Source organism: Bombus huntii, chromosome 1 (genome assembly GCF_024542735.1).
Source record: "Bombus huntii isolate Logan2020A chromosome 1, iyBomHunt1.1, whole genome shotgun sequence".
Taxonomy (NCBI): domain Eukaryota; kingdom Metazoa; phylum Arthropoda; class Insecta; order Hymenoptera; family Apidae; genus Bombus; species Bombus huntii.
In genome coordinates this window covers 18,319,093-18,463,271 of record NC_066238.1, presented here as the reverse complement: position 1 = coordinate 18,463,271, position 144,179 = coordinate 18,319,093, and positions in this window count along the sequence as shown.

Here is a 144,179-nt window from a genome sequence, read left to right as displayed (position 1 = left end):
TATACCATATAACGTAATACGTTATAACGTTATACCATATAACGTAATACGTTATAACGTTATACCATATAACGTAATACGTTATAACGTTATACCATATAACGTAATACGTTATAACGTTATACCATATAACGTATTACGTTATAACGTAATACCATATAACGTAATACGTTATAACGTTATACCATATGACGTAATACCATATAAGGTAATACGTTATAACGTTATACCACATAACGTTATACCATATAACGTAATACGTTATAACGTTATATCATATAACGTAATACGTTATAACGTTATACCATATATCGTAATACGTTATAACGTTATACCATATAACGTAATACGTTATAACGTTATACCATATAAGGTAAAACGTTATAACGTTATACCATATAACGTAATACGTTATGACGTAATACAATATAACATAATACGTTATAACGTTATACCATATAACGTGTTACGTTATGACGTAATACCATATAACGTAATACGTTATAACGTTATACCATATAACGTAATACGTTTTGACGTAATACCATATAACGTAATACGTTATAACGTTATACCATATAACGTAATACGTTATAACGTAATACCATATAACGTAATACGTTATAACGTTATACCATATAACGTAATACGTTATAACGTAATACCATATAACGTAATACGTTATAACGTTATACCATATGACGTTATACCATATAAGGTAATACGTTATAACGTTATACCATATAACGTAATACGTTATAACGTTATACCATATATCGTAATACGTTATAACGTTATACCATATAACGTAATACGTTATAACGTTATACCATATAAGGTAAAACGTTATAACGTTATACCATATAACGTAATACGTTATGACGTAATACAATATAACGTAATACGTTATAACGTTATACCATATAACGTGTTACGTTATGACGTAATACCATATAACGTAATACGTTATAACGTTATACCATATAACGTAATACGTTATAACGTAATACCATATAGCGTAATACGTTATAACGTTGTACCATATAACGTGTTACGTTATGTCGTAATACCATATAACGTAATACGTTATAACGTTATACCATATAACGTAATACGTTGTAACGTAATACCATATAACGTAATACGTTATGACGTAATACAATATAACGTAATACGTTATAACGTTATACCATATAACGTGTTACGTTATGACGTAATACCATATAAGGTAATACGTTATGACGTAATACAATATAACGTAATACGTTATAACGTTATACCATATAACGTGTTACGTTATGACGTAATACCATATAACGTAATACGTTATAACGTTATACCATATAACGTAAAACGTTATAACGTTATACCATATAACGTAATACGTTATAACGTTATACCATATAACGTAATACGTTATAACGTTATACCATATAACGTAATACGTTATAACGTTATACCATATAACGTATTACGTTATAACGTAATACCATATAACGTAATACGTTATAACGTTATACCATATGACGTAATACCATATAAGGTAATACGTTATAACGTTATACCACATAACGTTATACCATATAACGTAATACGTTATAACGTTATACCATATAACGTAATACGTTATAACGTTATACCATATAACGTAATACGTTATAACGTTATACCATATAACGTAATACGTTATAACGTTATACCATATAACGTAATACGTTATAACGTTATACCATATAACGTATTACGTTATAACGTAATACCATATAACGTAATACGTTATAACGTTATACCATATGACGTAATACCATATAAGGTAATACGTTATAACGTTATACCACATAACGTTATACCATATAACGTAATACGTTATAACGTTATATCATATAACGTAATACGTTATAACGTTATACCATATATCGTAATACGTTATAACGTTATACCATATAACGTAATACGTTATAACGTTATACCATATAAGGTAAAACGTTATAACGTTATACCATATAACGTAATACGTTATGACGTAATACAATATAACATAATACGTTATAACGTTATACCATATAACGTGTTACGTTATGACGTAATACCATATAACGTAATACGTTATAACGTTATACCATATAACGTAATACGTTTTGACGTAATACCATATAACGTAATACGTTATAACGTTATACCATATAACGTAATACGTTATAACGTAATACCATATAACGTAATACGTTATAACGTTATACCATATAACGTAATACGTTATAACGTAATACCATATAACGTAATACGTTATAACGTTATACCATATGACGTTATACCATATAAGGTAATACGTTATAACGTTATACCATATAACGTAATACGTTATAACGTTATTCCATATAACGTAATACGTTGTGAGGTAATACCATATAACGTAATACGTTATAACGTGATACCATATAACGTAATACGTTATAACTTTATACCATATAACGTAATACCGTATAAGGTAATACGTTATAACGTTATACCACATAACGTTATACCATATAACGTAATACGTTATAACGTTATACCATATAACGTAATACGTTATAACGTTATACCATATATCGTAATACGTTATAACGTTATACCATATAACGTAATACGTTATAATGTAATACCATATAACGTAATACGTTAAAAACGTTATACCATATAACGTAATACGTTTTGACGTAATACCATATAACGTAATACGTTATAACGTTATACCATATAACGTAATACGTTATAACGTAATACCATATAACGTAATACGTTATAACGTTATACCATATAACGTAATACGTTATAACGTAATACCATATAACGTAATACGTTACGACGTTATACCATATGACGTTATACCATATAAGGTAATACGTTATAACGTTATACCATATAACGTAATACGTTATAACGTTATTCCATATAACGTAATACGTTATGAGGTAATACCATATAACGTAATACGTTATAACGTGATACCATATAACGTAATACGTTATAACGTTATACCATATAACGTAATACGTTATAACGTTATACCATATGACGTAATACCATATAAGGTAATACGTTATAACGTTATACCACATAACGTTATACCATATAACGTAATACGTTATAACGTTATACCATATAACGTAATACGTTATAACGTTATACCATATATCGTAATACGTTATAACGTTATACCATATAACGTAATACGTTATAACGTTATACCATATAAGGTAAAACGTTATAACGTTATACCATATAACGTAATACGTTATGACGTAATACAATATAACGTAATACGTTATAACGTTATACCATATAACGTGTTATGTTATGACGTAATACCATATAACGTAACACGTTATAACGTTATACCATATAACGTAATACGTTATAACGTAATACCATATAACGTAATACGTTATAACGTTATACCATATAACGTAATACGTTAATAACGTAATACCATATAACGTAATACGTTATAACGTTATACCATATAACGTAATACGTTATAACGTAATACCATATAACGTAATACGTTATAACGTTATACCATATAACGTGTTACGTTATGACGTAATACAATATAACGTAATACGTTATAACGTTATACCATATAACGTGTTACGTTATGACGTAATACCATATAACGTAATACGTTATAACGTTATACCATATAACGTAATACGTTATAACGTAATACCATATAACGTAATACGTTATAACGTTATACCATATAACGTAATACGTTATAACGTTATACCATATAACGTAATACGTTATAACGTTATACCATATAACGTAATACGTTATAACGTTATACCATATAACGTAATACGTTATAACGTTATACCATATAACGTAATACGTTATAACGTTATACCATATGACGTAATACGTTATAACGTAATACCATATTACGTAATACGTTATAACGTTATACCATATAACGTAATACGTTATGACGTAATACAATATAACGTAATACGTTATAACGTTATACCATATAACGTGTTACGTTATGACGTAATACCATATAAGGTAAAACGTTATAACGTTATACCATATAACGTAATACGTTATGACGTAATACAATATAACGTAATACGTTATAACGTAATACCATATAACGTAATACGTTATAACGTTATACCATATAACGTAATACGTTATAACGTAATACCATATAACGTAATACGTTATAACGTTATACCATATAACGTAATACGTTATAACGTAATACCATATAACGTAATACGTTATAACGTTATACCATATAACGTGTTACGTTATGACGTAATACAATATAACGTAATACGTTATAACGTTATACCATATAACGTGTTACGTTATGACGTAATACCATATAACGTAATACGTTATAACGTTATACCATATAACGTAATACGTTATAACGTAATACCATATAACGTAATACGTTATAACGTTATACCATATAACGTAATACGTTATAACGTTATACCATATAACGTAATACGTTATAACGTTATACCATATAACGTAATACGTTATAACGTTATACCATATAACGTAATACGTTATAACGTTATACCATATAACGTAATACGTTATAACGTAATACCATATTACGTAATACGTTATAACGTTATACCATATAACGTAATACGTTATGACGTAATACAATATAACGTAATACGTTATAACGTTATACCATATAACGTGTTACGTTATGACGTAATACCATATAACGTAATACGTTATAACGTTATACCATATAACGTAATACGTTATAACGTTATACCATATAACGTAAAACGTTATAACGTTATACCATATATCGTAATACGTTATAACGTTATACCATATAACGTAATACGTTATAACGTAATACCATATAACGTAATACGTTAAAAACGTTATACCATATAACGTCATACGTTTTGACGTAATACCATATAACGTAATACGTTATAACGTTATACCATATAACGTAATACGTTATAACGTTATTCCATATAACGTAATACGTTGTGACGTAATACCATATAACGTAATACGTTACAACGTGATACCATATAACGTAATACGTTATAACGTTATACCATATGACGTAATACCATATAAGGTAATACGTTATAACGTTATACCACATAACGTTATACCATATAACGTAATACGTTATAACGTTATACCATATAACGTAATACGTTATAACGTAATACCATATAACGTAATACGTTATAACGTTATACCATATAACGAAATACGTTATAACGTTATACCATATAACGTAATACGTTATAACGTTATACCATATAACGTAATACGTTATAACGTAATACCATATAACGTAATACGTTATAACGTTATACCATATGACGTAATACCATATAAGGTAATACGTTATAACGTTAAACCACATAACGTTATACCATATAACGTAATACGTTATAACGTTATACCATATAACGTAATACGTTATAACGTTATACCATATATCGTAATACGTTATAACGTTATACCATATAACGTAATACGTTATAACGTTATACCATATAAGGTAAAACGGTATAACGTTATACCATATAACGTAATACGTTATGACGTAATACAATATAACGTAATACGTTATAACGTTATACCATATAACGTGTTACGTTATGACGTAATACCATATAACGTAATACGTTATAACGTTATACCATATAACGTAATACGTTATAACGTAATACCATATAACGTAATACGTTATAACGTTATACCATATAACGTAATACGTTATAACGTAATACCATATAACGTAATACGTTATAACGTTATTCCATATAACGTAATACGTTGTGATTTAATACCCTATAACGTAATACGTTATAACGTGATACCATATAACGTAATACGTTATAACGTTATACCATATGACGTAATACCATATAAGGTAATACGTTATAACGTTATACCACATAACGTTATACCATATAACGTAATACGTTATAACGTTATACCATATAACGTAATACGTTATAACGTTATACCATATATCGTAATACGTTATAACGTTATACCATATAACGTAATACGTTATAACGTTATACCATATAAGGTAAAACGTTATAACGTTATACCATATAACGTAATACGTTATGACGTAATACAATATAACGTAATACGTTATAACGTTATACCATATAACGTGTTACGTTATGACGTAATACCATATAACGTAATACGTTATAACGTTATACCATATAACGTAATACGCTATAACGTAATACCATATAACGTAATACGTTATAACGTTATACCATATAACGTAATACGTTGTGACATAATACCATATAACGTAATACGTTATAACGTGATACCATATAACGTAATACGTTATAACGTTATACCATATGACGTAATACCATATAAGGTAATACGTTATAACGTTATACCACATAACGTTATACCATATAACGTAATACGTTATAACGTTATACCATATAACGTAATACGTTATAACGTAATACCATATAACGTAATACGTTATAACGTTATACCATATAACGAAATACGTTATAACGTTATACCATATAACGTAATACGTTATAACGTTATACCATATAACGTAATACGTTATAACGTAATACCATATAACATAATACGTTATAACGTTATACCATATGACGTAATACCATATAAGGTAATACGTTATAACGTTAAACCACATAACGTTATACCATATAACGTAATACGTTATAACGTTATACCATATAACGTAATACGTTATAACGTTATACCATATATCGTAATACGTTATAACGTTATACCATATAACGTAATACGTTATAACGTTATACCATATAAGGTAAAACGGTATAACGTTATACCATATAACGTAATACGTTATGACGTAATACAATATAACGTAATACGTTATAACGTTATACCATATAACGTGTTACGTTATGACGTAATACCATATAACGTAATACGTTATAACGTTATACCATATAACGTAATACGTTATAACGTAATACCATATAACGTAATACGTTATAACGTTATACCATATAACGTAATACGTTATAACGTAATACCATATAACGTAATACGTTATAACGTTATTCCATATAACGTAATACGTTGTGATTTAATACCCTATAACGTAATACGTTATAACGTGATACCATATAACGTAATACGTTATAACGTTATACCATATGACGTAATACCATATAAGGTAATACGTTATAACGTTATACCACATAACGTTATACCATATAACGTAATACGTTATAACGTTATACCATATAACGTAATACGTTATAACGTAATACCATATAACGTAATACGTTATAACGTTATACCATATAACGTAATACGTTATAACGTTATACCATATAACGTAATACGTTATAACGTTATACCATATAACGTAATACGTTATAACGTAATACCATATAACGTAATACGTTATAACGTTATACCATATGACGTAATAGCATATAAGGTAATACGTTATAACGTTATACCACATAACGTTATACCATATAACGTAATACGTTATAACGTTATACCATATAACGTAATACGTTATAACGTTATACCATATATCGTAATACGTTATAACGTTATACCATATAACGTAATACGTTATAACGTTATACCATATAAGGTAAAACGTTATAACGTTATACCATATAACGTAATACGTTATGACGTAATACAATATAACGTAATACGTTATAACGTTATACCATATAACGTGTTACGTTATGACGTAATACCATATAACGTAATACGTTATAACGTTATACCATATAACGTAATACGTTATAACGTAATACCATATAACGTAATACGTTATAACGTTATACCATATAACGTAATACGTTATAACGTAATACCATATAACGTAATACGTTATAACGTTATACCATATAACGTAATACGTTATAACGTAATACCATATAACGTAATATGTTATAACGTTATACCATATAACGTAATACGTTATAACGTATTACCATATAACGTAATACGTTATAACGTTATACCATATGACGTTATGCCATATAAGGTAATACGTTATAATGTTATACCATATAACGTAATACGTTATAACGTTATTCCATATAACGTAATACGTTGTGAGGTAATACCATATAACGTAATACGTTATAACGTGATACCATATAACGTAATACGTTATAACGTTATACCATATGACGTAATACCATATAAGGTAATACGTTATAACGTTATACCACATAACGTTATACCATATAACGTAATACGTTATAACGTTATACCATATAACGTAATACGTTATAACGTTATACCATATATCGTAATACGTTATAACGTTATACCATATAACGCAATACGTTATAACGTTATACCATATAAGGTAAAACGTTATAACGTTATACCATATAACGTAATACGTTATGACGTAATACAATATAACGTAATACGTTATAACGTTATACCATATAACGTGTTACGTTATGACGTAATACCATATAACGTAATACGTTATAACGTTATACCATATAACGTAATACGTTATAACGTAATACCATATAACGTAATACGTTATAACGTTATACCATATAACGTAATACGTTATAACGTAATACCATATAACGTAATACGTTATAACGTTATACCATATAACGTAATACGTTATAACGTAATACCATATAACGTAATACGTTATAACGTTATACCATATGACGTTATACCATATAAGGTAATACGTTATAACGTTATACCACATAACGTTATACCATATAACGTAATACGTTATAACGTTATACCATATAACGTAATACGTTATAACGTTATTCCATATAACGTAATACGTTATGACGTAATACCATATAACGTAATACGTTATAACGTTATACCATATAACGTAATACGCTATAACGTAATACCATATAACGTAATACGTTATAACGTTATACCATATAACGTAATACGTTGTGACATAATACCATATAACGTAATACGTTATAACGTGATACCATATAACGTAATACGTTATAACGTTATACCATATGACGTAATACCATATAAGGTAATACGTTATAACGTTATACCACATAACGTTATACCATATAACGTAATACGTTATAACGTAATACCATATAACGTAATACGTTATAACGTTATACCATATGACGTAATACCATATAAGGTAATACGTTATAACGTTAAACCACATAACGTTATACCATATAACGTAATACGTTATAACGTTATACCATATAACGTAATACGTTATAACGTTATACCATATATCGTAATACGTTATAACGTTATACCATATAACGTAATACGTTATAACGTTATACCATATAAGGTAAAACGTTATAACGTTATACCATATAACGTAATACGTTATAACGTAATACCATATAACGTAATACGTTATAACGTTATACCATATAACGTAATACGTTATAACGTTATACCATATAACGTAATACGTTATAACGTAATACCATATAACGTAATACGTTATAACGTTATACCATATAACGTAATACGTTATGACGTACTACAATATAACGTAATACGTTATAACGTTATACCATATAACGTGTTACGTTATGACGTAATACCATATAACGTAATACGTTATAACGTTATACCATATAACGTAATACGTTATAACGTTATACCATATAACGTAATACGTTATAACGTTGTACCATATATCGTAATACCTTATAACGTTATACCATATAACGTAATACGTTATAACGTAATACCATATAACGTAATACGTTAAAAACGTTATACCATATAACGTAATACGTTTTGACGTAACACCATATAACGTAATACGTTATAACGTTATACCATATAACGTAATACGTTATAACGTAATACCATATAACGTAATACGTTATAACGTTATACCATATAACGTAATACGTTATAACGTAATACCATATAACGTAATACGTTACGACGTTGTACCATATGACGTTATACCATATAAGGTAATACGTTATAACGTTATACCATATAACGTAATACGTTATAACGTTATACCATATGACGTAATACCATATAAGGTAATACGTTATAACGTTATACCACATAACGTTATACCATATAACGTAATACGTTATAACGTTATACCATATAACGTAATACGTTATAACGTTATACCATATATCGTAATACGTTATAACTTTATACCATATAACGTAATACGTTATAACGTTATACCATATAAGGTAAAACGTTATAACGTTATACCATATAACGTAATGCGTTATGACGTAATACAATATAACGTAATACGTTATAACGTTATACCATATAACGTGTTACGTTATGACGTAATACCATATAACGTAATACGTTATAACGTTATACCATATAACGTAATACGCTACAACGTAATACCATATAACGTAATACGTTATAACGTTATACCATATAACGTAATACGTTGTGACATAATACCATATAACGTAATACGTTATAACGTGATACCATATAACGTAATACGTTATAACGTTATACCATATGACGTAATACCATATAAGGTAATACGTTATAACGTTATACCACATAACGTTATACCATATAACGTAATACGTTATAACGTTATACCATATAACGTAATACGTTATAACGTAATACCATATAACGTAATACGTTATAACGTTATACCATATAACGTAATACGTTATAACGTTATACCATATAACGTAATACGTTATAACGTTATACCATATAACGTAATACGTTATAACGTAATACCATTTAACGTAATACGTTATAACGTTATACCATATGACGTAATACCATATAAGGTAATACGTTATAACGTTAAACCACATAACGTTATACCATATAACGTAATACGTTATAACGTTATACCATATAACGTAATACGTTATAACGTTATACCATATATCGTAATACGTTATAACGTTATACCATATAACGTAATACGTTATAACGTTATACCATATAAGGTAAAACGTTATAACGTTATACCATATAACGTAATACGTTATGACGTAATACAATATAAGGTAATACGTTATAACGTTATACCATATAACGTGTTACGTTATGACGTAATACCATATAACGTAATACGTTATAACGTTATACCATATAACGTAATACGTTATAACGTAATACCATATAACGTAATACGTTATAACGTTATACCATATAATGTAATACGTTATAACGTAATACCATATAACGTAATACGTTATAACGTTATTCCATATAACGTAATACGTTGTGAGGTAATACCATATAACGTAATACGTTATAACGTGATACCATATAACGTAATACGTTATAACGTTATACCATATGACGTAATACCATATAAGGTAATACGTTATAACGTTATACCACATAACGTTATACCATATAACGTAATACGTTATAACGCTATACCATATAACGTAATACGTTATAACGTTATACCATATATCGTAATACGTTATAACGTTATACCATATAACGTAATACGTTATAACGTTATACCATATAAGGTAAAACGTTATAACGTTATACCATATAACGTAATACGTTATGACGTAATACAATATAACGTAATACGTTATAACGTTATTCCATATAACGTAATACGTTGTGAGGTAATACCATATAACGTAATACGTTATAACGTGATACCATATAACGTAATACGTTATAACGTTATACCATATGACGTAATACCATATAAGGTAATACGTTATAACGTTATACCACATAACGTTATACCATATAACGTAATACGTTATAACGTTATACCATATAACGTAATACGTTATAACGTTATACCATATATCGTAATATGTTATTATGTTGTACCATATAACGTAATACGTTATAACGTTATACCATATAAGGTAAAACGTTATAACGTTATACCATATAACGTAATACGTTATGACGTAATACAATATAACGTAATACGTTATAGCGTTATACCATATAACGTGTTACGTTATGACGTAATACCATATAACGTAATACGTTATAACGTTATACCATATAACGTAATACGCTATAACGTAATACCATATAACGTAAGACGTTATAACGTTATTCCATATAACGTAATACGTTGTGAGGTAATACCATATAACGTAATACGTTATAACGTGATACCATATAACGTAATACGTTATAACGTTATACCATATGACGTAATACCATATAAGGTAATACGTTATAACGTTATACCACATAACGTTATACCATATAACGTAATACGTTATAACGTTATACCATATAACGTAATACGTTATAACTTTATACCATATATCGTAATACGTTATAACGTTATACCATATAACGCAATACGTTATAACGTTATACCATATAAGGTAAAACGTTATAACGTTATACCATATAACGTAATACGTTATGACGTAATACAATATAACGTAATACGTTATAACGTTATACCATATTACGTGTTACGTTATGACGTAATACCATATAACGTAATACGTTATAACGTTATACCATATAACGTAATACGTTATAACGTAATACCATATAACGTAATACGTTATAACGTTATACCATATGACGTTATACCATATAAGGTAATACGTTATAACGTTATACCACATAACGTTATACCATATAACGTAATACGTTATAACGTTATACCATATAACGTAATACGTTATAACGTTATTCCATATAACGTAATACGTTATGACGTAATACCATATAACGTAATACGTTATAACGTTATACCATATAACGTAATACGCTATAACGTAATACCATATAACGTAATACGTTATAACGTTATACCATATAACGTAATACGTTGTGACATAATACCATATAACGTAATACGTTATAACGTGATACCATATAACGTAATACGTTATAACGTTATACCATATGACGTAATACCATATAAGGTAATACGTTATAACGTTATACCACATAACGTTATACCATATAACGTAATACGTTATAACGTAATACCATATAACGTAATACGTTATAACGTTATACCATATGACGTAATACCATATAAGGTAATACGTTATAACGTTAAACCACATAACGTTATACCATATAACGTAATACGTTATAACGTTATACCATATAACGTAATACGTTATAACGTTATACCATATATCGTAATACGTTATAACGTTATACCATATAACGTAATACGTTATAACGTTATACCATATAAGGTAAAACGTTATAACGTTATACCATATAACGTAATACGTTATAACGTAATACCATATAACGTAATACGTTATAACGTTATACCATATAACGTAATACGTTATAACGTTATACCATATAACGTAATACGTTATAACGTAATACCATATAACGTAATACGTTATAACGTTATACCATATAACGTAATACGTTATGACGTACTACAATATAACGTAATACGTTATAACGTTATACCATATAACGTGTTACGTTATGACGTAATACCATATAACGTAATACGTTATAACGTTATACCATATAACGTAATACGTTATAACGTTATACCATATAACGTAATACGTTATAACGTTGTACCATATATCGTAATACCTTATAACGTTATACCATATAACGTAATACGTTATAACGTAATACCATATAACGTAATACGTTAAAAACGTTATACCATATAACGTAATACGTTTTGACGTAACACCATATAACGTAATACGTTATAACGTTATACCATATAACGTAATACGTTATAACGTAATACCATATAACGTAATACGTTATAACGTTATACCATATAACGTAATACGTTATAACGTAATACCATATAACGTAATACGTTACGACGTTGTACCATATGACGTTATACCATATAAGGTAATACGTTATAACGTTATACCATATAACGTAATACGTTAAAAACGTTATACCATATAACGTAATACGTTTTGACGTAACACCATATAACGTAATACGTTATAACGTTATACCATATAACGTAATACGTTATAACGTTATTCCATATAACGTAATACGTTATGACGTAATACCATATAACGTAATACGTTATAACGTTATACCATATAACGTAATACGCTATAACGTAATACCATATAACGTAATACGTTATAACGTTATACCATATAACGTAATACGTTGTGACATAATACCATATAACGTAATACGTTATAACGTGATACCATATAACGTAATACGTTATAACGTTATACCATATGACGTAATACCATATAAGGTAATACGTTATAACGTTATACCACATAACGTTATACCATATAACGTAATACGTTATAACGTAATACCATATAACGTAATACGTTATAACGTTATACCATATGACGTAATACCATATAAGGTAATACGTTATAACGTTAAACCACATAACGTTATACCATATAACGTAATACGTTATAACGTTATACCATATAACGTAATACGTTATAACGTTATACCATATATCGTAATACGTTATAACGTTATACCATATAACGTAATACGTTATAACGTTATACCATATAAGGTAAAACGTTATAACGTTATACCATATAACGTAATACGTTATAACGTAATACCATATAACGTAATACGTTATAACGTTATACCATATAACGTAATACGTTATAACGTTATACCATATAACGTAATACGTTATAACGTAATACCATATAACGTAATACGTTATAACGTTATACCATATAACGTAATACGTTATGACGTACTACAATATAACGTAATACGTTATAACGTTATACCATATAACGTGTTACGTTATGACGTAATACCATATAACGTAATACGTTATAACGTTATACCATATAACGTAATACGTTATAACGTTATACCATATAACGTAATACGTTATAACGTTGTACCATATATCGTAATACCTTATAACGTTATACCATATAACGTAATACGTTATAACGTAATACCATATAACGTAATACGTTAAAAACGTTATACCATATAACGTAATACGTTTTGACGTAACACCATATAACGTAATACGTTATAACGTTATACCATATAACGTAATACGTTATAACGTTATACCATATAACGTAATACGTTATAACGTTATACCATATGACGTAATACCATATAAGGTAATACGTTATAACGTTATACCACATAACGTTATACCATATAACGTAATACGTTATAACGTTATACCATATAACGTAATACGTTATAACGTTATACCATATATCGTAATACGTTATAACTTTATACCATATAACGTAATACGTTATAACGTTATACCATATAAGGTAAAACGTTATAACGTTATACCATATAACGTAATGCGTTATGACGTAATACAATATAACGTAATACGTTATAACGATATACCATATAACGTGTTACGTTATGACGTAATACCATATAACGTAATACGTTATAACGTTATACCATATAACGTAATACGCTACAACGTAATACCATATAACGTAATACGTTATAACGTTATACCATATAACGTAATACGTTGTGACATAATACCATATAACGTAATACGTTATAACGTGATACCATATAACGTAATACGTTATAACGTTATACCATATGACGTAATACCATATAAGGTAATACGTTATAACGTTATACCACATAACGTTATACCATATAACGTAATACGTTATAACGTTATACCATATAACGTAATACGTTATAACGTAATACCATATAACGTAATACGTTATAACGTTATACCATATAACGTAATACGTTATAACGTTATACCATATAACGTAATACGTTATAACGTTATACCATATAACGTAATACGTTATAACGTAATACCATTTAACGTAATACGTTATAACGTTATACCATATGACGTAATACCATATAAGGTAATACGTTATAACGTTAAACCACATAACGTTATACCATATAACGTAATACGTTATAACGTTATACCATATAACGTAATACGTTATAACGTTATACCATATATCGTAATACGTTATAACGTTATACCATATAACGTAATACGTTATAACGTTATACCATATAAGGTAAAACGTTATAACGTTATACCATATAACGTAATACGTTATGACGTAATACAATATAAGGTAATACGTTATAACGTTATACCATATAACGTGTTACGTTATGACGTAATACCATATAACGTAATACGTTATAACGTTATACCATATAACGTAATACGTTATAACGTAATACCATATAACGTAATACGTTATAACGTTATACCATATAATGTAATACGTTATAACGTAATACCATATAACGTAATACGTTATAACGTTATTCCATATAACGTAATACGTTGTGAGGTAATACCATATAACGTAATACGTTATAACGTGATACCATATAACGTAATACGTTATAACGTTATACCATATGACGTAATACCATATAAGGTAATACGTTATAACGTTATACCACATAACGTTATACCATATAACGTAATACGTTATAACGCTATACCATATAACGTAATACGTTATAACGTTATACCATATATCGTAATACGTTATAACGTTATACCATATAACGTAATACGTTATAACGTTATACCATATAAGGTAAAACGTTATAACGTTATACCATATAACGTAATACGTTATGACGTAATACAATATAACGTAATACGTTATAACGTTATTCCATATAACGTAATACGTTGTGAGGTAATACCATATAACGTAATACGTTATAACGTGATACCATATAACGTAATACGTTATAACGTTATACCATATGACGTAATACCATATAAGGTAATACGTTATAACGTTATACCACATAACGTTATACCATATAACGTAATACGTTATAACGTTATACCATATAACGTAATACGTTATAACGTTATACCATATATCGTAATATGTTATAACGTTGTACCATATAACGTAATACGTTATAACGTTATACCATATAAGGTAAAACGTTATAACGTTATACCATATAACGTAATACGTTATGACGTAATACAATATAACGTAATACGTTATAGCGTTATACCATATAACGTGTTACGTTATGACGTAATACCATATAACGTAATACGTTATAACGTTATACCATATAACGTAATACGCTATAACGTAATACCATATAACGTAAGACGTTATAACGTTATACCATATAACGTAATACGTTGTGACATAATACCATATAACGTAATACGTTATAACGTGATACCATACAACGTAGTACGTTATAACGTTATACCATATGACGTAATACCATATAAGGTAATACGTTATAACGTTATACCACATAACGTTATACCATATAACGTAATACGTTATAACGTTATACCATATAACGTAATACGTTATAACGTTATACCATATAACGTAATACGTTATAACGTAATACCATATAACGTAATACGTTATAACGTTATACCATATAACGTAATACGTTATAACGTAATACCATATAACGTAATACGTTATAACGTTATACCATATAACGTAACACGTTATGACGTAATACAATATAACGTAATACGTTATAACGTTATACCATATAACGTGTTACGTTATGACGTAATACCATATAACGTAATACGTTATAACGTTATACCATATAACGTAATACGTTATAACGTTATACCATATAACGTAATACGTTATAACGTTGTACCATATATCGTAATACCTTATGACGTTATACCATATAACGTAATACGTTATAACGTAATACCATATAACGTAATACGTTAAAAACGTTATACCATATAACGTAATACGTTTTGACGTAACACCATATAACGTAATACGTTATAACGTTATACCATATAACGTAATACGTTATAACGTAATACCATATAACGTAATACGTTATAACGTTATACCATATAACGTAATACGTTATAACGTAATACCATATAACGTAATACGTTACGACGTTGTACCATATGACGTTATACCATATAAGGTAATACGTTATAACGTTATACCATATAACGTAATACGTTATAACGTTATTCCATATAACGTAATACGTTGTGACGTAATACCATATAACGTAATACGTTATAACGTGATACCATATAACGTAATACGTTATAACGTTATACCATATGACGTAATACCATATAAGGTAATACGTTATAACGTTATACCACATAACGTTATACCATATAACGTAATACGTTATAACGTTATACCATATAACGTAATACGTTATAACGTAATACCATATAACGTAATACGTTATAACGTTATACCATATAACGTAATACGTTATAACGTTATACCATATAACGTAATACGTTATAACGTTATACCATATAACGTAATACGTTATAACGTAATACCATATAACGTAATACGTTATAACGTTATACCATATGACGTAATAGCATATAAGGTAATACGTTATAACGTTATACCACATAACGTTATACCATATAACGTAATACGTTATAACGTTATACCATATAACGTAATACGTTATAACGTTATACCATATATCGTAATACGTTATAACGTTATACCATATAACGTAATACGTTATAACGTTATACCATATAAGGTAAAACGTTATAACGTTATACCATATAACGTAATACGTTATGACGTAATACAATATAACGTAATACGTTATAACGTTATACCATATAACGTGTTACGTTATGACGTAATACCATATAACGTAATACGTTATAACGTTATACCATATAACGTAATACGTTATAACGTAATACCATATAACGTAATACGTTATAACGTTATACCATATAACGTAATACGTTATAACGTAATACCATATAACGTAATACGTTATAACGTTATACCATATAACGTAATACGTTATAACGTAATACCATATAACGTAATATGTTATAACGTTATACCATATAACGTAATACGTTATAACGTATTACCATATAACGTAATACGTTATAACGTTATACCATATGACGTTATGCCATATAAGGTAATACGTTATAATGTTATACCATATAACGTAATACGTTATAACGTTATTCCATATAACGTAATACGTTGTGAGGTAATACCATATAACGTAATACGTTATAACGTGATACCATATAACGTAATACGTTATAACGTTATACCATATGACGTAATACCATATAAGGTAATACGTTATAACGTTATACCACATAACGTTATACCATATAACGTAATACGTTATAACGTTATACCATATAACGTAATACGTTATAACGTGATACCATATAACGTAATACGTTATAACGTTATACCATATGACGTAATACCATATAAGGTAATACGTTATAACGTTATACCACATAACGTTATACCATATAACGTAATACGTTATAACGTTATACCATATAACGTAATACGTTATAACGTAATACCATATAACGTAATACGTTATAACGTTATACCATATAACGTAATACGTTATAACGTTATACCATATAACGTAATACGTTATAACGTTATACCATATAACGTAATACGTTATAACGTAATACCATATAACGTAATACGTTATAACGTTATACCATATGACGTAATAGCATATAAGGTAATACGTTATAACGTTATACCACATAACGTTATACCATATAACGTAATACGTTATAACGTTATACCATATAACGTAATACGTTATAACGTTATACCATATATCGTAATACGTTATAACGTTATACCATATAACGTAATACGTTATAACGTTATACCATATAAGGTAAAACGTTATAACGTTATACCATATAACGTAATACGTTATGACGTAATACAATATAACGTAATACGTTATAACGTTATACCATATAACGTGTTACGTTATGACGTAATACCATATAACGTAATACGTTATAACGTTATACCATATAACGTAATACGTTATAACGTAATACCATATAACGTAATACGTTATAACGTTATACCATATAACGTAATACGTTATAACGTAATACCATATAACGTAATACGTTATAACGTTATACCATATAACGTAATACGTTATAACGTAATACCATATAACGTAATATGTTATAACGTTATACCATATAACGTAATACGTTATAACGTATTACCATATAACGTAATACGTTATAACGTTATACCATATGACGTTATGCCATATAAGGTAATACGTTATAATGTTATACCATATAACGTAATACGTTATAACGTTATTCCATATAACGTAATACGTTGTGAGGTAATACCATATAACGTAATACGTTATAACGTGATACCATATAACGTAATACGTTATAACGTTATACCATATGACGTAATACCATATAAGGTAATACGTTATAACGTTATACCACATAACGTTATACCATATAACGTAATACGTTATAACGTTATACCATATAACGTAATACGTTATAACGTTATACCATATATCGTAATACGTTATAACGTTATACCATATAACGCAATACGTTATAACGTTATACCATATAAGGTAAAACGTTATAACGTTATACCATATAACGTAATACGTTATGACGTAATACAATATAACGTAATACGTTATAACGTTATACCATATAACGTGTTACGTTATGACGTAATACCATATAACGTAATACGTTATAACGTTATACCATATAACGTAATACGTTATAACGTAATACCATATAACGTAATACGTTATAACGTTATACCATATAACGTAATACGTTATAACGTAATACCATATAACGTAATACGTTATAACGTTATACCATATAACGTAATACGTTATAACGTAATACCATATAACGTAATACGTTATAACGTTATACCATATGACGTTATACCATATAAGGTAATACGTTATAACGTTATACCATATAACGTAATACGTTAAAACGTTATTCCATATAACGTAATACGTTGTGAGGTAATACCATATAACGTAATACGTTATAACGTGATACCATATAACGTAATACGTTATAACGTTATACCATATGACGTAATACCATATAAGGTAATACGTTATAACGTTATACCACATAACGTTATACCATATAACGTAATACGTTATAACGTTATACCATATAACGTAATACGTTATAACTTTATACCATATATCGTAATACGTTATAACGTTATACCATATAACGCAATACGTTATAACGTTATACCATATAAGGTAAAACGTTATAACGTTATACCATATAACGTAATACGTTATGACGTAATACAATATAACGTAATACGTTATAACGTTATACCATATTACGTGTTACGTTATGACGTAATACCATATAACGTAATACGTTATAACGTTATACCATATAACGTAATACGTTATAACGTAATACCATATAACGTAATACGTTATAACGTTATACCATATGACGTTATACCATATAAGGTAATACGTTATAACGTTATACCACATAACGTTATACCATATAACGTAATACGTTATAACGTTATACCATATAACGTAATACGTTATAACGTTATTCCATATAACGTAATACGTTATGACGTAATACCATATAACGTAATACGTTATAACGTTATACCATATAACGTAATACGCTATAACGTAATACCATATAACGTAATACGTTATAACGTTATACCATATAACGTAATACGTTGTGACATAATACCATATAACGTAATACGTTATAACGTGATACCATATAACGTAATACGTTATAACGTTATACCATATGACGTAATACCATATAAGGTAATACGTTATAACGTTATACCACATAACGTTATACCATATAACGTAATACGTTATAACGTTATACCATATAACGTAATACGTTATAACGTTATACCATATATCGTAATACGTTATAACGTTATACCATATAACGTAATACGTTATAACGTTATACCATATAACGTAATACGTTATAACGTAATACCATATAACGTAATACGTTATAACGTAATACCATATAACGTAATACGTTATAACGTTATACCATATGACGTAATACCATATAAGGTAATACGTTATAACGTTAAACCACATAACGTTATACCATATAACGTAATACGTTATAACGTTATACCATATAACGTAATACGTTATAACGTTATACCATATATCGTAATACGTTATAACGTTATACCATATAACGTAATACGTTATAACGTTATACCATATAAGGTAAAACGTTATAACGTTATACCATATAACGTAATACGTTATAACGTAATACCATATAACGTAATACGTTATAACGTTATACCATATAACGTAATACGTTATAACGTTATACCATATAACGCAATACGTTATAACGTAATACCATATAACGTAATACGTTATAACGTTATACCATATAACGTAATACGTTATGACGTACTACAATATAACGTAATACGTTATAACGTTATACCATATAACGTGTTACGTTATGACGTAATACCATATAACGTAATACGTTATAACGTTATACCATATAAGGTAAAACGTTATAACGTTATACCATATAACGTAATACGTTATAACGTAATACCATATAACGTAATACGTTATAACGTTATACCATATAACGTAATACGTTATAACGTTATACCATATAACGTAATACGTTATAACGTAATACCATATAACGTAATACGTTATAACGTTATACCATATAACGTAATACGTTATGACGTACTACAATATAACGTAATACGTTATAACGTTATACCATATAACGTGTTACGTTATGACGTAATACCATATAACGTAATACGTTATAACGTTATACCATATAACGTAATACGTTATAACGTTATACCATATAACGTAATACGTTATAACGTTGTACCATATATCGTAATACCTTATAACGTTATACCATATAACGTAATACGTTATAACGTAATACCATATAACGTAATACGTTAAAAACGTTATACCATATAACGTAATACGTTTTGACGTAACACCATATAACGTAATACGTTATAACGTTATACCATATAACGTAATACGTTATAACGTAATACCATATAACGTAATACGTTATAACGTTATACCATATAACGTAATACGTTATAACGTAATACCATATAACGTAATACGTTACGACGTTGTACCATATGACGTTATACCATATAAGGTAATACGTTATAACGTTATACCATATAACGTAATACGTTATAACGTTATACCATATGACGTAATACCATATAAGGTAATACGTTATAACGTTATACCACATAACGTTATACCATATAACGTAATACGTTATAACGTTATACCATATAACGTAATACGTTATAACGTTATACCATATATCGTAATACGTTATAACTTTATACCATATAACGTAATACGTTATAACGTTATACCATATAAGGTAAAACGTTATAACGTTATACCATATAACGTAATGCGTTATGACGTAATACAATATAACGTAATACGTTATAACGTTATACCATATAACGTGTTACGTTATGACGTAATACCATATAACGTAATACGTTATAACGTTATACCATATAACGTAATACGCTACAACGTAATACCATATAACGTAATACGTTATAACGTTATACCATATAACGTAATACGTTGTGACATAATACCATATAACGTAATACGTTATAACGTGATACCATATAACGTAATACGTTATAACGTTATACCATATGACGTAATACCATATAAGGTAATACGTTATAACGTTATACCACATAACGTTATACCATATAACGTAATACGTTATAACGTTATACCATATAACGTAATACGTTATAACGTAATACCATATAACGTAATACGTTATAACGTTATACCATATAACGTAATACGTTATAACGTTATACCATATAACGTAATACGTTATAACGTTATACCATATAACGTAATACGTTATAACGTAATACCATTTAACGTAATACGTTATAACGTTATACCATATGACGTAATACCATATAAGGTAATACGTTATAACGTTAAACCACATAACGTTATACCATATAACGTAATACGTTATAACGTTATACCATATAACGTAATACGTTATAACGTTATACCATATATCGTAATACGTTATAACGTTACACCATATAACGTAATACGTTATAACGTTATACCATATAAGGTAAAACGTTATAACGTTATACCATATAACGTAATACGTTATGACGTAATACAATATAAGGTAATACGTTATAACGTTATACCATATAACGTGTTACGTTATGACGTAATACCATATAACGTAATACGTTATAACGTTATACCATATAACGTAATACGTTATAACGTAATACCATATAACGTAATACGTTATAACGTTATACCATATAATGTAATACGTTATAACGTAATACCATATAACGTAATACGTTATAACGTTATTCCATATAACGTAATACGTTGTGAGGTAATACCATATAACGTAATACGTTATAACGTGATACCATATAACGTAATACGTTATAACGTTATACCATATGACGTAATACCATATAAGGTAATACGTTATAACGTTATACCACATAACGTTATACCATATAACGTAATACGTTATAACGTTATACCATATAACGTAATACGTTATAACGTTATACCATATATCGTAATACGTTATAACGTTATACCATATAACGTAATACGTTATAACGTTATACCATATAAGGTAAAACGTTATAACGTTATACCATATAACGTAATACGTTATGACGTAATACAATATAACGTAATACGTTATAACGTTATTCCATATAACGTAATACGTTGTGAGGTAATACCATATAACGTAATACGTTATAACGTGATACCATATAACGTAATACGTTATAACGTTATACCATATGACGTAATACCATATAAGGTAATACGTTATAACGTTATACCACATAACGTTATACCATATAACGTAATACGTTATAACGTTATACCATATAACGTAATACGTTATAACGTTATACCATATATCGTAATATGTTATAACGTTGTACCATATAACGTAATACGTTATAACGTTATACCATATAAGGTAAAACGTTATAACGTTATACCATATAACGTAATACGTTATGACGTAATACAATATAACGTAATACGTTATAGCGTTATACCATATAACGTGTTACGTTATGACGTAATACCATATAACGTAATACGTTATAACGTTATACCATATAACGTAATACGCTATAACGTAATACCATATAACGTAATACGTTATAACGTTATACCATATAACGTAATACGTTGTGACATAATACCATATAACGTAATACGTTATAACGTGATACCATACAACGTAGTACGTTATAACGTTATACCATATGACGTAATACCATATAAGGTAATACGTTATAACGTTATACCACATAACGTTATACCATATAACGTAATACGTTATAACGTTATACCATATAACGTAATACGTTATAACGTTATACCATATAACGTAATACGTTATAACGTAATACCATATAACGTAATACGTTATAACGTTATACCATATAACGTAATACGTTATAACGTAATACCATATAACGTAATACGTTATAACGTTATACCATATAACGTAACACGTTATGACGTAATACAATATAACGTAATACGTTATAACGTTATACCATATAACGTGTTACGTTATGACGTAATACCATATAACGTAATACGTTATAACGTTATACCATATAACGTAATACGTTATAACGTTATACCATATAACGTAATACGTTATAACGTTGTACCATATATCGTAATACCTTATGACGTTATACCATATAACGTAATACGTTATAACGTAATACCATATAACGTAATACGTTAAAAACGTTATACCATATAACGTAATACGTTTTGACGTAACACCATATAACGTAATACGTTATAACGTTATACCATATAACGTAATACGTTATAACGTTATTCCATATAACGTAATACGTTGTGACGTAATACCATATAACGTAATACGTTATAACGTGATACCATATAACGTAATACGTTATAACGTTATACCATATGACGTAATACCATATAAGGTAATACGTTATAACGTTATACCACATAACGTTATACCATATAACGTAATACGTTATAACGTTATACCATATAACGTAATACGTTATAACGTTATACCATATATCGTAATACGTTATAACTTTATACCATATAACGTAATACGTTATAACGTTATACCATATAAGGTAAAACGTTATAACGTTATACCATATAACGTAATGCGTTATGACGTAATACAATATAACGTAATACGTTATAACGTTATACCATATAACGTGTTACGTTATGACGTAATACCATATAACGTAATACGTTATAACGTTATACCATATAACGTAATACGCTATAACGTAATACCATATAACGTAATACGTTATAACGTTATACCATATAACGTAATACGTTGTGACATAATACCATATAACGTAATACGTTATAACGTGATACCATATAACGTAATACGTTATAACGTTATACCATATGACGTAATACCATATAAGGTAATACGTTATAACGTTATACCACATAACGTTATACCATATAACGTAATACGTTATAACGTTATACCATATAACGTAATACGTTATAACGTAATACCATATAACGTAATACGTTATAACGTTATACCATATAACGTAATACGTTATAACGTTATACCATATAACGTAATACGTTATAACGTTATACCATATAACGTAATACGTTATAACGTAATACCATTTAACGTAATACGTTATAACGTTATACCATATGACGTAATACCATATAAGGTAATACGTTATAACGTTAAACCACATAACGTTATACCATATAACGTAATACGTTATAACGTTATACCATATAACGTAATACGTTATAACGTTATACCATATATCGTAATACGTTATAACGTTATACCATATAACGTAATACGTTATAACGTTATACCATATAAGGTAAAACGTTATAACGTTATACCATATAACGTAATACGTTATGACATAATACAATATAAGGTAATACGTTATAACGTTATACCATATAACGTGTTACGTTATGACGTAATACCATATAACGTAATACGTTATAACGTTATACCATATAACGTAATACGTTATAACGTAATACCATATAACGTAATACGTTATAACGTTATACCATATAACGTAATACGTTATAACGTAATACCATATAACGTAATACGTTATAACGTTATTCCATATAACGTAATACGTTGTGAGGTAATACCATATAACGTAATACGTTATAACGTGATACCATATAACGTAATACGTTATAACGTTATACCATATGACGTAATACCATATAAGGTAATACGTTATAACGTTATACCACATAACGTTATACCATATAACGTAATACGTTATAACGTTATACCATATAACGTAATACGTTATAACGTTATACCATATGACGTAATACCATATAAGGTAATACGTTATAACGTTATACCACATAACGTTATACCATATAACGTAATACGTTATAACGTTATACCATATAACGTAATACGTTATAACGTAATACCATATAACGTAATACGTTATAACGTTATACCATATAACGTAATACGTTATAACGTTATACCATATAACGTAATACGTTATAACGTTATACCATATAACGTAATACGTTATAACGTAATACCATTTAACGTAATACGTTATAACGTTATACCATATGACGTAATACCATATAAGGTAATACGTTATAACGTTAAACCACATAACGTTATACCATATAACGTAATACGTTATAACGTTATACCATATAACGTAATACGTTATAACGTTATACCATATATCGTAATACGTTATAACGTTATACCATATAACGTAATACGTTATAACGTTATACCATATAAGGTAAAACGTTATAACGTTATACCATATAACGTAATACGTTATGACGTAATACAATATAAGGTAATACGTTATAACGTTATACCATATAACGTGTTACGTTATGACGTAATACCATATAACGTAATACGTTATAACGTTATACCATATAACGTAATACGTTATAACGTAATACCATATAACGTAATACGTTATAACGTTATACCATATAATGTAATACGTTATAACGTAATACCATATAACGTAATACGTTATAACGTTATTCCATATAACGTAATACGTTGTGAGGTAATACCATATAACGTAATACGTTATAACGTGATACCATATAACGTAATACGTTATAACGTTATACCATATGACGTAATACCATATAAGGTAATACGTTATAACGTTATACCACATAACGTTATACCATATAACGTAATACGTTATAACGTTATACCATATAACGTAATACGTTATAACGTTATACCATATATCGTAATACGTTATAACGTTATACCATATAACGTAATACGTTATAACGTTATACCATATAAGGTAAAACGTTATAACGTTATACCATATAACGTAATACGTTATGACGTAATACAATATAACGTAATACGTTATAACGTTATTCCATATAACGTAATACGTTGTGAGGTAATACCATATAACGTAATACGTTATAACGTGATACCATATAACGTAATACGTTATAACGTTATACCATATGACGTAATACCATATAAGGTAATACGTTATAACGTTATACCACATAACGTTATACCATATAACGTAATACGTTATAACGTTATACCATATAACGTAATACGTTATAACGTTATACCTTATATCGTAATATGTTATAACGTTGTACCATATAACGTAATACGTTATAACGTTATACCATATAAGGTAAAACGTTATAACGTTATACCATATAACGTAATACGTTATGACGTAATACAATATAACGTAATACGTTATAGCGTTATACCATATAACGTGTTACGTTATGACGTAATACCATATAACGTAATACGTTATAACGTTATACCATATAACGTAATACGCTATAACGTAATACCATATAACGTAATACGTTATAACGTTATACCATATAACGTAATACGTTGTGACATAATACCATATAACGTAATACGTTATAACGTGATACCATACAACGTAGTACGTTATAACGTTATACCATATGACGTAATACCATATAAGGTAATACGTTATAACGTTATACCACATAACGTTATACCATATAACGTAATACGTTATAACGTTATACCATATAACGTAATACGTTATAACGTTATACCATATAACGTAATACGTTATAACGTAATACCATATAACGTAATACGTTATAACGTTATACCATATAACGTAATACGTTATAACGTAATACAATATAACGTAATACGTTATAACGTTATACCATATAACGTGTTACGTTATGACGTAATACCATATAACGTAATACGTTATAACGTTATACCATATAACGTAATACGTTATAACGTTATACCATATAACGTAATACGTTATAACGTTGTACCATATATCGTAATACCTTATGACGTTATACCATATAACGTAATACGTTATAACGTAATACCATATAACGTAATACGTTAAAAACGTTATACCATATAACGTAATACGTTTTGACGTAACGCCATATAACGTAATACGTTATAACGTTATACCATATAACGTAATACGTTATAACGTAATACCATATAACGTAATACGTTATAACGTTATACCATATAACGTAATACGTTATAACGTAATACGTTACGACGTTGTACCATATGACGTTATACCATATAAGGTAATACGTTATAACGTTATACCATATAACGTAATACGTTATAACGTTATTCCATATAACGTAATACGTTGTGACGTAATACCATATAACGTAATACGTTATAACGTGATACCATATAACGTAATACGTTATAACGTTATACCATATGACGTAATACCATATAAGGTAATACGTTATAACGTTATACCACATAACGTTATACCATATAACGTAATACGTTATAACGTTATACCATATAACGTAATACGTTATAACGTTATACTATATATCGTAATACGTTATAACTTTATACCATATAACGTAATACGTTATAACGTTATACCATATAAGGTAAAACGTTATAACGTTATACCATATAACGTAATGCGTTATGACGTAATACAATATAACGTAATACGTTATAACGTTATACCATATAACGTGTTACGTTATGACGTAATACCATATAACGTAATACGTTATAACGTTATACCATATAACGTAATACGCTATAACGTAATACCATATAACGTAATACGTTATAACGTTATACCATATAACGTAATACGTTGTGACATAATACCATATAACGTAATACGTTATAACGTGATACCATATAACGTAATACGTTATAACGTTATACCATATGACGTAATACCATATAAGGTAATACGTTATAACGTTATACCACATAACGTTATACCATATAACGTAATACGTTATAACGTTATACCATATAACGTAATACGTTATAACGTAATACCATATAACGTAATACGTTATAACGTTATACCATATAACGTAACACGTTATGACGTAATACAATATAACGTAATACGTTATAACGTTATACCATATAACGTGTTACGTTATGACGTAATACCATATAACGTAATACGTTATAACGTTATACCATATAACGTAATACGTTATAACGTTATACCATATAACGTAATACGTTATAACGTTGTACCATATATCGTAATACCTTATGACGTTATACCATATAACGTAATACGTTATAACGTAATACCATATAACGTAATACGTTAAAAACGTTATACCATATAACGTAATACGTTTTGACGTAACACCATATAACGTAATACGTTATAACGTTATACCATATAACGTAATACGTTATAACGTAATACCATATAACGTAATACGTTATAACGTTATACCATATAACGTAATACGTTATAACGTAATACCATATAACGTAATACGTTACGACGTTGTACCATATGACGTTATACCATATAAGGTAATACGTTATAACGTTATACCATATAACGTAATACGTTATAACGTTATTCCATATAACGTAATACGTTGTGACGTAATACCATATAACGTAATACGTTATAACGTGATACCATATAACGTAATACGTTATAACGTTATACCATATGACGTAATACCATATAAGGTAATACGTTATAACGTTATACCACATAACGTTATACCATATAACGTAATACGTTATAACGTTATACCATATAACGTAATACGTTATAACGTTATACCATATATCGTAATACGTTATAACGTTATACCATATAACGTAATACGTTATAACGTTATACCATATAAGGTAAAACGTTATAACGTTATACCATATAACGTAATACGTTATGACGTAATACAATATAACGTAATACGTTATAACGTTATTCCATATAACGTAATACGTTGTGAGGTAATACCATATAACGTAATACGTTATAACGTGATACCATATAACGTAATACGTTATAACGTTATACCATATGACGTAATACCATATAAGGTAATACGTTATAACGTTATACCACATAACGTTATACCATATAACGTAATACGTTATAACGTTATACCATATAACGTAATACGTTATAACGTTATACCTTATATCGTAATATGTTATAACGTTGTACCATATAACGTAATACGTTATAACGTTATACCATATAAGGTAAAACGTTATAACGTTATACCATATAACGTAATACGTTATGACGTAATACAATATAACGTAATACGTTATAGCGTTATACCATATAACGTGTTACGTTATGACGTAATACCATATAACGTAATACGTTATAACGTTATACCATATAACGTAATACGCTATAACGTAATACCATATAACGTAATACGTTATAACGTTATTCCATATAACGTAATACGTTGTGACGTAATACCATATAACGTAATACGTTATAACGTGATACCATATAACGTAATACGTTATAACGTTATACCATATGACGTAATACCATATAAGGTAATACGTTATAACGTTATACCACATAACGTTATACCATATAACGTAATACGTTATAACGTTATACCATATAACGTAATACGTTATAACGTTATACCATATATCGTAATACGTTATAACGTTATACCATATAACGTAATACGTTATAACGTTATACCATATAAGGTAAAACGTTATAACGTTATACCATATAACGTAATACGTTATGACGTAATACAATATAACGTAATACGTTATAACGTTATTCCATATAACGTAATACGTTGTGAGGTAATACCATATAACGTAATACGTTATAACGTGATACCATATAACGTAATACGTTATAACGTTATACCATATGACGTAATACCATATAAGGTAATACGTTATAACGTTATACCACATAACGTTATACCATATAACGTAATACGTTATAACGTTATACCATATAACGTAATACGTTATAACGTTATACCTTATATCGTAATATGTTATAACGTTGTACCATATAACGTAATACGTTATAACGTTATACCATATAAGGTAAAACGTTATAACGTTATACCATATAACGTAATACGTTATGACGTAATACAATATAACGTAATACGTTATAGCGTTATACCATATAACGTGTTACGTTATGACGTAATACCATATAACGTAATACGTTATAACGTTATACCATATAACGTAATACGCTATAACGTAATACCATATAACGTAATACGTTATAACGTTATACCATATAACGTAATACGTTGTGACATAATACCATATAACGTAATACGTTATAACGTGATACCATACAACGTAGTACGTTATAACGTTATACCATATGACGTAATACCATATAAGGTAATACGTTATAACGTTATACCACATAACGTTATACCATATAACGTAATACGTTATAACGTTATACCATATAACGTAATACGTTATAACGTTATACCATATAACGTAATACGTTATAACGTAATACCATATAACGTAATACGTTATAACGTTATACCATATAACGTAATACGTTATAACGTAATACAATATAACGTAATACGTTATAACGTTATACCATATAACGTGTTACGTTATGACGTAATACCATATAACGTAATACGTTATAACGTTATACCATATAACGTAATACGTTATAACGTTATACCATATAACGTAATACGTTATAACGTTGTACCATATATCGTAATACCTTATGACGTTATACCATATAACGTAATACGTTATAACGTAATACCATATAACGTAATACGTTAAAAACGTTATACCATATAACGTAATACGTTTTGACGTAACGCCATATAACGTAATACGTTATAACGTTATACCATATAACGTAATACGTTATAACGTAATACCATATAACGTAATACGTTATAACGTTATACCATATAACGTAATACGTTATAACGTAATACGTTACGACGTTGTACCATATGACGTTATACCATATAAGGTAATACGTTATAACGTTATACCATATAACGTAATACGTTATAACGTTATTCCATATAACGTAATACGTTGTGACGTAATACCATATAACGTAATACGTTATAACGTGATACCATATAACGTAATACGTTATAACGTTATACCATATGACGTAATACCATATAAGGTAATACGTTATAACGTTATACCACATAACGTTATACCATATAACGTAATACGTTATAACGTTATACCATATAACGTAATACGTTATAACGTTATACTATATATCGTAATACGTTATAACTTTATACCATATAACGTAATACGTTATAACGTTATACCATATAAGGTAAAACGTTATAACGTTATACCATATAACGTAATGCGTTATGACGTAATACAATATAACGTAATACGTTATAACGTTATACCATATAACGTGTTACGTTATGACGTAATACCATATAACGTAATACGTTATAACGTTATACCATATAACGTAATACGCTATAACGTAATACCATATAACGTAATACGTTATAACGTTATACCATATAACGTAATACGTTGTGACATAATACCATATAACGTAATACGTTATAACGTGATACCATATAACGTAATACGTTATAACGTTATACCATATGACGTAATACCATATAAGGTAATACGTTATAACGTTATACCACATAACGTTATACCATATAACGTAATACGTTATAACGTTATACCATATAACGTAATACGTTATAACGTAATACCATATAACGTAATACGTTATAACGTTATACCATATAACGCAATACGTTATAACGTTATACCATATAACGTAATACGTTATAACGTTATACCATATAACGTAATACGTTATAACGTAATACCATATAACGTAATACGTTATAACGTTATACCATATGACGTAATACCATATAAGGTAATACGTTATAACGTTAAACCACATAACGTTATACCATATAACGTAATACGTTATAACGTTATACCATATAACGTAATACGTTATAACGTTATACCATATATCGTAATACGTTATAACGTTATACCATATAACGTAATACGTTATAACGTTATACCATATAAGGTAAAACGTTATAACGTTATACCATATAACGTAATACGTTATGACGTAATACAATATAACGTAATACGTTATAACGTTATACCATATAACGTGTTACGTTATGACGTAATACCATATAACGTAATACGTTATAACGTTATACCATATAACGTAATACGTTATAACGTAATACCATATAACGTAATACGTTATAACGTTATACCATATAACGTAATACGTTATAACGTAATACCATATAACGTAATACGTTATAACGTTATTCCATATAACGTAATACGTTGTGAGGTAATACCATATAACGTAATACGTTATAACGTGATACCATATAACGTAATACGTTATAACGTTATACCATATGACGTAATACCATATAAGGTAATACGTTATAACGTTATACCACATAACGTTATACCATATAACGTAATACGTTATAACGTTATACCATATAACGTAATACGTTATAACGTTATACCATATATCGTAATACGTTATAACGTTATACCATATAACGTAATACGTTATAACGTTATACCATATAAGGTAAAACGTTATAACGTTATACCATATAACGTAATACGTTATGACGTAATACAATATAACGTAATACGTTATAACGTTATTCCATATAACGTAATACGTTGTGAGGTAATACCATATAACGTAATACGTTATAACGTGATACCATATAACGTAATACGTTATAACGTTATACCATATGACGTAATACCATATAAGGTAATACGTTATAACGTTATACCACATAACGTTATACCATATAACGTAATACGTTATAACGTTATACCATATAACGTAATACGTTATAACGTTATACCATATATCGTAATACGTTATAACGTTGTACCATATAACGTAATACGTTAGAACGTTATACCATATAAGGTAAAACGTTATAACGTTATACCATATAACGTAATACGTTATGACGTTATACAATATAACGTAATACGTTATAGCGTTATACCATATAACGTGTTACGTTATGACGTAATACCATATAACGTAATACGTTATAACGTTATACCATATAACGTAATACGCTATAACGTAATACCATATAACGTAATACGTTATAACGTTATACCATATAACGTAATACGTTGTGACATAATACCATATAACGTAATACGTTATAACGTGATACCATATAACGTAGTACGTTATAACGTTATACCATATGACGTAATACCATATAAGGTAATACGTTATAACGTTATACCATATAAGGTAATACGTTATAACGTTATACCACATAACGTTATACCATATAACGTAATACGTTATAACGTTATACCATATAACGTAATACGTTATAACGTTATTCCATATATCGTAATACGTTATAACGTTGTACCATATAACGTAATACGTTAGAACGTTATACCATATAAGGTAAAACGTTATAACGTTATACCATATAACGTAATACGTTATGACGTTATACAATATAACGTAATACGTTATAGCGTTATACCATATAACGTAATACGTTATAACGTAATACCATATAACGTAATACGTTATAACGTTATACCATATGACGTAATACCATATAAGGTAATACGTTATAACGTTATACCACATAACGTTATACCATATAACGTAATACGTTATAACGTTATACCATATATCGTAATACGTTATAACGTTATACCATATAACGTAATACGTTATAACGTTATACCATATAACGTAATACGTTATAACGTAATACCATATAACGTAATACGTTATGACGTAATACGTTATAACGTTATACCATATAACGTAATACGTTATAACGTTATTCCATATAACGTAATACGTTGTGACGTAATACCATATAACGTAATACGTTATAACGTGATACCATATAACGTAATACGTTATAACGATATACCATATAACGTAATACGTTATAACGTTATTCCATATATCGTAATACGTTATAACGTTATACCATATAACGTAATACGTTATAACGTTATACCATATAAGGTAATACGTTATAACGTTATACCATATGACGTAATACCATATAAGGTAATACGTTATAACGTTATACCACATAACGTTATACCATATAACGTAATACGTTATAACGTTATATCATATAACGTAATACGTTATAACGTTATACCATATATCGTAATACGTTATAACGTTATACCATATAACGTAATACGTTATAACGTTATACCATATAAGGTAATACGTTATAACGTTATACCACATAACGTTATACCATATAACGTAATACGTTATAACGTTATACCATATAACGTAATACGTTATAACGTTATTCCATATAACGTAATACGTTGTGACGTAATACCATATAACGTAATACGTTATAACGTGATACCATATAACGTAATACGTTATAACGTTATACCATATAACGTAATACGTTATAACGTTATACCATATATCGTAATACGTTATAACGTTATACCATATAACGTAATACGTTATAACGTTATACCATATAAGGTAAAACGTTATAACGTTATACCATATAACGTAATACGTTATGACGTAATACAATATAACGTAATACGTTATAACGTTATACCATATAACGTGTTACGTTATGACGTAATACCATATAACGTAATACGTTATAACGTTATACCATATAACGTAATACGTTATAACGTAATACCATATAACGTAATACGTTATAACGTTATAACATATAACGTGTTACGTTATGTCGTAATACCATATAACGTAATACGTTATAACGTTATACCATATAACGTAATACGTTATAACGTAATACCATATAACGTAATACGTTATGACGTAATACAATATAACGTAATACGTTATAACGTTATACCATATAACGTGTTACGTTATGACGTAATACCATATAACGTAATACGATATAACGTTATACAATATAACGTAATACGTTATAACGTAATACCATATAACGTAATACGTTATAACGTTATACCATATAACGTAATACGTTATAACGTTATACCATATAAGGTAATACGTTATAACGTTATACCACATAACGTTATACCATATAACGTAATACGTTATAACGTTATACCATATAACGTAATACGTTATAACGTTATTCCATATAACGTAATACGTTGTGACGTAATACCATATAACGTAATACGTTATAACGTGATACCATATAACGTAATACGTTATAACGTTATACCATATAACGTAATACGTTATAACGTTATACCATATATCGTAATACGTTATAACGTTATACCATATAACGTAATACGTTATAACGTTATGCCATATAAGGTAAAACGTTATAACGTTATACCATATAACGTAATACGTTATGACGTAATACAATATAACGTAATACGTTATAACGTTATACCATATAACGTGTTACGTTATGACGTAATACCATATAACGTAATACGTTATAACGTTATACCATATGACGTAATACGTTATAACGTAATACCATATAACGCAATACGTTAAAAACGTTATACCATATAACGTAATACGTTTTGACGTAACACCATATAACGTAATACGTTATAACGTTATACCATATGACGTTATAACATATAAAGTGATACGTTATAACGTTATACCATATAACGTAATACGTTATAACGTTATACCATATGACGTAATACCATATAAGGTAATACGTTATAACGTTATACCACATAACGTTATACCATATAACGTAATACGTTATAACGTTATACCATATAACGTAATACGTTATAACGTTATACCATATATCGTAATACGTTATAACGTTATACCATATAACGTAATACGTTATAACGTTATACCATATAAGGTAAAACGTTATAACGTTGTACCATTAAACGTAATACGTTATGACGTAATACAATATAACGTAATACGTTATAACGTTATACCATATAACGTGTTACGTTATGACGTAATACCATATAACGTAATACGTTATAACGTTATACCATATAACGTAATACGTTATAACGTAATACCATATAACGTAATACGTTTTGACGTAACACCATATAACGTAATACGTTATAACGTTATACCATATGACGTTATAACATATAAGGTGATACGTTATAACGTTATACCATATAACGTAATACGTTATAACGTTATACCATATAACGTAATACGTTGTGACGTAATACCATATAACGTAATACGTTATAACGTGATACCATATAACGTAATACGTTATAACGTTATACCATATGACGTAATAACATATAAGGTAATACGTTATAACCTTATACCACATAACGTTATACCATATAACGTAATACATTATAACGTTATACCATATATCGTAATACGTTATAACGTAATACCATATAACGTAATACGTTATGACGTAATACCATATAACGTAATACGTTATAACGTTATACCATATAACGTAATACGTTATAACGTTATACCATATAACGTAATACGTTATAACGTAATACCATATAACGTAATACGTTTTGACGTAACACCATATAACGTAATACGTTATAACGTTATACCATATGACGTTATAACATATAAGGTGATACGTTATAACGTTATACCATATAACGTAATACGTTATAACGTAATACCATATAACGTAATACGTTTTGACGTAACACCATATAACGTAATACGTTATAACGTTATACCATATGACGTTATAACATATAAGGTGATACGTTATAACGTTATACCATATAACGTAATACGTTATAACGTTATACCATATAACGTGTTACGTTATGACGTAATACCATATAACGTAATACGTTATAACGTTATACCATATAACGTAATACGTTATAACGTAATACCATATAACGTAATACGTTATAACGTTATACCATATAACGTGTTACGTTATGACGTTATACCATATAACGTAATACGTTATAACGTAATACCATATAACGTAATACGTTATGACGTAATACCATATAACGTAATACGTTATAACGTTATACCATATAACGTAATACGTTATAACGTTATACCATATAACGTAATACGTTATAACGTAATACCATATAACGTAATACGTTATAACGTTATACCATATGACGTAATACCATATAAGGTAATACGTTATAACGTTATACCACATAACGTTATACCATATAACGTAATACGTTATAACGTTATACCATATATCGTAATACGTTATAACGTTATACCATATAACGTAATACGTTATAACGTTATACCATATAAGGTAAAACGTTATAACGTTATACCATATAACGTAATACGTTATGACGTAATACAATATAACGTAATACGTTATAACGTTATACCATATAACGTGTTACGTTATGTCGTAATACCATATAACGTAATACGTTATGACGTAATACAATATAACGTAATACGTTATAACGTTATACCATATAACGTGTTACGTTATGACGTAATACCATATAACGTAATACGTTATGACGTAATACAATATAACGTAATACGTTATAACGTTATACCATATAACGTGTTACGTTATGACGTAATACCATATAACGTAATACGTTATAACGTTATACCATATAACGTAATACGTTATAACGTAATACCATATAACGTAATACGTTATGACGTAATACGTTATAACGTTATACCATATAACGTAATACGTTATAACGTTATTCCATATAACGTAATACGTTGTGACGTAATACCATATAACGTAACACGTTATAACGTTATACCATATAACGTAATACGTTATAACGTTATTCCATATAACGTAATACGTTGTGACGTAATACCATATAACGTAATACGTTATAACGTGATACCATATAACGTAATACGTTATAACGTTATACCATATAACGTAATGCGTTATAACGTTATACCATATATCGTAATACGTTATAACGTTATACCATATAACGTAATACGTTATAACGTTATACCATATAAGGTAAAACGTTATAACGTTATACCATATAACGTAATACGTTATGACGTAATACAATATAACGTAATACGTTATAACGTTATACCATATAACGTGTTACGTTATGTCGTAATACCATATAACGTAATACGTTATGACGTAATACAATATAACGTAATACGTTATAACGTTATACCATATAACGTGTTACGTTATGACGTAATACCATATAACGTAATACGTTATGACGTAATACAATATAACGTAATACGTTATAACGTTATACCATATAACGTGTTACGTTATGACGTAATACCATATAACGTAATACGTTATAACGTTATACCATATAACGTAATACGTTATAACGTAATACCATATAACGTAATACGTTATGACGTAATACGTTATAACGTTATACCATATAACGTAATACGTTATAACGTTATTCCATATAACGTAATACGTTGTGACGTAATACCATATAACGTAATACGTTATAACGTGATACCATATAACGTAATACGTTATAACGTTATACCATATAACGTAATACGTTATAACGTTATACCATATATCGTAATACGTTATAACGTTATACCATATAACGTAATACGTTATAACGTTATACCATATAAGGTAAAACGTTATAACGTTATACCATATAACGTAATACGTTATGACGTAATACAATATAACGTAATACGTTATAACGTTATACCATATAACGTGTTACGTTATGACGTAATACCATATAACGTAATAAGTTATAACGTTATACCATATAACGTAATACGTTATAACGTAAACGTTATACCATATAACGTAATACGTTATAACGTTATTCCATATAACGTAATACGTTGTGACGTAATACCATATAACGTAATACGTTATGACGTAATACAATATAACGTAATACGTTATAACGTTATACCATATAACGTGTTACGTTATGACGTAATACCATATAACGTAATACGTTATAACGTTATACCATATAACGTAATACGTTATAACGTAATACCATATAACGTAATACGTTATAACGTTATACCATATAACGTGTTACGTTATGTCGTAATACCATATAACGTAATACGTTATAACGTTATACCATATAACGTAATACGTTATAACGTAATACCATATAACGTAATACGTTATGACGTAATACAATATAACGTAATACGTTATAACGTTATACCATATAACGTGTTACGTTATGACGTAATACCATATAACGTAATACGATATAACGTTATACAATATAACGTAATACGTTATAACGTAATACCATATAACGTAATACGTTATAACGCTATACCATATAACGTAATACGTTATAACGTAATACCATATAACGCAATACGTTAAAAACGTTATACCATATAACGTAATACGTTTTGACGTAACACCATATAACGTAATACGTTATAACGTTATACCATATGACGTTATAACATATAAAGTGATACGTTATAACGTTATACCATATAACGTAATACGTTATAACGTTATACCATATGACGTAATACGTTATAACGTTATACCATATAAGGTAAAACGTTATAACGTTGTACCATTAAACGTAATACGTTATGACGTAATACCATATAACGCAATACGTTAAAAACGTTATACCATATAACGTAATACGTTTTGACGTAACACCATATAACGTAATACGTTATAACGTTATACCACATAACGTTATACCATATAACGTAATACGTTATAACGTTATACCATATAACGTAATACGTTATAACGTTATACCATATATCGTAATACGTTATAACGTTATACCATATAACGTAATACGTTATAACGTTATACCATATAAGGTAAAACGTTATAACGTTGTACCATTAAACGTAATACGTTATGACGTAATACAATATAACGTAATACGTTATAACGTTATACCATATAACGTGTTACGTTATGACGTAATACCATATAACGTAATACGTTATAACGTTATACCATATAACGTAATACGTTATAACGTAATACCATATAACGTAATACGTTTTGACGTAACACCATATAACGTAATACGTTATAACGTTATACCATATGACGTTATAACATATAAGGTGATACGTTATAACGTTATACCATATAACGTAATACGTTATAACGTTATACCATATAACGTAATACGTTGTGACGTAATACCATATAACGTAATACGTTATAACGTGATACCATATAACGTAATACGTTATAACGTTATACCATATGACGTAATAACATATAAGGTAATACGTTATAAAGTTATACCACATAACGTTATACCGTATAACGTAATACGTTATAACGTTATACCATATAACGTAATACGTTATAACGTTATACCATATAAGGTAAAACGTTATAACGTTATACCATATAACGTAATATGTTATGACGTAATACAATATAACGTAATACGTTATAACGTTATACCATGTAACGTGTTACGTTATGACGTAATACCATATAACGTAATACGTTATAACGTTATACCATATAACGTAATACGTTATAACGTAATACCATATAACGTAATACGTTATAACGTTATACCATATAACGTGTTACGTTATGTCGTAATACCATATAACGTAATACGTTATAACGTTATACCATATAACGTAATACGTTATAACGTAATACCATATAACGTAATACGTTATGACGTAATACCATATAACGTAATACGTTATAACGTTATACCATATAACGTAATACGTTATAACGTTATACCATATAACGTAATACGTTATAACGTAATACCATATAACGTAATACGTTATAACGTTATACCATATGACGTAATACCATATAAGGTAATACGTTATAACGTTATACCACATAACGTTATACCATATAACGTAATACGTTATAACGTTATACCATATATCGTAATACGTTATAACGTTATACCATATAACGTAATACGTTATAACGTTATACCATATAAGGTAAAACGTTATAACGTTATACCATATAACGTAATACGTTATGACGTAATACAATATAACGTAATACGTTATAACGTTATACCATATAACGTGTTACGTTATGTCGTTATACCATATAACGTAATACGTTATGACGTAATACAATATAACGTAATACGTTATAACGTTATACCATATAACGTGTTACGTTATGACGTAATACCATATAACGTAATACGTTATGACGTAATACAATATGACGTAATACAATATAACGTAATACGTTATAACGTTATACCATATAACGTGTTACGTTATGACGTAATACCATATAACGTAATACGTTATAACGTTATACCATATAACGTAATACGTTATAACGTTATACCATATAACGTAATACGTTATAACGTTATACCATATAACGTAATACGTTATAACGTTATACCATATAACGTAATACGTTATAACGTTATACCATATAACGTATTACGTTATAACGTAATACCATATAACGTAATACGTTATAACGTTATACCATATGACGTAATACCATATAAGGTAATACGTTATAACGTTATACCACATAACGTTATACCATATAACGTAATACGTTATAACGTTATATCATATAACGTAATACGTTATAACGTTATACCATATATCGTAATACGTTATAACGTTATACCATATAACGTAATACGTTATAACGTTATACCATATAAGGTAAAACGTTATAACGTTATACCATATAACGTAATACGTTATGACGTAATACAATATAACATAATACGTTATAACGTTATACCATATAACGTGTTACGTTATGACGTAATACCATATAACGTAATACGTTATAACGTTATACCATATAACGTAATACGTTATAACGTTATACCATATAACGTAATACGTTATAACGTTATACCATATAACGTAATACGTTATAACGTTATACCATATAACGTATTACGTTATAACGTAATACCATATAACGTAATACGTTATAACGTCATACCATATGACGTAATACGTTATAACGTAATACCATATAACGTAATACGTTACAACGTTATACCATATGACGTTATACCATATAAGGTAATACGTTATAACGTTATACCATATAACGTAATACGTTATAACGTTATTCCATATAACGTAATACGTTGTGACGTAATACCATATAACGTAATACGTTATAACGTTATACCATATAACGTAATACGTTATAACGTTATACCATATAACGTAATACGTTGTGACGTAATACCATATAACGTAATACGTTATAACGTGATACCATATAACGTAATACGTTATAACGTTATACCATATGACGTAATAACATATAAGGTAATACGTTATAACGTTATACCACATAACGTTAAACCATATAACGTAATACGTTATAACGTTATACCATATAACGTAATACGTTATAACGTATTACCATATAACGTAATACGTTATAACGTGATACCATATAACGTAATACGTTATAACGTTATACCACATAACGTTATACCATATAACGTAATACGTTATAACGTTATACCATATAACGTAATACGTTATGACGTTATACCATATATCGTAATACGTTATAACGTTATACCATATAACGTAATACGTTATAACGTTATACCATATAAGGTAAAACGTTATAACGTTATACCATATAACGTAATACGTTATGACGTAATACAATATAACGTAATACGTTATAACGTTATACCATATAACGTGTTACGTTATGACGTAATACCATATAACGTAATACGTTATAACGTTATACCATATAACGTAATACGTTATAACGTAATACCATATAACGTAATACGTTATAACGTTATACCATATAACGTAATACGTTATAACGTAATACTATATAACGTAATACGTTATAACGTTATACCATATGACGTTATACCATATAAGGTAATACGTTATAACGTTATACCATATAACGTAATACCTTATAACGTTATACCATATATCGTAATACGTTATAACGTTATACCATATAACGCAATACGTTATAACGTTATACCATATAAGGTAAAACGTTATAACGTTATACCATATAACGTAATACGTTATGACGTAATACAATATAACGTAATACGTTATAACGTTATACCATATAACGTGTTACGTTATGACGTAATACCGTATAACGTAATACGTTATAACGTTATACCATATAACGTAATACGTTATAACGTAATACCATATAACGTAATACGTTATAACGTTACACCATATAACGTAATACGTTATAACGTAATACCATATAACGTAATACGTTATAACGTTATACCATATGACGTTATACCATATAAGGTAATACGTTATAACGTTATACCACATAACGTTATACCATATAACGTAATACGTTATAACGTTATACCATATAACGTAATACGTTATAACGTTATACCATATAACGTAATACGTTATAACGTAATACCATATAACGTAATACGTTATAACGTTATACCATATAACGTAATACGTTATAACGTAATACCATATAACGTAATACGTTACAACGTTATACCATATGACGTTATACCATATAAGGTAATACGTTATAACGTTATACCATATAACGTAATACGTTATAACGTTATTCCATATAACGTGTTACGTTATGTCGTAATACCATATAACGTAATACGTTATAACGTTATACCATATATCGTAATACGTTATAACGTTATACCATATAACGTAATACGTTATAACGTTATACCATATAAGGTAAAACGTTATAACGTTATACCATATAACGTAATACGTTATGACGTAATACTTTATAACGTTATACCACATAACGTTATACCATATAACGTAATACGTTATAACGTAATACCATATAACGTAATACGTTATAACGTTATACCATATAACGTGTTACGTTATGTCGTAATACCATATAACGTAATACGTTATAACGTTATACCATATAACGTAATACGTTATAACGTAATACCATATAACGTAATACGTTATGACGTAATACAATATAACGTAATACGTTATAACGTTATACCATATAACGTGTTACGTTAGGACGTAATAAAATATAACGTAATACGTTATGACGTAATACAATATAACGTAATACGTTATAATGTTATACCATATAACGTGTTACGTTATGACGTAATACCATATAACGTAATACGTTATAACGTTATACCATATTACGTAATACGTTATAACGTTATACCATATAACGTAATACGTTATAACGTTATAACGTTATACCATATAACGTAATACGTTATAACGTTATAACGTTATACCATATAACGTAATACGTTATAACGTTATACCATATAACGTATTACGTTATAACCTAATACCATATAACGTAATACGTTATAACGTTATACCATATGACGTAATACCATATAAGGTAATACGTTATAACGTTATACCATATAAGGTAAAACGTTATAACGTTGTACCATTAAACGTAATACGTTATGACGTAATACAATATAACGTAATACGTTATAACGTTATACCATATAACGTGTTACGTTATGACGTAATACCATATAACGTAATACGTTATAACGTTATACCATATAACGTAATACGTTGTGACGTAATACCATATAACGTAATACGTTATAACGTGATACCATATAACGTAATACGTTATAACGTTATACCATATGACGTAATAACATATAAGGTAATACGTTATAACGTTATACCACATAAAGTTATACCGTATAACGTAATACGTTATAACGTTATACCATATAACGTAATACGTTATAACGTTATACCATATAAGGTAAAACGTTATAACGTTATACCATATAACGTAATATGTTATGACGTAATACAATATAACGTAATACGTATAACGTTATACCATGTAACGTAATACGTTATAACGTTATACCATATAACGTAATACGTTATAACGTAATACCATATAACGTAATACGTTACAACGTTATACCATATGACGTTATACCATATAAGGTAATACGTTATAACGTTATACCATATAACGTAATACGTTATAACGTTATTCCATATAACGTAATACGTTGTGACGTAATACCATATAACGTAATACGTTATAACGTTATACCATATAACGTAATACGTTATAACGTAATACGTTATAACGTAATACCATATAACGTAATACGTTATAACGTTATACCATATAACGTGTTACGTTATGTCGTAATACCATATAACGTAATACGTTATAACGTTATACCATATGACGTAATACCATATAAGGTAATACGTTATAACGTTATACCACATAACGTTATACCATATAACGTAATACGTTATAACGTTATACCATATATCGTAATACGTTATAACGTTATACCATATAACGTAATACGTTATAACGTTATACCATATAAGGTAAAACGTTATAACGTTATACCATATAACGTAATACGTTATGACGTAATACAATATAACGTAATACGTTATAACGTTATACCATATAACGTGTTACGTTATGTCGTAATACCATATAACGTAATACGTTATGACGTAATACAATATAACGTAATACGTTATAACGTTATACCATATAACGTGTTACGTTATGACGTAATACCATATAACGTAATACGTTATGACGTAATACAATATAACGTAATACGTTATAACGTTATACCATATAACGTGTTACGTTATGACGTAATACCATATAACGTAATACGTTATAACGTTATACCATATATCGTAATACGTTATAACGTTATACCATATAACGTAATACGTTATAACGTTATACCATATAAGGTAAAACGTTATAACGTTATACCATATAACGTAATACGTTATGACGTAATACAATATAACGTAATACGTTATAACGTTATACCATATAACGTGTTACGTTATGTCGTAATACCATATAACGTAATACGTTATGACGTAATACAATATAACGTAATACGTTATAACGTTATACCATATAACGTGTTACGTTATGACGTAATACCATATAACGTAATACGTTATGACGTAATACAATATAACGTAATACGTTATAACGTTATACCATATAACGTGTTACGTTATGACGTAATACCATATAACGTAATACGTTATAACGATATACCATATAACGTAATACGTTATAACGTAATACCATATAACGTAATACGTTATGACGTAATACGTTATAACGTTATACCATATAACGTAATACGTTATAACGTTATTCCATATAACGTAATACGTTGTGACGTAATACCATATAACGTAATACGTTATAACGTGATACCATATAACGTAATACGTTATAACGTTATACCATATAACGTAATACGTTATAACGTTATACCATATATCGTAATACGTTATAACGTTATACCATATAACGTAATACGTTATAACGTTATACCATATAAGGTAAAACGTTATAACGTTATACCATATAACGTAATACGTTATGACGTAATACAATATAACGTAATACGTTATAACGTTATACCATATAACGTGTTACGTTATGACGTAATACCATATAACGTAATAAGTTATAACGTTATACCATATAACGTAATACGTTATAACGTAAACGTTATACCATATAACGTAATACGTTATAACGTTATTCCATATAACGTAATACGTTGTGACGTAATACCATATAACGTAATACGTTATGACGTAATACAATATAACGTAATACGTTATAACGTTATACCATATAACGTGTTACGTTATGACGTAATACCATATAACGTAATACGTTATAACGTTATACCATATAACGTAATACGTTATAACGTAATACCATATAACGTAATTCGTTATAACGTTATACCATATAACGTGTTACGTTATGTCGTAATACCATATAACGTAATACGTTATAACGTTATACCATATAACGTAATACGTTATAACGTAATACCATATAACGTAATACGATATAACGTTATACAATATAACGTAATACGTTATAACGTTATACCATATAACGTAATACGTTATAACGTAATACCATATAACGTAATACGTTATGACGTAATACAATATAACGCAATACGTTAAAAACGTTATACCATATAACGTAATACGTTTTGACGTAACACCATATAACGTAATACGTTATAACGTTATACCATATGACGTTATAACATATAAAGTGATACGTTATAACGTTATACCATATAACGTAATACGTTATAACGTTATACCATATGACGTAATACGTTATAACGTTATACCATATAAGGTAAAACGTTATAACGTTGTACCATTAAACGTAATACGTTATGACGTAATACCATATAACGCAATACGTTAAAAACGTTATACCATATAACGTAATACGTTTTGACGTAACACCATATAACGTAATACGTTATAACGTTATACCACATAACGTTATACCATATAACGTAATACGTTATAACGTTATACCATATAACGTAATACGTTATAACGTTATACCATATATCGTAATACGTTATAACGTTATACCATATAACGTAATACGTTATAACGTTATACCATATAAGGTAAAACGTTATAACGTTGTACCATTAAACGTAATACGTTATGACGTAATACAATATAACGTAATACGTTATAACGTTATACCATATAACGTGTTACGTTATGACGTAATACCATATAACGTAATACGTTATAACGTTATACCATATAACGTAATACGTTATAACGTAATACCATATAACGTAATACGTTTTGACGTAACACCATATAACGTAATACGTTATAACGTTATACCATATGACGTTATAACATATAAGGTGATACGTTATAACGTTATACCATATAACGTAATACGTTATAACGTTATACCATATAACGTAATACGTTGTGACGTAATACCATATAACGTAATACGTTATAACGTGATACCATATAACGTAATACGTTATAACGTTATACCATATGACGTAATAACATATAAGGTAATACGTTATAAAGTTATACCACATAACGTTATACCGTATAACGTAATACGTTATAACGTTATACCATATAACGTAATACGTTACAACGTTATACCATATAAGGTAAAACGTTATAACGTTATACCATATAACGTAATATGTTATGACGTAATACAATATAACGTAATACGTTATAACGTTATACCATGTAACGTGTTACGTTATGACGTAATACCATATAACGTAATACGTTATAACGTTATACCATATAACGTAATACGTTATAACGTAATACCATATAACGTAATACGTTATAACGTTATACCATATAACGTGTTACGTTATGTCGTAATACCATATAACGTAATACGTTATAACGTTATACCATATAACGTAATACGTTATAACGTAATACCATATAACGTAATACGTTATGACGTAATACCATATAACGTAATACGTTATAACGTTATACCATATAACGTAATACGTTATAACGTTATACCATATAACGTAATTCGTTATAACGTAATACCATATAACGTAATACGTTATAACGTTATACCATATGACGTAATACCATATAAGGTAATACGTTATAACGTTATACCACATAACGTTATACCATATAACGTAATACGTTATAACGTTATACCATATATCGTAATACGTTATAACGTTATACCATATAACGTAATACGTTATAACGTTATACCATATAAGGTAAAACGTTATAACGTTATACCATATAACGTAATACGTTATGACGTAATACAATATAACGTAATACGTTATAACGTTATACCATATAACGTGTTACGTTATGTCGTTATACCATATAACGTAATACGTTATGACGTAATACAATATAACGTAATACGTTATAACGTTATACCATATAACGTGTTACGTTATGACGTAATACCATATAACGTAATACGTTATGACGTAATACAATATGACGTAATACAATATAACGTAATACGTTATAACGTTATACCATATAACGTGTTACGTTATGACGTAATACCATATAACGTAATACGTTATAACGTTATACCATATAACGTAATACGTTATAAAGTTATACCATATAACGTAATACGTTATAACGTTATACCATATAACGTAATACGTTATAACGTTATACCATATAACGTAATACGTTATAACGTTATACCATATAACGTATTACGTTATAACGTAATACCATATAACGTAATACGTTATAACGTTATACCATATGACGTAATACCATATAAGGTAATACGTTATAACGTTATACCACATAACGTTATACCATATAACGTAATACGTTATAACGTTATATCATATAACGTAATACGTTATAACGTTATACCATATATCGTAATACGTTATAACGTTATACCATATAACGTAATACGTTATAACGTTATACCATATAAGGTAAAACGTTATAACGTTATACCATATAACGTAATACGTTATGACGTAATACAATATAACATAATACGTTATAACGTTATACCATATAACGTGTTACGTTATGACGTAATACCATATAACGTAATACGTTATAACGTTATACCATATAACGTAATACGTTATAACGTTATACCATATAACGTAATACGTTATAACGTTATACCATATAACGTAATACGTTATAACGTTATACCATATAACGTATTACGTTATAACGTAATACCATATAACGTAATACGTTATAACGTCATACCATATGACGTAATACGTTATAACGTAATACCATATAACGTAATACGTTACAACGTTATACCATATGACGTTATACCATATAAGGTAATACGTTATAACGTTATACCATATAACGTAATACGTTATAACGTTATTCCATATAACGTAATACGTTGTGACGTAATACCATATAACGTAATACGTTATAACGTTATACCATATAACGTAATACGTTATAACGTTATACCATATAACGTAATACGTTGTGACGTAATACCATATAACGTAATACGTTATAACGTGATACCATATAACGTAATACGTTATAACGTTATACCATATGACGTAATAACATATAAGGTAATACGTTATAACGTTATACCACATAACGTTAAACCATATAACGTAATACGTTATAACGTTATACCATATAACGTAATACGTTATAACGTATTACCATATAACGTAATACGTTATAACGTGATACCATATAACGTAATACGTTATAACGTTATACCACATAACGTTATACCATATAACGTAATACGTTATAACGTTATACCATATAACGTAATACGTTATGACGTTATACCATATATCGTAATACGTTATAACGTTATACCATATAACGTAATACGTTATAACGTTATACCATATAAGGTAAAACGTTATAACGTTATACCATATAACGTAATACGTTATGACGTAATACAATATAACGTAATACGTTATAACGTTATACCATATAACGTGTTACGTTATGACGTAATACCATATAACGTAATACGTTATAACGTTATACCATATAACGTAATACGTTATAACGTAATACCATATAACGTAATACGTTATAACGTTATACCATATAACGTAATACGTTATAACGTAATACTATATAACGTAATACGTTATAACGTTATACCATATGACGTTATACCATATAAGGTAATACGTTATAACGTTATACCATATAACGTAATACCTTATAACGTTATACCATATATCGTAATACGTTATAACGTTATACCATATAACGCAATACGTTATAACGTTATACCATATAAGGTAAAACGTTATAACGTTATACCATATAACGTAATACGTTATGACGTAATACAATATAACGTAATACGTTATAACGTTATACCATATAACGTGTTACGTTATGACGTAATACCGTATAACGTAATACGTTATAACGTTATACCATATAACGTAATACGTTATAACGTAATACCATATAACGTAATACGTTATAACGTTACACCATATAACGTAATACGTTATAACGTAATACCATATAACGTAATACGTTATAACGTTATACCATATGACGTTATACCATATAAGGTAATACGTTATAACGTTATACCACATAACGTTATACCATATAACGTAATACGTTATAACGTTATACCATATAACGTAATACGTTATAACGTTATACCATATAACGTAATACGTTATAACGTAATACCATATAACGTAATACGTTATAACGTTATACCATATAACGTAATACGTTATAACGTAATACCATATAACGTAATACGTTACAACGTTATACCATATGACGTTATACCATATAAGGTAATACGTTATAACGTTATACCATATAACGTAATACGTTATAACGTTATTCCATATAACGTGTTACGTTATGTCGTAATACCATATAACGTAATACGTTATAACGTTATACCATATATCGTAATACGTTATAACGTTATACCATATAACGTAATACGTTATAACGTTATACCATATAAGGTAAAACGTTATAACGTTATACCATATAACGTAGTACGTTATGACGTAATACTTTATAACGTTATACCACATAACGTTATACCATATAACGTAATACGTTATAACGTAATACCATATAACGTAATACGTTATAACGTTATACCATATAACGTGTTACGTTATGTCGTAATACCATATAACGTAATACGTTATAACGTTATACCATATAACGTAATACGTTATAACGTAATACCATATAACGTAATACGTTATGACGTAATACAATATAACGTAATACGTTATAACGTTATACCATATAACGTGTTACGTTATGACGTAATAAAATATAACGTAATACGTTATGACGTAATACAATATAACGTAATACGTTATAACGTTATACCATATAACGTGTTACGTTATGACGTAATACCATATAACGTAATACGTTATAACGTTATACCATATTACGTAATACGTTATAACGTTATACCATATAACGTAATACGTTATAACGTTATAACGTTATACCATATAACGTAATACGTTATAACGTTATAACGTTATACCATATAACGTAATACGTTATAACGTTATACCATATAACGTATTACGTTATAACCTAATACCATATAACGTAATACGTTATAACGTTATACCATATGACGTAATACCATATAAGGTAATACGTTATAACGTTATACCATATAAGGTAAAACGATATAACGTTGTACCATTAAACGTAATACGTTATGACGTAATACAATATAACGTAATACGTTATAACGTTATACCATATAACGTGTTACGTTATGACGTAATACCATATAACGTAATACGTTATAACGTTATACCATATAACGTAATACGTTGTGACGTAATACCATATAACGTAATACGTTATAACGTGATACCATATAACGTTATACGTTATAACGTTATACCATATGACGTAATAACATATAAGGTAATACGTTATAACGTTATACCACATAAAGTTATACCGTATAACGTAATACGTTATAACGTTATACCATATAACGTAATACGTTATAACGTTATACCATATAAGGTAAAACGTTATAACGTTATACCATATAACGTAATATGTTATGACGTAATACAATATAACGTAATACGTATAACGTTATACCATGTAACGTAATACGTTATAACGTTATACCATATAACGTAATACGTTATAACGTAATACCATATAACGTAATACGTTACAACGTTATACCATATGACGTTATACCATATAAGGTAATACGTTATAACGTTATACCATATAACGTAATACGTTATAACGTTATTCCATATAACGTAATACGTTGTGACGTAATACCATATAACGTAATACGTTATAACGTTATACCATATAACGTAATACGTTATAACGTAATACGTTATAACGTAATACCATATAACGTAATACGTTATAACGTTATACCATATAACGTGTTACGTTATGTCGTAATACCATATAACGTAATACGTTATAACGTTATACCATATATCGTAATACGTTATAACGTTATACCATATAACGTAATACGTTATAACGTTATACCATATAAGGTAAAACGTTATAACGTTATACCATATAACGTAATACGTTATGACGTAATACTTTATAACGTTATACCACATAACGTTATACCATATAACGTAATACGTTATAACGTAATACCATATAACGTAATACGTTATAACGTTATACCATATAACGTGTTACGTTATGTCGTAATACCATATAACGTAATACGTTATAACGTTATACCATATAACGTAATACGTTATGACGTAATACTTTATAACGTTATACCACATAACGTTATACCATATAACGTAATACGTTATAACGTAATACCATATAACGTAATACGTTATAACGTTATACCATATAACGTGTTACGTTATGTCGTAATACCATATAACGTAATACGTTATAACGTTATACCATATAACGTAATACGTTATAACGTAATACCATATAACGTAATACGTTATGACGTAATACAATATAACGTAATACGTTATAACGTTATACCATATAAGGTAAAACGTTATAACGTTATACCATATAACGTAATACGTTATGACGTAATACTTTATAACGTTATACCATATAACGTGTTACGTTATGACGTAATACCATATAACGTAATACGTTATAACGTTATACCATATAACGTAATACGTTATAACGTTATACCATATAACGTAATACGTTATAACGTTATAACGTTATACCATATAACGTAATACGTTATAACGTTATACCATATAACGTATTACGTTATAACCTAATACCATATAACGTAATACGTTATAACGTTATACCATATGACGTAATACCATATAAGGTAATACGTTATAACGTTATACCATATAAGGTAAAACGTTATAACGTTGTACCATTAAACGTAATACGTTATGACGTAATACAATATAACGTAATACGTTATAACGTTATACCATATAACGTGTTACGTTATGACGTAATACCATATAACGTAATACGTTATAACGTTACACCATATAACGTAATACGTTGTGACGTAATACCATATAACGTAATACGTTATAACGTGATACCATATAACGTAATACGTTATAACGTTATACCATATGACGTAATAACATATAAGGTAATACGTTATAACGTTATACCACATAAAGTTATACCGTATAACGTAATACGTTATAACGTTATACCATATAACGTAATACGTTATAACGTTATACCATATAAGGTAAAACGTTATAACGTTATACCATATAACGTAATATGTTATGACGTAATACAATATAACGTAATACGATATAACGTTATACCATGTAACGTGTTACGTTATGACGTAATACCATATAACGTAATACGTTATAACGTTATACCATATAACGTAATACGTTATAACGTAATACCATATAACGTAATACGTTATAACGTTATACCATATAACGTGTTACGTTATGTCGTAATACCATATAACGTAATACGTTATAACGTTATACCATATAACGTAATACGTTATAACGTAATACCATATAACGTAATACGTTATGACGTAATACCATATAACGTAATACGTTATAACGTTATACCATATAACGTAATGCGTTATAACGTTATACCATATAACGTAATACGTTATAACGTAATACCATATAACGTAATACGTTATAACGTTATACCATATGACGTAATACCATATAAGGTAATACGTTATAACGTTATACCATATAACGTAATACGTTATAACGTTATTCCATATAACGTGTTACGTTATGTCGTAATACCATATAACGTAATACGTTATAACGTTATACCATATATCGTAATACGTTATAACGTTATACCATATAACGTAATACGTTATAACGTTATACCATATAAGGTAAAACGTTATAACGTTATACCATATAACGTAATACGTTATGACGTAATACTTTATAACGTTATACCACATAACGTTATACCATATAACGTAATACGTTATAACGTAATACCATATAACGTAATACGTTATAACGTTATACCATATAACGTGTTACGTTATGTCGTAATACCATATAACGTAATACGTTATAACGTTATACCATATAACGTAATACGTTATAACGTAATACCATATAACGTAATACGTTATGACGTAATACAATATAACGTAATACGTTATAACGTTATACCATATAACGTGTTACGTTATGACGTAATAAAATATAACGTAATACGTTATGACGTAATACAATATAACGTAATACGTTATAACGTTATACCATATAACGTGTTACGTTATGACGTAATACCATATAACGTAATACGTTATAACGTTATACCATATTACGTAATACGTTATAACGTTATACCATATAACGTAATACGTTATAACGTTATAACGTTATACCATATAACGTAATACGTTATAACGTTATAACGTTATACCATATAACGTAATACGTTATAACGTTATACCATATAACGTATTACGTTATAACCTAATACCATATAACGTAATACGTTATAACGTTATACCATATGACGTAATACCATATAAGGTAATACGTTATAACGTTATACCATATAAGGTAAAACGATATAACGTTGTACCATTAAACGTAATACGTTATGACGTAATACAATATAACGTAATACGTTATAACGTTATACCATATAACGTGTTACGTTATGACGTAATACCATATAACGTAATACGTTATAACGTTATACCATATAACGTAATACGTTGTGACGTAATACCATATAACGTAATACGTTATAACGTGATACCATATAACGTTATACGTTATAACGTTATACCATATGACGTAATAACATATAAGGTAATACGTTATAACGTTATACCACATAAAGTTATACCGTATAACGTAATACGTTATAACGTTATACCATATAACGTAATACGTTATAACGTTATACCATATAAGGTAAAACGTTATAACGTTATACCATATAACGTAATATGTTATGACGTAATACAATATAACGTAATACGTATAACGTTATACCATGTAACGTAATACGTTATAACGTTATACCATATAACGTAATACGTTATAACGTAATACCATATAACGTAATACGTTACAACGTTATACCATATGACGTTATACCATATAAGGTAATACGTTATAACGTTATACCATATAACGTAATACGTTATAACGTTATTCCATATAACGTAATACGTTGTGACGTAATACCATATAACGTAATACGTTATAACGTTATACCATATAACGTAATACGTTATAACGTAATACGTTATAACGTAATACCATATAACGTAATACGTTATAACGTTATACCATATAACGTGTTACGTTATGTCGTAATACCATATAACGTAATACGTTATAACGTTATACCATATATCGTAATACGTTATAACGTTATACCATATAACGTAATACGTTATAACGTTATACCATATAAGGTAAAACGTTATAACGTTATACCATATAACGTAATACGTTATGACGTAATACTTTATAACGTTATACCACATAACGTTATACCATATAACGTAATACGTTATAACGTAATACCATATAACGTAATACGTTATAACGTTATACCATATAACGTGTTACGTTATGTCGTAATACCATATAACGTAATACGTTATAACGTTATACCATATAACGTAATACGTTATGACGTAATACTTTATAACGTTATACCACATAACGTTATACCATATAACGTAATACGTTATAACGTAATACCATATAACGTAATACGTTATAACGTTATACCATATAACGTGTTACGTTATGTCGTAATACCATATAACGTAATACGTTATAACGTTATACCATATAACGTAATACGTTATAACGTAATACCATATAACGTAATACGTTATGACGTAATACAATATAACGTAATACGTTATAACGTTATACCATATAAGGTAAAACGTTATAACGTTATACCATATAACGTAATACGTTATGACGTAATACTTTATAACGTTATACCATATAACGTGTTACGTTATGACGTAATACCATATAACGTAATACGTTATAACGTTATACCATATAACGTAATACGTTATAACGTTATACCATATAACGTAATACGTTATAACGTTATAACGCTATACCATATAACGTAATACGTTATAACGTTATACCATATAACGTATTACGTTATAACCTAATACCATATAACGTAATACGTTATAACGTTATACCATATGACGTAATACCATATAAGGTAATACGTTATAACGTTATACCATATAAGGTAAAACGTTATAACGTTGTAGCATTAAACGTAATACGTTATGACGTAATACAATATAACGTAATACGTTATAACGTTATACCATATAACGTGTTACGTTATGACGTAATACCATATAACGTAATACGTTATAACGTTACACCATATAACGTAATACGTTGTGACGTAATACCATATAACGTAATACGTTATAACGTGATACCATATAACGTAATACGTTATAACGTTATACCATATGACGTAATAACATATAAGGTAATACGTTATAACGTTATACCACATAAAGTTATACCGTATAACGTAATACGTTATAACGTTATACCATATAACGTAATACGTTATAACGTTATACCATATAAGGTAAAACGTTATAACGTTATACCATATAACGTAATATGTTATGACGTAATACAATATAACGTAATACGATATAACGTTATACCATGTAACGTGTTACGTTATGACGTAATACCATATAACGTAATACGTTATAACGTTATACCATATAACGTAATACGTTATAACGTAATACCATATAACGTAATACGTTATAACGTTATACCATATAACGTGTTACGTTATGTCGTAATACCATATAACGTAATACGTTATAACGTTATACCATATAACGTAATACGTTATAACGTAATACCATATAACGTAATACGTTATGACGTAATACCATATAACGTAATACGTTATAACGTTATACCATATAACGTAATGCGTTATAACGTTATACCATATAACGTAATACGTTATAACGTAATACCATATAACGTAATACGTTATAACGTTATACCATATGACGTAATACCATATAAGGTAATACGTTATAACGTTATACCACATAACGTTATACCATATAACGTAATACGTTATGACGTAATACAATATAACGTAATACGTTATAACGTTATACCATATAACGTGTTACGTTATGACGTAATACCATATAACGTAATACGTTGTGACGTAATACCATATAACGTAATACGTTATAACGTTATACCATATAACGTAATACGTTATAACGTTATACCATATAACGTAATACGATATAACGTAATACCATATAACGTAATACGTTATAACGTTATACCATATGACGTAATAACATATAAGGTAATACGTTATAACGTTATACCACATAACGTTATACCATATAACGTAATACGTTATAACGTTATACCATATAACGTAATACGTTATAACGTATTACCATATAACGTAATACGTTATAACGTTATACCATATAACGTAATACGTTATAACGTTATACCATATAACGTAATACGATATAACGTAATACCATATAACGTAATACGTTATAACGTTATACCATATGACGTAATACCATATAAGGTAATACGTTATAACGTTATACCACATAACGTTATACCATATAACGTAATACGTTATAACGTTATATCATATAACGTAATACGTTATGACGTTATACCATATATCGTAATACGTTATAACGTTATACCATATAACGTAATACGTTATAACGTTATACCATATAAGGTAAAACGTTATAACGTTATACCATATAACGTAATACGTTATGACGTAATACAATATAACGTAATACGTTATAACGTTATACCATATAACGTGTTACGTTATGACGTAATACCATATAACGTAATACGTTATAACGTTATACCATATAACGTAATACGTTATAACGTAATACCATATAACGTAATACGTTATAACGTTATACCATATAACGTAATACGTTATAACGTAATACTATATAACGTAATACGTTATAACGTTATACCATATGACGTTATACCATATAAGGTAATACGTTATAACGTTATACCATATAACGTAATACCATATAACGTAATACGTTATGACGTAATACTTTATAACGTTATACCACATAACGTTATACCATATAACGTAATACGTTATAACGTAATACCATATAACGTAATACGTTATAACGTTATACCATATAACGTGTTACGTTATGTCGTAATACCATATAACGTAATACGTTATAACGTTATACCATATAACGTAATACGTTATAACGTAATACCATATAACGTAATACGTTATGACGTAATACAATATAACGTAATACGTTATAACGTTATACCATATAACGTGTTACGTTATGACGTAATAAAATATAACGTAATACGTTATGACGTAATACAATATAACGTAATACGTTATAACGTTATACCATATAACGTGTTACGTTATGACGTAATACCATATAACGTAATACGTTATAACGTTATACCATATAACGTAATACGTTATAACGTAATACCATATAACGTAATACGTTATGACGTAATACAATATAACGTAGTACGTTATAACGTTATACCATATAACGTGTTACGTTATGACGTAATACCATATAGCGTAATACGTTATAACGTAATACCATATAACGTAATACGTTATAACGTTAAACCATATAACGTGTTACGTTATGTCGTAATACCATATAACGTAATACGTTATAACGTTATACCATATAACGTAATACGTTATAACGTTATACCATATGACGTTATAACATATAAGGTGATACGTTATAACGTTATACCATATAACGTAATACGTTATAACGTTATACCATATAAGGTAATACGTTATAACGTTATACCATATAACGTAATACCATATAACGTAATACGTTATGACGTAATACTTTATAACGTTATACCACATAACGTTATACCATATAACGTAATACGTTATAACGTAATACCATATAACGTAATACGTTATAACGTTATACCATATAACGTGTTACGTTATGTCGTAATACCATATAACGTAATACGTTATAACGTTATACCATATAACGTAATACGTTATAACGTAATACCATATAACGTAATACGTTATGACGTAATACAATATAACGTAATACGTTATAACGTTATACCATATAACGTGTTACGTTATGACGTAATAAAATATAACGTAATACGTTATGACGTAATACAATATAACGTAATACGTTATAACGTTATACCATATAACGTGTTACGTTATGACGTAATACCATATAACGTAATACGTTATAACGTTATACCATATAACGTAATACGTTATAACGTAATACCATATAACGTAATACGTTATGACGTAATACAATATAACGTAGTACGTTATAACGTTATACCATATAACGTGTTACGTTATGACGTAATACCATATAGCGTAATACGTTATAACGTAATACCATATAACGTAATACGTTATAACGTTAAACCATATAACGTGTTACGTTATGTCGTAATACCATATAACGTAATACGTTATAACGTTATACCATATAACGTAATACGTTATAACGTTATACCATATGACGTTATAACATATAAGGTGATACGTTATAACGTTATACCATATAACGTAATACGTTATAACGTTATACCATATAACGTAATACGTTATAACGTAATACCATATAACGTAATACGTTATAACGTTAAACCATATAACGTGTTACGTTATGTCGTAATACCATATAACGTAATACGTTATAACGTTATACCATATAACGTAATACGTTATAACGTAATACCATATAACGTAATACGTTATGACGTAATACAATATAACGCAATACGTTGTAACGTTATACCATATAACGTGTTACGTTATGACGTAATACCATATAACGTAATACGTTATAACGTTATACCATATGACGTAATACCATATAAGGTAATACGTTATAACGTTATACCACATAACGTTATACCATATAACGTAATACGTTATAGCGTTATACCATATAACGTAATACGTTATAACGTAATACCATATAACGCAATACGTTAAAAACGTTATACCATATAACGTAATACGTTTTGACGTAACACCATATAACGTAATACGTTATAACGTTATACCATATGACGTTATAACATATAAGGTGATACGTTATAACGTTATACCATATAACGTAATACGTTATAACGTTATACCATATAACGTAACACGTTGTAACGTAATACCATATAACGTAATACGTTATAACGTTATACCATATAACGTGTTACGTTATGTCGCAATACCATATAACGTAATACGTTATAACGTTATACCATATAACGTAATACGTTATAACGTAATACCATATAACGCAATACGTTATAACGTAATACCATATAACGTAATACGTTTTGACGTAACACCATATAACGTAATACGTTATAACGTTATACCATATGACGTTATAACATATAAGGTGATACGTTATAACGTTATACCATATAACGTAATACGTTATAACGTAATACCATATAACGTAATACGTTATGACGTAATACAATATAACGTAATACGTTATAACGTTATACCATATAACGTGTTACGTTATGACGTAATACCATATAACGTAATACGTTATAACGTAATACCATATAACGTAATACGTTATAACGTAATACCATATAACGTGTTACGTTATGACGTAATACCATATAACGTAATACGTTATAACGTTATACCATATAACGTAATACGTTATAACGTAATACCATATAACGCAATACGTTAAAAACGTTATACCATATAACGTAATACGTTTTGACGTAACACCATATAACGTAATACGTTATAACGTTATACCATATAACGTAATACGTTATAATGTTATACCATATAACGTAATACGCTATAACGTTATACCATATAACGTAATACGTTATAATGTTATACCATATAACGTAATACGTTATAACGTTATACCATATAACGTATTACGTTATAACGTAATACCATATAACGTAGTACGTTATAACGTTATACCATATATCGTAATACGTTATAACGTTATACCATATAACGTAATACGTTATAACGTTATACCATATAAGGTAAAACGTTATAACGTTATACCATATAACGTAATACGTTATGACATAATACAATATAACGTAATACGTTATAACGTTATACCATATAACGTGTTACGTTATGACGTAATACCATATAACGTAATACGTTATAACGTTATACCATATAACGCAATACGTTATAACGTTATACCATGTAACGTAATACGTTATAACGTTATACCATATAACGTAATACGTTATAACGTAATACTATATAACGTAATACGTTATAACGTTATACCATATGACGTTATACCATATAAGGTAATACGTTATAACGTTATACCATATAACGTAATACCATATAACGTAATACCTTATAACGTTATACCATATATCGTAATACGTTATAACGTTATACCATATAACGCAATACGTTATAACGTTATACCATATAAGGTAAAACGTTATAACGTTATACCATATAACGTAATACGTTATGACGTAATACAATATAACGTAATACGTTATAACGTTATACCATATAACGTGTTACGTTATGACGTAATACCGTATAACGTAATACGTTATAACGTTATACCATATAACGTAATACGTTATAACGTAATACCATATAACGTAATACGTTATAACGTTATACCATATAACGTAATACGTTATAACGTAATACCATATAACGTAATACGTTATAACGTTATACCATATGACGTTATACCATATAAGGTAATACGTTATAACGTTATACCACATAACGTTATACCATATAACGTAATACGTTATAACGTTATACCATATAACGTAATACGTTATAACGTTATACCATATAACGTAATACGTTATAACGTAATACCATATAACGTAATACTTTATAACGTTATACCATATAACGTAATACGTTATAACGTAATACCATATAACGTAATACGTTACAACGTTATACCATATGACGTTATACCATATAAGGTAATACGTTATAACGTTATACCATATAACGTAATACGTTATAACGTTATTCCATATAACGTAATACGTTGTGACGTAATACCATATAACGTAATACGTTATAACGTGATACCATATAACGTAATACGTTATAACGTTATACCATATGACGTAATACCATATAAGGTAATACGTTATAACGTTATACCACATAACGTTATACCATATAACGCAATACGTTATAACGTTATACCATATATCGTAATACGTTATAACGTTATACCATATAACGTAATACGTTAAAAACGTTATACCATATAACGTAATACGTTATAACGTAATACCATATAACTTAATACGTTATAACGTTATACCATATAACGTGTTACGTTATGTCGTAATACCATATAACGTAATACGTTATAACGTTATACCATATAACGTAATACGTTATAACGTAATACCATATAACGTAATACGTTATGACGTAATACAATATAACGTAATACGTTATAACGTTATACCATATAACGTGTTACGTTATGACGTAATACCATATAACGTAATACGATATAACGTTATACAATATAACGTAATACGTTATAACGTAATACCATATAACGTAATACGTTATAACGTTATACCATATAACGTAATACGTTATAACGTAATACCATATAACGCAATACGTTAAAAACGTTATACCATATAACGTAATACGTTTTGACGTAACACCATATAACGTAATACGTTATAACGTTATACCATATGACGTTATAACATATAAAGTGATACGTTATAACGTTATACCATATAACGTAATACGTTATAACGTTATACCATATGACGTAATACCATATAAGGTAATACGTTATAACGTTATACCACATAACGTTATACCATATAACGTAATACGTTATAACGTTATACCATATAACGTAATACGTTATAACGTTATACCATATATCGTAATACGTTATAACGTTATACCATATAACGTAATACGTTATAACGTTATACCATATAAGGTAAAACGTTATAACGTTGTACCATTAAACGTAATACGTTATGACGTAATACAATATAACGTAATACGTTATAACGTTATACCATATAACGTGTTACGTTATGACGTAATACCATATAACGTAATACGTTATAACGTTATACCATATAACGTAATACGTTATGACGTAATACCATATAACGTAATACGTTTTGACGTAACACCATATAACGTAATACGTTATACCATATGACGTTATAACATATAAGGTGATACGTTATAACGTTATACCATATAACGTAATACGTTATAACGTTATACCATATAACGTAATACGTTGTGACGTAATACCATATAACGTAATACGTTATAACGTGATACCATATAACGTAATACGTTATAACGTTATACCATATGACGTAATAACATATAAGGTAATACGTTATAACGTTATACCACATAACGTTATACCATATAACGTAATACGTTATAACGTTATACCATATAACGTAATACGTTATAACGTTATACCATATAAGGTAAAACGTTATAACGTTATACCATATAACGTAATACGTTATGACGTAATACAATATAACATAATACGTTATAACGTTATACCATATAACGTGTTACGTTATGACGTAATACCATATAACGTAATACGTTATAACGTTATACCATATAACGTAATACGTTATAACGTAATACCATATAACGTAATACGTTATAACGTTATACCATATAACGTGTTACGTTATGTCGTAATACCATATAACGTAATACGTTATAACGTCATACCATATAACGTAATACGTTATAACGTAATACCATATAACGTAATACGTTATGACGTAATACCATATAACGTAATACGTTATAACGTTATACCATATAACGTAATACGTTATAACGTTATACCATATAACGTAATACGTTATAACGTAATACCATATAACGTAATACGTTATAACGTTATACCATATGACGTAATACCATATAAGGTAATACGTTATAACGTTATACCACATAACGTTATACCATATAACGTAATACGTTATAACGTTATACCATATATCGTAATACGTTATAACGTTATACCATATAACGTAATACGTTATAACGTTATACCATATAAGGTAAAACGTTATAACGTTATACCATATAACGTAATACGTTATAACGTAATACCATATAACGTAATACGTTATAACGTTATACCATATAACGTGTTACGTTATGTCGTAATACCATATAACGTAATACGTTATAACGTTATACCATATAACGTAATACGTTATAACGTAATACCATATAACGTAATACGTTATGACGTAATACAATATAACGTAATACGTTATAACGTTATACCATATAACGTGTTACGTTATGACGTAATACCATATAACGTAATACGTTATGACGTAATACAATATAACGTAATACGTTATAACGTTATACCATATAACGTGTTACGTTATGACGTAATACCATATAACGTAATACGTTATAACGTTATACCATATAACGTAATACGTTATAACGTTATACCATATAACGTAATACGTTATAACGTTATACCATATAACGTAATACGTTATAACGTTATACCATATAACGTATTACGTTATAACGTAATACCATATAACGTAATACGTTATAACGTTATACCATATGACGTAATACCATATAAGGTAATACGTTATAACGTTATACCACATAACGTTATACCATATAACGTAATACGTTATAACGTTATATCATATAACGTAATACGTTATAACGTTATACCATATATCGTAATACGTTATAACGTTATACCATATAACGTAATACGTTATAACGTTATACCATATAAGGTAAAACGTTATAACGTTATACCATATAACGTAATACGTTATGACGTAATACAATATAACATAATACGTTATAACGTTATACCATATAACGTGTTACGTTATGACGTAATACCATATAACGTAATACGTTATAACGTTATACCATATAACGTAATACGTTATAACGTAATACCATATAACGTAATACGTTATAACGTCATACCATATGACGTTATACCATATAAGGTAATACGTTATAACGTTATACCACATAACGTTATACCATATAACGTAATACGTTATAACGTTATACCATATAACGTAATACGTTATAACGTTATACCATATAACGTAATACGTTATAACGTAATACCATATAACGTAATACGTTATAACGTTATACCATATAACGTAATACGTTATAACGTAATACCATATAACGTAATACGTTACAACGTTATACCATATGACCTTATACCATATAAGGTAATACGTTATAACGTTATACCATATAACGTAATACGTTATAACGTTATTCCATATAACGTAATACGTTGTGACGTAATACCATATAACGTAATACGTTATAACGTGATACCATATAACGTAATACGTTATAACGTTATACCATATGACGTAATACCATATAAGGTAATACGTTATAACGTTATACCACATAACGTTATACCATATAACGTAATACGTTATAACGTTATACCATATAACGTAATACGTTATAACGTTATACCATATAACGTAATACGTTGTGACGTAATACCATATAACGTAATACGTTATAACGTGATACCATATAACGTAATACGTTATAACGTTATACCATATGACGTAATAACATATAAGGTAATACGTTATAACGTTATACCACATAACGTTATACCATATAACGTAATACGTTATAACGTTATACCATATAACGTAATACGTTATAACGTAATACCATATAACGTAATACGTTATAACGTTATACCATATAACGTAATACGTTATAACGTTATACCATATAACGTAATACGTTATAACGTAATACCATATAACGTAATACGTTATAACGTTATACCATATGACGTAATACCATATAAGGTAATACGTTATAACGTTATACCACATAACGTTATACCATATAACGTAATACGTTATAACGTTATATCATATAACGTAATACGTTATAACGTTATACCATATATCGTAATACGTTATAACGTTATACCATATAACGTAATACGTTATAACGTTATACCATATAAGGTAAAACGTTATAACGTTATACCATATATCGTAATACGTTATAACGTTATACCATATAACGTAATACGTTATAACGTTATACCATATAAGGTAAAACGTTATAACGTTATACCATATAACGTAATACGTTATGACGTAATACAATATAACGTAGTACGTTATAACGTTATACCATATAACGTGTTACGTTATGACGGAATACCATATAACGTAATACGTTATAACGTTATACCATATAACGTAATACGTTATAACGTAATACCATATAACGTAATACGTTATAACGTTATACCATATAACGTAATACGTTATAACGTTATACCATATAACGTAATACGTTATAACGTTATACCATATAACGTAATACGTTATAACGTTATACCATATAACGTAATACGTTATAACGTTATACTATATAACGTATTACGTTATAACGTAATACCATATAACGTAATACGTTATAACGTTATACCATATGACGTAATACCATATATGGTAATACGTTATAACGTTATACCACATAACGTTATACCATATAACGTAATACGTTATAACGTTATATCATATAACGTAATACGTTATAACGTTATACCATATATCGTAATACGTTATAACGTTATACCATATAACGTAATACGTTATAACGTTATACCATATAAGGTAAAACGTTATAACGTTATACCATATAACGTAATACGTTATGACGTAATACAATATAACGTAATACGTTATAACGTTATACCATTTAACGTGTTACGTTATGACGTAATACCATATAACCTAATACGTTATAACGTTATACCATATAACGTAATACGTTATAACGTAATACCATATAACGTAATACCATATAACGTAATACGTTACAACGTTATACCATATGACGTTATACCATATAAGGTAATACGTTATAACGTTATACCATATAATGTAATACGTTATAACGTTATACCATATAACGTGTTACGTTATGTCGTAATACCATATAACGTAATACGTTATAACGTTATACCATATAACGTAATAAGTTATAACGTTATACCATATAAGGTAAAACGTTATAACGTAATACCATATAACGTAATACCATATAACGTAATACGTTACAACGTTATACCATATGACGTTATACCATATAAGGTAATACGTTATAACGTTATACCATATAATGTAATACGTTATAACGTTATATCATATAACGTAATACGTTATAACGTTATACCATATATCGTAATACGTTATAACGTTATACCATATAACGTAATACGTTATAACGTTATACCATATAAGGTAAAACGTTATAACGTTATACCATATATCGTAATACGTTATAACGTTATACCATATATCGTAATACGTTATAACGTTATACCATATAACGTAATACGTTATAACGTTATACCATATAAGGTAAAACGTTATAACGTTATACCATATAACGTAATACGTTATGACGTAATACAATATAACGTAGTACGTTATAACGTTATACCATATAACGTGTTACGTTATGACGGAATACCATATAACGTAATACGTTATAACGTTATACCATATAACGTAATACGTTATAACGTAATACCATATAACGTAATACGTTATAACGTTATACCATATAACGTAATACGTTATAACGTTATACCATATAACGTAATACGTTATAACGTTATACCATATAACGTAATACGTTATAACGTTATACCATATAACGTAATACGTTATAACGTTATACCATATAAGGTAAAACGTTATAACGTTATACCATATAACGTAATACGTTATGACGTAATACAATATAACGTAATACGTTATAACGTTATACCATATAACGTGTTACGTTATGACGTAATACCACATAACGTAATACGTTATAACGTTATACCATATAACGTAATACGTTATAACGTAATACCATATAATGTAATACGTTATAACGTTATACCATATAACGTGTTACGTTATGTCGTAATACCATATAACGTAATACGTTATAACGTTATACCATATAACGTAATAAGTTATAACGTAATACCATATAACGTGATACGCTATGACGTAATACAATATAACGTAATACGTTATAACGTTATACCATATAACGTGTTACGTTATGACGTAATACCATATAACGTAATACGTTATAACGTTATACCATATAACGTGTTATGTTATGACGTAATACCATATAACGTAATACGTTATAACGTTATACCATATAACGTAATACGTTATAACGTAATACCATATAACGCAATACGTTAAAAACGTTATACCATATAACGTAATACGTTTTGACGTAACACCATATAAAGAAATACGTTATAACGTTATACCATATGACGTTATAACATATAAGGTGATACGTTATAACGTTATACCATATAACGTAATACGTTGTAACGTTATACCATATAACGTAATACGTTATAACGTTATACCATATAACGTAATACGTTATAACGTTATACCATATAACGTAATACGTTATAACGTTATACCATATAACGTAATACGTTATAACGTTATACCATATAACGTAATACGTTATAACGTAATACCATATAACGTAATACGTTATAACGTTATACCATATGACGTAATACCATATAAGGTAATACGTTATAACGTTATACCACATAACGTTATACCATATAACGTAATACGTTATAACGTTATATCATATAACGTAATACGTTATAACGTTATACCATATATCGTAATACGTTATAACGTTATACCATATAACGTAATACGTTATAACGTTATACCATATAAGGTAAAACGTTATAACGTTATACCATATAACGTAATACGTTATGACGTAATACAATATAACGTAATACGTTATAACGTTATACCATATAACGTGTTACGTTATGACGTAATACCATATAACGTAATACGTTATAACGTTATACCATATAACGTAATACGTTATAACGTAATACCATATAACGTAATACGTTATAACGTTATACCATATAACGTAATACGTTATAACGTAATACCATATAACGTAATACGTTAAAAACGTTATACCATATAACGTAATACGTTATAACGTTATACCATATATCGTAATACGTTATAACGTTATACCATATAACGCAATACGTTATAACGTTATACCATATAAGGTAAAACGTTATAACGTTATACCATATAACGTAATACGTTATGACGTAATACAATATAACGTAATACGTTATAACGTTATACCATATAACGTGTTACGTTATGACGTAATACCATATAACGTAATACGTTATAACGTTATACCATATAACGTTATACGTTATAACGTAATGCCATATAACGTAATACGTTCTAACGTTATACCATATAACGTAATACGTTATGACGTAATACAATATAACGTAATACGTTATAACGTTATACCATATAACGTGTTACGTTATGACGTAATACCATATAACGTAATACGTTATAACGTTATACCATATAAGGTAAAACGTTATAACGTTATACCATATAACGTAATACGTTATGACGTAATACAATATAACGTAATACGTTATAACGTTATACCATATGACGTGTTACGTTATGACGTAATACCATATAACGTAATACGTTATAACGTTATACCATATAACGTAATACGTTATAACGTAATACCATATAACGTAATACGTTATAACGTTATACCATATAACGTAATACGTTATAACGTTATACCATATAACGTGTTACGTTATGACGTAATACCATATAACGTAATACGTTATAACGTTATACCATATAACGTAATACGTTATAACGTAATACCATATAACGTAATACGTTCTAACGTTATACCATATAACGTAATACGTTATGACGTAATACAATATAACGTAATACGTTATAACGTTATACCATATAACGTGTTACGTTATGACGTAATACCATATAACGTAATACGTTATAACGTTATACCATATAACGTAATACGTTATAACGTTATACCATATGACGTGTTACGTTATGACGTAATACCATATAACGTAATACGTTATAACGTTATACCATATAACGTAATACGTTATAACGTTATACCATATAACGTAATACGTTATAACGTAATACCATATAACGCAATACGTTAAAAACTTTATGCCATATAACGTAATACGTTTTGACGTAACACCATATAACGTAATACGTTATAACGTTATACCATATGACGTTATAACATATAAGGTGATACGTTATAACGTTATACCATATAACGTAATACGTTATAACGTTATACCATATGACGTAATACCATATAAGGTAATACGTTATAACGTTATACCACATAACGTTATACCATATAACGTAATACGTTATAACGTTATACCATATAACGTAATACGTTATAACGTTATTCCATATAACGTAATACGTTATAACGTTATTCCATATAACGTAATACGTCGTGACGTAATACCATATAACGTAATACGTTATAACGTTATACCATATAACGTAATACCATATAAGGTAATACGTTATAACGTTATACCACATAACGTTTTACCATATAACGTAATACGTTATAACGTTATATCATATAACGTAATACGTTATAACGTTATACCATATATCGTAATACGTTATAACGTTATACCATATAACGTAATACGTTATAACGTTATACCATATAAGGTAAAACGTTATAACGTTATACCATATAACGTAATACGTTATGACGTAATACAATATAACGTAATACGTTATAACGTTATACCATATAACGTGTCACGTTATGACGTAATACCATATAACGTAATACGTTATAACGTTATACCATATAACGTAATACGTTATAACGTAATACCATATAACGTAATACGTTATAACGTTATACCATATAACGTAATACGTTATAACGTAATACCATATAACGTAATACCATATAACGTAATACGTTACAACGTTATACCATATGACGTTATACCATATAAGGTAATACGTTATAACGTTATACCATATAACGTAATACGTTATAACGTTATTCCATATAACGTAATACGTTGTGACGTAATACCATATAACGTAACACGTTATAACGTGATACCATATAACGTAATACGTTATAACGTTATACCATATGACGTAATACCATATAAGGTAATACGTTATAACGTTATACCACATAACGTTATACCATATAACGTAATACGTTATAACGTTATACCATATAACGTAATACGTTATAACGTAATACCATATAACGTAATACGTTATAACGTTATACCATATAACGTTATACGTTATAACGTAATACCATATAACGCAATACGTTAAAAACGTTATACCATATAACGTAATACGTTTTGACGTAACACCATATAAAGTAATACGTTATAACGTTATACCATATGACGTTATAACATATAAGGTGATACGTTATAACGTTATACCATATAACGCAATACGTTATAACGTTATACCATATAACGTAATACGTTGTGACGTAATACCATATAACGTAATACGTTATAACGTGATACCATAAAACGTAATACGTTATAACGTTATACCATATGACGTAATAACATATAAGGTAATACTTTATAACGTTATACCACATAACGTTATACCATATAACGTAATACGTTATAACGTTATACCATATAACGTAATACGTTATAACGTTATACCATATAACGTAATACGTTATAACGTTATACCATATAACGTAATACGTTATAACGTTATACCATATAACGTAATACGTTATAACGTTATACCATATAACGTAATACGTTATAACGTAATACCATATAACGTAATACGTTATAACGTTATACCATATGACGTAATACCATATAAGGTAATACGTTATAACGTTATACCACATAACGTTATACCATATAACGTAATACGTTATAACGTTATATCATATAACGTAATACGTTATAACGTTATACCATATAACGTGTTACGTTATGACGTAATACCATATAACGTAATACGTTATAACGTTATACCATATAACGTAATACGTTATAACGTTATACCATATGACGTGTTACGTTATGACGTAATACCATATAACGTAATACGTTATAACGTTATACCATATAACGTAATACGTTATAACGTTATACCATATAACGTAATACGTTATAACGTAATACCATATAACGCAATACGTTAAAAACGTTATGCCATATAACGTAATACGTTTTGACGTAACACCATATAACGTAATACGTTATAACGTTATACCATATGACGTTATAACATATAAGGTGATACGTTATAACGTTATACCATATAACGTAATACGTTATAACGTTATACCATATGACGTAATACCATATAAGGTAATACGTTATAACGTTATACCACATAACGTTATACCATATAACGTAATACGTTATAACGTTATACCATATAACGTAATACGTTATAACGTTATTCCATATAACGTAATACGTTATAACGTTATTCCATATAACGTAATACGTCGTGACGTAATACCATATAACGTAATACGTTATAACGTTATACCATATAACGTAATACCATATAAGGTAATACGTTATAACGTTATACCACATAACGTTTTACCATATAACGTAATACGTTATAACGTTATATCATATAACGTAATACGTTATAACGTTATACCATATATCGTAATACGTTATAACGTTATACCATATAACGTAATACGTTATAACGTTATACCATATAAGGTAAAACGTTATAACGTTATACCATATAACGTAATACGTTATGACGTAATACAATATAACGTAATACGTTATAACGTTATACCATATAACGTGTCACGTTATGACGTAATACCATATAACGTAATACGTTATAACGTTATACCATATAACGTAATACGTTATAACGTAATACCATATAACGTAATACGTTATAACGTTATACCATATAACGTAATACGTTATAACGTAATACCATATAACGTAATACCATATAACGTAATACGTTACAACGTTATACCATATGACGTTATACCATATAAGGTAATACGTTATAACGTTATACCATATAACGTAATACGTTATAACGTTATTCCATATAACGTAATACGTTGTGACGTAATACCATATAACGTAACACGTTATAACGTGATACCATATAACGTAATACGTTATAACGTTATACCATATGACGTAATACCATATAAGGTAATACGTTATAACGTTATACCACATAACGTTATACCATATAACGTAATACGTTATAACGTTATACCATATAACGTAATACGTTATAACGTAATACCATATAACGTAATACGTTATAACGTTATACCATATAACGTTATACGTTATAACGTAATACCATATAACGCAATACGTTAAAAACGTTATACCATATAACGTAATACGTTTTGACGTAACACCATATAAAGTAATACGTTATAACGTTATACCATATGACGTTATAACATATAAGGTGATACGTTATAACGTTATACCATATAACGCAATACGTTATAACGTTATACCATATAACGTAATACGTTGTGACGTAATACCATATAACGTAATACGTTATAACGTGATACCATAAAACGTAATACGTTATAACGTTATACCATATGACGTAATAACATATAAGGTAATACTTTATAACGTTATACCACATAACGTTATACCATATAACGTAATACGTTATAACGTTATACCATATAACGTAATACGTTATAACGTTATACCATATAACGTAATACGTTATAACGTTATACCATATAACGTAATACGTTATAACGTTATACCATATAACGTAATACGTTATAACGTTATACCATATAACGTAATACGTTATAACGTAATACCATATAACGTAATACGTTATAACGTTATACCATATGACGTAATACCATATAAGGTAATACGTTATAACGTTATACCACATAACGTTATACCATATAACGTAATACGTTATAACGTTATATCATATAACGTAATACGTTATAACGTTATACCATATATCGTAATACGTTATAACGTTATACCATATAACGTAATACGTTATAACGTTATACCATATAAGGTAAAACGTTATAACGTTATACCATATAACGTAATACGTTATGACGTAATACAATATAACGTAATACGTTATAACGTTATACCATATAACGTGTTACGTTATGACGTAATACCATATAACGTAATACGTTATAACGTTATACCATATAACGTAATACGTTATAACGTAATACCATATAACGTAATACGTTATAACGTTATACCATATAACGTAATACGTTATAACGTAATACCATATAACGTAATACGTTAAAAACGTTATACCATATAACGTAATACGTTATAACGTTATACCATATATCGTAATACGTTATAACGTTATACCATATAACGCAATACGTTATAACGTTATACCATATAAGGTAAAACGTTATAACGTTATACCATATAACGTAATACGTTATGACGTAATACAATATAACGTAATACGTTATAACGTTATACCATATAACGTGTTACGTTATGACGTAATACCATATAACGTAATACGTTATAACGTTATACCATATAACGTTATACGTTATAACGTAATGCCATATAACGTAATACGTTCTAACGTTATACCATATAACGTAATACGTTATGACGTAATACAATATAACGTAATACGTTATAACGTTATACCATATAACGTGTTACGTTATGACGTAATACCATATAACGTAATACGTTATAACGTTATACCATATAAGGTAAAACGTTATAACGTTATACCATATAACGTAATACGTTATAACGTTATACCATATAACGTGTTACGTTATGACGTAATACCATATAACGTAATACGTTATAACGTTATACCATATAAGGTAAAACGTTATAACGTTATACCATATAACGTAATACGTTATGACGTAATACAATATAACGTAATACGTTATAACGTTATACCATATGACGTGTTACGTTATGACGTAATACCATATAACGTAATACGTTATAACGTTATACCATATAACGTAATACGTTATAACGTAATACCATATAACGTAATACGTTATAACGTTATACCATATAACGTAATACGTTATAACGTTATACCATATAACGTGTTACGTTATGACGTAATACCATATAACGTAATACGTTATAACGTTATACCATATAACGTAATACGTTATAACGTTATACCATATAACGTAATACGTTATAACGTTATACCATATGACGTGTTACGTTATGACGTAATACCATATAACGTAATACGTTATAACGTTATACCATATAACGTAATACGTTATAACGTTATACCATATAACGTAATACGTTATAACGTAATACCATATAACGCAATACGTTAAAAACGTTATACCATATAACGTAATACGTTTTGACGTAACACCATATAACGTAATACGTTATAACGTTATACCATATGACGTTATAACATATAAGGTGATACGTTATAACGTTATACCATATAACGTAATACGTTATAACGTTATACCATATGACGTAATACCATATAAGGTAATACGTTATAACGTTATACCACATAACGTTATACCATATAACGTAATACGTTATAACGTTATACCATATAACGTAATACGTTATAACGTTATACCATATGACGTAATAACATATAAGGTAATACGTTATAACGTTATACCACATAACGTTATACCATATAACGTAATACGTTATAACGTTATACCATATAACGTAATACGTTATAACGTAATACGTTATAACGTTATACCATATGACGTAATACCATATAAGGTAATACGTTATAACGTTATACCACATAACGTTATACCATATAACGTAATACGTTATAACGTTATATCATATAACGTAATACGTTATAACGTTATACCATATATCGTAATACGTTATAACGTTATACCATATAACGTAATACGTTATAACGTTATACCATATAAGGTAAAACGTTATAACGTTATACCATATAACGTAATACGTTATGACGTAATACAATATAACGTAATACGTTATAACGTTATACCATATAACGTGTTACGTTATGACGTAATACCATATAACGTAATACGTTATAACGTTATACCATATAACGTAATACGTTATAACGTAATACCATATAACGTAATACGTTATAACGTTATACCATATAACGTAATACGTTATAACGTAATACCATATAACGTAATACGTTAAAAACGTTATACCATATAACGTAATACGTTATAACGTTATACCATATATCGTAATACGTTATAACGTTATACCATATAACGCAATACGTTATAACGTTATACCATATAAGGTAAAACGTTATAACGTTATACCATATAACGTAATACGTTATGACGTAATACAATATAACGTAATACGTTATAACGTTATACCATATAACGTGTTACGTTATGACGTAATACCATATAACGTAATACGTTATAACGTTATACCATATAACGTTATACGTTATAACGTAATGCCATATAACGTAATACGTTCTAAAGTTATACCATATAACGTAATACGTTATGACGTAATACAATATAACGTAATACGTTATAACGTTATACCATATAACGTGTTACGTTATGACGTAATACCATATAACGTAATACGTTATAACGTTATACCATATAAGGTAAAACGTTATAACGTTATACCATATAACGTAATACGTTATGACGTAATACAATATAACGTAATACGTTATAACGTTATACCATATGACGTGTTACGTTATGACGTAATACCATATAACGTAATACGTTATAACGTTATACCATATAACGTAATACGTTATAACGTAATACCATATAACGTAATACGTTATAACGTTATACCATATAACGTAATACGTTATAACGTTATACCATATAACGTGTTACGTTATGACGTAATACCATATAACGTAATACGTTATAACGTTATACCATATAACGTAATACGTTATAACGTTATACCATATAACGTAATACGTTATAACGTTATACCATATGACGTGTTACGTTATGACGTAATACCATATAACGTAATACGTTATAACGTTATACCATATAACGTAATACGTTATAACGTTATACCATATAACGTAATACGTTATAACGTAATACCATATAACGCAATACGTTAAAAACGTTATACCATATAACGTAATACGTTTTGACGTAACACCATATAACGTAATACGTTATAACGTTATACCATATGACGTTATAACATATAAGGTGATACGTTATAACGTTATACCATATAACGTAATACGTTATAACGTTATACCATATAACGTAATACGTTATAACGTAATACGTTATAACGTAATACCATATAACGTAATACGTTATGACGCAATACAATATAACGTAATAAGTTATAACGTTATACCATATAACGTGTTACGTTATGACGTAATACCATATAACGTAATACGTTATAACGTTATACCATATAACGTAATACGTTATAACGTAATACCATATAACGCAATACGTTAAAAACGTTATACCATATAACGTAATACGTTTTGACGTAACACCATATAACGTAATACGTTATAACTTTATACCATATGACGTTATAACATATAAGGTGATACGTTATAACGTTATACCATATAACGTAATACGTTATAACGTTATACCATATGACGTAATACCATATAAGGTAATACGTTATAACGTTATACCACATAACGTTATACCATATAACGTAATACGTTATAACGTTATACCATATAACGTAATACGTTATAACGTTATACCATATATCGTAATACGTTATAACGTTATACCATATAACGTAATACGTTATAACGTTATTCCATATAACGTAATACGTTATAACGTTATTCCATATAACGTAATACGTCGTGACGTAATACCATATAACGTAATACGTTATAACGTTATACCATATAACGTAATACGTCGTGACGTTATACCATATAACGTAATACGTTATAACGTTATACCATATAACGTAATACGTTATAACGTAAAACGTTATAACGTAATACCATATAACGTAATACGTTATGACGTAATACAATATAACGTAATACGTTATAACGTTATACCATATAACGTGTTACGTTATGACGTAATACCATATAACGTAATACGTTATAACGTTATACCATATAACGTAATACGTTATAACGTAATACCATATAACGCAATACGTTAAAAACGTTATACCATATAACGTAATACGTTTTGACGTAACACCATATAACGTAATACGTTATAACGTTATACCATATGACGTTATAACATATAAGGTGATACGTTATAACGTTATACCATATGACGTTATAACATATAAGGTGATACGTTATAACGTTATACCATATAACGTAATACGTTATAACGTTATACCATATGACGTAATACCATATAAGGTAATACGTTATAACGTTATACCACATAACGTTATACCACATAACGTTATACCATATAACGTAATACGTTATAACGTTATACCATATAACGTAATACGTTATAACGTTATACCATATATCGTAATACGTTCTAACGTTATACCATATAACGTAATACGTTATGACGTAATACAATATAACGTAATACGTTATAACGTTATACCATATAACGTGTTACGTTATGACGTAATACCATATAACGTAATACGTTATAACGTTATACCATATAAGGTAAAACGTTATAACGTTATACCATATAACGTAATACGTTATGACGTAATACAATATAACGTAATACGTTATAACGTTATACCATATAACGTGTTACGTTTGACGTAATACCATATAACGTAATACGTTATAACGTTATACCATATAACGTAATACGTTTTGACGTAACACCATATAACGTAATACGTTATAACGTTATAACATATGACGTTATAACATATAAGGTGATACGTTATAACGTTATACCATATAACGTAATACGTTATAACGTTATACCATATAAAGTAATACGTTGTGACGTAATACCATATAAAGTAATACGTTATAACGTGATACCATATAACGTAATACGTTATAACGTTATACCATATGACGTAATAACATATAAGGTAATACGTTATAACGTTATACCACATAACGTTATACCATATAACGTAATACGTTATAACGTTATACCATATAACGTAATACGTTATAACGTAATACCATATAACGTAATACGTTATCTCGTTATACCATATAACGTAATACGTTATAACGTAATACCATATAACGCAATACGTTAAAAACGTTATACCATATAACGTAATACGTTTTGACGTAACACCATATAACGTAATACGTTATAACGTTATACCATATGACGTTATAACATATAAGGTGATACGTTATAACGTTATACCATATAACGTAATACGTTATAACGTTATACCATATAACGTAATACGTTGTGACGTAATACCATATAACGTAATACGTTATAACGTGATACCATATAACGTAATACGTTATAACGTTATACCATATGACGTAATAACATATAAGGTAATACGTTATAACGTTATACCATATAACGTAATACGTTATAGCGTAATACCATATAACGTAATATGTTCTAACGTTATACCATATAACATAATACGTTATGACGTAATACGATATAACGTAATACGTTATAACGTTATACCATATAACGTGTTACGTTATGACGTAATACCATATAACGTAATACGTTATAACGTTATACCATATAAGGTAAAACGTTATAACGTTATACCATATAACGTAATACGTTATGACGTAATACAATATAACGTAATACGTTATAACGTTATACCATATAACGTGTTACGTTATGACGTAATACCATACAACGTAATACGTTATAACGTTATACCATATAACGTAATACGTTATAACGTTATACCATATAAAGTAATACGTTGTGACGTAATACCATATAACGTAATACTTTATAACGTGATACCATATAACGTAATACGTTATAACGTTATACCATATGACGTAATAACATATAAGGTAATACGTTATAACGTTATACCACATAACGTTATACCATATAACGTAATACGTTATAACGTTATACCATATAACGTAATACGATATAACGTAATACCATATAACGTAATACGTTAAAAACGTTATACCATATAACGTAATACGTTTTGACGTAACACCATATAACGTAATACGTTATAACGTTATACCATATGACGTTATAACATATAAGGTGATACGTTATAACGTTATACCATATAACGTAATACGTTATATCGTTATACCATATAACGTAATACGTTGTGACGTAATACCATATAACGTAATACGTTATAACGTTATACCATATAAGGTAAAACGTTATAACGTTATACCATATAACGTAATACGTTATGACGTAATACAATATAACGTAATACGTTATAACGTTATACCATATAACGTGTTACGTTTGACGTAATACCATATAACGTAATACGTTATAACGTTATACCATATAACGTAATACGTTTTGACGTAACACCATATAACGTAATACGTTATAACGTTATAACATATGACGTTATAACATATAAGGTGATACGTTATAACGTTATACCATATAACGTAATACGTTATAACGTTATACCATATAAAGTAATACGTTGTGACGTAATACCATATAACGTAATACGTTATAACGTGATACCATATAACGTAATACGTTATAACGTTATACCATATGACGTAATAACATATAAGGTAATACGTTATAACGTTATACCACATAACGTTATACCATATAACGTAATACGTTATAACGTTATACCATATAACGTAATACGTTATAACGTAATACCATATAACGTAATACGTTATCTCGTTATACCATATAACGTAATACGTTATAACGTAATACCATATAACGCAATACGTTAAAAACGTTATACCATATAACGTAATACGTTTTGACGTAACACCATATAACGTAATACGTTATAACGTTATACCATATGACGTTATAACATATAAGGTGATACGTTATAACGTTATACCATATAACGTAATACGTTATAACGTTATACCATATAACGTAATACGTTGTGACGTAATACCATATAACGTAATACGTTATAACGTGATACCATATAACGTAATACGTGATAACGTTATACCATATGACGTAATAACATATAAGGTAATACGTTATAACGTTATACCATATAACGTAATACGTTATAGCGTAATACCATATAACGTAATATGTTCTAACGTTATACCATATAACATAATACGTTATGACGTAATACAATATAACGTAATACGTTATAACGTTATACCATATAACGTGTTACGTTATGACGTAATACCATATAACGTAATACGTTATAACGTTATACCATATAAGGTAAAACGTTATAACGTTATACCATATAACGTAATACGTTATGACGTAATACAATATAACGTAATACGTTATAACGTTATACCATATAACGTGTTACGTTATGACGTAATACCATACAACGTAATACGTTATAACGTTATACCATATAACGTAATACGTTATAACGTTATACCATATAAAGTAATACGTTGTGACGTAATACCATATAACGTAATACTTTATAACGTGATACCATATAACGTAATACGTTATAACGTTATACCATATGACGTAATACGTTATAACGTTATACCATATGACGTAATAACATATAAGGTAATACGTTATAACGTTATACCATATAACGTTTTACGTTATGACGTAATACCATATAACGTAATACGTTATAACGTTATACCATATAACGTAATACGTTATAACGTAATACCATATAACGCAATACGTTAAAAACGTTATACCATATAACGTAATACGTTTTGACGTAACACCATATAACGTAATACGTTATAACGTTATACCATATGACGTTATAACATATAAGGTGATACGTTATAACGTTATACCATATGACGTTATAACATATAAGGTGATACGTTATAACGTTATACCATATAACGTAATACGTTATAACGTTATACCATATGACGTAATACCATATATGGTAATACGTTATAACGTTATACCACATAACGTTATACCACATAACGTTATACCATATAACGTAATACGTTATAACGTTATACCATATAACGTAATACGTTATAACGTTATACCATATATCGTAATACGTTCTAACGTTATACCATATAACGTAATACGTTATGACGTAATACAATATAACGTAATACGTTATAACGTTATACCATATAACGTGTTACGTTATGACGTAATACCATATAACGTAATACGTTATAACGTTATACCATATAAGGTAAAACGTTATAACGTTATACCATATAACGTAATACGTTATGACGTAATACAATATAACGTAATACGTTATAACGTTATACCATATAACGTGTTACGTTTGACGTAATACCATATAACGTAATACGTTATAACGTTATACCATATAACGTAATACGTTTTGACGTAACACCATATAACGTAATACGTTATAACGTTATAACATATGACGTTATAACATATAAGGTGATACGTTATAACGTTATACCATATAACGTAATACGTTATAACGTTATACCATATAAAGTAATACGTTGTGACGTAATACCATATAACGTAATACGTTATAACGTGATACCATATAACGTAATACGTTATAACGTTATACCATATGACGTAATAACATATAAGGTAATACGTTATAACGTTATACCACATAACGTTATACCATATAACGTAATACGTTATAACGTTATACCATATAACGTAATACGTTATAACGTAATACCATATAACGTAATACGTTATCTCGTTATACCATATAACGTAATACGTTATAACGTAATACCATATAACGCAATACGTTAAAAACGTTATACCATATAACGTAATACGTTTTGACGTAACACCATATAACGTAATACGTTATAACGTTATACCATATGACGTTATAACATATAAGGTGATACGTTATAACGTTATACCATATAACGTAATACGTTATAACGTTATACCATATAACGTAATACGTTGTGACGTAATACCATATAACGTAATACGTTATAACGTGATACCATATAACGTAATACGTTATAACGTTATACCATATGACGTAATAACATATAAGGTAATACGTTATAACGTTATACCATATAACGTAATACGTTATAGCGTAATACCATATAACGTAATATGTTCTAACGTTATACCATATAACATAATACGTTATGACGTAATACAATATAACGTAATACGTTATAACGTTATACCATATAACGTGTTACGTTATGACGTAATACCATATAACGTAATACGTTATAACGTTATACCATATAAGGTAAAACGTTATAACGTTATACCATATAACGTAATACGTTATGACGTAATACAATATAACGTAATACGTTATAACGTTATACCATATAACGTGTTACGTTATGACGTAATACCATACAACGTAATACGTTATAACGTTATACCATATAACGTAATACGTTATAACGTTATACCATATAAAGTAATACGTTGTGACGTAATACCATATAACGTAATACTTTATAACGTGATACCATATAACGTAATACGTTATAACGTTATACCATATGACGTAATAACATATAAGGTAATACGTTATAACGTTATACCACATAACGTTATACCATATAACGTAATACGTTATAACGTTATACCATATAACGTAATACGTTATAACGTAATACCATATAACGTAATACGTTAAAAACGTTATACCATATAACGTAATACGTTTTGACGTAACACCATATAACGTAATACGTTATAACGTTATACCATATGACGTTATAACATATAAGGTGATACGTTATAACGTTATACCATATAACGTAATACGTTATATCGTTATACCATATAACGTAATACGTTGTGACGTAATACCATATAACGTAATACGTTATAACGTTATACCATATAAGGTAAAACGTTATAACGTTATACCATATAACGTAATACGTTATGACGTAATACAATATAACGTAATACGTTATAACGTTATACCATATAACGTGTTACGTATGACGTAATACCATATAACGTAATACGTTATAACGTTATACCATATAACGTAATACGTTTTGACGTAACACCATATAACGTAATACGTTATAACGTTATAACATATGACGTTATAACATATAAGGTGATACGTTATAACGTTATACCATATAACGTAATACGTTATAACGTTATACCATATAAAGTAATACGTTGTGACGTAATACCATATAACGTAATACGTTATAACGTGATACCATATAACGTAATACGTTATAACGTTATACCATATGACGTAATAACATATAAGGTAATACGTTATAACGTTATACCACATAACGTTATACCATATAACGTAATACGTTATAACGTTATACCATATAACGTAATACGTTATAACGTAATACCATATAACGTAATACGTTATCTCGTTATACCATATAACGTAATACGTTATAACGTAATACCATATAACGCAATACGTTAAAAACGTTATACCATATAACGTAATACGTTTTGACGTAACACCATATAACGTAATACGTTATAACGTTATACCATATGACGTTATAACATATAAGGTGATACGTTATAACGTTATACCATATAACGTAATACGTTATAACGTTATACCATATAACGTAATACGTTGTGACGTAATACCATATAACGTAATACGTTATAACGTGATACCATATCACGTAATACGTTATAACGTTATACCATATGACGTAATAACATATAAGGTAATACGTTATAACGTTATACCATATAACGTAATACGTTATAGCGTAATACCATATAACGTAATATGTTCTAACGTTATACCATATAACATAATACGTTATGACGTAATACAATATAACGTAATACGTTATAACGTTATACCATATAACGTGTTACGTTATGACGTAATACCATATAACGTAATACGTTATAACGTTATACCATATAAGGTAAAACGTTATAACGTTATACCATATAACGTAATACGTTATGACGTAATACAATATAACGTAATACGTTATAACGTTATACCATATAACGTGTTACGTTATGACGTAATACCATACAACGTAATACGTTATAACGTTATACCATATAACGTAATACGTTATAACGTTATACCATATAAAGTAATACGTTGCGACGTAATACCATATAACGTAATACTTTATAACGTGATACCATATAACGTAATACGTTATAACGTTATACCATATGACGTAATAACATATAAGGTAATACGTTATAACGTTATACCACATAACGTTATACCATATAACGTAATACGTTATAACGTTATGCCATATAACGTAATACGTTATAACGTAATACCATATAACGTAATACGTTAAAAACGTTATACCATATAACGTAATACGTTTTGACGTAACACCATATAACGTAATACGTTATAACGTTATACCATATGACGTTATAACATATAAGGTGATACGTTATAACGTTATACCATATAACGTAATACGTTATATCGTTATACCATATAACGTAATACGTTGTGACGTAATACCATATAACGTAATACGTTATAACGTGATACCATATAACGTAATACGTTATAACGTTATACCATATGACGTAATAACATATAAGGTAATACGTTATAACGTTATACCATATAACGTAATACGTTATAGCGTAATACCATATAACGTAATATGTTCTAACGTTATACCATATAACATAATACGTTATGACGTAATACAATATAACGTAATACGTTATAACGTTATACCATATAACGTGTTACGTTATGACGTAATACCATATAACGTAATACGTTATAACGTTATACCATATAAGGTAAAACGTTATAACGTTATACCATATAACGTAATACGTTATGACGTAATACAATATAACGTAATACGTTATAACGTTATACCATATAACGTGTTACGTTATGACGTAATACCATATAACGTAATACGTTATAACGTTATACCATATAACGTAATACGTTATAACGTTATACCATATAACGTAATACGTTATAACGTAATACCATATAACGTAATACGTTATAACGTTATACCATATAACGTAATACGTTATAACGTAACACCATATAACGTAATACGTTATAACGTTATAACATATGACGTTATAACATATAAGGTGATACGTTATAACGTTTTACCATATAACGTAATACGTTATAACGTTATACCATATAACGTAATACGTTGTGACGTAATACCATATAACGTAATACGTTATAACGTTATACCATATAAGGTAAAACGTTATAACGTTATACCATATAACGTAATACGTTATGACGTAATACAATATAACGTAATACGTTATAACGTTATACCATATAACGTGTTACGTTATGACGTAATACCATATAACGTAATACGTTATAACGTTATACCATATAACGTAATACGTTATAACGTAATACCATATAACGTAATACGTTAAAAACGTTATACCATATAACGTAATACGTTTTGACGTAACACCATATTACGTAATACGTTATAACGTTATACCATATAACGTAATACGTTATAACGTAATACCATATAACGTAATACGTTATCTCGTTATACCATATAACGTAATACGTTATAACGTAATACCATATAACGCAATACGTTAAAAACGTTATACCATATAACGTAATACGTTTTGACGTAACACCATATAACGTAATACGTTATAACGTTATAACATATGACGTTATAACATATAAGGTGATACGTTATAACGTTATACCATATAACGTAATACGTTATAACGTAATATCATATAACGCAATACGTTAAAAACGTTATAGCATATAACGTAATACGTTTTGACGTAACACCATATAACGTAATACGTTATAGCGTTATAACATATGACGTTATAACATATAAGGTGATACGTTATAACGTTATACCATATAACGTAATACGTTATAACGTTATACCATATAACGTGTTACGTTATGACGTAATACCATATAACGTAATACGTTATAACGTTATACCATATAAGGTAAAACGTTATAACGTTATACCATATAACGTAATACGTTATGACGTAATACAATATAACGTAATACGTTATAACGTTATACCATATAACGTGTTACGTTATGACGTAATACCATATAACGTAATACGTTATAACGTTATACCATATAACGTAATACGTTATAACGTTATACCATATAACGTAATACGTTATAACGTAATACCATATAACGTAATACGTTATAACGTTATACCATATAACGTAATACGTTATAACGTAATACCATATAACGCAATACGTTAAAAACGTTATACCATATAACGTAATACGTTTTGACGTAACACCATATAACGTAATACGTTATAACGTTATAACATATGACGTTATAACATATAAGGTGATACGTTATAACGTTATACCATATAACGTAATACGTTATAACGTTATACCATATAACGTAATACGTTGTGACGTAATACCATATAACGTAATATGTTCTAACGTTATACCATATAACGTAATACGTTCTAACGTTATACCATATAACGTAATACGTTATGACGTAATACAATATAACGTAATACGTTATAACGTTATACCATATAACGTGTTACGTTATGACGTAATACCATATAACGTAATACGTTATAACGTTATACCATATAAGGTAAAACGTTATAACGTTATACCATATAACGTAATACGTTATGACGTAATACAATATAACGTAATACGTTATAACGTTATACCATATAACGTGTTACGTTATGACGTAATACCATATAACGTAATACGTTATAACGTTATACCATATAACGTAATACGTTATAACGTAATACCATATAACGTAATACGTTATAACGTTATACCATATAACGTAATACGTTATAACGTAATACCATATAACGCAATACGTTAAAAACGTTATACCATATAACGTAATACGTTTTGACGTAACACCATATAACGTAATACGTTATAACGTTATTTCATATGACGTTATAACATATAAGGTGATGCGTTATAACGTTATACCATATAACGTAATACGTTATAACGTTATACCATATAACGTAATACGTTGTGACGTAATACCATATAACGTAATACGTTATAACGTGATACCATATAACGTAATACGTTATAACGTTATACCATATGACGTAATAACATATAAGGTAATACGTTATAACGTTATACCACATAACGTTATACCATATAACGTAATACGTTCTAACGTTATACCATATAACGTAATACGTTATAACGTAATACCATATAACGTAATACGTTATAACGTTATACCATATAACGTAATACGTTATAACGTAATACCATATAACGCAATACGTTAAAAACGTTATACCATATAACGTAGTACGTTTTGACGTAACACCATATAACGTAATACGTTATGACGTTATACCATATGACGTTATAACATATAAGGTGATACGTTATAACGTTATACCATATAACGTAATACGTTATAACGTAATACCATATAACGTAATACGTTATAACGTTATACCATATAACGTAATACGTTATAACGTTATACCATATAACGTAATACGTTATAACGTAATACCATATAACGTAATACGTTATAACGTTATACCATATGACGTAATACCATATAAGGTAATACGTTATAACGTTATACCACATAACGTTATACCATATAACGTAATACGTTATAACGTTATATCATATAACGTAATACGTTATAACGTTATACCATATATCGTAATACGTTATAACGTTATACCATATAACGTAATACGTTATAACGTTATACCATATAAGGTAAAACGTTATAACGTTATACCATATAACGTAATACGTTATGACGTAATACAATATAACGTAATACGTTATAACGTTATACCATATAACGTAATACGTTATAACGTAATACCATATAACGTAATACGTTGTGACGTAATACCATATAACGTAATACTTTATAACGTTATACCATATAAGGTAAAACGTTATAACGTTATACCATATAACGTAATACGTTATGACGTAATACAATATAACGTAATACGTTATAACGTTATACCATATAACGTGTTACGTTATGACGTAATACCATATAACGTAATACGTTATAACGTTATACCATATAACGTAATACGTTATAACGTAATACCATATAACGTAATACGTTAAAAACGTTATACCATATAACGTAATACGTTTTGACGTAACACCATATAACGTAATACGTTATAACGTTATACCATATAACGTAATACGTTATAACGTAATACCATATAACGTAATACGTTATCTCGTTATACCATATAACGTAATACGTTATAACGTAATACCATATAACGCAATACGTTAAAAACGTTATACCATATAACGTAATACGTTTTGACGTAACACCATATAACGTAATACGTTATAACGTTATAACATATGACGTTATAACATATAAGGTGATACGTTATAACGTTATACCATATAACGTAATACGTTATAACGTAATATCATATAACGCAATACGTTAAAAACGTTATACCATATAACGTAATACGTTTTGAAGTAACACCATATAACGTAATACGTTATAGCGTTATAACATATGACGTTATAACATATAAGGTGATACGTTATAACGTTATACCATATAACGTAATACGTTATAACGTTATACCATATAACGTGTTACGTTATGACGTAATACCATATAACGTAATACGTTATAACGTTATACCATATAAGGTAAAACGTTATAACGTTATACCATATAACGTAATACGTTATGACGTAATACAATATAACGTAATACGTTATAACGTTATACCATATAACGTGTTACGTTATGACGTAATACCATATAACGTAATACGTTATAACGTTATACCATATAACGTAATACGTTATAACGTTATACCATATAACGTAATACGTTATAACGTAATACCATATAACGTAATACGTTATAACGTTATACCATATAACGTAATACGTTATAACGTAATACCATATAACGCAATACGTTAAAAACGTTATACCATATAACGTAATACGTTTTGACGTAACACCATATAACGTAATACGTTATAACGTTATAACATATGACGTTATAACATATAAGGTGATACGTTATAACGTTATACCATATAACGTAATACGTTATAACGTTATACCATATAACGTAATACGTTGTGACGTAATACCATATAACGTAATATGTTCTAACGTTATACCATATAACGTAATACGTTCTAACGTTATACCATATAACGTAATACGTTATGACGTAATACAATATAACGTAATACGTTATAACGTTATACCATATAACGTGTTACGTTATGACGTAATACCATATAACGTAATACGTTATAACGTTATACCATATAAGGTAAAACGTTATAACGTTATACCATATAACGTAATACGTTATGACGTAATACAATATAACGTAATACGTTATAACGTTATACCATATAACGTGTTACGTTATGACGTAATACCATATAACGTAATACGTTATAACGTTATACCATATAACGTAATACGTTATAACGTAATACCATATAACGTAATACGTTATAACGTTATACCATATAACGTAATACGTTATAACGTAATACCATATAACGCAATACGTTAAAAACGTTATACCATATAACGTAATACGTTTTGACGTAACACCATATAACGTAATACGTTATAACGTTATTTCATATGACGTTATAACATATAAGGTGATGCGTTATAACGTTATACCATATAACGTAATACGTTATAACGTTATACCATATAACGTAATACGTTGTGACGTAATACCATATAACGTAATACGTTATAACGTGATACCATATAACGTAATACGTTATAACGTTATACCATATGACGTAATAACATATAAGGTAATACGTTATAACGTTATACCACATAACGTTATACCATATAACGTAATACGTTCTAACGCTATACCATATAACGTAATACGTTATAACGTAATACCATATAACGTAATACGTTATAACGTTATACCATATAACGTAATACGTTATAACGTAATACCATATAACGCAATACGTTAAAAACGTTATACCATATAACGTAATACGTTTTGACGTAACACCATATAACGTAATACGTTATGACGTTATACCATATGACGTTATAACATATAAGGTGATACGTTATAACGTTATACCATATAACGTAATACGTTATAACGTAATACCATATAACGTAATACGTTATAACGTTATACCATATAACGTAATACGTTATAACGTTATACCATATAACGTAATACGTTATAACGTAATACCATATAACGTAATACGTTATAACGTTATACCATATGACGTAATACCATATAAGGTAATACGTTATAACGTTATACCACATAACGTTATACCATATAACGTAATACGTTATAACGTTATATCATATAACGTAATACGTTATAACGTTATACCATATATCGTAATACGTTATAACGTTATACCATATAACGTAATACGTTATAACGTTATACCATATAAGGTAAAACGTTATAACGTTATACCATATAACGTAATACGTTATGACGTAATACAATATAACGTAATACGTTATAACGTTATACCATATAACGTAATACGTTATAACGTAATACCATATAACGTAATACGTTACAACGTTATACCATATGACGTTATACCATATAAGGTAATACGTTATAACGTTATACCATATAACGTAATACGTTATAACGTTATTCCATATAACGTAATACGTTTTGACGTAATACCATATAACGTAATACGTTATAACGTGATACCATATAACGTAATACGTTATAACGTTATACCATATGACGTAATAACATATAAGGTAATACGTTATAACGTTATACCACATAACGTTATACCATATAACGTAATACGTTATAACGTTATACCATATAACGTAATACGTTATAACGTAATACCATATAACGTAATACGTTATAACGTTATACCATATAACGTAATACGTTATAACGTAATACCATATAACGCAATACGTTAAAAACGTTATACCATATAACGTAATACGTTTTGACGTAACACCATATAACGTAATACGTTATAACGTTATACCATATGACGTTATAACATATAAGGTGATACGTTATAACGTTATACCATATAACGTAATACGTTATAACGTTATACCATACAACGTAATACGTTGTGACGTAATACCATATAACGTAATACGTTATAACGTGATACCATATAACGTAATACGTTATAACGTTATACCATATGACGTAATACCATATAAGGTAATACGTTATAACGTTATACCACATAACGTTATACCATATAACGTAATACGTTATAACGTTATATCATATAACGTAATACGTTATAACGTTATACCATATATCGTAATACGTTATAACGTTATACCATATAACGTAATACGTTATAACGTTATACCATATAAGGTAAAACGTTATAACGTTATACCATATAACGTAATACGTTATGACGTAATACAATATAACGTAATACGTTATAACGTTATACCATATAACGTGTTACGTTATGACGTAATACCATATAACGTAATACGTTATAACGTTATACCATATAACGTAATACGTTATAACGTTATACCATATAACGTAATACGTTATAACGTAATACCATATAACGTAATACGTTATAACGTTATACCATATAACGTAATACGTTATAACGTAATACCATATAACGCAATACGTTAAAAACGTTATACCATATAACGTAATACGTTTTGACGTAACACCATATAACGTAATACGTTATAACGTTATAACATATGACGTTATAACATATAAGGTGATACGTTATAACGTTATACCATATAACGTAATACGTTATAACGTTATACCATATAACGTAATACGTTGTGACGTAATACCATATAACGTAATATGTTCTAACGTTATACCATATAACGTAATACGTTCTAACGTTATACCATATAACGTAATACGTTATGACGTAATACAATATAACGTAATACGTTATAACGTTATACCATATAACGTGTTACGTTATGACGTAATACCATATAACGTAATACGTTATAACGTTATACCATATAAGGTAAAACGTTATAACGTTATACCATATAACGTAATACGTTATGACGTAATACAATATAACGTAATACGTTATAACGTTATACCATATAACGTGTTACGTTATGACGTAATACCATATAACGTAATACGTTATAACGTTATACCATATAACGTAATACGTTATAACGTAATACCATATAACGTAATACGTTATAACGTTATACCATATAACGTAATACGTTATAACGTAATACCATATAACGCAATACGTTAAAAACGTTATACCATATAACGTAATACGTTTTGACGTAACACCATATAACGTAATACGTTATAACGTTATTTCATATGACGTTATAACATATAAGGTGATGCGTTATAACGTTATACCATATAACGTAATACGTTATAACGTTATACCATATAACGTAATACGTTGTGACGTAATACCATATAACGTAATACGTTATAACGTGATACCATATAACGTAATACGTTATAACGTTATACCATATGACGTAATAACATATAAGGTAATACGTTATAACGTTATACCACATAACGTTATACCATATAACGTAATACGTTCTAACGTTATACCATATAACGTAATACGTTATAACGTAATACCATATAACGTAATACGTTATAACGTTATACCATATAACGTAATACGTTATAACGTAATACCATATAACGCAATACGTTAAAAACGTTATACCATATAACGTAATACGTTTTGACGTAACACCATATAACGTAATACGTTATGACGTTATACCATATGACGTTATAACATATAAGGTGATACGTTATAACGTTATACCATATAACGTAATACGTTATAACGTAATACCATATAACGTAATACGTTATAACGTTATACCATATAACGTAATACGTTATAACGTTATACCATATAACGTAATACGTTATAACGTTATACCATATATCGTAATACGTTATAACGTTATACCATATAACGTAATACGTTATAACGTTATACCATATAAGGTAAGACGTTATAACGTTATACCATATAAGGTAAGACGTTATAACGTTATACCACATAACGTTATACCATATAACGTAATACGTTATAACGTTATATCATATAACGTAATACGTTATAACGTTATACCATATATCGTAATACGTTATAACGTTATACCATATAACGTAATACGTTATAACGTTATACCATATAAGGTAAGACGTTATAACGTTATACCATATAACGTAATACGTTATGACGTAATACAATATAACGTAATACGTTATAACGTTATACCATATAACGTAATACGTTATAACGTAATACCATATAACGTAATACGTTACAACGTTATACCATATGACGTTATACCATATAAGGTAATACGTTATAACGTTATACCATATAACGTAATACGTTATAACGTTATTCCATATAACGTAATACGTTTTGACGTAATACCATATAACGTAATACGTTATAACGTGATACCATATAACGTAATACGTTATAACGTTATACCATATGACGTAATAACATATAAGGTAATACGTTATAACGTTATACCACATAACGTTATACCATATAACGTAATACGTTATAACGTTATACCATATAACGTAATACGTTATAACGTAATACCATATAACGTAATACGTTATAACGTTATACCATATAACGTAATACGTTATAACGTAATACCATATAACGCAATACGTTAAAAACGTTATACCATATAACGTAATACGTTTTGACGTAACACCATATAACGTAATACGTTATAACGTTATACCATATGACGTTATAACATATAAGGTGATACGTTATAACGTTATACCATATAACGTAATACGTTATAACGTTATACCATACAACGTAATACGTTGTGACGTAATACCATATAACGTAATACGTTATAACGTGATACCATATAACGTAATACGTTATAACGTTATACCATATGACGTAATACCATATAAGGTAATACGTTATAACGTTATACCACATAACGTTATACCATATAACGTAATACGTTATAACGTTATATCATATAACGTAATACGTTATAACGTTATACCATATATCGTAATACGTTATAACGTTATACCATATAACGTAATACGTTATAACGTTATACCATATAAGGTAAAACGTTATAACGTTATACCATATAACGTAATACGTTATGACGTAATACAATATAACGTAATACGTTATAACGTTATACCATATAACGTAATACGTTATAACGTAATACCATATAACGTAATACGTTACAACGTTATACCATATGACGTTATACCATATAAGGTAATACGTTATAACGTTATACCATATAACGTAATACGTTATAACGTTATTCCATATAACGTAATACGTTTTGACGTAATACCATATAACGTAATACGTTATAACGTGATACCATATAACGTAATACGTTATAACGTTATACCATATGACGTAATAACATATAAGGTAATACGTTATAACGTTATACCACATAACGTTATACCATATAACGTAATACGTTATAACGTTATACCATATAACGTAATACGTTATAACGTAATACCATATAACGTAATACGTTATAACGTTATACCATATAACGTAATACGTTATAACGTAATACCATATAACGCAATACGTTAAAAACGTTATACCATATAACGTAATACGTTTTGACGTAACACCATATAACGTAATACGTTATAACGTTATACCATATGACGTTATAACATATAAGGTGATACGTTATAACGTTATACCATATAACGTAATACGTTATAACGTTATACCATACAACGTAATACGTTGTGACGTAATACCATATAACGTAATACGTTATAACGTGATACCATATAACGTAATACGTTATAACGTTATACCATATGACGTAATAACATATAAGGTAATACGTTATAACGTTATACCACATAACGTTATACCATATAACGTAATACGTTATAACGTTATACCATATAACGTAATACGTTATAACGTAATACCATATAACGTAATACGTTATAACGTTATACCATATAACGTAATACGTTATAACGTTATACCATATAACGTAATACGTTATAACGTTATACCATATAACGTAATACGTTATAACGTAATACCATATAACGTAATACGTTATAACGTTATACCATATGACGTAATACCATATAAGGTAATACGTCATAACGTTATACCACATAACGTTATACCATATAACGTAATACGTTATAACGTTATATCATATAACGTAATACGTTATAACGTTATACCATATATCGTAATACGTTATAACGTTATACCATATAACGTAATACGTTATAACGATATACCATATAAGGTAAAACGTTATAACGTTATACCATATAACGTAATACGTTATGACGTAATACAATATAACGTAATACGTTATAACGTTATACCATATAACGTGTTACGTTATGACGTAATACCATATAACGTAATACGTTATAACGTTATACCATATAACGTAATACGTTATAACGTAATACCATATAACGTAATACGTTATAACGTTATACCATATGACGTTATACCATATAAGGTAATACGTTATAACGTTATACCACATAACGTTATACCATATAACGTAATACGTTATAACGTTATACCATATAACGTAATACGTTATAACGTTATACCATATAACGTAATACGTTATAACGTTATACCATATAACGTAATACGTTATAACGTAATACCATATAACGTAATACGTTATAACGTTATACCATATAACGTAATACGTTATAACGTAATACCATATAACGTAATACGTTACAACGTTATACCATATGACGTTATACCATATAAGGTAATACGTTATAACGTTATACCATATAACGAAATACGTTATAACGTTATTCCATATAACGTAATACGTTGTGACGTAATACCATATAACGTAATACGTTATAACGTGATACCATATAACGTAATACGTTATAACGTTATACCATATGACGTAATACCATATAAGGTAATACGTTATAACGTTATACCACATAACGTTATACCATACAACGTAATACGTTATAACGTTATACCATATAACGTAATACGTTATAACGTTATACCATATATCGTAATACGTTATAACGTTATACCATATAACGTAATAAGTTATAACGTTATCCCATATAAGGTAAAACGTTATAACGTTATACCATATAACGTAATACGTTATGACGTAATACAATATAACGTAATACGTTATAACGTTATACCATATAACGTGTTACGTTATGACGTAATACCATATAACGTAATACGTTATAACGTTATACCATATAACGTAATACGTTATAACGTAATACCATATAACGTAATACGTTATAACGTTATACCATATAACGTTATACCATATAAGGTAATACGTTATAACGTTATACCTTATAACGAAATACGTTATAACGTTATTCCATATAACGTAATACGTTGTGACGTAATACCATATAACGTAATACGTTATAACGTGATACCATATAACGTAATACGTTATAACGTTATACCATATGACGTAATACCATATAAGGTAATACGTTATAACGTTATACCACATAACGTTATACCATACAACGTAATACGTTATAACGTTATACCATATAACGTAATACGTTATAACGTTATACCATATATCGTAATACGTTATAACGTTATACCATATAACGTAATAAGTTATAACGTTATACCATATAAGGTTAAACGTTATAACGTTATACCATATAACGTAATACGTTATGACGTAATACAATATAACGTAATACGTTATAACGTTATACCATATAACGTGTTACGTTATGACGTAATACCATATAACGTAATACGTTATAACGTTATACCATATAACGTAATACGTTATAACGTAATACCATATAACGTAATACGTTATAACGTTATACCATATAACGTGTTACGTTATGTCGTAATACCATATAACGTAATACGTTATAACGTTATACCATATAACGTAATACGTTATAACGTTATATCATATAACGTAATACGTTATAACGTTATACCATATATCGTAATACGTTATAACGTTATACCATATAACGTAATACGTTATAACGTTATACCATATAAGGTAAAACGTTATAACGTTATACCATATAACGTAATACGTTATGACGTAATACAATATAACGTAATACGTTATAACGCTATACCATATAACGTGTTACGTTATGACGTAATACCATATAACGTAATACGTTATAACGTTATACCATATAACGTAATACGTTATAACGTAATACCATATAACGTAATACGTTATAACGTTATACCATATGACGTTATACCATATAAGGTAATACGTTATAACGTTATACCACATAACGTTATACCATATAACGTAATACGTTATAACGTTATACCATATAACGTAATACGTTATAACGTTATACCATATAACGTAATACGTTATAACGTTATACCATATAACGTAATACGTTATAACGTAATACCATATAAGGTTAAACGTTATAACGTTATACCATATAACGTAATACGTTATAACGTAATACCATATAACGTAATAAGTTATAACGTTATACCATATAAGGTTAAACGTTATAACGTTATACCATATAACGTAATACGTTATGACGTAATACAATATAACGTAATACGTTATAACGTTATACCATATAACGTGTTACGTTATGACGTAATACCATATAACGTAATACGTTATAACGTTATACCATATAACGTAATACGTTATAACGTGATACCATATAACGTAATACGTTATAACGTTATACCATATGACGTAATACCATATAAGGTAATACGTTATAACGTTATACCACATAACGTTATACCATACAACGTAATACGTTATAACGTTATACCATATAACGTAATACGTTATAACGTTATACCATATATCGTAATACGTTATAACGTTATACCATATAACGTAATAAGTTATAACGTTATACCATATAAGGTAAAACGTTATAACGTTATACCATATAACGTAATACGTTATGACGTAATACAATATAACGTAATACGTTATAACGTTATACCATATAACGTGTTACGTTATGACGTAATACCATATAACGTAATACGTTATAACGTTATACCATATAACGTAATACGTTATAACGTAATACCATATAACGTAATACGTTATAACGTTATACCATATAACGTTATACCATATAAGGTAATACGTTATAACGTTATACCATATAACGAAATACGTTATAACGTTATTCCATATAACGTAATACGTTGTGACGTAATACCATATAACGTAATACGTTATAACGTGATACCATATAACGTAATACGTTATAACGTTATACCATATGACGTAATACCATATAAGGTAATACGTTATAACGTTATACCACATAACGTTATACCATACAACGTAATACGTTATAACGTTATACCATATAACGTAATACGTTATAACGTTATACCATATATCGTAATACGTTATAACGTTATACCATATAACGTAATAAGTTATAACGTTATACCATATAAGGTTAAACGTTATAACGTTATACCATATAACGTAATACGTTATGACGTAATACAATATAACGTAATACGTTATAACGTTATACCATATAACGTGTTACGTTATGACGTAATACCATATAACGTAATACGTTATAACGTTATACCATATAACGTAATACGTTATAACGTAATACCATATAACGTAATACGTTATAACGTTATACCATATAACGTGTTACGTTATGTCGTAATACCATATAACGTAATACGTTATAACGTTATACCATATAACGTAATACGTTATAACGTAATACCATATAACGTAATACGTTATGACGTAATACAATATAACGTAATACGTTATAACGTTATACCATATAACGTGTTACGTTATGACGTAATACCATATAACGTAATACGTTATAACGTTATACCATATAACGTAATACGTTAAAACGTAATACCATATAACGTAATACGCTATAACGTTATACCATATAACGTAATACGTTATAACGTTATACCATATGACGTAATACCATATAAGGTAATACGTTATAACGTTATACCACATAACGTTATACCATATAACGTAATACGTTATAACGTTATATCATATAACGTAATACGTTATAACCTTATACCATATATCGTAATACGTTATAACGTTATACCATATAACGTAATACGTTATAACGTTATACCATATAAGGTAAAACGTTATAACGTTATACCATATAACGTAATACGTTATGACGTAATACAATATAACGTAATACGTTATAACGTTATACCATATAACGTGTTACGTTATGACGTAATACCATATAACGTAATACGTTATAACGTAATACCATATAACGTAATACGTTATAACGTTATACCATATGACGTAATACCATATAAGGTAATACGTTATAACGTTATACCACATAACGTTATACCATATAACGTAATACGTTATAACGTTATATCATATAACGTAATACGTTATAACGTTATACCATATATCGTAATACGTTATAACGTTATACCATATAACGTAATACGTTATGACGTAATACAATATAACGTAATACGTTATAACGTTATACCATATAACGTGTTACGTTATGACGTAATACAATATAACGTAATACGTTATAACGTTATACCATATAACGTGTTACGTTATGACGTAATACCATATAACGTAATACGTTATAACGTTATACCATATAACGTAATACGTTATAACGTAATACCATATAACGTAATATGTTCTAACGTTATACCATATAACGTAATACGTTATGTCGTAATACAATATAACGTAATACGTTATAACGTTATACCATATAACGTGTTACGTTATGACGTAATACCATATAACGTAATACGTTATAACGTTATACCATATAAGGTAAAACGTTATAACGTTATACCATATAACGTAATACGTTATGACGTAATACAATATAACGTAATACGTTATAACGTTATACCATATAACGTGTTACGTTATGACGTAATACCATATAACGTAATACCATATAACGTAATACGTTACAACGTTATACCATATGACGTTATACCATATAAGGTAATACGTTATAACGTTATACCATATAACGTAATACGTTATAACGTTATTCCATATAACGTAATACGTTGTGACGTAATACCATATAACGTAATACGTTATAACGTGATACCATATAACGTAATACGTTATAACGTTATACCATATGACGTAATACCATATAAGGTAATACGTTATAACGTAATACCATATAACGTAATATGTTCTAACGTTATACCATATAACGTAATACGTTATGACGTAATACAATATAACGTAATACGTTATAACGTTATACCATATAACGTGTTACGTTATGACGTAATACCATATAACGTAATACGTTATAACGTTATACCATATAACGTAATACGTTATGACGTAATACAATATAACGTAATACGTTATAACGTTATACCATATAACGTGTTACGTTATGACGTAATACCATATAACGTAATACGTTATAACGTTATACCATATAACGTAATACGTTATAACGTAATACCATATAACGTAATACGTTATAACGTTATACCATATAACGTGTTACGTTATGTCGTAATACCATATAACGTAATACGTTATAACGTTATACCATATAACGTAATACGTTATAACGTAATACCATATAACGTAATACGTTATGACGTAATACAATATAACGTAATACGTTATAACGTTATACCATATAACGTGTTACGTTATGACGTAATACCATATAACGTAATACGTTATAACGTTATACCATATAACGTAATACGTTATAACGTAATTCCATATAACGTAATACGCTATAACGTTATACCATATAACGTAATACGTTATAACGTAATACCATATAACGCAATACGTTAACAACGTTATACCATATAACGTAATACGTTTTGACGTAACTCCATATAACGTAATACGTTATAACGTTATACCATATGACGTAATAACATATAAGGTAATACGTTATAACGTTATACCACATAACGTTATACCATATAACGTAATACGTTATAACGTTATACCATAAAACGTAATACGTTATAACGTAATACCATATAACGTAATACGTTATAACGTTATACCATATAACGTAATACGTTATAACGTTATACCATATATCGTAATACGTTATAACGTTATACCATATAACGTAATACGTTATAACGTAATACCATATAACGTAATACGTTATAACGTTATACCATATAACGTAATACGTTATAACGTTATACCATATAACGTAGTACGTTATAACGTTATACCATATAACGTAATACGTTATAACGTAATACCATATAACGTAATACGTTATAACGTAATACCATATAACGTAATACGTTATAACGTTATACCATATAACGTAATACGTTATAACGTGATACCATATAACGTAATACGTTATAACGTTATACCATATGACGTAATAACATATAAGGTAATACGTTATAACGTTATACCACATAACGTTATACCATATAACGTAATACGTTATAACGTTATACCATATAACGTAATACGTTATAACGTAATACCATATAACGTAATACGTTATAACGTTATACCATATAACGTAATACGTTATAACGTTATACCATATAACGTAGTACGTTATAACGTTATACCATATAACGTAATACGTTATAACGTAATACCATATAACGTAATACGTTATAACGTTATACCATATGACGTAATACCATATAAGGTAATACGTTATAACGTTATACCACATAACGTTATACCGTATAACGTAATACGTTATAACGTTATATCATATAACGTAATACGTTATAACGTTATACCATATATCGTAATACGTTATAACGTTATACCATATAACGTAATACGTTATGACGTAATACAATATAACGTAATACGTTATAACGTTATACCATATAACGTGTTACGTTATGACGTAATACAATATAACGTAATACGTTATAACGTTATACCATATAACGAGTTACGTCATGACGTAATACCATATAACGTAATACGTTATAACGTGATACCATATAACGTAATACGTTATAACGTTATACCATATGACGTAATAACATATAAGGTAATACGTTACAACGTTATACCATATGACGTTATACCATATAAGGTAATACGTTATAACGTTATACCATATAACGTAATACGTTATAACGTTATTCCATATAACGTAATACGTTTTGACGTAATACCATATAACGTAATACGTTATAACGTGATACCATATAACGTAATACGTTATAACGTTATACCATATGACGTAATAACATATAAGGTAATACGTTATAACGTTATACCACATAACGTTATACCATATAACGTAATACGTTATAACGTTATACCATATAACGTAATACGTTATAACGTAATACCATATAACGTAATACGTTATAACGTTATACCATATAACGTAATACGTTATAACGTAATACCATATAACGCAATACGTTAAAAACGTTATACCATATAACGTAATACGTTTTGACGTAACACCATATAACGTAATACGTTATAACGTTATACCATATGACGTTATAACATATAAGGTGATACGTTATAACGTTATACCATATAACGTAATACGTTATAACGTTATACCATACAACGTAATACGTTGTGACGTAATACCATATAACGTAATACGTTATAACGTGATACCATATAACGTAATACGTTATAACGTTATACCATATGACGTAATAACATATAAGGTAATACGTTATAACGTTATACCACATAACGTTATACCATATAACGTAATACGTTATAACGTTATACCATATAACGTAATACGTTATAACGTAATACCATATAACGTAATACGTTATAACGTTATACCATATAACGTAATACGTTATAACGTTATACCATATAACGTAATACGTTATAACGTTATACCATATAACGTAATACGTTATAACGTAATACCATATAACGTAATACGTTATAACGTTATACCATATGACGTAATACCATATAAGGTAATACGTCATAACGTTATACCACATAACGTTATACCATATAACGTAATACGTTATAACGTTATATCATATAACGTAATACGTTATAACGTTATACCATATATCGTAATACGTTATAACGTTATACCATATAACGTAATACGTTATAACGATATACCATATAAGGTAAAACGTTATAACGTTATACCATATAACGTAATACGTTATGACGTAATACAATATAACGTAATACGTTATAACGTTATACCATATAACGTGTTACGTTATGACGTAATACCATATAACGTAATACGTTATAACGTTATACCATATAACGTAATACGTTATAACGTAATACCATATAACGTAATACGTTATAACGTTATACCATATGACGTTATACCATATAAGGTAATACGTTATAACGTTATACCACATAACGTTATACCATATAACGTAATACGTTATAACGTTATACCATATAACGTAATACGTTATAACGTTATACCATATAACGTAATACGTTATAACGTTATACCATATAACGTAATACGTTATAACGTAATACCATATAACGTAATACGTTATAACGTTATACCATATAACGTAATACGTTATAACGTAATACCATATAACGTAATACGTTACAACGTTATACCATATGACGTTATACCATATAAGGTAATACGTTATAACGTTATACCATATAACGAAATACGTTATAACGTTATTCCATATAACGTAATACGTTGTGACGTAATACCATATAACGTAATACGTTATAACGTGATACCATATAACGTAATACGTTATAACGTTATACCATATGACGTAATACCATATAAGGTAATACGTTATAACGTTATACCACATAACGTTATACCATACAACGTAATACGTTATAACGTTATACCATATAACGTAATACGTTATAACGTTATACCATATATCGTAATACGTTATAACGTTATACCATATAACGTAATAAGTTATAACGTTATCCCATATAAGGTAAAACGTTATAACGTTATACCATATAACGTAATACGTTATGACGTAATACCATATAACGTAATACGTTATAACGTGATACCATATAACGTAATACGTTATAACGTTATACCATATATCGTAATACGTTATGACGTAATACAATATAACGTAATACGTTATAACGTGATACCATATAACGTAATACCATATAAGGTAATACGTTATAACGTTATACCACATAACGTTATACCATACAACGTAATACGTTATAACGTTATACCATATAACGTAATACGTTATAACGTTATACCATATATCGTAATACGTTATAACGTTATACCATATAACGTAATAAGTTATAACGTTATACCATATAAGGTTAAACGTTATAACGTTATACCATATAACGTAATACGTTATGACGTAATACAATATAACGTAATACGTTATAACGTTATACCATATAACGTGTTACGTTATGACGTAATACCATATAACGTAATACATTATAACGTTATACCATATAACGTAATACGTTATAACGTAATACCATATAACGTAATACGTTATAACGTTATACCATATAACGTGTTACGTTATGTCGTAATACCATATAACGTAATACGTTATAACGTTATACCATATAACGTAATACGTTATAACGTAATACCATATAACGTAATACGTTATAACGTTATACCATATAACGTTATACCATATAAGGTAATACGTTATAACGTTATACCATATAACGAAATACGTTATAACGTTATTCCATATAACGTAATACGTTGTGACGTAATACCATATAACGTAATACGTTATAACGTGATACCATATAACGTAATACGTTATAACGTTATACCATATGACGTAATACCATATAAGGTAATACGTTATAACGTTATACCACATAACGTTATACCATACAACGTAATACGTTATAACGTTATACCATATAACGTAATACGTTATAACGTTATACCATATATCGTAATACGTTATAACGTTATACCATATAACGTAATAAGTTATAACGTTATACCATATAAGGTTAAACGTTATAACGTTATACCATATAACGTAATACGTTATGACGTAATACAATATAACGTAATACGTTATAACGTTATACCATATAACGTGTTACGTTATGACGTAATACCATATAACGTAATACGTTATAACGTTATACCATATAACGTAATACGTTATAACGTAATACCATATAACGTAATACGTTATAACGTTATACCATATAACGTGTTACGTTATGTCGTAATACCATATAACGTAATACGTTATAACGTTATACCATATAACGTAATACGTTATAACGTTATATCATATAACGTAATACGTTATAACGTTATACCATATATCGTAATACGTTATAACGTTATACCATATAACGTAATACGTTATAACGTTATACCATATAAGGTAAAACGTTATAACGTTATACCATATAACGTAATACGTTATGACGTAATACAATATAACGTAATACGTTATAACGTTATACCATATAACGTGTTACGTTATGACGTAATACCATATAACGTAATACGTTATAACGTTATACCATATAACGTAATACGTTATAACGTAATACCATATAACGTAATACGTTATAACGTTATACCATATGACGTTATACCATATAAGGTAATACGTTATAACGTTATACCACATAACGTTATACCATATAACGTAATACGTTATAACGTTATACCATATAACGTAATACGTTATAACGTTATACCATATAACGTAATACGTTATAACGTTATACCATATAACGTAATACGTTATAACGTAATACCATATAACGTAATACGTTATAACGTTATACCATATAACGTAATACGTTATAACGTAATACCATATAACGTAATAAGTTATAACGTTATATCATATAAGGTTAAACGTTATAACGTTATACCATATAACGTAATACGTTATGACGTAATACAATATAACGTAATACGTTATAACGTTATACCATATAACGTGTTACGTTATGACGTAATACCATATAACGTAATACGTTATAACGTTATACCATATAACGTAATACGTTATAACGTGATACCATATAACGTAATACGTTATAACGTTATACCATATGACGTAATACCATATAAGGTAATACGTTATAACGTTATACCACATAACGTTATACCATACAACGTAATACGTTATAACGTTATACCATATAACGTAATACGTTATAACGTTATACCATATATCGTAATACGTTATAACGTTATACCATATAACGTAATAAGTTATAACGTTATACCATATAAGGTAAAACGTTATAACGTTATACCATATAACGTAATACGTTATGACGTAATACAATATAACGTAATACGTTATAACGTTATACCATATAACGTGTTACGTTATGACGTAATACCATATAACGTAATACGTTATAACGTTATACCATATAACGTAATACGTTATAACGTAATACCATATAACGTAATACGTTATAACGTTATACCATATAACGTTATACCATATAAGGTAATACGTTATAACGTTATACCATATAACGAAATACGTTATAACGTTATTCCATATAACGTAATACGTTGTGACGTAATACCATATAACGTAATACGTTATAACGTGATACCATATAACGTAATACGTTATAACGTTATACCATATGACGTAATACCATATAAGGTAATACGTTATAACGTTATACCACATAACGTTATACCATACAACGTAATACGTTATAACGTTATACCATATAACGTAATACGTTATAACGTTATACCATATATCGTAATACGTTATAACGTTATACCATATAACGTAATAAGTTATAACGTTATACCATATAAGGTTAAACGTTATAACGTTATACCATATAACGTAATACGTTATGACGTAATACAATATAACGTAATACGTTATAACGTTATACCATATAACGTGTTACGTTATGACGTAATACCATATAACGTAATACGTTATAACGTTATACCATATAACGTAATACGTTATAACGTAATACCATATAACGTAATACGTTATAACGTTATACCATATAACGTGTTACGTTATGTCGTAATACCATATAACGTAATACGTTATAACGTTATACCATATAACGTAATACGTTATAACGTAATACCATATAACGTAATACGTTATGACGTAATACAATATAACGTAATACGTTATAACGTTATACCATATAACGTGTTACGTTATGACGTAATACCATATAACGTAATACGTTATAACGTTATACCATATAACGTAATACGTTAAAACGTAATACCATATAACGTAATACGCTATAACGTTATACCATATAACGTAATACGTTATAACGTTATACCATATAACGTAATACCATATAAGGTAATACGTTATAACGTTATACCACATAACGTTATACCATATAACGTAATACGTTATAACGTTATATCATATAACGTAATACGTTATAACCTTATACCATATATCGTAATACGTTATAACGTTATACCATATAACGTAATACGTTATAACGTTATACCATATAAGGTAAAACGTTATAACGTTATACCATATAACGTAATACGTTATGACGTAATACAATATAACGTAATACGTTATAACGTTATACCATATAACGTGTTACGTTATGACGTAATACCATATAACGTAATACGATATAACGTAATACCATATAACGTAATACGTTATAACGTTATACCATATGACGTAATACCATATAAGGTAATACGTTATAACGTTATACCACATAACGTTATACCATATAACGTAATACGTTATAACGTTATATCATATAACGTAATACGTTATAACGTTATACCATATATCGTAATACGTTATAACGTTATACCATATAACGTAATACGTTATGACGTAATACAATATAACGTAATACGTTATAACGTTATACCATATAACGTGTTACGTTATGACGTAATACAATATAACGTAATACGTTATAACGTTATACCATATAACGTGTTACGTTATGACGTAATACCATATAACGTAATACGTTATAACGTTATACCATATAACGTAATACGTTATAACGTAATACCATATAACGTAATATGTTCTAACGTTATACCATATAACGTAATACGTTATGTCGTAATACAATATAACGTAATACGTTATAACGTTATACCATATAACGTGTTACGTTATGACGTAATACCATATAACGTAATACGTTATAACGTTATACCATATAAGGTAAAACGTTATAACGTTATACCATATAACGTAATACGTTATGACGTAATACAATATAACGTAATACGTTATAACGTTATACCATATAACGTGTTACGTTATGACGTAATACCATATAACGTAATACCATATAACGTAATACGTTACAACGTTATACCATATGACGTTATACCATATAAGGTAATACGTTATAACGTTATACCATATAACGTAATACGTTATAACGTTATTCCATATAACGTAATACGTTGTGACGTAATACCATATAACGTAATACGTTATAACGTGATACCATATAACGTAATACGTTATAACGTTATACCATATGACGTAATACCATATAAGGTAATACGTTATAACGTAATACCATATAACGTAATATGTTCTAACGTTATACCATATAACGTAATACGTTATGACGTAATACAATATAACGTAATACGTTATAACGTTATACCATATAACGTGTTACGTTATGACGTAATACCATATAACGTAATACGTTATAACGTTATACCATATAACGTAATACGTTATGACGTAATACAATATAACGTAATACGTTATAACGTTATACCATATAACGTGTTACGTTATGACGTAATACCATATAACGTAATACGTTATAACGTTATACCATATAACGTAATACGTTATAACGTAATACCATATAACGTAATACGTTATAACGTTATACCATATAACGTGTTACGTTATGTCGTAATACCATATAACGTAATACGTTATAACGTTATACCATATAACGTAATACGTTATAACGTAATACCATATAACGTAATACGTTATGACGTAATACAATATAACGTAATACGTTATAACGTTATACCATATAACGTGTTACGTTATGACGTAATACCATATAACGTAATACGTTATAACGTTATACCATATAACGTAATACGTTATAACGTAATTCCATATAACGTAATACGCTATAACGTTATACCATATAACGTAATACGTTATAACGTAATACCATATAACGCAATACGTTAACAACGTTATACCATATAACGTAATACGTTTTGACGTAACTCCATATAACGTAATACGTTATAACGTTATACCATATGACGTAATAACATATAAGGTAATACGTTATAACGTTATACCACATAACGTTATACCATATAACGTAATACGTTATAACGTTATACCATAAAACGTAATACGTTATAACGTAATACCATATAACGTAATACGTTATAACGTTATACCATATAACGTAATACGTTATAACGTTATACCATATATCGTAATACGTTATAACGTTATACCATATAACGTAATACGTTATAACGTAATACCATATAACGTAATACGTTATAACGTTATACCATATAACGTAATACGTTATAACGTAATACCATATAACGCAATACGTTAAAAACGTTATACCATATAACGTAATACGTTTTTACGTAACACCATATAACGTAATACGTTATAACGTTATACCATATGACGTTATAACATATAAGGTGATACGTTATAACGTTATACCATATAACGTAATACGTTATAACGTTATACCATATAACGTAATACGTTGTGACGTAATACCATATAACGTAATACGTTATAACGTGATACCATATAACGTAATACGTTATAACGTTATACCATATGACGTAATAACATATAAGGTAATACGTTATAACGTTATACCACATAACGTTATACCATATAACGTAATACGTTATAACGTTATACCATATAACGTAATACGTTATAACGTAATACCATATAACGTAATACGTTATAACGTTATACCATATAACGTAATACGTTATAACGTTATACCATATAACGTAGTACGTTATAACGTTATACCATATAACGTAATACGTTATAACGTAATACCATATAACGTAATACGTTATAACGTTATACCATATGACGTAATACCATATAAGGTAATACGTTATAACGTTATACCACATAACGTTATACCGTATAACGTAATACGTTATAACGTTATATCATATAACGTAATACGTTATAACGTTATACCATATATCGTAATACGTTATAACGTTATACCATATAACGTAATACGTTATGACGTAATACAATATAACGTAATACGTTATAACGTTATACCATATAACGTGTTACGTTATGACGTAATACAATATAACGTAATACGTTATAACGTTATACCATATAACGAGTTACGTTATGACGTAATACCATATAACGTAATACGTTATAACGTTATACCATATAACGTAATACGTTATAACGTAATACCATATAACGTAATATGTTCTAACGTTATACCATATAACGTAATATGTTCTAACGTTATACCATATAAAGTAATACGTTATGACGTAATACAATATAACGTAATACGTTATAACGTTATACCATATAACGTGTTACGTTATGACGTAATACCATATAACGTAATACGTTATAACGTTATACCATATAACGTAATACGTTATAGCGTAATACCATATAACGTAATATGTTCTAACGTTATACCATATAACGTAATACGTTATGACGTAATACAATATAACGTAATACGTTATAACGTTATACCATATAACGTGTTACGTTATGACGTAATACCATATAACGTAATACGTTATAACGTTATACCATATAAGGTAAAACGTTATAACGTTATACCATATAACGTAATACGTTATGACGTAATACAATATAACGTAATGCGTTATAACGTTATACCATATAACGTGTTACGTTATGACGTAATACCATATAACGTAATACGTTATAACGTTATACCATATAACGTAATACGTTATAACGTAATACCATATAACGTAATACGTTCTAACGTTATACCATATAACGTAATACGTTATAACGTAATACCATATAACGTAATACGTTATAACGTTATACCATATGACGTAATACCATATAAGGTAATACGTTATAACGATATACCACATAACGTTATACCATATAACGTAATACGTTATAACGTTATATCATATAACGTAATACGTTATAACGTTATACCATATATCGTAATACGTTATAACGTTATACCATATAACGTAATACGTTATGACGTAATACAATATAACGTAATACGTTATAACGTTATACCATATAACGTGTTACGTTATGACGTAATACAATATAACGTAATACGTTATAACGTTATACCATATAACGTGTTACGTTATGACGTAATACCATATAACGTAATACGTTATAACGTAATACCATATAACGTAATACGTTATAACGTTATACCATATGACGTAATACCATATAAGGTAATACGTTATAACGTTATACCACATAACGTTATACCATATAACGTAATACGTTATAACGTTATATCATATAACGTAATACGTTATAACGTTATACCATATATCGTAATACGTTATAACGTTATACCATATAACGTAATACGTTATGACGTAATACAATATAACGTAATACGTTATAACGTTATACCATATAACGTGTTACGTTATGACGTAATACAATATAACGTAATACGTTATAACGTTATACCATATAACGTGTTACGTTATGACGTAATACCATATAACGTAATACGTTATAACGTTATACCATATAACGTAATACGTTATAACGTAATACCATATAACGTAATATGTTCTAACGTTATACCATATAACGTAATACGTTATGACGTAATACAATATAACGTAATACGTTATAACGTTATACCATATAACGTGTTACGTTATGACGTAATACCATATAACGTAATACGTTATAACGTTATACCATATAAGGTAAAACGTTATAACGTTATACCATATAACGTAATACGTTATGACGTAATACAATATAACGTAATACGTTATAACGTTATACCATATAACGTGTTACGTTATGACGTAATACCATATAACGTAATACCATATAACGTAATACGTTACAACGTTATACCATATGACGTTATACCATATAAGGTAATACGTTATAACGTTATACCATATAACGTAATACGTTATAACGTTATTCCATATAACGTAATACGTTGTGACGTAATACCATATAACGTAATACGTTATAACGTGATACCATATAACGTAATACGTTATAACGTTATACCATATGACGTAATACCATATAAGGTAATACGTTATAACGTAATACCATATAACGTAATATGTTCTAACGTTATACCATATAACGTAATACGTTACGACGTAATACAATATAACGTAATACGTTATAACGTTATACCATATAACGTGTTACGTTATGACGTAATACCATATAACGTAATACGTTATAACGTTATACCATATAACGTAATACGTTATGACGTAATACAATATAACGTAATACGTTATAACGTTATACCATATAACGTGTTACGTTATGACGTAATACCATATAACGTAATACGTTATAACGTTATACCATATAACGTAATACGTTATAACGTAATACCATATAACGTAATACGTTATAACGTTATACCATATAACGTGTTACGTTATGTCGTAATACCATATAACGTAATACGTTATAACGTTATACCATATAACGTAATACGTTATAACGTTATACCATATAACGTAATACGTTATAGCGTAATACCATATAACGTAATATGTTCTAACGTTATACCATATAACGTAATACGTTATGACGTAATACCATATAACGTAATACGTTATAACGTTATACCATATAACGTGTTACGTTATGACGTAATACCATATAACGTAATACGTTATAACGTTATACCATATAAGGTAAAACGTTATAACGTTATACCATATAACGTAATACGTTATGACGTAATACAATATAACGTAATGCGTTATAACGTTATACCATATAACGTGTTACGTTATGACGTAATACCATATAACGTAATACGTTATAACGTTATACCATATAACGTAATACGTTATAACGTAATACCATATAACGTAATACGTTCTAACGTTATACCATATAACGTAATACGTTATAACGTAATACCATATAACGTAATACGTTATAACGTTATACCATATGACGTAATACCATATAAGGTAATACGTTATAACGTTATACCACATAACGTTATACCATATAACGTAATACGTTATAACGTTATATCATATAACGTAATACGTTATAACGTTATACCATATATCGTAATACGTTATAACGTTATACCATATAACGTAATACGTTATACCATATAACGTGTTACGTTATGACGTAATACAATATAACGTAATACGTTATAACGTTATACCATATAACGTGTTACGTTATGACGTAATACCATATAACGTAATACGTTATAACGTTATACCATATAACGTAATACGTTATAACGTAATACCATATAACGTAATATGTTCTAACGTTATACCATATAACGTAATACGTTATGACGTAATACAATATAACGTAATACGTTATAACGTTATACCATATAACGTGTTACGTTATGACGTAATACCATATAACGTAATACGTTATGACGTAATACAATATAACGTAATACGTTATAACGTTATACCATATAACGTGTTACGTTATGACGTAATACAATATAACGTAATACGTTATAACGTTATACCATATAACGTGTTACGTTATGACGTAATACCATATAACGTAATACGTTATAACGTTATACCATATAACGTAATACGTTATAGCGTAATACCATATAACGTAATACGTTATAACGTAATACCATATAACGTAATACGTTATAACGTTATACCACATAACGTTATACCATATAACGTAATACGTTATAACGTTATACCATATAACGTAATACCACATAACGTAATACGTTATAACGTTATACCATATAACGTAATACGTTATAACGTTATACCACATAACGTAATACGTTATAACGTTATACCATATAACGTAATACGTTATAACGTTATACCATATAACGTAATACGTTGTGACGTAATACCATATAACGTAATACGTTATAACGTGATACCATATAACGTAATACGTTATAACGTTATACCATATGACGTAATAACATATAAGGTAATACGTTATAACGTTATACCACATAACGTTATACCATATAACGTAATACGTTATAACGTTATACCATATAACGTAATACGTTATAACGTTATACCATATAACGTAATACGTTATAACGTTATACCATATAACGTAATACGTTATAACGTTATACCATATAACGTGTTACGTTATGACGTAATACCATATAACGTAATACGTTATAACGTTATACCATATAACGTAATACGTTATAACGTAATACCATATAACGTAATACGTTATAACGTTATACCATATAACGTGTTACGTTATGTCGTAATACCATATAACGTAATACGTTATAACGTTATACCATATAACGTAATACGTTATAACGTAATACCATATAACGTAATACGTTATGACGTAATACAATATAACGTAATACGTTATAACGTTATACCATATAACGTGTTACGTTATGACGTAATACCATATAACGTAATACGTTATAACGTTATACCATATAACGTAATACGTTATAACGTAATACCATATAACGTAATACGCTATAACGTTATACCATATAACGTAATACGTTATAACGTTATACCATATGACGTAATACCATATAAGGTAATACGTTATAACGTTATACCACATAACGTTATACCATATAACGTAATACGTTATAACGTTATATCATATAACGTAATACGTTATAACGTTATACCATATATCGTAATACGTTATAACGTTATACCATATAACGTAATACGTTATAACGTTATACCATATAAGGTAAAACGTTATAACGTTATACCATATAACGTAATACGTTATGACGTAATACAATATAACGTAATACGTTATAACGTTATACCATATAACGTGTTACGTTATGACGTAATACCATATAACGTAATACGTTATAACGTAATACCATATAACGTAATACGTTATAACGTTATACCATATGACGTAATACCATATAAGGTAATACGTTATAACGTTATACCACATAACGTTATACCATATAACGTAATACGTTATAACGTTATATCATATAACGTAATACGTTATAACGTTATACCATATATCGTAATACGTTATAACGTTATACCATATAACGTAATACGTTATGACGTAATACCATATGACGTAATACGTTATAACGTTATACCATATAACGTAATACGTTATAACGTAATACCATATAACGTAATATGTTCTAACGTTATACCATATAACGTAATACGTTATGACGTAATACAATATAACGTAATACGTTATAACGTTATACCATATAACGTGTTACGTTATGACGTAATACCATATAACGTAATACGTTATAACGTTATACCATATAAGGTAAAACGTTATAACGTTATACCATATAAGGTAATACGTTATAACGTTATACCATATAACGTAATACGTTATAACGTTATTCCATATAACGTAATACGTTGTGACGTAATACCATATAACGTAATACGTTATAACGTGATACCATATAACGTAATACGTTATAACGTTATACCATATAACGTAATACGTTATAACGTAATACCATATAACGTAATACGTTATAACGTTATACCATATAACGTAATACGTTATAACGTAATACCATATAACGCAATACGTTAAAAACGTTATACCATATAACGTAATACGTTTTTACGTAACACCATATAACGTAATACGTTATAACGTTATACCATATGACGTTATAACATATAAGGTGATACGTTATAACGTTATACCATATAACGTAATACGTTATAACGTTATACCATATAACGTAATACGTTGTGACGTAATACCATATAACGTAATACGTTATAACGTGATACCATATAACGTAATACGTTATAACGTTATACCATATGACGTAATAACATATAAGGTAATACGTTATAACGTTATACCACATAACGTTATACCATATAACGTAATACGTTATAAAGTTATACCATATAACGTAATACGTTATAACGTAATACCATATAACGTAATACGTTATAACGTTATACCATATAACGTAATACGTTATAACGTTATACCATATAACGTAGTACGTTATAACGTTATACCATATAACGTAATACGTTATAACGTAATACCATATAACGTAATACGTTATAACGTTATACCATATCACGTAATACCATATAAGGTAATACGTTATAACGTTATACCATATAACGTAATACGTTATAACGTAATACCATATAACGTAATACGTTCTAACGTTATACCATATGACGTAATACCATATAAGGTAATACGTTATAACGTTATACCACATAACGTTATACCATATAACGTAATACGTTATAACGTTATATCATATAACGTAATACGTTATAACGTTATACCATATATCGTAATACGTTATAACGTTATACCATATAACGTAATACGTTATGACGTAATACAATATAACGTAATACGTTATAACGTTATACCATATAACGTGTTACGTTATGACGTAATACAATATAACGTAATACGTTATAACGTTATACCATATAACGTGTTACGTTATGACGTAATACCATATAACGTAATACGTTATAACGTTATACCATATAACGTAATACGTTATAACGTAATACCATATAACGTAATATGTTCTAACGTTATACCATATAACGTAATACGTTATAACGTTATACCATATAACGTAATACGTTATGACGTAATACAATATAACGCAATACGTTAAAAACGTTATACCATATAACGTAATACGTTTTTACGTAACACCATATAACGTAATACGTTATAACGTTATACCATATGACGTTATAACATATAAGGTGATACGTTATAACGTTATACCATATAACGTAATACGTTATAACGTTATACCATATAACGTAATACGTTGTGACGTAATACCATATAACGTAATACGTTATAACGTGATACCATATAACGTAATACGTTATAACGTTATACCATATGACGTAATAACATATAAGGTAATACGTTATAACGTTATACCACATAACGTTATACCATATAACGTAATACGTTATAAAGTTATACCATATAACGTAATACGTTATAACGTAATACCATATAACGTAATACGTTATAACGTTATACCATATAACGTAATACGTTATAACGTTATACCATATAACGTAGTACGTTATAACGTTATACCATATAACGTAATACGTTATAACGTAATACCATATAACGTAATACGTTATAACGTTATACCATATCACGTAATACCATATAAGGTAATACGTTATAACGTTATACCATATAACGTAATACGTTATAACGTAATACCATATAACGTAATACGTTCTAACGTTATACCATATGACGTAATACCATATAAGGTAATACGTTATAACGTTATACCACATAACGTTATACCATATAACGTAATACGTTATAACGTTATATCATATAACGTAATACGTTATAACGTTATACCATATATCGTAATACGTTATAACGTTATACCATATAACGTAATACGTTATGACGTAATACAATATAACGTAATACGTTATAACGTTATACCATATAACGTGTTACGTTATGACGTAATACAATATAACGTAATACGTTATAACGTTATACCATATAACGTGTTACGTTATGACGTAATACCATATAACGTAATACGTTATAACGTTATACCATATAACGTAATACGTTATAACGTAATACCATATAACGTAATATGTTCTAACGTTATACCATATAACGTAATACGTTATAACGTTATACCATATAACGTAATACGTTATGACGTAATACAATATAACGTAATACGTTATAACGTTATACCATATAACGTGTTACGTTATGACGTAATACAATATAACGTAATACGTTATAACGTTATACCATATAACGTGTTACGTTATGACGTAATACCATATAACGTAGTACGTTATAACGTTATACCATATAACGTAATACGTTATAACGTAATACCATATAACGTAATATGTTCTAACGTTATACCATATAACGTAATATGTTCTAACGTTATACCATATAACGTAATACGTTATGACGTAATACAATATAACGTAATACGTTATAACGTTATACCATATAACGTGTTACGTTATGACGTAATACCATATAACGTAATACGTTATAACGTTATACCATATAAGGTAAAACGTTATAACGTTATACCATATAACGTAATACGTTATGACGTAATACAATATAACGTAATACGTTATAACGTTATACCATATAACGTGTTACGTTATGACGTAATACAATATAACGTAATACGTTATAACGTTATACCATATAACGTGTTACGTTATGACGTAATACCATATAACGTAATACGTTATAACGTTATACCATATAACGTAATACGTTATAGCGTAATACCATATAACGTAATATTTTCTAACGTTATACCATATAACGTAATACGTTATGACGTAATACAATATAACGTAATACGTTATAACGTTATACCATATAACGTGTTACGTTATGACGTAATACCATATAACGTAATACGTTATAACGTTATACCATATAAGGTAAAACGTTATAACGTTATACCATATAACGTAATACGTTATGACGTAATACAATATAACGTAATGCGTTATAACGTTATACCATATAACGTGTTACGTTATGACGTAATACCATATAACGTAATACGTTATAACGTTATACCATATAACGTAATACGTTATAACGTAATACCATATAACGTAATACGTTCTAACGTTATACCATATGACGTAATACCATATAAGGTAATACGTTATAACGTTATACCACATAACGTTATACCATATAACGTAATACGTTATAACGTTATATCATATAACGTAATACGTTATAACGTTATACCATATATCGTAATACGTTATAACGTTATACCATATAACGTAATACGTTATGACGTAATACAATATAACGTAATACGTTATAACGTTATACCATATAACGTGTTACGTTATGACGTAATACAATATAACGTAATACGTTATAACGTTATACCATATAACGTGTTACGTTATGACGTAATACCGTATAACGTAATACGTTATAACGTAATACCATATAACGTAATACGTTATAACGTTATACCATATGACGTAATACCATATAAGGTAATACGTTATAACGTTATACCACATAACGTTATACCATATAACGTAATACGTTATAACGTTATATCATATAACGTAATACGTTATAACGTTATACCATATATCGTAATACGTTATAACGTTATACCATATAACGTAATACGTTATGACGTAATACAATATAACGTAATACGTTATAACGTTATACCATATAACGTGTTACGTTATGACGTAATACAATATAACGTAATACGTTATAACGTTATACCATATAACGTGTTACGTTATGACGTAATACCATATAACGTAATACGTTATAACGTTATACCATATAACGTAATACGTTATAACGTAATACCATATAACGTAATATGTCCTAACGTTATACCATATAACGTAATACGTTATGACGTAACACAATATAACGTAATACGTTATAACGTTATTCCATATAACGTAATACGTTGTGACGTAATACCATATAACGTAATACGTTATAACGTGATACCATATAACGTAATACGTTATAACGTTATACCATATGACGTAATACCATATAAGGTAATACGTTATAACGTAATACCATATAACGTAATATGTTCTAACGTTATACCATATAACGTAATACGTTACGACGTAATACAATATAACGTAATACGTTATAACGTTATACCATATAACGTGTTACGTTATGACGTAATACCATATAACGTAATACGTTATAACGTTATACCATATAACGTAATACGTTATGACGTAATACAATATAACGTAATACGTTATAACGTTATACCATATAACGTGTTACGTTATGACGTAATACCATATAACGTAATACGTTATAAAGTTATACCATATAACGTAATACGTTATAACGTAATACCATATAACGTAATACGTTATAACGTTATACCATATAACGTGTTACGTTATGTCGTAATACCATATAACGTAATACGTTATAACGTTATACCATATAACGTAATACGTTATAACGTTATACCATATAACGTAATACGTTATAGCGTAATACCATATAACGTAATATGTTCTAACGTTATACCATATAACGTAATACGTTATGACGTAATACCATATAACGTAATACGTTATAACGTTATACCATATAACGTGTTACGTTATGACGTAATACCATATAACGTAATACGTTATAACGTAATACGTTATAACGTTATACCATATAAGGTAAAACGTTATAACGTTATACCATATAACGTAATACGTTATGACGTAATACAATATAACGTAATGCGTTATAACGTTATACCATATAACGTGTTACGTTATGACGTAATACCATATAACGTAATACGTTATAACGTTATACCATATAACGTAATACGTTATAACGTAATACCATATAACGTAATACGTTATAACGTTATACCATATAACGTAATACGTTATAACGTAATACCATATAACGTAATACGTTATAACGTTATACCATATGACGTAATACCATATAAGGTAATACGTTATAACGTTATACCACATAACGTTATACCATATAACGTAATACGTTATAACGTTATATCATATAACGTAATACGTTATAACGTTATACCATATATCGTAATACGTTATAACGTTATACCATATAACGTAATACGTTATGACGTAATACAATATAACGTAATACGTTATAACGTTATACCATATAACGTGTTACGTTATGACGTAATACAATATAACGTAATACGTTATAACGTTATACCATATAACGTGTTACGTTATGACGTAATACCATATAACGTAATACGTTATAACGTTATACCATATAACGTAATACGTTATAACGTAATACCATATAACGTAATATGTTCTAACGTTATACCATATAACGTAATACGTTATGACGTAATACAATATAACGTAATACGTTATAACGTTATACCATATAACGTGTTACGTTATGACGTAATACCATATAACGTAATACGTTATGACGTAATACAATATAACGTAATACGTTATAACGTTATACCATATAACGTGTTACGTTATGACGTAATACAATATAACGTAATACGTTATAACGTTATACCATATAACGTGTTACGTTATGACGTAATACCATATAACGTAATACGTTATAACGTTATACCATATAACGTAATACGTTATAGCGTAATACCATATAACGTAATATGTTCTAACGTTATACCATATAACGTAATACGTTATGACGTAATACCATATAACGTAATACGTTATAACGTTATACCATATAACGTAATACGTTATAGCGTAATACCATATAACGTAATACGTTATAACGTAATACCATATAACGTAATACGTTATAACGTTATACCACATAACGTTATACCATATAACGTAATACGTTATAACGTTATACCATATAACGTAATACCATATAACGTAATACGTTATAACGTTATACCATATAACGTAATACGATATAACGTTATACCATATAACGTAATACGTTATAACGTAATACCATATAACGTAATACGTTATAACGTTATACCATATAAGGTAATACGTTATAACGTTATACCATATAACGTAATACGTTATAACGTTATACCATATAACGTAATACGTTATAACGTAATACCATATAACGTAATACGTTATAACGTAATACCATATAACGTAATACGTTATAACGTTATACCATATAACGTAATACGTTATAACGTTATACCATATAACGTAATACGTTATAACGTTATACCATATAACGTGTTACGTTATGACGTTATACCATATAACGTAATACGTTATAACGTTATACCATATGACGTAATAACATATAAGGTAATACGTTATAACGTTATACCACATAACGTTATACCATATAACGTAATACGTTATAACGTTATACCATATAACGTAATACGTTATAACGTAATACCATATAACGTAATACGTTATAACGTTATACCATATAAGGTAATACGATATAACGTTATACCATATAACGTAATACGTTATAACGTTATACCATATAACGTAATACGTTATAACGTAATACCATATAACGTAATACGTTATAACGTAATACCATATAACGTAATACGTTATAACGTTATACCATATAACGTAATACGTTATAACGTTATACCATATAACGTAATACGTTATAACGTTATACCATATAACGTGTTACGTTATGACGTTATACCATATAACGTAATACGTTATAACGTTATACCATATAACGTAATACGTTATAACGTAATACCATATAACGTAATACGTTATAACGTTATACCATATAACGTAATACGTTATAACGTAATACCATATAACGTAATACGTTAAAAACGTTATACCATATAACGTAATACGTTATAACGTTATACCATATATCGTAATACGTTATAACGTTATACCATATAACGCAATACGTTATAACGTTATACCATATAAGGTAAAACGTTATAACGTTATACCATATAACGTAATACGTTATGACGTAATACAATATAACGTAATACGTTATAACGTTATACCATATAACGTGTTACGTTATGACGTAATACCATATAACGTAATACGTTATAACGTTATACCATATAACGTAATACGTTATAACGTAATACCATATAACGTAATACGTTCTAACGTTATACCATATAACGTAATACGTTATGACGTAATACATTATAACGTAATACGTTATAACGTTATACCATATAACGTAATACGTTATAACGTAATACCATATAAAGCAATACGTTAAAAACGTTATACCATATAACGTAATACGTTTTGACGTAACACCATATAACGTAATACGTTATAACGTTATACCATATGACGTTATAACATATAAGGTGATACGTTATAACGTTATACCATATAACGTAATACGTTATAAAGTTATACAATATAACGTAATACGTTGTGACGTAATACCATATAACGTAATACGTTATAACGTGATACCATATAACGTAATACGTTATAACGTTATACCATATGACGTAATAACATATAAGGTAATACGTTATAACGTTATACCACATAACGTTATACCATATAACGTAATACGTTATAACGTTATACCATATAACGTAATACGTTATAACGTAATACCATATAACGTAATACGTTATAACGTTATACCATATAAGGTAAAACGTTATAACGTTATACCATATAACGTGTTACGTTATGAGGTAATACCATATAACGTAATAAGTTATAACTTTATACCATATGACGTTATACCATATAAGGTAATACGTTATAACGTTATGCCATATTACGTTATACCATATAACGTAATACGTTATAACGTAATACCATATAACGCAATACGTTAAAAACGTTATACCATATAACGTAATACGTTTTGACGTAATACCATATATCGTAATACGTTATAACGTTATACCATATAACGTAATACGTTATAACGTTATACCATATAAGGTAAAACGTTATAACGTTATACCATATAACGTAAAACGTTATGACGTAATACAATATAACGTAATACGTTATAACGTTATACCATATAACGTGTTACGTTATGACGTTATACCATATAACGTGTTACGTTATGACGTAATACCATATAACGTAATACGTTATAACGTAATACCATATAACGTAATACGTTATAACGTTATACCATATAACGTAATACGTTATAACGTAATACCATATAACGTAATACGTTAAAAACGTTATACCATATAACGTGTTACGTTATGACGTAATACCATATAACGTAATACGTTATAACGTTATACCATATAACGTAATACGTTATAACGTAATACCATATAACGTAATACGTTATAACGTTATACCATATAACGTAATACGTTATAACGTAATCCCATATAACGCAATACGTTAAAAACGTTATACCATATAACGTAATACGTTTTGACGTAATACCATATAACGTAATACGTTATAACGTTATACCATATGACGTTATAACATATAAGGTGATACGTTATAACGTTATACCATATAACGTAATACGTTATAACGTTATACCATATAACGTAATACGTTGTGACGTAATACCATATAACGTAATACGTTATAACGTGATACCATATAACGTAATACGTTATAACGTTATACCATATAACGTACTACGTTATAACGTTATACCATATAACGTAATACGTTATAACGTTATACCATATGACGTTATACCATATAAGGTAAAACGTTATAACGTTATACCATATAACGTAGTACGTTATGACGTAATACCATATAACGTAATACGTTATAACGTTATACCATATAACGTAATACGTTATAACGTAATACCATATAACGTAATACGTTAAAAACGTTATACCATAGAACGTGTTACGTTATGACGTAATACCATATAACGTAATACGTTATAACGTTATACCATATAACGTAATACGTTATAACGTAATACCATATAACGTAATACGTTATAATGTTATACCATATAACGTAATACGTTATAACGTAATCCCATATAACGCAATACGTTAAAAACGTTATACCATATAACGTAATACGTTTTGACGTAATACCATATAACGTAATACGTTACAACGTTATACCATATGACGTTATAACATATAAGGTGATACGTTATAACGTTATACCATATAACGTAATACGTTATAACGTTATACCATATAACGTAATACGTTGTGACGTAATACCATATAACGTAATACGTTATAACGTGATACCATATAACGTAATACGTTATAACGTTATACCATATAACGTAATACGTTATAACGTTATACCATATAACGTAATACGTTATAACGTTATACCATATGACGTTATACCAAATAAGGTAAAACGTTATAACGTTATACCATATAACGTAATACGTTATGACGTAATACAATATAACGTAATACGTTATAACGTTATACCATATAACGTGTTACGTTATGACGTAATACCATATAACGTAATAAGTTATAACTTTATACCATATGACGTTATACCATATAAGGTAATACGTTATAACGTTATACCATATAACATAATACTTTATAACGTAATACCATACAACGTAATACGTTATAACGTTATACCATATGACGTTATACCATATATCGTAATACGTTATAACGTTGTACCATATAACGTAATACGTTATAACGTTATGCCATATTACGTTATACCATATAACGTAATACGTTATAACGTAATACCATATAACGCAATACGTTAAAAACGTTATACCATATAACGTAATACGTTTTGACGTAATACCATATAACGTAATACGTTATAACGTTATACCATATGACGTTATAACATATAAGGTGATACGTTATAACGTTATACCATATAACGTGTTACGTTATGACGTAATACCATATAACGTAATACGTTATAACGTTATACCATATAACGTAATACGTTATGACGTAATACAATATAACGTAATACGTTATAACGTTATACCATATAACGTGTTACGTTATGACGTAATACCATATAACGTAATACGTTATAACGTTATACCATATAACGTAATACGTTATAACGTAATACCATATAACGTAATACGTTATAACGTTATACCATATAACGTGTTACGTTATGTCGTAATACCATATAACGTAATACGTTATAACGTTATACCATATAACGTAATACGTTATAACGTTATACCATATAACGTAATACGTTATAGCGTAATACCATATAACGTAATATGTTCTAACGTTATACCATATAACGTAATACGTTATGACGTAATACCATATAACGTAATACGTTATAACGTTATACCATATAACGTGTTACGTTATGACGTAATACCATATAACGTAATACGTTATAACGTTATACCATATAAGGTAAAACGTTATAACGTTATACCATATAACGTAATACGTTATGACGTAATACAATATAACGTAATGCGTTATAACGTTATACCATATAACGTGTTACGTTATGACGTAATACCATATAACGTAATACGTTATAACGTTATACCATATAACGTAATACGTTATAACGTAATACCATATAACGTAATACGTTATAACGTTATACCATATAACGTAATACGTTATAACGTAATACCATATAACGTAATACGTTATAACGTTATACCATATGACGTAATACCATATAAGGTAATACGTTATAACGTTATACCACATAACGTTATACCATATAACGTAATACGTTATAACGTTATATCATATAACGTAATACGTTATAACGTTATACCATATATCGTAATACGTTATAACGTTATACCATATAACGTAATACGTTATGACGTAATACAATATAACGTAATACGTTATAACGTTATACCATATAACGTGTTACGTTATGACGTAATACAATATAACGTAATACGTTATAACGTTATACCATATAACGTGTTACGTTATGACGTAATACCATATAACGTAATACGTTATAACGTTATACCATATAACGTAATACGTTATAACGTAATACCATATAACGTAATATGTTCTAACGTTATACCATATAACGTAATACGTTATGACGTAATACAATATAACGTAATACGTTATAACGTTATACCATATAACGTGTTACGTTATGACGTAATACTATATAACGTAATACGTTATGACGTAATACAATATAACGTAATACGTTATAACGTTATACCATATAACGTGTTACGTTATGACGTAATACAATATAACGTAATACGTTATAACGTTATACCATATAACGTGTTACGTTATGACGTAATACCATATAACGTAATACGTTATAACGTTATACCATATAACGTAATACGTTATAGCGTAATACCATATAACGTAATATGTTCTAACGTTATACCATATAACGTAATACGTTATGACGTAATACCATATAACGTAATACGTTATAACGTTATACCATATAACGTAATACGTTATAGCGTAATACCATATAACGTAATACGTTATAACGTAATACCATATAACGTAATACGTTATAACGTTATACCACATAACGTTATACCATATAACGTAATACGTTATAACGTTATACCATATAACGTAATACCATATAACGTAATACGTTATAACGTTATACCATATAACGTAATACGATATAACGTTATACCATATAACGTAATACGTTATAACGTTATACCATATAACGTAATACGTTATAACGTTATACCATATAACGTAATACGTTGTGACGTAATACCATATAACGTAATACGTTATAACGTGATACCATATAACGTAATACGTTATAACGTTATACCATATGACGTAATAACATATAAGGTAATACGTTATAACGTTATACCACATAACGTTATACCATATAACGTAATACGTTATAACGTTATACCATATAACGTAATACGTTATAACGTAATACCATATAACGTAATACGTTATAACGTTATACCATATAAGGTAATACGTTATAACGTTATACCATATAACGTAATACGTTATAACGTTATACCATATAACGTAATACGTTATAACGTAATACCATATAACGTAATACGTTATAACGTAATACCATATAACGTAATACGTTATAACGTTATACCATATAACGTAATACGTTATAACGTTATACCATATAACGTAATACGTTATAACGTTATACCATATAACGTGTTACGTTATGACGTTATACCATATAACGTAATACGTTATAACGTTATACCATATAACGTAATACGTTATAACGTAATACCATATAACGTAATACGTTATAACGTTATACCATATAACGTAATACGTTATAACGTAATACCATATAACGTAATACGTTAAAAACGTTATACCATATAACGTAATACGTTATAACGTTATACCATATATCGTAATACGTTATAACGTTATACCATATAACGCAATACGTTATAACGTTATACCATATAAGGTAAAACGTTATAACGTTATACCATATAACGTAATACGTTATGACGTAATACAATATAACGTAATACGTTATAACGTTATACCATATAACGTGTTACGTTATGACGTAATACCATATAACGTAATACGTTATAACGTTATACCATATAACGTAATACGTTATAACGTAATACCATATAACGTAATACGTTCTAACGTTATACCATATAACGTAATACGTTATGACGTAATACATTATAACGTAATACGTTATAACGTTATACCATATAACGTAATACGTTATAACGTAATACCATATAAAGCAATACGTTAAAAACGTTATACCATATAACGTAATACGTTTTGACGTAACACCATATAACGTAATACGTTATAACGTTATACCATATGACGTTATAACATATAAGGTGATACGTTATAACGTTATACCATATAACGTAATACGTTATAAAGTTATACAATATAACGTAATACGTTGTGACGTAATACCATATAACGTAATACGTTATAACGTGATACCATATAACGTAATACGTTATAACGTTATACCATATGACGTAATAACATATAAGGTAATACGTTATAACGTTATACCACATAACGTTATACCATATAACGTAATACGTTATAACGTTATACCATATAACGTAATACGTTATAACGTAATACCATATAACGTAATACGTTATAACGTTATACCATATAAGGTAAAACGTTATAACGTTATACCATATAACGTAATACGTTATGACGTAATACAATATAACGTAATACGTTATAACGTTATACCATATAACGTGTTACGTTATAACGTAATACCATATAACGTAATACGTTATAACGTTATACCATATAACGTAATACGTTATAACGTAATACCATATAACGTAATACGTTATAACGTTATACCATATAACGTAATACGTTATAACGTAATACCATATAACGCAATACGTTAAAAACGTTATACCATATAACGTAATACGTTTTGACGTAACACCATATAACGTAATGCGTTATAACGTTATACCATATAACGTGTTACGTTATGACGTAATACCATATAACGTAATACGTTATAACGTTATACCATATAACGTAATACGTTATAACGTAATACCATATAACGTAATACGTTATAACGTTATACCATATAACGTAATACGTTATAACGTAATACCATATAACGTAATACGTTATAACGTTATACCATATGACGTAATACCATATAAGGTAATACGTTATAACGTTATACCACATAACGTTATACCATATAACGTAATACGTTATAACGTTATATCATATAACGTAATACGTTATAACGTTATACCATATATCGTAATACGTTATAACGTTATACCATATAACGTAATACGTTATGACGTAATACAATATAACGTAATACGTTATAACGTTATACCATATAACGTGTTACGTTATGACGTAATACAATATAACGTAATACGTTATAACGTTATACCATATAACGTGTTACGTTATGACGTAATACCATATAACGTAATACGTTATAACGTTATACCATATAACGTAATACGTTATAACGTAATACCATATAACGTAATATGTTCTAACGTTATACCATATAACGTAATACGTTATGACGTAATACAATATAACGTAATACGTTATAACGTTATACCATATAACGTGTTACGTTATGACGTAATACTATATAACGTAATACGTTATGACGTAATACAATATAACGTAATACGTTATAACGTTATACCATATAACGTGTTACGTTATGACGTAATACAATATAACGTAATACGTTATAACGTTATACCATATAACGTGTTACGTTATGACGTAATACCATATAACGTAATACGTTATAACGTTATACCATATAACGTAATACGTTATAGCGTAATACCATATAACGTAATATGTTCTAACGTTATACCATATAACGTAATACGTTATGACGTAATACCATATAACGTAATACGTTATAACGTTATACCATATAACGTAATACGTTATAGCGTAATACCATATAACGTAATACGTTATAACGTAATACCATATAACGTAATACGTTATAACGTTATACCACATAACGTTATACCATATAACGTAATACGTTATAACGTTATACCATATAACGTAATACCATATAACGTAATACGTTATAACGTTATACCATATAACGTAATACGATATAACGTTATACCATATAACGTAATACGTTATAACGTTATACCATATAACGTAATACGTTATAACGTTATACCATATAACGTAATACGTTGTGACGTAATACCATATAACGTAATACGTTATAACGTGATACCATATAACGTAATACGTTATAACGTTATACCATATGACGTAATAACATATAAGGTAATACGTTATAACGTTATACCACATAACGTTATACCATATAACGTAATACGTTATAACGTTATACCATATAACGTAATACGTTATAACGTAATACCATATAACGTAATACGTTATAACGTTATACCATATAAGGTAATACGTTATAACGTTATACCATATAACGTAATACGTTATAACGTTATACCATATAACGTAATACGTTATAACGTAATACCATATAACGTAATACGTTATAACGTAATACCATATAACGTAATACGTTATAACGTTATACCATATAACGTAATACGTTATAACGTTATACCATATAACGTAATACGTTATAACGTTATACCATATAACGTGTTACGTTATGACGTTATACCATATAACGTAATACGTTATAACGTTATACCATATAACGTAATACGTTATAACGTAATACCATATAACGTAATACGTTATAACGTTATACCATATAACGTAATACGTTATAACGTAATACCATATAACGTAATACGTTAAAAACGTTATACCATATAACGTAATACGTTATAACGTTATACCATATATCGTAATACGTTATAACGTTATACCATATAACGCAATACGTTATAACGTTATACCATATAAGGTAAAACGTTATAACGTTATACCATATAACGTAATACGTTATGACGTAATACAATATAACGTAATACGTTATAACGTTATACCATATAACGTGTTACGTTATGACGTAATACCATATAACGTAATACGTTATAACGTTATACCATATAACGTAATACGTTATAACGTAATACCATATAACGTAATACGTTCTAACGTTATACCATATAACGTAATACGTTATGACGTAATACATTATAACGTAATACGTTATAACGTTATACCATATAACGTAATACGTTATAACGTAATACCATATAAAGCAATACGTTAAAAACGTTATACCATATAACGTAATACGTTTTGACGTAACACCATATAACGTAATACGTTATAACGTTATACCATATGACGTTATAACATATAAGGTGATACGTTATAACGTTATACCATATAACGTAATACGTTATAAAGTTATACAATATAACGTAATACGTTGTGACGTAATACCATATAACGTAATACGTTATAACGTGATACCATATAACGTAATACGTTATAACGTTATACCATATGACGTAATAACATATAAGGTAATACGTTATAACGTTATACCACATAACGTTATACCATATAACGTAATACGTTATAACGTTATACCATATAACGTAATACGTTATAACGTAATACCATATAACGTAATACGTTATAACGTTATACCATATAAGGTAAAACGTTATAACGTTATACCATATAACGTAATACGTTATGACGTAATACAATATAACGTAATACGTTATAACGTTATACCATATAACGTGTTACGTTATAACGTAATACCATATAACGTAATACGTTATAACGTTATACCATATAACGTAATACGTTATAACGTAATACCATATAACGTAATACGTTATAACGTTATACCATATAACGTAATACGTTATAACGTAATACCATATAACGCAATACGTTAAAAACGTTATACCATATAACGTAATACGTTTTGACGTAACACCATATAACGTAATACGTTATAACGTTATACCATATGACGTTATAACATATAAGGTGATACGTTATAACGTTATACCATATAACGTAATACGTTATAACGTTATACCATATAACGTAATACGTTGTGACGTAATACCATATAACGTAATACGTTATAACGTGATACCATATAACGTAATACGTTATAACGTTATACCATATGACGTAATAACATATAAGGTAATACGTTATAACGTTATACCACATACCGTTATACCATATAACGTAATACGTTATAACGTTATACCATATAACGTAATACGTTATAACGTAATACCATATAACGTAATACGTTATAAGGTTATACCATATAACGTAATACGTTACAACGTTATACCATATGACGTTATACCATATAAGGTAATACGTTATAACGTTATACCATATAACGTAATACGTTATAACGTTATTCCATATAACGTAATACGTTGTGACGTAATACCATATAACGTAATACGTTATAACGTGATACCATATAACGTAATACGTTATAACGTTATACCATATGACGTAATACCATATAAGGTAATACGTTATAACGTAATACCATATAACGTAATATGTTCTAACGTTATACCATATAACGTAATACGTTATGACGTAATACAATATAACGTAATACGTTATAACGTTATACCATATAACGTGTTACGTTATGACGTAATACCATATAACGTAATACGTTATAACGTTATACCATATAACGTAATACGTTATGACGTAATACAATATAACGTAATACGTTATAACGTTATACCATATAACGTGTTACGTTATGACGTAATACCATATAACGTAATACGTTATAACGTTATACCATATAACGTAATACGTTATAACGTAATACCATATAACGTAATACGTTATAACGTTATACCATATAACGTGTTACGTTATGTCGTAATACCATATAACGTAATACGTTATAACGTTATACCATATAACGTAATACGTTATAACGTTATACCATATAACGTAATACGTTATAGCGTAATACCATATAACGTAATATGTTCTAACGTTATACCATATAACGTAATACGTTATGACGTAATACCATATAACGTAATACGTTATAACGTTATACCATATAACGTGTTACGTTATGACGTAATACCATATAACGTAATACGTTATAACGTTATACCATATAAGGTAAAACGTTATAACGTTATACCATATAACGTAATACGTTATGACGTAATACAATATAGCGTAATGCGTTATAACGTTATACCATATAACGTGTTACGTTATGACGTAATACCATATAACGTAATACGTTATAACGTTATACCATATAACGTAATACGTTATAACGTAATACCATATAACGTAATACGTTCTAACGTTATACCATATAACGTAATACGTTATAACGTAATACCATATAACGTAATACGTTATAACGTTATACCATATGACGTAATACCATATAAGGTAATACGTTATAACGTTATACCACATAACGTTATACCATATAACGTAATACGTTATAACGTTATATCATATAACGTAATACGTTATAACGTTATACCATATATCGTAATACGTTATAACGTTATACCATATGACGTAATACGTTATGACGTAATACAATATAACGTAATACGTTATAACGTTATACCATATAACGTGTTACGTTATGACGTAATACAATATAACGTAATACGTTATAACGTTATACCATATAACGTGTTACGTTATGACGTAATACCATATAACGTAATACGTTATAACGTTATACCATATAACGTAATACGTTATAACGTAATACCATATAACGTAATATGTTCTAACGTTATACCATATAACGTAATACGTTATGACGTAATACAATATAACGTAATACGTTATAACGTTATACCATATAACGTGTTACGTTATGACGTAATACCATATAACGTAATACGTTATGACGTAATACAATATAACGTAATACGTTATAACGTTATACCACATAACGTGTTACGTTATGACGTAATACAATATAACGTAATACGTTATAACGTTATACCATATAACGTGTTACGTTATGACGTAATACCATATAACGTAATACGTTTTAACGTTATACCATATAACGTAATACGTTATAGCGTAATACCATATAACGTAATATGTTCTAACGTTATACCATATAACGTAATACGTTATGACGTAATACCATATAACGTAATACGTGATAACGTTATACCATATAACGTAATACGTTATAGCGTAATACCATATAACGTAATACGTTATAACGTAATACCATATAACGTAATACGTTATAACGTTATACCACATAACGTTATACCATATAACGTAATACGTTATAACGTTATACCATATAACGTAATACCATATAACGTAATACGTTATAACGTTATACCATATAACGTAATACGTTATAACGTTATACCATATAACGTAATACGTTATAACGTTATACCATATAATTTAATACGTTATAACGTTATACCATATAACGTAATACGTTGTGACGTAATACCATATAACGTAATACGTTATAACGTGATACCATATAACGTAATACGTTATAACGTTATACCATATAACGTAATACGTTATAATGTTATACCATATAACGTAATACGTTATAACGTAATACCATATAACGCAATACGTTAAAAACGTTATACCATATAACGTAATACGTTTTGACGTAATACCATATAACGTAATACGTTACAACGTTATACCATATGACGTTATAACATATAAGGTGATACGTTATAACGTTATACCATATAACGTAATACGTTATAACGTTATACCATATATCGTAATACGTTATAACGTTATACCATATAACGTAATACGTTATAACGTTATACCATATAAGGTAAAACGTTATAACGTTATACCATATAACGTAAAACGTTATGACGTAATACAATATAACGTTATACGTTATAACGTTATACCATATAACGTGTTACGTTATGACGTTATACCATATAACGTGTTACGTTATGACGTAATACCATATAACGTAATACGTTATAACGTAATACCATATAACGTAATACGTTATAACGTTATACCATATAACGTAATACGTTATAACGTAATACCATATAACGTAATACGTTAAAAACGTTATACCATAGAACGTGTTACGTTATGACGTAATACCATATAACGTAATACGTTATAACGTTATACCATATAACGTAATACGTTATAACGTAATACCATATAACGTAATACGTTATAATGTTATACCATATAACGTAATACGTTATAACGTAATCCCATATAACGCAATACGTTAAAAACGTTATACCATATAACGTAATACGTTTTGACGTAATACCATATAACGTAATACGTTACAACGTTATACCATATGACGTTATAACATATAAGGTGATACGTTATAACGTTATACCATATAACGTAATACGTTATAACGTTATACCATATAACGTAATACGTTGTGACGTAATACCATATAACGTAATACGTTATAACGTGATACCATATAACGTAATACGTTATAACGTTATACCATATAACGTAATACGTTATAACGTTATACCATATAACGTAATACGTTATAACGTTATACCATATGACGTTATACCATATAAGGTAAAACGTTATAACGTTATACCATATAACGTAATACGTTATGACGTAATACAATATAACGTAATACGTTATAACGTTATACCATATAACGTGTTACGTTATGAGGTAATACCATATAACGTAATAAGTTATAACTTTATACCATATGACGTTATACCATATAAGGTAATACGTTATAACGTTATACCATATAACATAATACTTTATAACGTAATACCATACAACGTAATACGTTATAACGTTATACCATATGACGTTATACCATATATCGTAATACGTTATAACGTTGTACCATATAACGTAATACGTTATAACGTTATGCCATATTACGTTATACCATATAACGTAATACGTTATAACGTAATACCATATAACGCAATACGTTAAAAACGTTATACCATATAACGTAATACGTTTTGACGTAATACCATATATCGTAATACGTTATAACGTTATACCATATAACGTAATACGTTATAACGTTATACCATATAAGGTAAAACGTTATAACGTTATACCATATAACGTAAAACGTTATGACGTAATACAATATAACGTAATACGTTATAACGTTATACCATATAACGTGTTACGTTATGACGTTATACCATATAACGTGTTACGTTATGACGTAATACCATATAACGTAATACGTTATAACGTAATACCATATAACGTAATACGTTATAACGTTATACCATATAACGTAATACGTTATAACGTAATACCATATAACGTAATACGTTAAAAACGTTATACCATATAACGTGTTACGTTATGACGTAATACCATATAACGTAATACGTTATAACGTTATACCATATAACGTAATACGTTATAACGTAATACCATATAACGTAATACGTTATAACGTTATACCATATAACGTAATACGTTATAACGTAATCCCATATAACGCAATACGTTAAAAACGTTATACCATATAACGTAATACGTTTTGACGTAATACCATATAACGTAATACGTTATAACGTTATACCATATGACGTTATAACATATAAGGTGATACGTTATAACGTTATACCATATAACGTAATACGTTATAACGTTATACCATATAACGTAATACGTTGTGACGTAATACCATATAACGTAATACGTTATAACGTGATACCATATAACGTAATACGTTATAACGTTATACCATATAACGTAATACGTTATAACGTTATACCATATAACGTAATACGTTATAACGTTATACCATATGACGTTATACCATATAAGGTAAAACGTTATAACGTTATACCATATAACGTAATACGTTATAACGTTATACCATATGACGTAATACGTTATGACGTAATACAATATAACGTAATACGTTATAACGTTATACCATATAACGTGTTACGTTATGACGTAATACAATATAACGTAATACGTTATAACGTTATACCATATAACGTGTTACGTTATGACGTAATACCATATAACGTAATACGTTATAACGTTATACCATATAACGTAATACGTTATAACGTAATACCATATAACGTAATATGTTCTAACGTTATACCATATAACGTAATACGTTATGACGTAATACAATATAACGTAATACGTTATAACGTTATACCATATAACGTGTTACGTTATGACGTAATACCATATAACGTAATACGTTATGACGTAATACAATATAACGTAATACGTTATAACGTTATACCACATAACGTGTTACGTTATGACGTAATACAATATAACGTAATACGTTATAACGTTATACCATATAACGTGTTACGTTATGACGTAATACCATATAACGTAATACGTTTTAACGTTATACCATATAACGTAATACGTTATAGCGTAATACCATATAACGTAATATGTTCTAACGTTATACCATATAACGTAATACGTTATGACGTAATACCATATAACGTAATACGTGATAACGTTATACCATATAACGTAATACGTTATAGCGTAATACCATATAACGTAATACGTTATAACGTAATACCATATAACGTAATACGTTATAACGTTATACCACATAACGTTATACCATATAACGTAATACGTTATAACGTTATACCATATAACGTAATACCATATAACGTAATACGTTATAACGTTATACCATATAACGTAATACGTTATAACGTTATACCATATAACGTAATACGTTATAACGTTATACCATATAATTTAATACGTTATAACGTTATACCATATAACGTAATACGTTGTGACGTAATACCATATAACGTAATACGTTATAACGTGATACCATATAACGTAATACGTTATAACGTTATACCATATAACGTAATACGTTATAATGTTATACCATATAACGTAATACGTTATAACGTAATACCATATAACGCAATACGTTAAAAACGTTATACCATATAACGTAATACGTTTTGACGTAATACCATATAACGTAATACGTTACAACGTTATACCATATGACGTTATAACATATAAGGTGATACGTTATAACGTTATACCATATAACGTAATACGTTATAACGTTATACCATATATCGTAATACGTTATAACGTTATACCATATAACGTAATACGTTATAACGTTATACCATATAAGGTAAAACGTTATAACGTTATACCATATAACGTAAAACGTTATGACGTAATACAATATAACGTTATACGTTATAACGTTATACCATATAACGTGTTACGTTATGACGTTATACCATATAACGTGTTACGTTATGACGTAATACCATATAACGTAATACGTTATAACGTAATACCATATAACGTAATACGTTATAACGTTATACCATATAACGTAATACGTTATAACGTAATACCATATAACGTAATACGTTAAAAACGTTATACCATAGAACGTGTTACGTTATGACGTAATACCATATAACGTAATACGTTATAACGTTATACCATATAACGTAATACGTTATAACGTAATACCATATAACGTAATACGTTATAATGTTATACCATATAACGTAATACGTTATAACGTAATCCCATATAACGCAATACGTTAAAAACGTTATACCATATAACGTAATACGTTTTGACGTAATACCATATAACGTAATACGTTACAACGTTATACCATATGACGTTATAACATATAAGGTGATACGTTATAACGTTATACCATATAACGTAATACGTTATAACGTTATACCATATAACGTAATACGTTGTGACGTAATACCATATAACGTAATACGTTATAACGTGATACCATATAACGTAATACGTTATAACGTTATACCATATAACGTAATACGTTATAACGTTATACCATATAACGTAATACGTTATAACGTTATACCATATGACGTTATACCATATAAGGTAAAACGTTATAACGTTATACCATATAACGTAATACGTTATGACGTAATACAATATAACGTAATACGTTATAACGTTATACCATATAACGTGTTACGTTATGAGGTAATACCATATAACGTAATAAGTTATAACTTTATACCATATGACGTTATACCATATAAGGTAATACGTTATAACGTTATACCATATAACATAATACTTTATAACGTAATACCATACAACGTAATACGTTATAACGTTATACCATATGACGTTATACCATATATCGTAATACGTTATAACGTTGTACCATATAACGTAATACGTTATAACGTTATGCCATATTACGTTATACCATATAACGTAATACGTTATAACGTAATACCATATAACGCAATACGTTAAAAACGTTATACCATATAACGTAATACGTTTTGACGTAATACCATATATCGTAATACGTTATAACGTTATACCATATAACGTAATACGTTATAACGTTATACCATATAAGGTAAAACGTTATAACGTTATACCATATAACGTAAAACGTTATGACGTAATACAATATAACGTAATACGTTATAACGTTATACCATATAACGTGTTACG